At 40.1% G+C, this 144,179-nt stretch overlaps 1 protein-coding gene across 3 annotated transcripts; it reads left to right on the top strand.

Moving 5' to 3' along the window:
• Positions 1–13,150: 13,150 nt before the first annotated feature.
• PRRX1 (paired related homeobox 1) lies at positions 13,151–98,979 on the top strand. Of its 3 annotated transcripts, none has more exons than XM_027564777.1 (5): positions 13,151–14,509; positions 73,212–73,387; positions 78,417–78,598; positions 82,341–82,412; positions 98,350–98,979. In XM_027564777.1, the coding sequence occupies exons 1-4, from the start codon at positions 14,269–14,271 to the stop codon at positions 82,393–82,395; spliced, it is 654 nt and encodes a 217-aa protein (XP_027420578.1). In that variant the 5' UTR covers positions 13,151–14,268; the 3' UTR covers positions 82,396–82,412; positions 98,350–98,979. The 3 variants fall into 3 exon arrangements, with proteins under 3 accessions (XP_027420578.1, XP_027420577.1, XP_027420576.1); XM_027564776.1 differs by lacking the exon at positions 98,350–98,979 and adding an exon at positions 88,128–91,451 and having other exon boundaries at positions 13,155–14,509; XM_027564775.1 differs by lacking the exons at positions 82,341–82,412; positions 98,350–98,979 and adding an exon at positions 88,128–91,451 and having other exon boundaries at positions 13,156–14,509.
• Positions 98,980–144,179: the final 45,200 nt, after the last annotated feature.

The following is a 144,179-nucleotide window of genomic DNA, read 5'->3' on the forward strand; positions in this document are numbered from 1 at the left end:
TACAGCTCTTTTGTTCTTCTTTCCTGCATTAGTGTCTTCTTTTATGGTTATTTGATTTTTTGTAGTGAAACATTTAAATTTCTTTCTCATTTCCTTTTGTATATTCAATGGCTATGTTCTTTGTGGTGACCATGGTGATTGTATTTAACATCCTAAGATTATAACACTTAAATTTGAATTTATACCAACTTAACTCTGATAACATACGAAAAATTGAATCCTCTAGAGAGGATTCAACCTATTTTAGAAGGAAAGAAAGAGGAAAATCAGCTCAATTTAATCTAGGACTAAACTCTTCACAGCTCTGTCACTATCTGTTCCAGTTGCTGACATCACAAATTTACTGTTCATATTGTGTGCTCTAAGACCTAAATTAATAATTCTTTCTAGAAAATGCATTAGTCTTTTAAATCATGGATTTGACAACATGTAGATTTACAAACGAAAAGTACAATAATACTAACTTTTAGACAATAATTAAAAATGTATTAGTCTCTTAAATCATGTGTAATAGAGAGTGGAGTTACAAATCATTGTATGATAATATTACCTTTTGTAGCTGCCATGTATTTAACTATTGAGATTTTTATTTCTTCAGATGGCTTCAATTTATTGTCTGATTTCCTTTCATTTTACCTTTCCTTTGCGCATTTAACAGGGAAGTTCCAATGGTAACGACGTCTCTCAATTTTTATTTATCTAGGAATGTTTTAATTTCTCCCTCACTGTGAAGGACAGTTTTGCTGTACATAGGATTCTCAGTCGACAGTTCATTTTTCCCTTTGAGCACTTTGAATATATTGGCTCCTGGCCCCCAAAGTTTCTTACGAAAAAAATCTGATGATCTTATTGAGTATCCCTTGTATGTGATGAACTGCTTCTTGCTGCTTTCAAGATCCTCCATTAATCTTTGATTTTCAAAAATGTTATTTATAATGTGTCTTGGTGTGGATCTCTTTGAGTTCATCTTACTTGGAGTTTGTTGAACTTCTTAGATATTTATATTCATGTCTTTCATCAAATTTGGAATGTTTTCTGACATTATTTCTTCAAATACCCTCTCTGCCTACTTTCTTTCTCTTCTCTTTCTGGGACTCTTGCACTGAATAAGTGGTCTGTTTGATGGTGTCACTTAGGCTATGCTCAATTTTTCTTTCATCTTTTTTCTTTCTATTCCTCACTTTTAGTAATTCCCATTGTTCTATATTCAAGTTTGATGGTGTTTCTGCCTGTTCAAGTATGCCTTTGAATTCTTCTAGTGAATTTTTCATTTCAGTTATTGTACTTTTCAGCTCTGGGATTTCTTTTTGGTTTCTTTTTATATTTTCTATCTCTTTACTGGTATTTTCAATTTGTTTACATATCAGCTTCTTGAGCATCTTTAAAACAGTAGTTTTTAATTTCTTCACCCTGTATTTCTTCCAACAGGTATTTTAAAGGAACAATTATTTATCTTTAATAGGCAATACTTTTTTGCTGCTTTGTTTGTCTTACAACATTTTTTGTTGAAAACTTGATGTTTGAATCTAATAATGTGAAAACTCTGAAAATCAGATTCTCTCCTTTCCCCAGGGTTTGCTGTTTTTCTTTCTTTCTTTCTTGTTTTATATTTATGTTTTCTTTCTCTCTGTTCCAAGGATCAGCCTGAGGTGTAAACTTAAAATCTTCTCAGGTTTTTTCTAAGCCTTTACCTTTCCCATGCATGGCCATTTTCTCATTTTCCTCTGTTTGTGCAGTTGCTTTTGAATGCCTTAAGCTTTAGTGTCTGTCTCCCAAAAGGGGAAAAAAAAAAAAAAAAAGAGAAAAACAAAGTAAGGAGAGAGGGCTCTGGCCATTTAGGTCCCTTAGAAATCACTTCAGCTTGAGGGGAAGAGCTTGAAAATGGGGGAAATACAACAGTTGCCACCCTTCTTTTTGCACCTCTATGATCACAATCAGTGATCAACAATTACAGCACTATTTCCTGATATTTGGAGAGTAGGGGCTTTTTGCCTACCCCTGCTTCCACAAGCTGTGTCTAGCTGCTGCAGCAATGTGTGTATAGTTGCCTTCCGTGAGGCTGAGGCTAGGAGATGGGTAGTTACTACTGTGCTAAGAGCTAAAATTGACTCGTTAACCTCAATTTACTGTCCATGCTTTCCACTGAAAGTTGCAAGCCTTCAATATATTCCAGAGTTTTAATTTAATTACATAAGACAGATTCTGCCAGCAAAATTGTTGTCACAGTAGAAAGACAGTTTTCTGGTGCTTTCTATTCCTCCAACTCCCTAGAATTCTACTTCTCGTTATTTCTTTTCTCCACACTTCAGACTGGTTATTTTCTTCTGATCTATTTTTCAGCTCACTAATTCTCTCAAACCGTGTTAAACATCTAATTAAACCCATCTAGTCCATGGGGTCACTAAGGGTCGGACTTGACTGAGCGACTTCACTTTCACTTTTCACTTTCATGCATTGGAGAAGGAAATGACAACCCACTCCAGTGTTCTTGCCTGGAGAATCCCAGGGATGGGGGAGCCTGGTGGGCTGCCGTCTATGGGGTCGCGCAGAGTCGGACACGACTGAAACGACTTAGCAGCAGCAGCAATTGTTTAAGTTCACTTGTTGTATTTTTTAGTTCTATAAATTCCATTTGATTCTTACAGTTTCAGGGGCAGAATTCCTAGCCTATTAAAATATAATTACCTTGATTATATTAATTATTGCTATTTTAAATCTGTGTCTGCTACCTCCCATATTTGAGGACACCTTGTTTCTGCTGTGTATTTTTTCTCTTGGTATTATTTCCTAATATAGCTTTTTTTCCCAAATGCTGGCCATTTTGTATGAAAACAATAGTGACTCTGGATGTTATATTCCTCCAGAGAGTATTCAACCTATTTTAGAAGGCAAGAAAGAGGAAAAGCAGCTCAATTTAATCCAGGACTGAGCTCCATCTTTGTAAGTTTCAATCTTCACCTAAGTTTCTTGCATTCTTAGGTTGTAGGTTTCTATATTTCCTAACAGAGAGCCTGAAGAGTTTCCTGAGGATTCTCCTCCTTGATATGCCATGAATTTCAATTTTGGTCTCCTGACCCTTTTGGATTGACAAAATTGCTAATCTGCTTTTTATTCTCATTATGTTATACTGAGCCTTTTGCCTTATGGAGATAGTTAGCAACATCCTGATGGGGAAATGGTATTAATGTTGGTCTTATTTGTCTCAGCCTCACTTCTCTATGAAATCTCAACAACCCCAAACTCTAATTTGTCTTTCTTCATGTTCATACAATTGCATAAAGCTCTGCTGGATTATCTGCTTCTTAGCAGGTACTTTTTCTTTTCTCTTTTTAAAAAAGTCTGTTGTTCTATTCCAAAATGTGGCAGAAAGTGGCAGTCAACCCAACAATTAAGGAGGCTTGGAGAAAGTTTGGTTTACTTCAAAAAGTATTCTTCTCTGGAAGACGATTTTCAAGTGTTGGTTGCCTTGGAAGCTCTTAGATATTCAGGGTAAGGAAGATATAAGTATTTCAGATTTTCTAGTTGCTCTTGAAAAGAGCATTGTTGGTCTGCTTTTAGCAGACATATTAGAAAAAGGGGGAAATTTTGAACTTTTGTTGAGTATTTACTATTGCCAGGCATATAGTAAGGATCTGCCAGGAGTAGATCCTTACTATGTTACATTTTTTTCAGCAGTACCTTCAGATGCTGAGACTCAGATATTAGACTCAAAGGGGCTACATAACTTGCTCAAAGTTTTTAAGAGGCAGAATCAAGAAATACAGTTCCAATGTTTTTAAATCTTTTTCATGATACTAAACTCAACATGGAACATAATAGACTATCTGGTAATGATTACAGGTTAATGTTAAAGTCCTACTTTATGCCATTTGGCTACATATAATTGGATATCTGAAGTCCCATATAATAATTTTAATAAGGAAACTGAGATAGCCAACAGTAATGAAAATTAAAGAGGTCACTAAATTTTGCCCTTCAGATTCAGGTAAATGATTCAGACTTCTGGCTTGAAGAAGAATATGCTCAAAAGAAAAATTGCAGCAAGAGGAAAAAGTAAAAAGATGAGTAGAAAAGGGGAGCTATTTAAAATCATGTATGTTGGAGAGAAGTGATTCTTGTGTATTAAATGCAGAACTGGACATCATGTTTAAGAAAAGCAAAGGTATAATTTGCATAGAAGAGGTGAATAGTAACTTAAAGTGTTGAAGTAATAGGTTCATGATCAGCGAAGTGTTGAAATAATACATTGTTTTAGACTTAAAAAAAAAAAACAGATTTCTAAATTCCATTATGTAAATTCTTCCTTCTTATCTGTAGTGATGAAAAGCAAGAAAAGAAAGAATGGCAGGAAAATGTGACTGGAGGTAATAATCTCTGCAACTGGTATACATACGCATTACCTCACAGCACCCTTTTGAGGCAGGCAAGAAAAGAAATGTGAAATTTGTTACTACTATTTACTGTTGAGCAAAATCTAAAATAAGGCAGATATAGATGTGTTCAACATAATAGATAAAAACTTTTAAAGGAGGTAAAATATATACATACCTAACCAAACAAATAAAGGACAGAAATAGTATGGACTTAACAGAAGCAGAAGATATTAAGAAGAGGTGGCAAGAATATACAGAAGAATATAAAAAAAGATCTTAATGACCTAGGTAACCACGATGGTATGATCATTCACCTAGAGCCAGACATCCTGGAGTGCAAAGTCAAGTGGGCCTTAGGAAGCATCACCATAAACAGAGTTAGTGGAGGTGATGGAATTCCAGCTGAGCTATTTCAAATCTTAAAAGATGATGCCATGAAAGTGCTGCACTCAGTATGCCAGCAAATTTGGAAATCTCAGCAGTGGCCACAGGACTGGAAAAAGTCAGTTTTCATTCCAATCCCAAAGAAAGGCAATGCCAAAGAATGTTCAGACTACTACACAATTGCACTCATCTCACACACTAGCAAAGTAATGCTCAAAATTCTCCGTACGTGAACCAAGAACTTCTAGATTTTCAAGCTGGATTTAGAAAAGGCAGAGATCAAATTGCCAACATCCACTGGATCATAGAAAAAGCAAGAGAATTCCAGAAAAACATCTATTTCTGCTTCATTGACTATGCTAAAGCCTTTGACTATGTGGATCACAACAAACTGTGGAAAATTCTTCAAAAGATGGGAATACCAGACCACCTGACCTGCCTCCTGAGAAATCTTCATGCAGGTCAGGAAGCAACAGTTAGAACTGGACATGGAACAACAGACTGGTTCCAAATTGAGAAAGGAGTACGTCAAGGCTGTATATTGTCACCCTGCTCATTTAACTTATATGCAGAATACATCATGCGAAATGCTGGGCTGGATAAAGCACAAGCTGAAATCAAAATTGTCAGGAGAAATATTAATAACCTCAGATATGCAGATGACACGACCCTTATGGCAGAAAGTGAAGAGGAACTAAAGAGCCTCTTGATGAAAGTGAAAGAGGAGAGTGAAAAAGCTGGCTTAAAACTCAACTTTCAAAAAACTAAGATCATGGCATCCAGTCCTATCACTTCATGGCAAATAGATGGGGAAACAGTGGTAACAGTGACAGACTTTATTTTGGGGGGCTCCAAAATCATTGCAGATGGTGACTGCAGCCATGAAATTAAAAGATGCTTGCTCCCTGGAAGGAAAGCTATGACAAATCTAGACAGCATATTGAATAGCAGAGACATTACCAACAAAGGTCCGTCTAGTCAAAACTGGTTTTTCCAGTAGTCATGTATGGATGTGAGAGTTGGACTGTAAAGAAAGCTGAGCACTGAAGAATTGATGCTTTTGCACTGTGGTGTTGGAGAAGACTCTTGAGAGTCCTTTGGACTGCAAGGAGATCAAACCAGTCAATCCTAAAGGAAATCAATCCTGAATATTCATTGGAAGGACTGATGCTGAAGCTGAGGCTCCAATACTTTGGCTACCTGATGAGAAGAATTGACTCACTGGAAAAGACCCTGATGCTGGGGAAGACTGAAGGCAGGAGGAGAAGGGGACAACAGAGGACGAGATGATTGGATGGCATCACCAACTTGATGTCCATGAGGTTGAGCAAGCTCCGGGAGTTGGTGATGGACAGGGAAGCCTGGCATGTTGCAGTCCATGGGGTTGCAAAGAGTCAGACATGACTGAGCGACTGAACTGAACTGCTGCTGCTGCTGCCGCTGTTAAGTCACTTTAGTCGTGTCCAACTCTTCACGACCCCATGGACTGCAGCCTACCAGGCTCCTCTCTCCATGGGATTTTCCAGGCAAGAGTACTGGAGTGGGTTGCCATTGCCATCCCCGCTTAACTGAACTGGAATGAACCAAATGAATGGAACAGACAACAGAAGGTGCAATCAGGATGGTTGTTGATCTATGAGCTAATACTATGGGAATAGTGGAGAAATTGGGGATGAGAAGTGAAGACCTGTTTAGAAAATTAGAGATTTATAGGATTCAGGAGAGGAAAGCAGGTGGAGAATGGGTTGTGCTTGGTTCCAGATTTATGAGAACAGCAAGCCCAAGAAGGTTATCCAAAGTGGTACACCCACTGGATATGCTATAAATAAGCACTAAAGTCAGCTGAAGAGCCTTATGTTTTAAATTGGCAGATTTTACCCAGGCCTGAGGCATTTTGTACCTGTCCTATAAGAGTCTACCCCACTTTTCCTTGGCTTAGAAACAGAGCTCTAAGGGCCCAATGTTTGGGACTCTGCAGAGGCAGCAAGCCAGCCTGGGCCCTCAACTCAGATGTGTTATTTAGGGCCAAGAATCCAGTGAGCATGCAGGTTCTCTATCAGATTGTGGTTATTAAAAAAAACAAATCCACCAGGCTTGAGCCCTTCTGAACAGGACTGAAGGGTCAGCAATGGTTTCCCTGGCAGTGCAGTGTGCTGCTGCTTGCCTAGAACCATTCCCAGTTTTAAGCTTCCTAGTCACAGGCAATTCCCCAGGGTTTTTCTAAAATAAGAAGATAGCAAGAATTTAGTGTCCTATTTTTCCTTAGAGTCCAAAGGAACCTTAACCTGGCCATCTGAGAAAGGAAATCAACAAAGCAGAGGAAGGGAATTAACATTATTTAAATGATGACTATGATAAGGTGATTCTGCTTTTGTTTTCTTCTTGTCTAATCCTCCCTATGGCCATTTGTGGTTTATCTGAATCTGACTGTTGATTAAGACTTGATTTCCTTAGGACAGAGAAGGTATGGCACCTGTACATTCATGTTTCCTCTGAGAGCATTTGGCACATCTTCCTGACTACTGATTGTTATTATGTTTATAAATATAATGTGAATATCCTAAATATTATAGCTACATACTCACATGTAATGTTGCCTATTCATTTGCTCCAGTGTTACTTAAACATCATTTGCAATTTGACAAGCACTTATTCAACTACTTAGTGGCTCAGACAGTAAAGCGTCTGCCTGCAATGCAGGAGACCCGGGTTCAATCCCTGGGTTGGGAAGATCCCCTGGAGAAGGAAATGGCAATCCACTCCAGCACTCTTGCCTGGAAAATCCCATGGACGGAGGAGCCTGATAGGCTACAGTCCATGGGGTCGCAAAGAGTCCAACACGACTGAGTGACTTCACTCACTCACTCACTTATTCAACTACTTAGTGACAGGATTGACACTAGATAAAATAGGCAGAACTGAGTGGTTACCTGGATAAGCTGGAGGTGGTGTCAAAGCGAGAGGAATTTGAGGTAACTGCTAGGTTTCCTACTGGGGAAAGGGGAGGAGCATGGGAAGATAAGGCTGAATTCAGTTTTGGACTGAATTCAGTGAGTTTAAGGTTCCCTAATACAGTGCATGGGCTTCCCTGGTGGCAAGAATCCACCTGTCAATTCAGGAGATGTGGGTTCCATCCCCTGATTGGGAAGATCCCCTGAAGAAGGAAATGGCAACCCACTCCAGTATTCTTGCCTAGGAAATCTCATGGACAGAGGAGTCTGGTGGGCTATAGTTCATGGGGTAGCAAAGAGTCAGACAGGACTTAGTGACTAAACAACAACAAAATGAAGTGCAAGTTCATCAAGAAAATAGCTATTCTTTTTTTCAGGGTTTACTATACAGTAAGTACTATGTCAAATAACCTGCATGCATTCTCATGAATATTTGTGGTTTGTCTAATTTGGAAAGATGAGTAAACTGAGGTGTAGAGAGGTAAGTAGCTTGCCCAGTTTGCCCAAGGTGACAGTGAGTAGGTGGCAAAGCTTAAGAGTTAGATGTTAGGCTCACTGACAAACCAGTGGTAATTGACCCATGAAAGTATGAGATCTTCTACCCGTTTATTGGAAATGACAGAGAGGATGAGGAACAGAACTCCGATAATATGAATATTTAAGGCGTAAGCTGAGGAAAAAGAACCCTCTATGAAAGCCAAGAAGAAGTGGTTAGAGAAACAGAGAACCAGGAGAAATCTCGAAAACAGAGTGCTCAATACTGTCAGTTACTGCAAAGGCATTTAGCAAGTGAAAGTCTGAGAGTGCATTTGCCAACGTGCAGGTCCCCAGTGTTTTTAGTGGCACATGCAAAGTCAGCATCCAGTGATCTGAAGAATATATGGCTCCATTGAAACCACATTAGGTCCCGTGTGAATATGTTGGGCTTCCCAAACTGTAACAAAATGAACCTATTACCAGCTCACTACTTGGAAATGTGTTTTTAGTCCTATTTTCTTTGATTATTGCAAAATTCCCAAATAATCCAATAGGGCTATTGGATGGAGGTGGGATGAGTAAAAAGCATTTACCCATGCATAGGGAAAATGTGTCTAAAATGCCACTTACGATAAGAACCAGAAGTGGGAGGGCAAAGGAAAGTTTTTTCCAAGTCTAGCATAAAAAATCACCTCAGAAACACTAAAGTATGGGAATGCTGCAGAGTCTATCTTGCATTTTACTCTTTCCCCCTGTTTTTTTTTTTTTGGTTGTTGTTGTTGTTAACGAATATATATACTAGAATGTCAACCACGAGGAGTAAAGCATTTCCACCCCTACAGCATGTTATTTGCGTGAGGGTGGTATTGTCTTGTTTACATGTCATGGAACCTGTGACCTGTCACACGTGATTATCATGTCAGCTTATGAAAATGTCAGAGACTGCAACTCCTGGCTTCCACCTCAGAGGGGAAACTGCTTAGGGTCGGGGTGGGGGGCATTCTGCTAGCCAGATGAGGCAGAGTTCTGCCAACCCCCAGTGCCAGGGAACCCCTGGGCAATAATCAATACCAAACCTAACTATGAATAGGACCACCCAAGGGCACATGGCTGGAAACCAAACCTCCTTCCTACCTTGGTCTGATCTCTTGGCAAGTTTCCTTACTAGTCCCAGACTTCCTCCCACTTACTTGGGGAGGAATCTAGAAACAGGAGTTATTTTTAAAAGGTTAGGGCAGGAGGAAGGGTTGGAAAGCCACTCTCAGATACTGGAGCAGTCATGAGGAAGAGAGTTCCGGTTAATTACACAATCCAGAGCTTCACATTTTAATAATCGCTGATGGATGGACGGAAGTCAAGACAAAAGCCAAGGAAAGATGTACACATGTTTGGAGACTTTGAATTAGAAATGCTCTATTCTAACTCTTCCCCAAAGGAAGTCACATGGGGAAAACAAAGTAGTGATTAGGGAACTATACAGGCCACAGCCTCTCTGAGGCCTTCTAAGTTCCCAGGCAAAGCCTGCCGCCTACTTGGGAGATGAACATGTGCTCAGAGCCACAGCTTCTCCTCTTCTGACATCTTTCTGCCAGATGGTTGTTCTCGCATTCTAGAGGTGCTTGGCCCTCCTGGTTCCTGCAACCTGAGCCCAGAGAACTTTGATCCACCAGTTTTCCCCTCCCTCTACCCCGCTGATGATCAGGACCTGGCTCCTAGAAGAAAGGAGAGGCCAGGTGCAGAGACCCTTGGTGCTCAAAAGGCGCTCCCTCTCCTGCCTCTGTGTGCTCGAGGTACCGTGTCCCCACTGACTCCAGGGCTGACGCTGAGGGTTCCAGGTCAGCCATCTCCCGCCTGGCCAGCTGGCAACAGGAATGGACACCTTTTACCATTTACCGGGTGAATGAGCTCCTTGCTCATGAATTTCCCTGTAGAGTTATCCCGATGGCTTTTTATTACAATCCAGAATCTCAATACATTACAAATGTCTTGTGTAAACATAATAAGGGTGTGGATCCAATCCACTAGTAATTGTTATTAGAAAAAAAAAAAAGGCAAAAACCCCCACAAAGACCTAAACAAGCAAAGATCAGTTCTGCAGGATTTGTGCCAGAAGGATTTGCTTTCTTGGGGACCTTCCTGGAGGGTCCTCCCAACTCACCCTGCTTCCCTAGATCCCTGCGGTGAGAACTCTGGGACTTGGTCTCTGCTGTTAAGGCCTATGGATACCCTTGAAGGAGCTGCCTTCTGGAGCAGTGAGGAGTCCTGGGGACCTTTCCCACAGGATTTCAAGAAAGCATGCCTGACTGCAAGAGGTGGAGGTGGGAGTGGGGTGCCACCTGCCTTCAAACCTGGTCCCAACCTGGCATCTCTCTTCCCTTGGACACCCAGGGAGTCTGACCCTTAGTTCCAACTTATTCTGGGATTCAAGGACACTCTGTCTACCTTCTTCCCCTCAAGTAGCTCTCGAAGGCCAACCCATTCCTGGAGCGGGCCTCCCAGGCTTCGGGACTTAAGCGCAGAGCAGACAGCCCCGCTGCGGCAGCCGGACAATCCCGGCACAGTCTGCTGGTATTTGGGCTCTCGGTCCAGAAGACATTTTGGGGAAATATTGCGCATAGAAATGTACATATACATATGTATAAATTACATATTTGGTCGACAAATGTTAAGCAAATGTATCTGGTATTTCGTTGAAATTGTTAGCATCTTGGTATTGGCAAGATCGGTTGATATTATCCCAAGCGGATGATATTAGAGAGCACCTGGTTTCCCTGGAAAACACGGCGGAACAGTACTGGAGACGTTCAGTTACGTTTCCAACTGTTCATCTCTTCCCAGTCGCTCGCTACCTCTCGGTCACCAAGCAGGCAGACGGCACACCCTGGACAAGGCAACTTTCTCCGAAGCTCAATCTCCTCTCAAATGACGGAGGTCAGTGGGTCTTCGGGGTAAGTGGCAAGTCCTGTGGAGTGTCAGAGGCCTCTGGTTCCTTATCCAGACCTTTGTCACAAAGCGCAATTCGGTCGGTATCAAGGACGAGAAGAAATAGTAAAATAGAACTGTGTAATGAGGGTGGGGGAGGAGAGAAAGGCTAGGGCCTGCTCCATTTCTGGGAAGATTCGAGGAGGCTGACTCGGCTCCGGGGACAAACCCAGCGGCTCCTCGCAGTGCGTGGAAAGAAGGGAGAAACAGCCCCTCGGCCCTTTCACCCAAGCGCGTGCAGCCGGACGCCGGGTGAAAAGCTCTCTATGCGATAAAGTCGCGTCCGTTCCAGCCGGTGGCACTGACACACGTGGCGCTCGGCTTCGGGCGCACAAGCAGCGGTTTTGGAAACCGCGCAAGGCACCCGGCTCCAACGCTCCCACTCCTGCGGGCCCACCCGGGAGTTCGTCCGTCTCCCACCAGCCTTCCGCTAGCCCTGCCGCGCAGCTCGCCCGGGCCCAGACGCGGACAGATGTTTAGACTTGGAGCCGCGACCACTGGGGAGACGGAGCGACGGGCTCGGCGCAGTGCGCGACGCTGGCGGGGCTCTGGGGCTCCCGGTCGGGGGGTGCGAGCTGGCGGGTGCGGAGGAGGGGGCGGAGGGGGTAGGAGGGCGAAGGGATGGAAAGAGGAGGGGGGAGTGGGTGGACTAATGATGAAAAAGTCTTCTCCATCCCGGCTCCTTAATTAAATGCATGGAAAGAACCGAGGCGAGCACATCTGGTTTCAATCTGCAGCCCTTTGATGGCATCAAATGTTCTTTTCCTAGATCAGGGCTGGAAGTTCTGGGCTAACGATGGCCGTTTGGAGCCCAGAAACCATTTACACACACCCGGACCCTTCTTTCTCTCCAGCCCAGCCTCTGGGCTATAGCAGGAAAAGTTTACTTATCAAGCGAGTGGGGGAATGTGTGTGTGTGTGTGTGTGTGTGTGTGTGTGTGTGTGTGTGTGTGTTTAAAGAACATAAAACGCCACAAATAAGCACTTAATATTTTACTTACTCGTCATATAGTAACTCATTTCTAATGAGACTATTAAAGCTGTTACTAAATTCCAACAGGTCATGAAAAAATCGCTCAGCACCTCTCTGTCCTCTGTCAAGTTAGGGCTCAGCAGTCGGACGACAAAGCCTTATCCGTAGATTTAGACGCGAGTTGGTCCACCCCTCTCAGTCCTTCCTCCCCTCCCCCATCCCGCGCCAGCCGGCCTGGACCCTGAGCCTCCGCCCGCAGCTGCTCTAGGAGTGCCCTGCTTCCTCCGCATCTGGGCAGCGCGACCCTCTCGGCTTAGCGTTGTAGCCTGGGGAAGCAACCTTGGCCGCACCAAAGAGGTTACGAAATTGGCCAGGGTTGGGGGAAGGGTAGCAATTATGACAAACTCCTAGAGTCCTTTCTTCCAGCTAAATAAATATGTAAATTTCCTACTGCCTGGCCCTGGGATTCCTAGCTGCGCGGAGAGACTCGAATCGATTCAGCGCCTTCTAGATCTTCCCCAACCTGCCTTTAGTCCACGGAAGAAGCGTGGAAGAGCCTTCCATTATGATCGCTCTTGTCATTTTATCACATTATTTAATAGACTCTTTGCAGAACCGAATGTAGCCTTAATCTCCTTGCTGTCTCCCCTGCTCTTAGGCGCTCCTTCCACCCCCACCACCCCCAAATTGTTAGAACAGCAGGAAATGTTATTTAAAAAAAAAAAAAAGCAGAGAGAGAAGAAAATTTGATTGAGACAGTTGTGGATTTTTTCCAACAAATTTCCCCGCAGCTGTTATCAAAACATGCAAATGAGATTTTCCAACAGGATCTTAAATCTGGAGGAGTTAATGCCGAAGCAAAATAATCAGCCCGTTTGAAGTGAATGTGGGTTTCAGTTTGTCTTTTCTCCCCGTGATACTATTGCATGGGAATGATAATTAGACCTTTACTTAAAAAATCCAAAGGGGCTCTCTTCCTTTCTTTTCCCTCCCTCTTCTCCCCCTCCTCCCTCTCTCCCTCTCTGGCTCCCTCCCTCTCTCTTTCTCTCTTGCTCAGAAGTTGGCAAAGGGGGTTTTCTTAATCAGACTGTTTTCTGGTCCGGGGGAAAGGAGGAAGAAGGAGATTGTGATGGAGAAAGGGGGTCTGTAAACCGTCAGGCACCGCACAAAGGCTTTGCCACGTAATTACAGGCTCCTATTAAGTCGAGATCTGCCCTCCCAGGGGTCTCCAATTTTCTTGTATTCCCTACAAAGCCTCCTCTGCATGCCAGTTTGTGCCTTTTGAAGTGCCAGAGAGCTTCTTGATCCAACTGAGAAGGAAAAGGGAGCTCAGCGAGAAGAGGGGGAGAAAGCGAAGGGAACGGGGGAAGCCCACTACCACCCTCCTTCGGACTCTTGGAGCCCCCCGCTTTTTTTACCCCTCCTTACGAAAAGTAAAGTGAGACTCCTGCTCTCCAATACATCTGCAAGACATCACCCTCTCCTCCTGAAACTTTAGTCACTCCTGAGAATCCACAGGAGTGCAGAGAGGGGGAACACGTTTTCTTGAAGATGTTTTAAAGCTGGAACAAGCCTTCTTCTGTTGGTGCTTGAACTCTTGCCTGGGAATAACTTTTTTAACCTAAAAAAAAAAAAAAAAAAATCCACTTTGATTCTTCTCTCCCACCCCTTCTTCTTCTCTTCTTCTGTTTGCCTAACTCCCCCGCCCTGCTGGCCTCTCCTTTCCTCTCCCCCTTATTATTATTTTTAGTGCGTGCGTGTGGACGCTTTTGGAGAGCTGGAAGGGATTTTTTTTTTTTTCCTCTCCTGACTTGAACATAGGGTGACTTTTCATTTTATTTTTTGGTGTGGATTATCTCTTTGGACCGCGCCGGACTTGGCCTCAGGAAAGCAACCGAGGCTGTCGAAAGCTGCTGGTGCAGAACTCTCTGCTCTTACAGAAGGGGGTCCCCCGCCCTCTTTCCACTTTTTTTTTTTTGTTCTTCCCCTCCTTCTCTCTCTCTCTCCCTCTCTCTCTCCACTCCCCCCCTCTCTCTGCCCCACTCGGCTCCTCTCCCCCCTCGCGCCCACAGCGTTTGGTGTTGATTCGAGCGGGAAAGGGGGGTGGGTGGGATCGGAGGGGAAGACCATGACCTCCAGCTACGGGCACGTTCTGGAGCGGCAACCGGCGCTGGGCGGCCGCTTGGACAGCCCGAGCAACCTCGACACCCTGCAGGCTAAAAAGAACTTCTCCGTCAGTCACCTGCTAGACCTGGAGGAAGCGGGGGACATGGTGGCGGCGCAGGCGGACGAGAGCGTGGGCGAGGCGGGCCGGAGCCTATTGGAGTCGCCGGGACTCACCAGCGGCAGCGACACCCCGCAACAGGACAGTGAGTGAGGGGGCGCGTGCCCGCGGGGTGTGTGTGTGTGTGTGTTTGTGTATGCCGGATCGGGGGCGGGGGCGTCCGGGCTGGGTGGCTGGAGCTCGCCGGGCGCCGGAGGGAGAAAGTCCGGAAAGAGGAGAGGTTGGTGGCAGTGGCCAGAGGAAGGGCCGATCACAGACGGAGGGAAGAGGAGGGCTCCGCTGAGGAACGAGCCCGGGCGGACGCCTGAGGGAGGCTCCGAGGCCCCGGCTGGGGTCGGCGACACTGCCCGCCGCGGACTCTCGCAGAAGCCGGCTGCGCTGCCTCTCCGTCCCGGACGAGCGCGGCTGGCGGATCTTCTCTCCAGCCGGTCGAAAGGGCTGGACAGGAAAAGGGTCCCAAATCGGTGCAAACTCTGGGAGCCCGCCCTGTTTGAGAAGACATCGGGTTAAGGATGCTGAGTCGGGTCCGAAGGGCTTCTCCTGGCTGGCATAAGCGGGTTGGAGGGCGGAAGGGACCGAAGAGGCGGAGGGCACCGCGTAAAGCGAGCTAGACCCGCGCTGCTTCCGCGGCGCAGCGCGCGCGGGCTCCGAAGGCCGGAGGTGCCAGAGGGGCGGCCCTGGAGCGCCCAGCTCGAACGCTGTATCCGCTTTCTGTCTAGGAATGTAGCCGACACCTGCCTAAGGGTTTAAGACTCTCGGTAGAATGAAAGGCCTGAATGACAAGGGAAAACTCAGACGAAGCAAAGGGAGGGTCCTTTAGGGGTGAAACCCGAGCCGCTGCCCCGCATGGTCCCACACAGGAGAGATGCGCCACGGAGGCCCGGGCTCCAATGCCAAGCCCGGTGTTACATTGGAAGAACTCTCCCTAATAGCTCTAAGATTTCCAGAAAAGTCCATGTAGAGTCTCCTTTTGGCACTCTCCTTGATTGCTATCACGTCCCCAAGGAACTCTCGCCTTGTTACTAGCTGTGCCTTATAAAACGTGACTTCAGGTATATCCATACGTCCTAGAAGAGTCTGTAACAGACCTGTCACATGGCTTATCCCAGGTGAAATGGGGTTGGATATTTCCTCCTCAGGGTTGCAAGAGTCAGAACTTGGCTGAAAGTTTTTAAATGAGGCTGATCCCTTTCCATTCTATTATTTGCTGACTGCTCTTTTGTCTTGGAACTCAGAGGCTGTGGAACCAGGGAACCCACTGGCAATCTATGGTTTTCAAATAACAGTGCCAAGGTCAGACTCTTGGAAAACACATAGCAAAGCAAACAGGATTTAGAAACAGCTGGAAGCAAGTCCTGTGCAAAGTGGTGGGAGAGCAGCGCTGAAACAGGCCGCAGGGAGAGCCCATCCCTACCGCAGGCCGCCTGCCCGTCGCCCTGCATCCCTGGTCCAGGCCTGGGCTTCCCTCAGTATTTTAGCCAGAAGCAAACTAGGGCCCATCCACCCTACTGTGGGCATGGGCAGAGGGTGATGGGGGATCTGACCTGGCCAGGCTCTAGGGAAAAACTGAGGAATGAAGATCCGGTGTCCCCAAGTCCTGGATAACGGCTAGGTGCAGAGGTGTCCTTGTTGAGGTTATTGGCACCTTCTGGGGAGCTGCTCGCTGGTGGCACAGGCAGGGAGCAAGTTAATAGATGGTGTAGGCACTTGTAGCTCAAGAAAATGCACTGTGAAATAATATTTAAACACTTTACTAGGGAATATTTTACCAACTGAGCTATCAGGGAAGCAAAGAGTAGGGAGAACAGTATTCTGAATTTTCACGTGCCTATCACTCAGCTTCACAGCTAATTATTAATCACAGCATTTACCATTATTCAAAGAAGGCTGGAGCCACAACAGAAATCAAGGTTGTGAAGAAACTGCAGCACAGAAGGTCAGGGTGCATTGAGGGAGACCAGCCAGAGTTGCTTTGTCCCAAGAGCAAGCAGAGGGCTGTGTAAAGCAGGCCCAGGTAGGTGGCCAGAGCAAGCCCAGGGTCCACACAGGCCAGAGCTGGAGGGATGATGATCGTTCCTGTCTTTTGACTTTATGTGGATGCAAAGAGAGGAGAGTTTGGGTCCACGGTGGCCTCCTAGTGGGTACCCAGCAAGGCTGGGTTGAAGAGACCAGCTAGGAATCACCCCTAATCTGAGGTGAGGCTGCAGGCTGGCGTGGGGAGGTGACTCAGGGATGGCTTCTTCTAGACCCAGGCCTGAGGCTGGGCTGAGCACGTGGCAACTGTGGGGCGCTAGTTCGCTAGGGGACAGGCAAAGGGCAGCAGGAGAAGTTGGGGACGGTCTGTCCTGAGGAAAAGGGATGAGACCTGTGGAAACCTGCCCACTTGATACTTAAGTACATCACAGAGTTTCTAGGAGTAAGGAACGACCCAGAAAAGGAAACTGAGATTCTGGGGGAAAGCGTGCTTGAAGAAGAATGGTAGACAAACAGTTCCAGCAGGAGGCCACAGAATGCAGTACGAAGTGATGGGGATGAACTTTTGGACATCTGGGGAAGTAGCCAAAATCACACACACACCCAAACACCGCCATAGACCTTGCTTTCTGGGGATGACCAGGGCCCATCCTTCTAACAAATGGGTAGTTGCTTTTAGAAGCCGTGTTTCCTCAACCTCCTTCCCCATCTCTGGGGTGAGAATAAGAGGGTCTGGTAAGTTGAGTGGTTGCAAGTGTTCAGGAGGACCTTTGTCCTTAGTCTTGGGCCCCAACCAGGAGATGCCAAGGAAGCTGTCACAGTTACCCAGAAGTCAGGACTGGTGGAGGGCTACTGGGCTTTCAGTTTGCCATGGACAGTGAGGCTCAGACTGTGAATCAGAGAAGAGTCTCCAGGCAGAGGGCAAGAGCTAGGCTTGCCAGCTGCAAGGGACAGAGGATGGCACCAAGAGTCAGGCACTTTTTGCAGCATGCTGGGTGTCTACTCAAGTGAGAAACCATAATCTCCTTTGGAGAGATGGGGAACATTTCAAAGACCCCTTTTCTTCTCAGAGCTATATAGAAACACGTCCTCCCTAAAGTTTCTATTCAACTCAAATAAGTAAAACAGACTGTATTTACACTTGCAATGTTAGATTATTAATTTTGCAGATTTTCCAATTACAAACTGGACCCATCTTAGCAAAGAGGAGCCAAGCACTGTCCAAAGTGAAGGCTTCCCACTGATCCCCTGCAGGCCACACCACAAGTCTGTTTCCCCCCTTTTTATTCACTCCACTTTCCTCTCTGTTGAAGTATTTCTTTCTCCTTTTACTGATATTCCCAACCTAGTAAATTTCTCAAATTTCTGGGTTCAAACACTTTCAGTGATTTAAGAAACGGTTCTTTAACATCGTCAGAAATCCAGTGGCTAATGGGGGAATGTGGCGTGTGAAGGGTGGGTTGGCGGTACAACAGAGGTAGTCAGGGAGAGGAAAGAGGAACAGGGCATAAAAATAGGCAGAACTACCCCTAGGAGGACGGTGCATCCCGCTGTCATTTCTTAATCTGAACTTCTGCAAACTCTTAAAAAAGCGCCTGCCTTCCACGTTCCCAACCTCTAAATTAGTGAAACCAGATTGTCCTAATAAGACCTTTTGTTGGAAACACATGTAGTCATAAAAAGGTAGACGGAAAGTCAATTAGACACGCGCGCGCACACGCACGCATTCACAAGGCGGTGCTAAGTGTGCACCCGGAGCAGCTGGGCCCCGGGCCGCTGTGCGAGGCAAATACAGAGCAGCGGCGCGGGGAAATCGATTTGTCACAAAGGGAGAGGTGTAAACGCGGCGCGAAGGAATCACCCGCCCAACCCGCCTGCCGCACTCCCGGGGGCCCATTTCTGCCGGCTCTTCAAGGCCAGGGAAGCGCCCTGGAGAGCACCGGGCGCTTGCTTCCCTGTTGGAATTCACATCGGAACATCGGGCCCCTCCGGAGTCTCTGTATTTGCAACACCTATGGCACCAGAAATCTGCGGCAACACCCCGGGAAACCTGGAGCCGGTGCCGCCACTCTGAATTTGGGCCTCAGTGATCTCGATTCAAGGGGGAGTCAACGAAATAGACCGTTTTAAGCGTAGCCTGGAAATATTTTTTACTCTTTAGAGGAGGCAGTGAAATCCAGGATCAAGGGAGGTCACTGAGTCCCCAGCGTCGAATGTCAAGTCCAGAAAAGATGTGGTGAATCTTGTTTATCTCACATGCAGGAGCAAGGGGCTGAATGGCCTCAATATTTCGAAGAAACTGACAGTCTAGTGACTTCCTCCCGCTTTGGAGCGAAGGGCGCTTGGAGTTTGAAGCGTCGGGGAGGTGAGCCTCTAAAATCCGAGGCCCCGGCTGCTAATATTCCCCGGGGCTCCAGATCCCCCAATTTTAGAAGTCAGTGAGTCACTGGCTCTATCGTACATTTCGCTGAGGAGGCCCTGGCGAGACTCCGGAGCGCCTTTCTCTCACCTTGGGCGTCATGCAACCCTGCTTTTTTGCTTGGCGACCTTAACCTTCCCCCGGCAAGCTCAGTTCAGAACTAGGGGCGTCGGGCGGGCAGCAACAGGTCACACGGGTCCCTGCAGTTCCTTCGTCTTCCCAGGGGCGTCATTTTAGATTTTACGACACGGGTAAATAAATCATCTCCAAATCAACAAGAGTCACCCCTCTCCCGCCCCTTGCGAAAAAATACCTCAGCAATTTCAGAGCCAAAATTATGTTTCTACTTCACCGGCTCAGATCCCCTCAGATACGAATTTTGAACGTTGCTTTGGCCAGTAGCCACCTCCGAGAACATTACATTTTTTCACTTTTAAATAACATCTATAGATTTTCAACGATGAGGATCTCTAGACCAATTTGATTTTTCCTTTAAAAGATGTGTTTCTTTTACAGTTCCTCTCCCCTCTCTTGTTTACCTGTTCCCTCTCTTTAGTAGGGCAAACCGTCTAAACAGACCTGTAGCTCCCGGAAAACCCCAGTCCTTTGCCCGAGCAAGCGCCAGGGCCTCGGGTACAAGGAAGTTGCAAATGTGTGCGCGCCTGTGCGTGCGAACCTCGCGTGCCTCCCGTTCCTGGAGGTGCGCACTTTTAATGACTCTCAGAATATGTATTTATTTTTTACCCTTTAGTAGAGATGGGTCAGTAAAAGCCATAAGAAGTACACATTTTAGGAATGGGGGAGTGGATTTGTAGAAAAGGAGATAAGGCTTGCATTGTGCTCATATTTTTCTTTGCAGAGGGTGGAAAAGCTTTGGGGGGAGGGGGTGACAATCCTTCCGAGGAACAAAAACGGAGGTTCAGCATCCTCCATACAAGTGATTTGTAAGTTCAACCAACAGGATCCTCAGATCATTCCTCCGAGCTAGGGATCCCGACATTTACAGGAAAAAATTCGGTAAAGGTCCAATTCCCAGTTGCCACTTGGTGTCCAAACATTTACAGAACTACCTGTGATTGCGCACGATTGTAATCTGATTGGACGGGGTTTTTTTTTTTTTTTTTTTTTCTTTTTCTTTCTTTCTAATTGGGGTTTTAATTTAAGGTGGGGCGACTGCCAGTCCCATAGATTTGGTACCCCCTAACTTTTAAAAAAGTCAAAAAAGATGCACATGTCAACAGCATTATTATTATACACAAGATTTTGGATTCTTGTAAAATCAAATAGTTTGATGAGCAGGTTAAAAACACTCAATTAAAAACCAACCATCTCAAACAGTAAATAATGGTATCAACAAACCACCACGACCTCCTTTTCTCTGAATGCTGTTTGTTATAAAATCAATAAATGCGGAGATACAAGGCCGGGATGTCTGAGGGACAGTCATCGGTGTTTAGCGGTCAGAGGGTTTGATTTTCACGTATGAAAATTTTTGAGCAAGGAGTCTCCACCGTGGTCTGAATATTAGATTCTTGGCGTCGTCATTTGTCCAATTTAGTGAGGCAGCCTGAAGGAAGCAGTCGTACAGAGAATTATGGGCTATCAATTTTAGGTTTAAGACCAAAAGAAAGAAAGAAAAAAATCCCACTACATTTCACTTGTCCTGGAACCACTTTTCTTGATGAAAAAATATTTGGGAAGCCGATTATAGGGGCAATAGCCACTTTAGGGGAGGGGAAGGGGAACAAAGGCACAAGTGGTGGTGGGTTAGGGAAAGTTTATGAAAGAAAAGAAAGAAAACATGTCAGAACAAATCAATCACAAACACAAGTGGCTTCTCAGACGAGTCTGAGGACAAGCAGAGTCAAGGATTCCGCTGCTCCCCCTGAAGCTCTCAAATGCAGGAATTTATGTAGGTCTGAGTTGGGACCAGAATGCTGTCTTTGGGTCCTTGGAGCACCGGATGGCCCAGTTGCTTTGCTGCACCACGGTAATGAGGGAGCTCTAATTCTTAAGAACTTTGGGCCTCCTTTTTACCATTATTGGTTTTCCCCAGACTCAGCTCCAAAGGAGAAATACGTTTGAAAAAATGTGTATTAACTTGAATCCCCAGGACCCGAGTTATGAGAAAAGACAGGGACAGCTTCTCTGGTTCCTATTTTGTCTACTTTCATGGAGTTATTTGCAAGCGATTAGAAATGTTCTTAACAAGCGGATAAGAGACTGTAGTGAAACTTTCATGCAGGAATGGCGATCGCACTGGCCAGAACTGCAGACTCTTGACTCTTTTTGCCGGGTGGGTTGCAGGCGATGTGGCGGAAGAAATAAAGAGTAAGGGAAAATTAATTCAGTAAATCAGCGAAGATAAATAGAACCATAGTATTTTAGATTTTAAAGTTCTCCATCTCTGCTGGCCTGGACAAAGATGCAATCCCCCGCCCCGTCCCACCTCAACCCTTGTCCTTCCAATTCCAAGGGCGCTGGGGCGCAGCTCTCAGCTAAATCGGTCTCTCGAGCCTTCCTAGAAGCTCCTTTCCTTGCTTCCTCTCGCCGAAAGGGGGCGCATTCCTCCTAGGTCAGGGCTGGAACTTAACCCCCGCCTTCAAAAACTCTTGGGTGCCAGCAGGAGAGAGAGAAGTACTGTAGAGAGAAGACCCCTCTACACAAGTAGCAAGAGATGGGAGATATCACTAGCGTGCAGTCACTTCAGGGACTGCTGAACTGTATGCTCCACATGCGTTTTAACGGAAACAACTTCTTTGCAATGAAAATGGTGAGGATTCCAGGGTTAGCAGGAAGAGGCAGAAGGAGAGTGGGACTAGATGACCCTGGATAAGTGGGTGATTGGGCTGACGCCTGGGTCCCATGGAGAAGGAGAAGGTTTGTCCCTGTGGACGTGGGTGAGACTTTTCTGTAGATGAACTCCAAGTATTTACAGAAAGAGGGGCAGATTTGAGAGACAGGGAGCTAGCCGTATCAGTGAGACACTGCAAAATGGCCACAGAAACCCTCATAGTACCTGGAATCCTTAGATAGGGCTGAGCTTTGGCCACCTTAGAGTTCCTTTTCCCCTCAAGAAAGAACAGTAGCTGCCCCCACTGTCTTATGTGTGCATGCAACTTGGGCATTTCCAACCCCTGAATCTAACTCCTGGCCTCCACTGATCTTCCTTTTGGGGCAAGGGTTTCAAGAGACTTACGGGAAAGATGAGGATATACCTTAAGCAAGTCTTGGGATTTTTCTACTTCTCTCTTGGTTTATTTCTCGCTCTTTGACCTTGGAGGGTCAATAGGACAAGTCAAAGCTGGGAAAAACAAAGTGGCAGAATGAATATTTTGTCTTCTTAGCATCCATGGTGGTTAATACATACTTTCCAAGATAATCTTGAGCTTGGGTATTCACTAGAAACAGAAGCATGAGGCCAGAACTGGAAGGGAAATTGCTTTCCCACAAAGGTTTGTCTGAGCGTAAGAACATTTACCTCATTCACTTAATTTCTCACCATCAGCCATGTCATTATGTTTTAAAGGACCTCACAGGGCTGGAAGGTCTGTGTAGTTTTACAAATAAGCATAAAAACAGATGGGTGCTCTTCCAGTGCTCTGAATATATATGGGGAGGCCAAATCTTTTCAAAGACAATTGAGATATAAAACTTAAAGGCCAAGGGGCCCAACTCAATAAAAATTTGAGCCAGAATATGCTAAGTTCAATCAGCTTGACTATGGGCAAAGTGAAGGGCCTAGCCAGCACTTTGGATATATACAGAGAACCATGTTTTCTCAAGTTTCCATTGTATTTATCCACACAAAGTCATGCTAGTCTGCAAAGGGTTTAGTAGAATTGGCTTGGGCCTGGTGAATGGTAGGGAGACAGTCTCCTGCCCTTCTGAGCTTATCCATCATCCTTTTCTTTGAATTCATTCCCTGTACCCCAACTGGCTATCCACAACCTGTGTGCTGCAGAAAAAACTGGTGCCAGGAGGCCACATGCTAAGTCACTTCAGTTGTGTTCGACTCTTTGTGACTCCATGGACTGTAGCCCACCAGGCCTCTCTGTCCATGGAATTCTCCAGGCGAGAATACTGGAGTGTTTTGCCATGCCCTTCTCCAGGGGATATTTCCAACCCAGGGATCCAGAAGCCTCTTAAATCTAGAATCCTTAGAAAAGGTGAGGACTTTTGATCAATAATGTACCAGGCATTTTCTCATATTTGTCCTCTCTAACAATTCATTTTGTAATGGCCTAGTTAGAGACTTCATGGGGACTGAGGTTTGGGGAACTGGTTACTAGTCTGTTTCTTTTACAAGTAGCTCATAAATATGTGAAGTTGAGCATTCCAGTAGAAGTAGGCATTGAATCTAAATCTTTATAACTGGGCACTGACACACATCACCATTAATCCAGACTGGGAGGTGACACTAAATAATTATGTACATTGTGACTTTTCTTTCAATTTTCTACCTGTGCTGCTTCCCTAAATGCTGGATTATAACAGTCATATACCGCTGGGCCAGGTGGCAAACTCTCGCCTGTGCTCAGTAAATGTTTATTGTCATAGAGTGAGCTCCCCAAGTTTAGTGGATCCCCTTGCCAACCTAATGTAAGAACTAGGTCCCCTCCCCTCCTCTTCACGCTCTAAACCCTTTAAAGGCTTTAGCGATCTCCTCCGTGTTGCGTGCTTAGTTGCTCCGTTGTGTCCGACTCTCTGCAACCCCATGGACTGTAGCCCGCCAGGCTCCTCTGGCGTTTTCCAGACAAGAATATTGGAGTGGGTTGCCATTTCCTTTTCCAGAGATCTCCCCTAGGCTCACCATTTTAGTAACCATCTATATACAAATGACTCCCAGGATATATCTTTAAGGCCCCCCTTGGAGCTGCAGATTTGTGTATGCAGCTACCTAGACATTTCCATTTGAACAACTCAAATGCTTCAACTTCAAAACAACCAAAACATGGCATCAGTGAGCTCATTTTCCCAATCTTATCCTCTGATAGCTTTTCCTATTTTCCTGTATCAAAACATGTGGTTGCAATACTCAGAAACTTTGGACTCATCCTTGACTCCTTCCTTCAAGCCTCTGTTCAATCCTACTCTAAATGTCGACAAATTTCTCTTCTCATTTGAATTCATCTCCTTTTAAAATCTCTAAAATATCTCATTTGCTCTCTAAGCCAGCTTCCTAACTTATTGGGTCTCCCTGCATCCATTGGAAGCATTGAGTGGCCCTTCTGTTTATGAAATCTTTGTTGCAAGTAATTTTTAAAATATGAATAATACCTAAGTGTGATACAGGCTCATTTTAGAAAATGTATTATTTTACATTAAAAAGTTTTAGCGGGAAAATCAGGTCACTTATATTTCACCACCCTGAGGTAGACGCAGGTAACAGTTTAATATTAAAGTATTTCTTTTTATCTTTTGCACAAAGCTTGTATTAACATTCTTGATGGCCAATTTAAAAAAAAATTTTTTTCAAAGATTGTGTTTCGCCCAAATTAAGAAAACACACACACACTGAACCCACTTGCTCTCACCGAAAAGTTAAACAAACACACAAACAACAAACAAAAGCTCTCCAAAGATGATGAGAGCTGTGACATCACAGCTATTTCCCAGCGTTCTCAAGTTCCAGTGGGTACATTTCCAGCAGTAAAGACCTTCTGAGTAAACAGTTTCTTTTTCTTTTCTGCTTGTTCTAGCTGGGAACCTTCCCTAGACATGAGCACATGTCTCCTTTAGAAATTGGAAAAGCCTGCATAATACCTAAAGGACATTCCGAGACCACAGTTGGAGAGCTCCAAACAAAAAAACAAAAAAATTCGTTTTTACATGATTTAGTGAGGAAAAGTGCCACAAAGCAAATTGCAGAGAAAATATCTTAAGGGACTGAAAATTTTCTATTATTGTAGATCCCTGGATCTTAACTTTCTTTTATGAAATGTTTTGAGACTCATACATGTTTTTGTAGAAAAAGGAGGAGGAAAACGATATTTTTCTGTACCCTGCAGAATGATGATCAAGCTGGATAATGACCTATCCCAGCACACAGTAGTGTGTTTTGACAGAGAAAGAAGCACTTAGCAAAATCAAAGATAATGCATTTATCCAGATATGAAAGTCGGCAGTCCCCCAGCCCTTACTTAAAGTGATAATTGCAGAGAAAATATAAATTGTTATTATGAAGTCTGTGTAAAAATCATTCCCAGGCAAGTTTATGTTGAAATATTTGCCTGATGAGTGCAAATATTTTCTTTAGGGTAAGTATTAGCAAGTGATAAAACATCATATGGAACAAAATTTTAAAATTATTATTCGATAGAGCTAAATAATTCACCTTCTTCCTTCTCATGAGAAAGGGGGAACAGGGAGAGTAATCATCATTTTTGAGGACTAAAAACCACACTTGCCCAATAAAAGTTTCTGCAGTTTCCCACATTGCCTAGTTCTAAAGGAGGGGAAAAGGAGAACCACCCAGAGCGCTTTGCCTACAACCAGATGTGCTGCTCAGCTGCTCTAATCCTCAAGTTCGAGGGAAGACCACAGGATGAATCCTCCACACATTTAAGAAATAAAACGTAATTTGGTTCATTAATCATGAAACTGAAATCTGCAGTCTTGCTGCACATATTTCAAAGGCTGAATCTCCTCTGACAACAGAAAGAGAAAATAATATCACTGCACGTTTGACTGTTCTCAGCTTCCCTCAGGGAAGAAGAGATTTTTCTGTGTGTGATCATTTTTTACTCAAAATATATGAAGTGTTATTTAAATTTATAACTTTTTCCCCTTTACCCTAACATTCTCCTTTTTCAGGGTGGTGAGAGTATCTGTTGTCTGCACTGTTTTGGATTTTTTTTTTTTTTTTGGTTTGAAGATTCAAGGCTACCTTGAACAGCCAGGAAATTCCAGCTGTGTTCGGGTAGGCCTTAAAAGTATAATAATTTAAACTGCAGTAATATACTCAGACTGCTGGTTTACTTAATTCTTTCCCTTTATTACTTGTATAAATCGATGACCTACTTTGTCTTAAAGAATTAATAACATTAATAAGAAGGATAAAGTGAGATAAAATATGAAACTGCTTCACAGATTCTAAGAACATATGCCAGTGCTATTATGTTTTATAAAGGCAATTCTAAGAAATGAGTTGGGATCACATAATTCTTTTTATTTTACAGATAAGGAAACTGTGGCTTGGAGAATTTTAGTGAACTACTGTTGAATGCCTTGAATCTTTCTCTGCTGATTCCATTTTATCTTTTTTTTTTCATTGTGTCCCACCACCTTTGATGTCAACAGATTCTTTTAGATACATTACTGTCTAGGGAAACAACACTGACTTAGGAGGGTGATGCCAGCATGCCACTTCATGGTACACAGCTGTGCTGCACAAATCTCTTTTAATTCTTCTGACTCTTATTCTTTGTTATAAACTGGGCATATAACTTCCACCATAAACTGTGCCTATCTTCCTCATGGGAATGTAGCAGGCCAAAAAGACATTGCATTTGTGAAACTATTTGAGAAATAAAGGGCTAAATTTATGTACATTAGTGTATGATAAGGAATACTAATAGAGGCTTTTCTAAATTAACGTAATAAATAAAGATCAAAAGTAAGAATGAATTTCAATATATTTAAACTCTGTTCTCAGAAACAAGAATATTTAATTTAGATTTAGGGACACTAGGAGATTCAGAGCATTTTACTTTGTTTCTAGATAAATCCATGTTAAATGATGGTTCCATTATTTAATTACTGGTTGACTTTAGACAATTCTCTGGGTCTTGGTTTTCTCATCGAAAGAATTGGCACATTAATATCTATCACTCGGGTTTATTGTTTGGAATGATGAGATAATGTAAACAAAGACCCCAATGCCTTACTCCCCTTCTCCCTGAATGCATGCCCTTTCCCTGTTCTGCACTTCAGTAGCATCTCTGAGAAGTTCAAGCTCAGTTATGTGTTCAGTGTGGTTTCCCAATCCATGCTGGAGGGCATTTAATGTCACTGAAATTAGGACTATTCCCATCCTCCAAAAGTCACAGTCTTACATCATATCCCTTACTGAATGACTAGGGAACATCTGTTTTGATCTACAGTTAGGAGCTTATGCCTTACAATTTTTAGTGACACTCATAAGACCACACCATAAGTTCCTGCAGCACCAGGAGTCTAGCTCAGACATTCCCGACTAAGGTTATTTCTTTCAGGTCAACCTCCCCTTCTTTAGCATGAAACAGTATTACACACTTTTTTCAAGTTCGAGATGGCATCAGCCTCTCATATCTCCATGTGCTTCATCTATCACTACAGACCTTTATTGTGACTGAAGAAGACAAATACCCATCCCCAGTGTAGACATTGAATTTAATTATGACATATGCTTAGGATACCAGGTGTCAAGACTTCTTATCCAGATCTGACACAGCCAGTGAGTTTCTAGGAAGCCAATCATGTTACAGTTTCTCTGTGGTATAATATCTGTAACGTAGCTAACTGTCTTACCACTCCTATGAGGTTTCTGTGGGGTTTACTTAATTTTTTTGTACATGAATAATATCATGTTAACTGTGATTATACATAAAATTGCCATTCTTTTTGCCAACTTAGACTTCCTAACCAGTTGAGTAAGATAAACATTCTGTTCTGAGTTTGATACGTGACCTGCTTGCATATGTATGGCTTTGAAATCTGATAAACTTGGAAGACATACAGACTGCATTTCTATATCATGAAGCATCCAAGACTCTTTTTTTTTTTTTTTCCAAGCAGTTAACGATTAACTCCCCCTGGCATTCTTCCAGAACAGAACAGCATGGCTAATGCTTGTGGTGCATGAAGAGAAAATGGGTCACTGTGGGTGAAGCACTTTGATGATGGTTTACTGCAAGACTTATGTGCTAGATGTCTAGGGAAGCAGGGTGCCATATATCTTCTGCACACGATAGATGAGAGATCATCTCCTAAACATACTCAGTAGTTATTAGTCAGAGATTAGGAGCATAGCTCTGTCAGGATTATTGGTTTTGACATATGGAAAAGTGTTTGTGTGTTTGCTAAAAATACTTTGTGCACTTTACAGTATTATGTAGTCTCTAATTGGGGGTGTAGATAAGTGGCTTACTGCCTTCATTTAGGGAGCGTGTAGCCCTCATCTAGGAAAATTGTCCTTTGGTCCTTGTAGTCTTCCTTTCTTTCTCCTGTATATGTCTCTCCCACGAGCAGTTCATTTTTAATGATTTGGAGAAAAAGGATGAAGAGAAATAAACAGATAATCTGATTCTTCCCCTAATGTGTTTGCCATCTAATCCTGTATGTCTTTTTAAAAGTTGTATTTAATTGATTAATTTCTTTTTGGTTGTGCTGGATCTTCATTGCTATACTGCTTTTTCTATACTTGTGAGTGGGGGCTACTCTCTTAGTCGTGGTGTGTGGGCTTCGCATTGTGGTGGCTTCTCTTGTTGCGGATCATAGGCTCTGGGATGCGTGGGCTTCAGCAGTTGTGACACACGGGCTCAGCAGTTGTGGCTCCCGGGCTCTACTGGGCCCAGGCACAGTAGTTGTGATGTACGGGCTTAGTTGCTCCATGGCCTAGTGGGATCTTCCCAGATCAGGGATCGAACCTGTGTCTCCTGCATTGGGAGGCAGATTCTTCACCACTGAGCCACCAAGGAAGCCCTAATCCTGTGTATCTTAGAGTGTGTTGCCTAACTCATCCATGTGCATCCAAAGAGAAAGTCTTAAAATGCAGATTCCAAGACCCCATCCACACCCAGTGAATCAGAATCTCACAAACACCTGCATTTTAAATATCCTGGATGGTTTTTATACATCACAAAGTTTGAAAACACTGATGTACACCACTTTCGTTCATAGTAATTGGTATCAAATGATGTGTTTTTCTGTGGCATCCACTGTGTAATGTGTTTTCCATTGTTATTTAACTCTCCCTAAGTGTCAATCTTATCTTCTTAACTAGGTGTAATATAGTTTTGAATACAAGGGCAGAGAGGCAGATATTTTATAACTTCAGAGTACTTAGCGCAGTGTTTTTCATGTTGTAGATGGCTTAATAAAAAGCAGTTATTTAAAAAAATAAATGTATGAACAAAGTGGGAGATAAAAAAAAAATATACACAGAGCACTCACTAGGTGCCTGGCACTGTTTTAAATGCTTCACATAAAACAAAGAAAAACAGTTTGAGGCAATTATTTGGAGTTGTAAAAATCCCAACTGTGATGAATTTTCAGTGATTGTTATCTCAGCTCTTCTGGGAGAAAACCATGTGTCATAGAAGGGGCAGTCTATCACTCAGATACTAATATTTGCAATTACACTTTAGTTTTAAGTAAGTTTTCAGATGAAAGTATTGCACATTTAGAAAGTTATAATTCTGTATTTAATATCTTATTGTCTTACAAAGTTCTTCCTTTCTGATGGTGGATAAAGCACAGTTTTTCTAATATTATGCAATTTTGTGTACTTCTGCATGGTCTGAGGAGGCTAAAGTTTAATTTACCTTTTTTTTCAGACATTGTGGGAAGGTTGTATTTTGAAATTTCAACACTACTTTTCCAAGTTTGCCATGCTTAGAGACAAATTTATTCCATTAGTGGGCACATACATTAGCTTGGCACATACTAAAGTTACATCTCAAATGTCTCCTTTTAAGGTGTGCGCCAGGGTTTTTGCCCTAAATGGACTTTTCTGTTAAATGTCAGGCTTTGCTTTTTTTCTAATGAAGTATATGTAAGTCATAGATTGCTGTCCAAAGAGTGTGTGGGGAGATGTGGATAGCCTTTTAAATGACAGATCATTCAGTTAAAAAGGAGTTGCATTTGGAAAAGCAGGGTAAGTGTGATTTTTAGAAAGCTCAGAGGAAGAGAACAAGAAAGGAGGGCCTTTGCAGCCATGAGAGGGGCAAAAAGCAAAGGGAAAGCTTTCCTGGAGTCATAGCTGCAGCAGAGACCACTGCTGAGTTAGAGGCCTCGAAGCCCATCTGGGATCCTTTGGTGACATAAACTTTGCTCTAGCGGTTTATGACATCACTGGAACCCCCTGAGTGGAATTACAACTCCATAATTCACAGTTAGCTGTTGTTTATTTTATATTTAATCATTTGTGGAGCATACTGGCAGCATACTCAGGGGAACTATGTGGTTATGCTCCTGCAAATCTTGTTGTTGCATAATTAAGTACGTCAGAAGTAATTCACCAGTGTCATAACATCCCATATTTCAGGTCTTGCAGATGCTTGGCCTTGCTTGTGATTGTCCTGAAAATTATCTTTGTTGACTCACTTATCAATGAGTTTTTCTCTGAGCTGAACAGTTATGAAAGGCAGCTTGGGCTTTCTGGTTTAAATGATTTTCTGAGTAGCAAGGATAATGCTTCATAGAAAAAAATAATCCCCTATGTGATATCAATTTCTATAGTGTATCTGTAAAGTGTGCTTCAATTCCTATTAACCCCAAAGAACATAAAATGTATCAATGAGATAACAAAGGTTCTTGGATTAGTAAAGTGAATTTAGATTAGTCTCTCTATTTCCTTGTGTTTGGCCCTGTGGCTCAGAGATGATCCCGCTTTAACGTCTTTGGATTTTTTCAATGGAGGAAGGGAGATAAAGGAAAGAAATTTAGATTCATTGAGCACTCATCATGAACAGGTACTGTGCTGGGTGATTTATACTACTTATGCTGTTTTATTTTTCACATAATATTAAGTTGTAGATATTATCATGTCCAATTTACAGCTAGGGTTTTGAGATTCAGAGGGCGTTGAGGAACTTGCCTTAAGCCTGACAAAACCAGAACCTGCCTTGACCCCTCTGGTACCCTGTATTCCATCACCCTATCATTTATCCTCCAGTGGCTGGAAAAGTGGAAGAAGATGGTTGAGGTGAATGTGACACAGAATGTGGCTCTTCTGTGACATTTAGCGGTATGTGGTACCCCTGTAACTGTGGTACTGGACTATGTATTGGGATTACAGTTTTAAAAAAAAATAGTCCTTTAGAAAACTGCATTCTCACAAAGAAAACCTCTCATGACACTGGATACTTCAATGACAATTAAGCAGCAATGGTTTTAGTCACTCAGGCATGTCCGGTTCTTGCAACCCCATGAGCTATGGGGCTCCTCTGTCCATGGGATTGCCCAGGAAAGAATACTGGAGTGGGTTGCCATTTCCTCATCCAGGGGACCTTCCCAACCCAGAGACTGAACCCATGTCTCCTGCATCTCCTGCATTGGCGGGCAGATTCTTTACCACTAGCTTCCCTGGTGGCTCAGATGGGAAAGAATTCGCCTGAGATCCCCTGGCTACCCACTCTAGTATTCTTGCCTGGATAATCCCATGGACAGAGGAGTCTGATGGGCTACAGTTCACAGGGTCACAAAGAGTTGGACACGACTGAGTGACTGCTCACTCATAGTTTCCTGCTATGGAAATGATTTTTATTTTTTGTAGTGAAAAATAAGGTTTTATTTAAAAGAATCAGTCTGATTTGGTTATTTGGAATTGAAAATTCATTTTTCCAGATGCAGTGTTATAAGTAGTGATTAGGGTCCCAGGACTAAGATCCCACTAGGGGCTTCTTATTGACTCAGTCGGTGAAGAATCTGCCTGAAATGCAGGAGACCTGGGTTCAATCTCTGGGTCAGAAAGATCCCCTGGAGAAGAAAATAGCAACCCACTCTAGTATTTTTGCCCTGGAAATCCCATGGACAGAGGAGCCTGGCAAGCGCCAGTCCATAGGGTTGCAAGAGTCAAACATGACTTAGCAGCTAACCCCCACCAGGTCCCAGGAAGCCGCCCTCCAACGAGTAAATGTGTGATATAGATGAAGACCAGTGACAACAGGGGCGTCCAGAGAGCTGTGTCCTGGATGAGTGTCCCAGTGGCTCAATCGTGAGGAGGACAGGGGTGTCTTTCTCTTTTTACTAGTGTAAGTGCTGGGAAAATTTAGAACTGGATGAATTTAATCTCTGGGCAGCTGTCTTCAATTCCTACCTCCTGAACAGCCGTGTCTGACTCCATCCCTCCTCTCTAAGTGCTCTCATGTCATGTATGGCATGGTCACATTGCCCAGTTTCTTTAAGAATGCCACTGAGATTTCAATGCCTCAGTCATTCTGCTTACCCCTCTTCTCTCTTAGTTCCAGGAAGAATGAAAAACACATAGAACCAGTAGTTTAATGGGAAATAATATACTGATTTGCCATTATCTAGGCAAGTACTCAATAAACCCAGGGCTGCCCAAGGCTCTGTCTTCTGAGATTTGCTAATGAAACAAATTTGGAAACCTAGGTTGATGTCGGTCATGATTGTGGAAGACTCCTATTCCATCGTCTTTCTCTTTCTGTCACTCATTTCCTCGTGTTTGACAACTATGTACTGAGTACTTGCTTGTGTGCCGGTCACTATTCTAGATGTTAGAGATACAGAAGTCGAACTGTCACAGAGATGAATTGTTTCTTCTCAGAAACCTTACATTTTCTTGGGAAATAAAGGCAATAGACATGTGAATAATGAACAATTAGATAAATGATTCAACTACACATGATGCTAAGTCCTAGAAAGGAAATGAACAGGATTATATGAGCAAGAATATAAATGAAATAAATGAGCTTACCACGATGAGCATAAAGAGCCTCTCAGGCAGTGGGCATGAACAGCAAGTGCAAAGACCCTGTGGCAGGGACAAACTTGATGGGTCTAAGGGACAGAAAGAAGGTCAATGTGACTGGAAGATAGCAAGTGATAGGATGTTTGGCAGATGAGATCATAGACATAGGGAAGGGACTGGTGATAGTGACCTTGTAGGTCAAGGTGAGACGATGATAGCCATGGGAAGCCAGTGGAGGGATTTAAGCTATGGAGTTTTAAAATCTGATTGATGTTATTTAAAAGAACAATATGATTGCTATATGGAAAATAGATATTAGAGGAGAAAGGAAAAGCAATTAGGTTATTGCAGTGGGCCACGTTGGCGGGTGAGAGATGGCGCTATTGAACCAGTGTTATGAACCGACCATATGAATATAAAGCTGAACATAGGTATAGGTGGCAGGCACCAGACTGTGGCTACTCTAGGGGCTCCAGAGGCAGCTAGGGACCTGCTGGCTTAGTAGATAAGAGAGGCCTTAACTACTGGAGGACTGACCCCAGGTGCTTACTTTTCTTAGCCTCATCTTTTCTGTATTTCCTTACCCAGGTTTTCTCTCAAACTTACAAGCCTTTTCTCAGCAGGCTTTCTGGAGTCAGTTGACAAAGAAGCGGGAGTGGTTGGGTGCAGCGGGGTGTGAAATGAGAGCAATTTTTTTCTTGAGTTTGTGATTTGAACAGTTTGAGTCTGTAATTCAGGTACTGCCTGTAATTTTCCCAGAAAGGAAGGGTTCTGTTTTAAGTTATACAAAAGTGTCCTCTTTATAATTTAGCAAAACATCAGAAAGCAGTTTTGCTAAGGACCACAGTGCAGATGCGTGATAACTGAAATGTCTTGAGACATTAGTTGTATTTCCTAGGTTGGAGTACCCACCTCCCCTCCGCTTTTAGTGCATGTGCGTGAATACGCCAAAGGTCAGAAGTCAGTGAGGTCTTTTCTCCAAATGTACGCAGAGTTCAGCTGAGCTGCAATCAGCACGTTTTACCTACCACCGATCGTTCAGCTAACAAGTATTTGTTGTGTTTAGCACCATGTCAAGCACTTTGGAGGATTCTAAAGATACATATGACACGGGCTTTGGTCAAAAAAGTCACTCATCTAACTGGTGAGATGAATCTAATACTGGCCTTCACATAGCTCACTTTTGGTATGATTTTAATACAACCAATCTTGAGATCACCAGTCCTCTATACCTGTTCCTCCTCTTCTCCCATCACACAAGGATACCGCAGGCTACCAGGTGGAACCAGCTCCAGCTTTCAACAGAAACTGCAACCCCTATTTGTCTTCTATTCTACATGCCTGTTTCTCAGCTCAGGCATTTCATCTCACAGGGGCTTGATCAGATCTTTCCTTATAGTTCTTTACAGATGGAATTTTCTATGACCTGAAAGTGGTTCTAAACTGGAGGAAGAATTTTAAACATGTGAGAAACTACTAGTTGGAAAGAAGAAACTTTGAATAGATACATCTTGCTTCTTAAAAAAATATTTTAAGAACTTTTTTTTATCAGCATATAATTGATCTAGAATGTGGTGTTAGTTTCAGGTATACAGCAAAGTGAATCAGTTATACATGTACATATCTCCTTTTAGAGTCTTTTCCCATATGGGCCTTTACAGAGTATTGCATAGAGTTCCTGTCCTTATTAATTACCTGTTTATATATAGTGGGCTTCCCTTGTGGCTCAGCTGGTAAAGAATCCACCTGCAATGTGGGAGACCTGGGTTCGATCCCTGGGTTGGGAAGATCCTCTGGAGAAGGGAAAGGCTACCCACTCCAGTATTCTGGCCTGGAGAATTCCATGGACTGTATAGTCCATGGGGTCACGTAGAGTCGGACATGACTGACTTTCACTTCCACTTTTCACTTTTTAATATATAGTAAATGGCAACCCACTCCAGGACTCTTGCCTGGAAAATCCCATGGACGGAGGAGCCTGGTGGGCTGCAGTCCATGGGGTCGCAAAGAGTCAGACACGACTCAGAGACTTCACTTTCACTTTTCACTTCCATGCGTTGGAGAAGGAAATGGCAACCCACACCAGTGTTCTTGCCTGGAGAATCCTGGGGATGGCGGAGCCTGGTGGGCTGCCGTCTCTGGGGTTGCACAGAGTCGGATACGACTGAAGCGACTTAGCAGCAGTAGCAGCAGCAGCAGTGTGTATATGACAATCGCAGTCTTCCAATTTACTACCCCCCCCCGCCACTTACTCCCTGGTAACCATAAATTTGTTTTCTATATCTCATCTTGCTTTTGAAGAAAATTTCGAATTACCAGTACTTTAAGCATTGTGCAGCTTGTAGTACTGTGAGAGTTAAGAAATGCCTCATTATCTCATCTTCCCCATCATTCTAAACCTTCTAAACACTTCTCATGATATTTCAAGTTATTTGGCAAATGATAAGTTATAGTCAGCATAAACATACAAGTATGCAATCGATTAAGCAGACCATGCAGAAAAGTTCAGTATTTGGAAAGAAAAGCTCAACCTCGTATAAACTGAATCTTGGAACAATATTTCAGACCCCTGACTTCAAGAGTAGAATTCAGAGACAGTTTATTAATTTCTTCACACAGGGAACTTAACAATATGTTTCCTGAGACTGAAATATTGACTTTGCAACAGGGCTTATTTGAAGTTTTATTAGGCTTCTCGCGTCTTCTGAGCTTCCACTAATGTCTTTACTAATGATTTGAAAAACGGAGCAGAGGAAATTGGGTTGGAATAAATTGCTTTACACCAATGGTAGCTAGAACAACCAGCTGTGCACATCTCCTGATTCAGGGGGACTTAAAGGATAGTGTGAGGTGGGGAAGGCCTGTAGCCTGGGAAGGCTGGTCACAGGGTGATTCAAGTCCTGACTAGTAGCTGACTAGGGACCAGCTCAGCAGTTTTCAGAAGGCTGACTCCAAGCCAGGGGGTTTATAGAGACAATCTGCAAGACACATTTAGAGGAAAGATGATTTGGGAATTACAGGGCTTTCATCCAGACTCAGAAGTTTAAAAAAAAATTTATTTCAGTAGATGAAAAATAGAAGAATTTGGATTTTGGTATCAGATAATCTAGATTTTAATCCTGCCTTTATTTTTGCTTATGTGTGCTATTTTTGGCCTTTATTATACCCATCTATAAAATGGAATGGTAATGCCTGCTTGATTTGTCTTTTTTTTTAAATCATGGAGTCTTGAAGGGGGCATAACTTAGAAGAAAAGATGTATATGGTTTGAGGTCTGATTAACACTAATATAAAAGCCTAGTATCACAGGAGGGTAACAAACTGCTAGGGAATCAGAGGGTAGATTTTTCAAATGAGCAGGAAGACACGAGGAAAGGCTTCCTGGAAGAGGCAGCATTTCAGCGGGACTTGGATATTGTAGAATTTTTTTACGAGTCAGAATATGGTGAGTTAAGAATACTATAAACACTAGGCAAGCAAATTTCAATGGACATGTACCTGTTCAATCCCACAGAGACACTTCCAAGCCTAAGGGGGGGACCTGTGAATTTCCTTGGCAATAGCTGACATTGCTTGTCTCTGCTGTAGTTAAAGATACAGACCCTCTTCCAGGCTGCCAATCTGGGCACTTTTCAGCAGCATTAAGCTCACTTAAAAATGACTTGACACAGCCTTACATTTTTTAAAAAAGCCTGGTCAATTTTTCATCAAAAGTACAAAAAACAAGTTGCTGTTTGTGTTCCAGATATTTTTTGAAAAATATGGTCTGGTGAGTGGAGAGTGGCACCTTGGGAAAAAAGCTGGCTTAGAGGACTGAAAACCTAAGAGGGCAGAAGCGGGCAGCTCTGCACTTTATAACCCAGCTCTGCACTTTATAACCCCGCTTTTCTTTAAAGGAGCTATTGGCAACCCTGGGAAGGGGTGGGGGAAGCAGAGGGGAAGGAGAGAAGTAGGGAAGAGAATTTCTCCTTCAAACAATCCCATGGTTTTCAGCAAGGTCAAAAGTCTGAGAGTTCTGTGGTGCCTTGGGGAGTGGGACTAAGGAAAATGTGACTTGGCAAGGTCAGCAATTTCTGACACTCATTCAAATTCTAGCCTTAGGGGGGAAGCTATTTGATGAGAACAGAGGAAGAGGTGGCATGAATAGATGACATTTAACATCGGTAGGAGACAGGCGGCTGCAGCAGCTTGTGCACTCAATTCCAGGGGAGACATTTCCAGAACAAACAGAGTCACCTCTTAATTGCCTGCATATGGATTTCCCACTTGGTGGATTCTTTGAAGGTCTACGGGTTGCCGGTTGTCAACTTTAACTTGCACACTCCAGAGGTACTTCATTTCATTATCCCAGAGACTACATGTTGAGAACCCCAAATCAGCTGGAATCTAAACCTAGGCTAAACTTGTTAGAAATGTATGCCTCCTAGGTAAACGAAAACAAAGAAACTGTATAATATTTTTCAAGTGTGAATATAGAAGGCTTCTTGGACTACCTTTCGTTTTGGGGAATAGAACTAACATTGAATACCTTGTAAAAGGTCAAGTTTTTCTGCTCGCCCTTAGTTAGAACAATCAAGAATTGATTGGACCTCCCTCCCATTCACCTCTTCAAGAGGGAGGAAATATATGTATACGTATAGCTGATTCATACGTATTCATATGTATACGTATAGCTGATTCACTTCACTGTACAGCAGGAGCTAACACAACATTGTAAAGCAACTATATTCTAGTAAAAAAATGAAAACTAAACTTACATGTGAGATGAATACCACACACAAAAAGAGTTAATTGAACACTTCCTCATCCCCATCTCAGATGTCATTTAAGCTTTTTTTTGTTAATACTAGGCTCTTTCCAGAGTAACACAAAGTTAAACAAAAAGCATAGTTTTCTATGATATTAAGAGCTTTTGAAAAAAGGTCACCCTGACCATTTAGGATTCTTCTTTTTTCTTACAGGTCAGAGTATATTGTGAGTGGAGAACATAATAAATACAAAAAAGGCAAATTTCAAACCCCATATGTGAAAGCTGGTTTTTAAATAATGAGAAAATGTTGATGTCGTACATTTACAGTCTTTTGATGTTTTGTTTGGTGAACAAGTTCATGGGAGGTATTCAGGGAGGTTAAACAAAAACTTTTGGTCTATAAACCCTCTCTGGCCTCTAGACTTTGGATGTTCAGGGATGCTTCACAACTTGTGAATTCTTTCCTCTCTGTCCTGTGCTAAGCCAACAGGAGAAGAGCTTTGTTCTGAGAGAGCACCAGGACCCACTGGCTAGGAATGTGGACTTAGCACAGCAGCCCGTTTTGTTTCGTTGCCTCACTTCACTTTCTGTGATTACTCTCTGAGCCTCACTTTCCTTTTCCCCCAAATGAGGAGTGCAAACCCTCCCGTTTAGAGCTGTTGTGAGCATCCAGTGACATAACGTATTGAGAATGGTTAGCAGTGTGCCTGGTGTGTAGCAAATTCTTACAGAATGGGAGTTATTTTATAATAAGCACTTGCTTGTTATTTTACAATGGAACAGACACTGTGGAGTCCTTTATCACTCAGCCATAAAAACTGTGTGAATATTTCCTTGAAATATTTGTAAACATCTGGAAACAATTTAGTCTGAGGACAGTTTAGGTAACTAAAGGGACTCATTCTTAAAATGAATATATAGTCTCTGGAGACTCCGGGGTCAGAGAGCAAGTGACCAAATACTTCTACTCAATCCAGAAAGCTTTGTGGGGATAGAGAGGGAAACTGAAGGAGGAAGAAAGAGAATGGGTTGGAGAGAAATAGATTTTGCTTAAAGCTAAGCTTCAAGCATATTTCGTTTGAGAAACAACATGTTGCTTACTCTGTGATTTCCAAGTCAAAGCATCTAGGTTATTTATCTATTTATTTGCTGAGTGACTTCTAAGTCCAGTGCAGTACCTCTCAAAACATTATTACTGTTATTATTATTATTAAATCTATTAACCTAGAGCTCTTGGGAGATAAAGGTTAGAACTGCCTACTGAATTTGGACCCAGTAAGCAGTATAAAATCACTGAAGGGAAACATTAGCACTTAGAGTACAATGTGGATCAAAAAATGAATGTTTCATAGTGTTAAGAGATAGCTGTGAAATTAGGATACATGTGCAAAAATGAAAGCATTGGATTTTTTCTATTTTTATTAGATATTGCCTTTACTTAAACAATTCATTTGCAAAAGCAATTGGATTTTTAAATTTTGCTCTTGAAGATAATATAAAGTCAGGTATGTTTTAAGGGGTTCCAACTTTTAGCCCTTTAAAATTAACTTCAGATTCATGCTTGGGATAATGTAGACTTTAGAAATTTATTTACTTGTAAAATTTTATTTAAAAAAATTCTGGGTGCCCTTACTTATTTAGCCAAATAAGGACATTTATATAAAACTCATATTCTTTCCTGACTATATTGTTTCATAAAGTAAAGGATACTATAGCACTAAAATAATAAAATGAATAAAACACAGGGGCTTCCCCGATGGTTCAGCAGTAAAAAATTTGCCTGCAATGCAAGAGAGGCAGGAGATGCGGGTTTGATCCCTGGGTCAGGAAAATCCCATGGAGGAGGAAAGGGCAACTCACTCCAGTATTCTTGCCTGAAAATCCCATGGACAGAGGAGCCTGGCGGGCTACAGTCCAAAGGGTGGCAAAGAGTCAGATACGACTGAAAAACTGAGCATGCACGCACACAGAATAAAACATATGGGGATACTCACTGTTTTATACTTATTTCCTTTCCAATTTATGTTGGAATCTTGAAAGCTTTGTCTTCGTTCTGAGGACTCTTTTTTTGAAAGTCTCTGACTGAGGTATTTTTTGCTTCCTATATATTCACTGTGTAATTACTGATTTCATTATTGAAACTCAATGATTTCATGGTGACCCAAGTTCAAGTAAAATTCATATTATTCTTTAGCTATGCATTTTCAGTTCTTAGTTCTGTGTCCAAAAGAAACGTTATCATCAATATTCATTAACAACCAATTACATATTTAAAACCAGATGGGAGATAATCTGAGTTAAAAGTAGACGTACATTTGCACCTCTTTTTTCAGGAATTATTGATTTGTTGTTATTGTTCAGTCACTAAGTTGCGTCTGATTCTCTGCAACCCCATGAACTACGGCATGCCAGGCTTCCCTGTCCTTCACTATCTCCTGGTTGTATTAAATCCATCAGGATATACTTTTATCTTATCCACTAGTACCCAATCTTAGATTCCCCAACTTCTTACAAGCAATGATAGAAAAACTTCTAATTTTCAGTTATTTCACAACACCTAATGAAAATACATGCTTACTCTCTAAAGACAAAGAAAAATCGTGATTTATTGATTGGATTGATATTAATTTACTGTAATTCCATGGAGCTTTCTCTAGCTCTTAAAATACAGTATGTGCCTGTAACTCTATGGACTGTTGCCCACCAGGCTCCTCTGTCCATGAAATTTTCCAAACAAGAACACTTGAGTGGGTTGCCATGCCCTCCTTCAGGGGATCTTCCTGACCTAGGGATCAAACCTGCATCTCTTATGTCTCTTGCATTGGCAGGTGGGTTCTTGACCACTACTGCCAGAATATAGCAGGGGGCTCATTAAAAAGCTGATTGAATGCATAATGAATGATGATATTCCTGGCTGTCACAAGCTAAATGACACCATAGACTGACAATTTTGAGTTTACTTAATGCACCATAACAAATTATAGCTTATTTTCTGGTAAAGTTTTTGCAACATGGAATCTGTGAGGGTGGGGAGGTGGTCCATGGAGATGAAAAGATGGACAACATTCTTTTTTGTGTGTGATGATGTGAGTGGAAACAAGGCTGTGCTTTGAGGGAGTTTTGTGTATTTAATTTTAATGTTTGTGACCAGAAGTCATGCCAAGAAGCATGTGATTTTTTTTTTTCACTTTCAGTATGATTCTCAGGTCCTGATATTCATCAGCTTAAAAAAAAATTCTTTTTTCATTTCTTAGATATTTTTCTTGCATTTGGACACCAGGTGGCGATATGAGGTGTGGTGTGGGGAGCTTGGGGCTCTGAGGTTGGATCCTGTCATAGAGTGCAAGGAAGCAGGTAATGATCTGGAGAACAAACTGATCAGATATAGTAGTGTGTGTGTTTAGAAGACAGATAAGTTAAAAAGGAAGACGTTGTAATGATTTGGCTGTATTTTGGCTAATAAAGACTAAGTTGGCATTCATCATCGGTATGAAAACCACTGTTCTCACCAGATTCCAGACAGTTATTTCCCATGGAAAATTCAGGAGTTACCAGAAGGTGTGTATCTCCTGCGAGCCATTTTGATTAGTATTTCATAATATACAAGACCTACCTTCCTCCCTTCTCTCTCTATATGGAATATACAAACCTTGGGCTGAATAATGAAAGATCAGTTCAGTTCAGTTCAGTCGCTCAGTTGTGTCCAACTCTTTGCGACCCCATGAATTGCAGCACGCCAGGCCTCCCTGTGCATCACCAACTCCCAGAGTTCACCCGAACTCATGTCCATCGAGTCACTAATTACTTAGAACAGATTGGGGGAGGGAAGTTATTATACATGATAGCACATTTTGCCACCACAAACAGTTCAAGTCTGTGTGGCTCTGTACAAGAAAAATTGGTTGAGTCTTAGCATTTAGCCAGAGTCATACCCAAAAGCAATGGCACCCCACTCCAGTACTCTTGCCTGGAAAATCCCATGGACGGAGGAGCCTGGTAGGCTGCAGTCCATGGGGTCACTAGGAGTTGGACACGACTGAGCAACTTCACTTTCACTTTTCACTTTCATGCATCGGAGAAGGAAATGGCAACCCTCTCCAGTGTTCTTGCCTGGAGAATCCCAGGGACAGCGGAGCCTGGTGGGCTGCCATCTCTGGGGTCGCACAGAGTCGGACACAACTGAAGCGACTTAGCAGCAGCAGCAGCAGCATACCCAAAAGCAAAATCAGTAATTATCATTACTAGATTGGTTTTGAATTTGAAAATATGAGAGAATTCATGTTTGGCAAAACCTCCCCACCTCCTGCTATATATGAGGATTTGTGTGATAAAAGTAATTATAATATTAATTGGACTTTAAACATTCAAATGTTTTTACAGGTCAGGATGGATTAAATATGGGCCATCTAGATTTTGTGTCAGAAAGATCAGGAAGTGTGATTCTGGGAAGTTTGAATAAAATATAGTTTAGAAGCTAATCAGAGAGATGGGAATTTCAGAAGAGTAAGAGCCAGGAGAAAGAACAGTTAAGTTGGCTTGATGCATGCACTGCCTTTGGGGTCAGAACCAGAGTCCATTAGAAAAGGCTTGATGGCAGGGAGAAGGGACTAATGGTTTTGTCCCGACAAACAAAAAGTATTTAAAGATAATGTGATTTTTTTTTTAAAAAGGTGTTTCTTTGACAAAATTTGGGTTTTAGATTGATGTGGAGAGAGTAGAGTAATTCTTCCAAGTGAGAGACATGTTTTGTTCACCAGTACAGTGGCTCAGTGGTAAAGAATCTGCCTACTAAGGCAGGAGACGTGGGTTAGATCCCTGGGTTGGGAAGATTCCCCCGGAGAAGGAAATGGCAATCCACCAGTTTTCACGCCTGGGAAATCCCATAGACAGAAGACCCTGGCGGGACACGAGTTGGACTAGAATTGGACATAAGTTAACGACTAGATAACAACAGCAAACAACAATTTTTCCAGTGCCCATCACAGACCTGGAAAATTGTTCCTCAAAAAGTATTTGTTGAATAAAGGAAATAAAGCATATGGGTTGGGTGCCAGCAAGCAAACTCCAATTGGGTTAAAAAATGTTTTTTAGCCAACCTAGGTGTGAAATATAAAGTGATGTCTTAGACACTGCTGATGGATTTAATCAGATCAGTGTTAATCCAAGTAGTGAGAACCAACTTGTTTTTTTAGAGTGCCACTCGAATGCTGACTTCAAGAAGATATTACATTCATTTCTTCCTTCCTTATTCCTCCCTCCCTCCCTTTTCTTGCCCTTTCCTTCCTTCCTTCCTTCTTTTTTTTTCTCATGTTTTTGTTATTATTTCAGTACACTGAATTACATTGTTCCCATTTTTCCCTTCTCGCTCTCCTTCTTTTCCCCTTCCTTTTCTTTTTCTCCCCCTATTTTTTTGCATTCCCTTTCCCACCCTTCCTTTTCTCCTCACCCCTTCTTTCTTTCTCCTTCTGCTTCTTCTCCCTCTTCTTGTATGAGTGAAAAATATGGAATTGAAATAAAAAAGCTAAAGGAGCATAGTCCCAAGGGTTTAATGTAACCTTGTACTCTGGTGGCTGACAGAGATTTAACAGCAGGTTTCAGGAGACCCGATTACCTTCTATTGCAGTGAGGAGAGCAATGCCTTATTACAACACTTAAACCTGCCTTTTTGCAATGTTAAGAAATATTTAATGCACAATCATGTGTACATGATTCTGTGTTAACCATTCTGAGAACACAAAGTTCCTTGTCTCTCAAGAAACTTGAGTTGATAGATCTAGAATCTAGATTCTAGATTAAATAAACACAAAATAATTATAATATTAAACAGAAAGTGGCGTTATAAGAGAAGAACAAATTATTTGCTATGGAAGTTATTTTTATCTTGGAAGCCCAAAACTGAAGTAGGATTTATATTTCTGGGAAAGAATATGCATTTATTTTAACAATTTTCCAGAATCAGGAAGTTCCTAAAACTGACATCCTTATGGGTTAAAAATCTAATTATTTTTCAATAGTTTTAATATTTTTGATTAAATTTTTAATTTGAAGGGTTTAACTCAAGAGAAGAACCTTGAAAATCCCAATAAATGGGTTCAGTAAGACAGTTGAAATATTCTTCCTTGTTTCACTATTGAATTATATATTAGAATGTAGATCATTTTCTAGAATGTAGTTAAAGGATAACCTTACATTGTTATAACCCTATATTATAATGAGCATTATAACCTTATTACTAAATTCTGTATTACATTTATTTGATGAAAAATCAAAGCAGTTTTTATTTCAGGTTACTAGTATTCTCTTATTATTTTAGAATTAGATTTGTCCTAGTGTGGAATTTTTTTAAGATAAAAAATGATTGTTTATGACAAGTATTGGGAATTTAAATGGGTCCAATTGAGAATCTTCATGGAAGTAAGTTAAAGAAATCTTTTACTAATTAATGTCCCATCTTTCTCTCTCTCTCGCTCTCTCTCTCTCACACACACACACACACATACACACACCCCTGCCTCTCTTACACTTCTCTGCATCTGGGGCTTTTGGAATTTTTATATCATCAAAAAGGCTTACATTCTGCAGAAAGCCCTTGACCTTAAGGTACCTTGGGAAACTTTAGGAGCTGGCCTAATCCTATATATATTCCCGGCAAAATTTGACAGCCTTATTGCTTTTCATCATTAAGTGATCCTGGAACTTTTCCTAAATACTTGGGCATATTAATACCGGCATCTTGATTCATTTCCAACCCAACCTTCAATTTATTCCACTTAGGCTAGTCATAGCATTCTGCCCTGCTCCTTCTGTGACCTAAGCCATTCTGGGAGAATGCTGTATGTGCTGTTAGTATTTGTAGAGGTCTCAGGCGACAGAAGCCATAGAAAAGCCAAATAGCATGGTTTTGTTATTATTACTAATCACAGGGCTCTACCTCAAAGCAATGAGGGTGAGAAAAGATCATTGAGCTTTGATAAATGACTTGCAAAATAGAATATGCTGTAGAAAGATTCTAAATATTACTATACATAAAGAGTGGAGACAGCATGCAAATGTGATTAAGGAGGTGGGGTCAGAGGGCAAAACTGGAATATGGGTGCATTTGGGGTCAATGTGGCTGAATTGTGCTATGATGTAATTTCCTGCACATACCAATCGCAGAGTTAGGGTTTCAGGAAACAGGATATTTGATATGGCAGCACTGCCTTACTTATGAAGGGGACCAGGAAAGAACAACAGTTGACTTTCTTGCTGGGCTGTGATCCCCCACTTCCCCTACCCCAAAGCCCAATAAACTCAACAATCACTACCATAAATAATTTGAAAATTGGTATTACTAGATAAAACTTGCTCAGCCAGACTCTAAAAAGGAGAACTTCTAGGAATGAAATGGTTGATAGTATGGTTGGTATGATGAATGCATAATGAGCCATTCATTACTTGAAATTTCTTAGAGATTGAATTAAAAATGTGAGAAGATCAGACCTTGAATTGGACTAAAGTTTGAGATGAGACAAGGGATCAGGAAAGATCTATTCTCTCAGAAATCTGATCTGATTGGAGGAAAGTGAGACGTCATAGGAAAGCAATCAATCTACGTAGTATACATTGCAGGCGAGTTTTTGCTTACAAAACAAAGTGGTTGGGGGGCAGTAATTCCATTTTATTTCAGACACTTGGTTCCTAATTTCCAGGTTCTCTGTCTGCGAGAAGTAGAAATGGTATTGTTCATCATACATAGATACCACGGAGTTTTAGTTTTTGATAGTACTTCACAGTTTTTTTGGAGGAAAGTTGCTGCCACAAAGGATTTTATAACCACATTCTTTGGTTTCTAGGTGTAAGTGTGTCCAAAATCCTAGGTGCAAATGGATCCAAATTTCAGCAACACAAGGTTTTAGTTTCTCATTTGTGTTTGTTATAGTCCTTGCCAACACCTGGAACACAGTAGAAAGGTTGGATCAATTTTTAAAGCGAATTTAGGAGAAAACAGTAACTTACAGAATCTCTGAACTCAAGGTTCAAAGAGAACTTATAAATGATTGCATCAAATCTATTCTGGGATCTGGAATTCCTTCCCTGGTATTCCTGGCAGACAGAATCCAAAGCTTGCTTAAAGATTTTCACAGCTAGGGAGTGCACTCTCTAGTAGAACAGATGTTTTCTTGGTAGAATGGAAAGTATCTTTACAAAATGTATGTGAAAACTTTGTACATGTATCTGCTTGTGTGCATGTATAATACATATGCCCATTTAGAAGAGGCATATATATTCCCTATATAACTTCATTTTCTTATTGGAAAGCTAGCCATATGGGCTAAGAAGTGTGAGCATGCTTATGGGGAAAATAAGAGAATTGGAATAGTGTTTAAAATCTGGGAAATGTGCCCATGGTATTGACCAGTCTTTTAAGAAAACATATTTAGGCTTTTAGTACCGAGCACATCTTTTTATTGACTCAGGACCTTCTACTATTTCACAATGAAAGCAGACTGTAAATAAAATGTTACTGATTTTCTTTTTTTCCTTTTTCCTGTAGTAACCAAATGCTTTCAGCCACTGGAGTCTAATGAGAAACAGCTGTGCTTGAAGTGTTGTTTCTATAGATGAAAAAATTTAAGTACGATAACATCTAAGGCTTTTTTGTTGTTAGAATAACAATAGATGCAGGAACTAAGAGGTGGCTAAAGGCATCAGTTCTTCTAATTTGTCATTCAGCTTCTTCATGAAATAAATTTGGAAGTGGCAGTCTAACAATCTGGTGCACTGGGAGAGAGGCTGAGGTTCTCTGACATAGCACGTAGTTGCAAGAACTTGCAATGGGAGAGACTAGTACACCCACTGAGATGCCTTTGGAGGCCTGATTTATAAGATATCTGATATTAGAATGGCTAAATGCAATAACTCTACCCCCATAGACTAAGGGGCTGGAGAAGGGGTCCTTCCAGACCTCTTATTTGCAAATTCCTATTATATGAGGAATTTGAAGTAATTTGTATAAGATCAGCTCACTGATTGCAGCCGGAGCGCCTGTTAAATGCTTATTATTTTCCACCAATGGCTTTTCCAAAGCTGCCTTCTGGTTGTAACCACTCAAAATAAGATGCTAAACAAATACTACACACCTAAACATTTAATCATTCCCCCATCCCCCCTTAGCAAAACCTTTCTGGAATGTATTTGATGCTGGTGTCGTCTCTGTGTTCACAACACTTGGTGAAGGAGTGTGTCTGTTTGGGTGGAAAGGTCATTCTTTCATGCTGCGAATACATACGCGCATGAAATTCTCAGTCACAGTTAGACAGAGAAGAATATTTTCTTCTTCAGAGTCAGGATCCAAAGCCTTTATATTGCCAGCTGTGCTTGAGTTCTTTTCACTTTGGACACATCAAACTCCAGTCAATTATATTTCCTATTAGTTCTTTTCACTTGGACATATCAACTCCCAGTCAGTTGTATTTTCTACTACTTCAAATCACTTCCTATAATAATACTGTAAATTAACTATAATTCAATTAAAAGATAAATACAGATTAAAAACTCAAAAAGGAAGATAGAGACTATCACCACCAGCATTTTTGGATTTGAATGCTGGCAAGAGAGTCAAACATCAAAGAAATTTTGCTGCAAAGCTTTTAAATTCAGTGGGCCCTGGACTGTGCTAAAATAAGTGAGGAATTGAAGTGGTGCTGTTCATTATTTTGAAATATTAAATCTGCAACATGTAAGTAATGATTTGACTAATAATTGATAGTGACTAACTATGGATGTGCTTTTTTTTACTCATTTCAGTGAGGAATCATTTTTAAAGTCTTAATTCATGAACCTGTAGTCTCATATTGGCATTAGATAGTTTAAGATATTCTAAAAATCAATCATTCTAAGTCACTGATAAATAATAAAAAGAAAATATAAAACTATATGTATTTGAAATCCTGAAACAATTTTATTTATTTGATCTTTATTCTTTAAAATAAAATGTGTACAGATTTAAGGTAAAAAACATCACTACCTATTAGTTTCTATTATAAAGTCATGTCTCCAGTCAACAATTAATTTATAAGAGGTATGAAATCACATCTCCCCGCCCCCCTCCACCCCCCCAGCTATCCTAATCGCATCTTCTCTTTTCACTTCTTTTCCTGGGTATACCCCTTTTTTGCTGTATTTTCTGGGACCTTTGCTGGAACCCCAGCTGAGGTAGTGTAGCACAGGATTAGAACAACTTGGGATGATTTTTCTGGGACCTTCTAGATGTTTAGTGCAGAGAGATAAAATATAGACATGCTTCCCTCTAGACTTCAGTGTAGAAGGCTTGGGCTTTTAGTTTCCTCTCCCTGTAATGGTGTGTGTGTTCAAACTCCAGTACAAGAGAGAGACAGAGAGACCCACTCTTCACACCTGTGCTGGTTACTCATGCAAGGTGCCAAGTAGTCAGGAGCAAAGGAGAGAGTGATACGTGAAAAGTCCCAGGGTCATATGACAGTAAGACAGAGCCCGGCGTGCTTGTCTAGAGCTATTTAGAAACTTGGTGGGTGTTACTCCCTAGGGTACTAAATTGTGTCATTAGTCACAACCAACAGTGACATGTCTGTATTAGAGAAAAAGAGGCAGTCTTGAATCTCAATATCATATTTTTTTTTGTCTTATGTTGCTTATTCCCTAGTGTACAGTTCTCAGAGAGGAATGCGCCCCAGTATTCCAATAGTTATGAAAAGATAACAGAAATACAGCTGCTGGTCCAGAAGGGATGTGGTTAAGATTTGTTAAACCTCTTGATGTCCCTTACAAGTAAAAATACCTCACTGATTAATTCTGATGTTTCAGTTTTCCAGTTAAAAAATAAATGGGCAAAGAACACATTTTGCCATTTGTGTTTGAGATTTGTATCTCTATTTACGTGCAAATTACTTTAAAAGCTAGGAAAACCTATAAAATCATAAATATTCCACACTGGGGACTCAAACTAAGAGTATTTGTCAAATAAAATGAATTCTTCAAGATCTGCTTTGAGCCACTTTCTTTGCATCTAAGCACAGCCTCTCTTAGAGGAAGGAAATAGTAAAGTTCTCACAGAGAGAGAGAAAACGTTTACCACTCAGTAAAAATCCAGGGCCTTGCCGTATGAAAGCTTTAATTTAGCTCGGCTCACTGTTCCGTGAGTTAAGTTAGAGCACGAATAAAAGGAGATTATTTTTGGGCAGAGAATCTGCCTGGCACATTCTCTGAACCTAATAGAGATAAATAAAGCTATCCAAACGCCTGTGATTTTTGGAGGAGGTCACCCACAAGTGATAGCCCTGTGATAGTTTTTAAGAACACAGTGGACCAAGTGAGAAGGAACTTGCCCTAATCTGGAGAGGTCAGGAGCCTCAATATATGAATGCTACTGCTGCTAGGTTGCTTCAGTCGTGTCCGACTCTGTGCGACCCCATGGACGGCAGCCCACCAGGTTCTTCTGTCCAAGGGATTCTCCAGGCAAGAATATTGGAGTGGGTTGCCGTTTCCTTCTCCACAATATATGAATAGAGCCACTTAAACACACATTAACAGGAAAAGAAATGAACATGCAAGTGTGCCCGAGTGTACACAAACACACACATACACAGACACACATCAGTGCAGGAGGCAGCAAGAAGAGAAAGTACATAGGCTTAGAAGCAGAGTAAGATGTGTCTCAGTTTTAGCTGTGGTACCTACCTGGTTTCCATTGGGAGAGAGATAAACTTAATCTCTTTAAGTCTCAGTTACTTTATAGGAAAAATGGGAACACTTGGAGGGCTATCATATTGGATTGGAAAAGTATAAACATTCACAATCACCTTACAAGCCTAATATTTTAGTTTTGATTTTCTTCCTTGCCTTTACCTTTTCTGTTTTTTCCCCCTCATAATAAATGTAAGACAAACTCATCATTGAAACTTAGAGAAGAGTATAGAAAAGACAAAATTTTTCTATTGTCTATTATTATAACAATATATCTATTATTGCATCACTTAGAGGTGAATACTCAACATTTTGATTTATTTCCTTCTAGTCTTATTTTGTTGAATATTTTTTCACATAGTTAAGAATAAACCATATGTCTAACTTGCATGTATACATATGGACATAAATGTTCACAAGTGTTCTTTCATAACATTAAAAAGCCTTTATAAAAACATATTTTAATACTGCATATTCCTTCTCCTCATTTTTATCAACATTATTGCCAACATCATCATTATCATCATTTACGGATCACTATGTATAGTGATATATGTATGCTGCTGCTGCTAAGTTGCTTCAGTCGTGTCCAACTCTGTGCGACCCCATAGACAGTAGCCCACCAGGCTCCGCCATCCCTGGGATTCTCCAGGCAAGAACACTGGAGTGGGTTGCCATTTCCTTCTCATATATATATATATATATATATATATATATATAAACAAAAATAAGTGGTTTATATATATTCTTTTATTTTATTTCATTCTCATAAAATACTGATGTTTGTATGCTGAGACAAATATAGTCAATAAAAACAAAATATTGAAGGGAATAGTTATATTAATATGTAAGTCTCTGAGAGAAACACCAGGACCATTTAAGTTAAGTGGCAACAAGGTGATAGTAATATTGACAATGACCTCATACTTCTCTGGAGAGTTAAATCTAATGAAGATATACACATATGTTTCTTGAGAAAGATGCTGTATCATTTATATATACACTTGAGAATAATCTTTAAAAAATTTTTAAATCTGGAAAACAAAGCATCTTTTTGTTTTTCTGTTCCTAGGAAAGAAATCATTTAAAGATGGCTTAATGCCTTAGTGAAATGCAAAAAGACTTCTTCCAAGAATACATAGGCACCATTCAGGATTTGGGAAAGTGTTTTAAAATCACAGTAGAGGCCTTTTGCATATTAAAATTCACTATTTTTCTGACCAGTTAGCTTCTAAATGAAGCAGCTGAGAGGAATAAAACCATATTATTTCTTTAGTTTTCAGAAACCAATCATGTCATTTCCATTTTTATCAACAGAGCTCATTCAGAGCAGAATTGGAGCAAAGTTGCTGCTGACTTGATTTGGCCAGAGATTCCTAAACAATGCCTTAAACAACCACTGCATCTTTCTGCTGGCTTGCTGGTCTACCAGCCTCTGTTAGATGAGGTGAAGGGAGAGAGAGTGCAAGAGATGGGGGAGTCAGTCTTCAAATGGGAAAAGAGTGGGCGAGGAAGGGTCCAGGTGGCTCTCTGGGGAAGGAGCTGTTGGTGTTTAATGTACTAGTCCTCCCTTCAGAGTGGCCCGCTGGCCGCCAAGGCTGTGTTATCCTGTGTGCAATGTTGATGGTCTGTAATCCTTTGTCAGGGTAATTGACGGTGAAGTCTGCACTTTTGCAGCTAATGATAAATAGGGCTTTTAAAGGCTGTAATTTCTTGTTTAACTGATGCCAGTTGCAAATACTTTGTGCTGAGGAATAATTCCTCTCTGCCAAATAAAATACAGTGGAAGTCTGGGGCGTGTTTTTCAGCTTATTGTTAATCACAGCTTGCCTGACAGAGCACTTTCTATGTAGGAGATAAATGCTTGGGCCGTCTGGCTGCCAATTTCAGTACAGAAAGGACTTTTCTTATGGAAAAAGCTTTTCTGTTTCTCCAGCAAACATTAATAAACCTTGTTTATTTATTTTTTTTAAATTTTTATTCTTGTATAAAACTCTTTCAGAGAGGCAAATGTTTGGTTCCTTGAAAAGAGGGATTCTTTGAGTTTCTGAATGTGTCTCACTTCTTCCTCTGTTCCATCCTGGGGCCGTGTTTTGGACATAGCTCCTCCAGATAAAGGGCAAGAAGGCAACTTTCTCAATTCACAGAAAATTGAATTATGAGCAGTGGGGTTGAGGATGAGGATCCTGAGGGTTCTGCCCATTTCAAGAAAAAATGGAAAGTTATAGTGAAAAGGGCTGGAAAATGGCAAAGAGGAGAGAAATAAGGGTTCCTGGTGAGCTCAGAAAGAGACAGGCTTGCTTGGATTTGAATTGGAAAAGGCAACACAAAAACATGATGAGAAATACCAGTTTGCCTTAGAGTATTTCTGCATTTCTGGCATTTTCATATATATATCTAATTACATTTTAAATGTACAGTAGAGTTAGCAATTTAAAAATATCCTGTAGTCAATATTTTGTCATATCTGATACTATGTTTATGGAAATTTTCATTTTTGGAATAAATAAGTTGCTTAAAGTGAGACTCCTCAGGAGCTCAGGAAGCTCTAGTTCTCAGGTGGAGTGTTGGAGGGTGGAGGCAATTCCTGGTAGTATAGACCCTTTGATAGTGTTACTGCAGGTTCCTTATGGAGGGGTGCATGGTCTTTTTGGATATATATTTGGACCATTTGGACAGTCCTTCAAAGCTCTCCCATATATTAAAAAATGGTGCTTCTTCATGTCCTGAATTTGAACTTTGCATCTTCAGTAATTCAGACACACATATACTTAATAGATTGAAAGAAAGATGAGCAGGAGAGTTAAACACAGGTTCACACAGGAGAGTCAGTGAGAGATGATGGACAGGGATATTAAGAATCAGAGATGCCTAAAGCATCCTAAGCATTCAGAGTAGCAGGATGGACCACATTACTAGTACCAACCTTTGCAATCTATGTAACATCAATGTTTGCCACATGCCCATCCAAAATTGTCCTCTATGCAGTTACCAGGATGTTATCTGAAAGGCAGAACTGCTCCTGTCACCCACTCCCCTGCTGACTCCTGTGCACTAAAGGATGGAGTCCAAATGCATGTTGTTAAGAGGCCCTCCACTATCTGGTCTTACTTTTCCTACAGCTTCATCTTTTTCCTCTTGGATCTCCCAGTGCTCAGCTTCAGCAACTTTTAATAAAGTCAAGATCATGTCACTTAGCAGCTCTGCATTCTTGAGATACCTACTTTCCAGAACTTCTAAAATTAGGACAATGCATGCTCCTTCATGGGGCTGGAATGAGAAATAAGTGAAGTGAAAATCCTCTATTAGGAATGAGTAATACTGCTTCGTAGCACTGCCTTTCCATTACCAGTAGTCTTTCCCCCCAGGTCAAAATGTGTATTTTTCCCTTCAAAATCCAGTGCAATTAGTTTCTTCTTTTCTGTGACTTTTTTCATCAATTTAGACACACTTGATCCTTGATTTGTTCCACAATTTTATAGTGTATGCCTCCATTACTTAGCTCATTTTTTTGAAGTTACTTGTTTATATATTTGTTTTTCTCAGTAAACTGTGAGCTCCTTGTGGGGGTGGGGGCCACTGACCTTTCATATCCACCAGCCAGTGGGTGTTCAATAAACATATGTTACACTGAATAGAAAGAAAACACAAATAGAAAACCCGAATTGATTCATCATTGCAATTTATTTTTAATTCCATGGTTTAAGGGCTCATATAAACTTTGGGAATGAACTCAGTTTAACTTGTTGGCTACTGATCATTCCATCTCTACTCAAGCCAAATGCTTTGCTTGCTTTGTTCAAGAACTGCACATTTGTCAGATTCCCCCCTGTGGAGTTGGCATGTGTGTGAGGTGCATGTGAGGGGAAAGCAGGCACACATTTCTGCTCACAAATGTAATTTCCATCACAAAAAAACTAAAAAGAGAACTACCCAAATTAATTTCTTAGTGGGGCTAACCAGATCCTTTGATTGAGGTTCTGATGTCTATGTTCATATGTCAAATTTTGATTTTTTTCTCATGTTTTCCATTGTTCTATCACACCCTTTCAAGGATAAACACTTAATTTTTTAATTTTATTTTGATAGCACTCAAGACAAAGACAGTATAATATGGTTCTTCCATAAATGGCAATAGCAGAGTATTTCAAACAACTGGGGATTCCAGAAAGCTGAGGTTGTGGCAGTTCAGTGATTGATGATGCTGAGTGTAATGGATGGGTACTAGATCTATGCAATTATCTTGTTCCCATTGGTCTTGTACATAATTGGATTTATCCTCCCATAATTCTGGGAAGAATTTGTAACTAGATGATCAGGAGAAGAATAGAAATATCTTGTAGGCTATAACTTCAGCATTTAATATTTTGCCAAATCAAATGCTCAGAAGTATTTCTCTGAATGAAACACCTCTTATACAAATCATACAATTGCAACCCAATCATATATATGAAGAAGTCGGTATATTTATGTATTTCAAATTCTCAGTTAAAATTATACCCAACACATGCCCACAAATTTCTGTGTACTTCTTAAAAGGTTCTTCTGTCTTTTGATAGCTTTAGGAAGGAAGTTTCATAATCTCTGCATTCTTTGAGGAAAGAATGACAGTTCTTTGAAAGACAAGCAGAGTAAAGCATTTTTAAACTTAGGCTCTGTAGTCAAACTGCCAAGGGTCAAGTGTCAGCTCTGTGCCCCTGGTCAGGCTGCTCAATCCCTCTCAGCCTAGGTTTCTTCATCTGCAATATGAGGATAATAATAATATGACCTCTTAATGAAATATAAAATAGTCCATATAAAGTTCTGAAGAATGATTCTTGGAAAATAGTAAGTACTCAGTAACTTTGTAATTGAGAAATATTAGTTAAGTACTTGGGAAATCATCTTAATGCAACATCACACCAGATCCTGGAAAATAGATAAGAAAGGTACAAAACATTGTCTCTGCCTTCACAGAGTTTACAATAATAGTGTCTTATTTATATGCATAGTATTTTAAAGATGAAAACCATCTTCTTTGAATCTCACAACAATCCATTAAGATTTTTTCATTTGTTAGTAAAGAAACTGGAGCATAGGAAGGATGTTAATTTGTTGAATGATAGTGAGGGGCAGACGGGATGGGCACTCAAGGCTCCATCTTCTTGTTAGTGTCATTTCCAATACACGCCAGTCTCTCCCTTTGAGTAGCTATTGAGACAATGGTACGCTGTGTAACAATGTGTTAAATTGTGTGAACCAAGCACTTAAAGCAATTAGAGTTAAGAAAAGAGAACAATTGATGTGATCAAGAAGAGTTGGGACAAGTAAAATAAAATTTTTCATTAAAGATAAAAATAATGAATTTATCCACTGTCCATTTAAAATTCTGAATGCCAACAAACATTGGTTTCCCTTGTATATTAAATTAATGTTACTTAGTTTTGCTGAACTGTATTAAATTATCAATATATATTTTTCCTTAAAATTGTATTAAGTACTCTTCTCATTTCTTATACCATAAAGACATTTGGAATATAAATGAAATAACATATGTGAGGTGCTTTATGATCTTTGGACGAAAGACACCATATAAATGCAGCCTCTCAACCCTCAGAAGTTATGAACACAATTACATTGTCTCTCTCTAATGGAATTCTGTGCTCTCCAACTGCACTGAGAATAAAGTGGGAGACACAGATTTCTAGTTCTTTTCCTGAGGTTTAAAAATCTCTAGGCTGTGGTTAACTTCTGGCTTGAGACCACAAAAAACACTCTCCAAATATTCATCATATCCAAAGGTTAAGTAGGGTACAAAGATGGAATTGATTTATTGGTCAATGGTCACTGCAGTCATTGTATAGGACTCTTTGCAAACTTGCCTTCTCAGCTGTTCTGTATGCTTAGAGGAACCTTGCAAAGCAAACTAGACTTGGGAGAACCAGTGACATACGTCTTCCTGTCTCCTGTCCTGAGCCCCCACAACGGATGATCCTGGAGAAACTCGCCATCGTGATAGTCTTTGTTGAAACAAATAAAATGGTAGACAGATTTGCCCCAACAGATCTGCACCTTGTGTGTGACAGACTACACACCAAACTCTTCTTAATCCTAAATGTCAGAGTTATTCTCTTAGCCTGGGGAATAAATTGTTTTTTTGGATTCTCTCCTTTTGGAAGAGGCATCAACTTGCAATGCAACTAACAGGCCTAAATTCTGTTGTTACTGGATCCATTGTAACATTATTTTTCCAGCCCTGACAAGAAACTGCTTTTCTAGAGGGACCCATAAAACCTACCTAGTTGCTTTGGTCTGGACTTTGAAACATATACTGCAAATGGTTCTAAAGGTTTGCATGTTACTTGGGTCCTGGTGGGATAGTGTCAATATATAAAGTCTCCAAGTTTAATTAAAAGCCTCCTTAGTGATTCATCTTTAATGCACTCCTACTCCTTTTATGTCACTTTCCTTCCTCTGTGTCTACGTTATGCAACAATTTAAGACTATCAGACGGTAAAGAATCTGCCTGCAATGCAGGAGACCTTGGTTCAATCCCTGGGTCAGAAAGATCTGCTGGAGAAGGGAATGGCAACCCACTCCCTTGGCAGATGTGGGCTACAGTCCACGGGGTTGCAAAGAGTCAGACACAACTGAGTGACTAAGCACATTGATACAGCACTTAGTTGTACCGACCAGCACAACTTGGCAATTGACTTACTTGGAGCTTTATACACTCTGTCTTGGTCTATTTAAATTTTAAACATCTGAAATATCTATTTAAGATTTTGTTGTTGTTGTTTACAGCTGAGTCCAGCTGGCACTGATATTACACGAGCCATTGTCTGGGAGCTCCTACCTAGAAACTAATATGTCAAAGTGAGTTACCAGATATAGCTGGCATGAGATTAAGTAATAATGATCGGTCTTTGCAGTTTCCGTGGGCTATGTGGAAAGCCCAAACAAGTAACATCTTTCACAATGCCAAGAATTGGTCCTTTCCACTGTGGGCAATTGGATCTGCTTCTGGTTCTCGTGTATATAGCACTGTTGCAGTTCAACCCAGGATTCTCTGAGTCATACACACACTTATACAGACACACACAGGCCCACACACATGCATATACACACAGACGTTTTATAAAATATGTCCCCCACCTCTAAATATCAGATTATTTTAAAATTTCGGAACTTTATAAAATGTTTTTTCATCTTTACTTTCTTTTCAATTGTTTGTGTATGTGTGTGTGTGTGTGTTAGTCATTCAGTCATGTCTGAGTCTGAATACCTGCTAAATCTAAACATTTTCTTTAAAGTTTATCTAAAAGAAAATGAGCATCTATGCAATGTTGAAATAAAAACATCCACAAAGATCATCAGTAATGTTATTTAAAGCATCGAGAATACTACAGATTTGACCACAAAAATGTGTATCCATGGGATTATATAATTATAGATTTCCAAATTTGAGATAATTAGGAAACAAATATATTATTCTTTACTATATACCTCTCTGAGGGCACAGATTTTTTCACTGGTCAACTATTTGAAGAAGCATTTATAATTTAAAATCAGGAAAAGATATTTAAAAGTCTAATGACATGCCCTATTTGATAACAGTAGAGATGGAAACCAAGCTTGGCAAAGGTACATCCTTAAGATCACATGACTAGGAAAAAAAAAAATCACATGAATTTTTAGAACCAGACAGGTCAGGAACCCAGGTTATCTGACTTTTACCCACTGGCGTACCTCCCCACCCCACCCCTGCCAATTATATAAAATTGTCTTTATAATAAAATTCTATTAAAAGACATGAGCATCGGATTGCTAGGAAAGGGTATAAAATCACTATTGTGAAAATCTGATCTGGTGCTATGATTAATTAGAGATAAACTTTGATATACAAATAGACTCTCTCTAGTCAAAAACTTAACTCTACCGATGCCACTTGGTGACCCCCTAGGCTTAGTGGCCAACAAAGTTAGTGCCCGTTCAGCTTTTGGAAAGTGCTGAGGCTGGTGCTAAAACTGGACATCTTCAGGAGAGAAAAATCATGATAATCCTCCAGCCAAGCAGCTTTACTCCCAGATTGACAGATCATTAGTAAAGAAAGAAATTTAATGATGTTTTCAAGGGAAGTATGACCACTAATTCTGGAAAATCTTAGTATGAAAACAACCAAATAGAATAAAGTGAAGAAGACTACCAGCGGGTCTGCAAAGCACAACTGAATAGCCAGAAAGGGACCTGATTTCCTTATAGGTAACTCCCTCTTTGGCTAGATTTCAAAAATGTAAAGCTGCAATTTAGGACGGTCTCACCTGCACTCCATATGCATACTTTCTTTAACCAATTTATAGCAAACATAACTTTTTTCCCCCAAAATCTCTTCTCCTACCTACATACCTAATCCATATTATGGTTTGGTTTTTGTGTGTGTGTGTGTATGTGTGTGATTCACCTGAGTTCATAAAATCTTCCATTTTATTTCAGAGATACTTTGTTTTAAAGGTTCTACCTTTCAGTAAGCTAACCACATTGTCAAATCCTACACTATTTTACTTAGAATTGCAGAAGAATAGAGGGGAAAGAAGAAAGTCAGCAAATGAAAGTTCTATCAGTGACTAAAGAATGGTTTTGTAGTGGAATTCAACTCTAGTTTGTCCTGGTTTGTCTTTCTTCTTGGTTCAGCATATTGCTATGAAGTCCTTTCTTGAAAGTAACTTAAAAGCTGGGGAAGAAGAAAAACCTCAAGGTAGAGAAATCTTTAAAAAAAAAACTCAAGGATGTGGAAGGAAGAACGGCTGTATTGCATTAAAGGCACACTGGAAACAGCTGTCAAGGAAGAGAGTGATTTAGGTGGTGACTAAAAAGCCACTGTTCTTACCCTTGGTCATCCTCCATTTCTAACTATCTTCTTTTTAATCAATAAAACTTGTTATTAGGTCTTTCCTCTCTCCTGGCTTCTTCCTGTTATTAGTTAAGCAGTATAAAGTCTTCTTGCCAACCCTCACATGATGGGGAGTTGGAAGTGGTGGCTATGACATGAGTCACAGTGACATAGAGATTACTCATAGATTTCCACTCCAGGCAGACAGAATCACCTATTAACAAGGAGTTCTTTAGGGCTGTTCAACAGCAGGGGACATGATTCAGTGGAATAAGATTATCCCTCATGGATTTTTGAGTGCTTTGCCCAAAATCTTTTTTTCTCTCAGATGACCTTAGTGCATCGGCTTCCTTACTAGTTAAAAGTCACATATCCTTAGAGAGGAAATCACCATATAATTAAGGTTTAGGTGTGGCTGACAGACAGTAATGTTCTTGTATGTTGGAGAATGAATTAGTCATGCTTTTTCCCAAGCTCCTTTACCAGTGAAAGGGAACAGAAACACAGTGACTAGAAATGACTAATTAGAAGAGAATCCAACCTAAAGCCAAACATGTATTTTTAGAACAGATATAACTAGATCAGGTCAGAACTAAAATGTTCAATAATTCTATATGTGTCATCATCACCAAGGTCAAACATTTAATGAGTGCTATTGAGAAGTATAGAGCTCTGTTCTACATACTTACCTGCCTCAAGGCTTTCTTCTAACTAGAGAGATAATTACTCATGGGGAGTCATATACAAAGAAAGTGCATGAAAGCCCCAGATAACACATGCCTCTGGAATTTACATGCCTTGTAGAGAATGCAGTAACCCTTCATAACAGGAAAGTTTGTGTGCCAAGACTTTATAGAAGCTCATCCCTGAAAGGGCTGTCAGGTTTGATGGCTGAGTGTGAATCAACGAGGTGTACGGAATAGGCATTTTCACCAAGCACAGTTAACATATATTCATTCAGTCATTCAAAGAAAAGAGCCTAAAGTATATCAGGCACTAATGCTAGAGGGTGGGATACTACAGTTAAAAGTCAGAAAAGGTTCCTGCCCCCTTGAAGCTCATATTCTAGTGTGTGAGCCAACCAACAACAATAATTACAAATTGTCACAAGTTACAAAGCAGATGGTTCATTCAGATGTTGGAAGGGCAATAGTTACACCAAGGTTACTTCTGCTTGGTGATCAGAGAAGGTCTCTATGAAGAGCTGACAGGTTAATGGAGACGTGGAGGAGGAGAAGGAGACATCAGTATAAAGAGTCAGTGGATATAGGGAAAGGCCTAGAATGTGTGGTTAGGCAAAGACATACAAGATCAAAGAAGAACATGAATGAAAAATGAGGAAGGTGTGATTTGTCACATCATCAGTTGCACAGTTGGAATGGGGTGAATGGAGGGACACATCATAATGCAGCTGAGGAAGTGTTGCTGAACTCACACATGACAGAGAGAGGCTCATGCTAACTGTCTTCTCACCACCCACTTCTGTGTCTCCGTTATCCTTCACTCGTTAATGGCTCTGATGGCCACCACATCTACTGGAATATCTCTTCTCTGTTATTACTTTATATTTCAAGGACCTGTGGCCTCATTTCCCAAATAAATTATAAAGTTCCTTGAAGGTGGACTATGTATAATATCTCTCTATTTCTCAGAGCATCCGCTTGCCTGGTGTGTAGTAGATACTTAATGTTTGTTTGAATGAATGAAGATGTTGATAGTGAGAGGATGTGTAGGTCAAGAATAGGTGTGATTGTTCTCAGCGGCACCAATTTGGGGATTGGTCTGAAGTGGTTGACGTAGACAGTGTTTCAGTAAGTCTGCTGTCACCCAACCCGTGGTTAGGTGGTCAAAACTAGGAGAAGTAGCAATAGAAATGGCGTTATTCTCATTTCTGTTTTTTTTTTTTTTTCCCCCTTTGCTTCAGTTGTATCTGACTCTTTGCAAACCTATACAGGTGGACTGTAGCCCACCTGGCTCCTCTGTCAATGGGATTCTCCAAGTAAGAGTACTGGGGTGAGTTGCCATGGCCAGGGGATCTTCTGGACCCAGAGACTGAACTCGCATCTCTCACATCTGCTGCATTGGCAAGTGGATTCTTTACCACTAGCACCACCTGATGTTAAAATAACTGCTTCTTTGTGAAAGTCACTCAGTTGTGTCCGACTCTTTGCAACCCCAAGGAATTTTCCAGGCCAGAATATTGGAGTGGGTAGCCTTTCCCTTCTCCAGGGAATCTTTCCAACCCAGGGATCGAACCTTCGTCTCCCACATTGCAGGCAGATTCTTTACCAGCTGAGCCACAAGGGAAGCCCAGGAATACTGGAGTGGTAGCCTATCCCTTCTCCAGGGGATCTTCCTGACCCAGGAATCAAACCGGGGTCTCCTGCATTGCAGGCGGATTCAACCCATTCCTGTATTCTTGCCTGGAGAATCCCATGGACAAAGGAGCCTCGGAGGCTACTGTCCATGGGGTCACAAGAGTCAGACATGACCGAGTGACTTTCACTTCTTTACCAACTGAGCTATTAGAAACCTCTTAAATTTTCTCTTTCCCTAGACTATACTTAATGGGTGAACTAATTTTTTTTAAAATAAAGATTCACGTTAATTTCAACTTGAAGACCTATCTCTGCAGAGTACTCTGAGCATGGAGGAACAGGTCAATCACCTCAGCTTCCTCCAGGAATGAGTAATAACAGAACAGTCTTCATCCAGTGCATCGTCTAGTGAAAGATTTTCCAAAACAAAGACAAGAACAAAACCAAACCAAAAGCATAACAAAAACAAAAGAACACGATTCAGTCATTGCCTGAAACAGGCAATTGTTAAAAATTTTCTATTGGGCTAGATGCTGATAATTTGAAAGCAATTCTAAAAACCCACAATTCTGGATTTGAAAGAGATCTTTGTTACCAAGTCCAACCTATAATTTTTCCAGTAAGGACACTGAAGCCTAACATCAGAGATTTGGTCAGTAATCCTATTGAGTTAGGATCTGAGCCTCCTGATTGCTAACCTAAAGCCCCAACTGTCAATTTCCACAATTGTTTCATAACAGAATTTAAAGCAAAATAGGAGGAAATGTGTACACCTAGTTGTTATAATTTTAAAAAATGTATTGCTTATATCTTAAAGCAACTCATTTTACAGACAAAAATGTTGAAACCTAGAGATGTTATAGTGTGGTAGAGTTCTCAAAAAATGTCCAACTTTAAATCACTGGTTACACTTTGGCTTTTTTTTTTTTTTAGCTTTTTATTTTATTTTATTTTATTTTTTCTAATTTTATTTTATTTTTAAACTTTACATACTTGTATTAGTTTTGCCAAATATCAAAATGAATCCGCCACAGGTATAATTCTTTAAAGAGAATTTTAAATTCCCTTCTCTTAAACATTGTTTAAAAATATCAATCTTATCATGTTGACCGTTTTGGCAAATTTTAGTCTTTATTCAATTTAGTTCTATTCAGTTCAATAGAGGACAGAATTGGTAGAGACCTAACAGAAGCAGAAGATATTAAGAAGAGGTGGCAAGAATACACAGAAGAACTGTACAGAAATGATCTTCATGACCCAAATAATCATGATGGTGTGATCACTCACCTAGAGCCAGACATCCTGGAATGTGAAGTCAAGTGGGCCTTAGGAAGCATCACTACAAACAAAGCTAGTGGAGGTGATGGAATTCCAGTTGAGCTATTTCAAATACTGAAAGATTATGCTGTGAAAGTGCTGCACTCATTATGCCAGCAAATTTGGAAAACTCAGCAATGGCTACAGGACTGGAAAAGGTCAGTGTTGATTCCAATCCCAAAGAAAGGCAATGCCAAAGAATGCTCAAACTACTGCACAATTGCACTCATCTCACACGCTGGCAAAGTAATGCTCAAGATTCTTCAAGCCAGACTTCAGCAATACATGAACTGTGAACTTCCAGATGTTCAAACTGGTTTTAGAAAAGGCAGAGGAATCAGAAATCAAATTGCCAACATCCAGTGGATCATCAAAAAGCAAGAGAGTTCCAGAAAAACATCTATTTCTGCTTTATTGACTGCACCAAAGCCTTTGACTGTGTGGATCACAATAAACTGTGGAAAATTCTGAAAGAGATGGGAATACCAGACCACCTGACCTGCCTCTTGAGAAACCTGTATGCAGGTCAGGAAGCAACAGTTAGAACTGGACATGGAACAACAGACTGGTTCCAAATAGGAAAAGGAGTTCGTCAAAGCTGTATATTGTCACCCTGCTTATTTAACTTATATGCAGAGTACATCATGAGAAACACTGGGCTGGAGGAAGCACAAGCTGGAATCAAGATTGCTGGGAGAAATATTAATAACCTCAGATATGCAGATGACACCACCCTTATGGCAGAAAGTGAAGAGGAACTAAAGAGCCTCTTGATGAAAGTAAAAGTGGAGAGTGAAAAAGTTGGCTTAAAGCCCAGCATTCAGAAAACTAAGATCATGGCATCTGGTCCCATTACTTCACGGGAAATAGATGGCGAAACAGTGGAAACAGTGTCAGACTTTATTTTTCTGGGCTCCAAAATCACTGCAGATGGTGACTGCAGCCATGAAATTAAAAGACGCTTAGTCCTTGGAAGGTAAGTTATGACCAACCTAGATAGCATATTCAAAAGCAGAGACATTACTTTGCCAACAAAGGTCCATGTAGTCAAGGCTATGGTTTTTCCTGTGGTCATGTATGGATGTGAGAGTTGGACTATAAAGAAAGCTCAGCGCTGAAGAATTGATGCTTTTGGACTGTGGTGTTGGAGAAGACTCTTGAGAGTCCCTTGGACTGCAAGGAGATCCAACCAGCCCATCCTAAAGGAGATCAGTCCTGGGTGTTCATTGGAAGGACTGATGTTGAAGCTGAAACTCCAATACTTTGGCCACCTGATGCAAAGAGCTGACTCATTTGAAAAGACCCTGATGCTGGGAAAGATTGAGGGCAGGAGGAGAAGGGAACGACAGAGGATGAGACGGTTGGATGGCATCACCGACTCGATGGACATGGGTTGGGTGGACTCCGGGAGTTGGTGATGGACAGGGAGGCCTGCCATGCTGTGGTTCATGGGGTCGCAAAGAGTCGGACACGACTGAGCGACTGAACTGAACTGAATTAGTTTGATGTCAGAGACCAGAGTAATACCTGAGAAGGGCTTTAATTTCCTCTTTAGCCTGCTTCACCTACTGTAGACAGTGTTACGGAATTATCCTTGGCTCCATCTTTATTGTGAGGAAAAACTAATTCTCTGTTTTCAGTGGCTTTCTCTGCTCTAGGCATCTGTCCTTTTAACTTGAGATGAAAAACATAAGGAAATAGAAGTCATGCTTCTACTCTTAAGTGTTCAAATGCCTCATAATTGTCTTTTGTTTTATCCAAATAAAAGAATCTTGTTCTACCAGTACTGTCCTTTCAAGAGCTGAGCTGACTTCCTACTTATGTATATCTCCTTCATTGCTACCTGCCTCTAGCTTTATATATTTTTAAAGAAACCTATTTTTTTTTTTACCATTTTCCTTCAGTACATTAAAAATTTTTACCCCCCAAAAATGAATCATTAAAAAAAAATGACTCATGGCAGTTGCCTCCCATAAAGACACCAGTTTCTACAGCTAATGTTGAGATTGATGTTGTGTCTTTTACAAAATGACAACAAGCCTTACTACAAAGGAAAAATGCTACCCAAAGAAGGCAGTGGCTTATGACTCCTCTGGAGCTTTGTTTGTAATCCTACTCAAATGCCCCACGCTTCCAAGGGGACCACACACCTGGAATATTGCAATTTTAGAAAGCTTTTAAAATCTCAGTCAGAACTCACTCCTTTCCCAGAACTTTGCTTTCCTTGGTTTCTTTGTATCCTTTTGGAATTCATCAAGGCGCTCAGACATTTAGAAAAAAAAAGTCACTGAATAAATATTGAGTAATATGACCCAACTTTTGTGTTTTTAGACATGTGGCAACCAAATTAGTCAACCCAAGGCAAACAGCCTGAGGAATCATTGAATTTTCATAGCCTGGGTTTAGCTCTTGGCTGTCTTCCTTCTTCCTGTCTCTTTCTTTTTCACTCATTTTCAGTGAGATGACTTGTTAAAGGAGTAGGTTGCTTACCTGTCTTTGAGTGTTGGAATCTGCCTGCTTTCTGAATGTTTCTTTTCAAAATTTGTATTGAGAAAGGAAAATTGCCTTGTTAGAGAGCCAGGAAATTGATTAGCAGTAAGCAAAGAGATCCAAATGGGGCTTTCGGGACAAACTTCAATGCATGATTTCCTTGTACAATTTTGAGTTGATGGTCATGTTTCAGTTCTTTTTAATTTACAAAGTTTTTACTCATTTTTCAGCCTCCCTAGATTTCAACGATGCTCCCCCATCAAACCTAACTAAGCCATAGCAACATATTTGAATGTTTTTCTCACCATCTCCCCTGTTAGGCTGTGATAGAGCTCTTAGTGAGCACTTAGATACCAGCAAGCAGTGAATAGAAGAAAAAAACAGAATAAAAAAGGAAGAACAGCAGTGATTTTGACTAGTCCCTCTCCAAGGAAAAATCACAGCAGCCGTGGTTGCTGTAAAATCCACCACTTACAGATTGACTGCTATGTGTCAGTCTGTCTGCCTGCTCTGTGTTTGTTGAATTTTCAAATGACCCTAGGAAGTACATAGTCTTTCTTCCATTTTATTGTTTTGAATATTGAGGCTCAGAGAAGTAAAGTGTCTTACCCAAGTCCACACAGCTGATGAAGTAGCAGGGCCTACTAGAGAACACAGGTCATTCTGATTGCCAAGCCAGTGACCTCGCTTCTCTATTCCGCTGTACTCTCCCGATTATAGTGTAGTTGCTTCTCACTAAAACACTCTCATTTCCCACTTTTCTTGACATCCAGAAATGAATTGAAAAATGGGTAAATAAGTGATTCATCCATAGAGAAATTGGGAGTAGTTTACATATCTGAAGCCAGAATTTTATGTCTTTATCAAAGAGAAGGTACTGAGTTAGCCAAAAAGTTCATGCTTTCTATAACATCAGCTGGGAAAATCTGAATGAACTTTTTGGCCAAGCCAATATTATTGTGTACTCCTAAGATAATAGTTCTAATGTATGAATAATTTATATCTGATTACTACTTTGTATTCACTGAATCCGTTCTAAAGGAGATCAGTCCTGGGTGTTCTTTGGAAGGAATGGTGCTAAAGCTGAAACTCCAGTACTTTGGCCACCTCATGTGAAGAGTTGACTCGTTGGAAAAGACTCTGATGCTGGGAGGGATTGGGGGCAGGAGGAGAAGGGGACGACAGAGGATGAGATGGCTGGATGGCATCACCGACTCAATGGACATGGGTTTGGGTGAACTCTGGGAGTTGGTGATGGACAGGGAGGCCTGGCATGCTGCAGTTCATGGGATTGCAAAGAGTTAGACACGACTGAGCAACTGAACTGAATTGAACTGAGCATTGGAAAGAGCTTCAATTAAATACATAAACTTTGTACTCTGAAATTACAGTCTAAAATAGACCCAGAGTAACATGGAAAATGACAGCATGGGGGAAATTATCAACATAGTCCCAGTAGGGCCACATGGGAAGATTTGCTTTTCACCAGATATCCTCAAGATTCTGGTCAGCTGTCCTTTCAGAAAAATGTCTTAAGACAGTTAAAGTAGATAAGGTGATGTGGATTGTGTTGGTATTTTTGACTCTATGGAAATGGATTTCCTACAGAGGTAAAAGAAAATATATAAGATGAAGTGAAGAGCAGTACACACTATTATGATGCCTCATATTTGCCAGTGTTTTCTATTTCAAATGAGACTTGGCTATACTCAAAGAGCTTTCAACTTTTACCTGAATCTGCATGAAACCACTACAGCTTTACACAGAGTCACTGATCCATATTTTGGGTGAAACCCATTCAAAATAATGTTATTTCACACATTTCTAAAACATTTTCTTCTGCAAAGAACATTTACTCTCCAAATATTTAAGGTGTTTTAATCCTACAATCTAAGGTTTATGACTCATACTTGACTAAAAGTAAACCACGTGTATACCAAGTTGATGATAAAGGAAAAACTGTACTCGTCAACGATCATCATGCAAAGTTCAGGTTCTGGCAGCTGAGATGTGATAATTCACCATAAGATGAATCACAGCTGTACAGTTGGACATTTGTATTGCCTGAAACCTGGTCACTCTCCTTTGTATCTTGTATTGGGGTTTTGTTGTTGTTCAGTAGCCAAGTCGTGCCCGACTCTTCATGATCCCATGGACCGCACCATGCCAGGCCTCCCTGTCCCCCACCATCTCCCAGAGTTTGCCCAAGTTAATTCCATTGCATTGGTGATGCCATCCAACCATCTCCTCCTCTGTCTCTCTCTTCTCTTTCTGTCTTCAGTGGGGCTTCCTTGGTAGCTCAGATGGCATTGAGGTAGAGCTGACTAATAACATCGTGATAGTTTCAGGTGAACAGCAAAGGGACTTGGCCATACATATACATGTATCCATTCTTCCCCAAACTCGCGTCCCATCCAGGCTGCCATCTACCATTGGCAGTGTTGTTTCATTCCACTCCATTGGAGTGGAGTTCCTTGTGCTAAAAATCCTGGTCCCTGTTGACAGTTGCTGGCATTGAGTGGTGGAAGATCCTGCGTATGCTGCTGAGATCTGGATGTGCTACTGAACTTGGCTTTGGTCACTGGGATGTGCTAAACTCAGTCTACAGTCATCCCAGTGAAGGACCTATGTGCCATTTATCAGAGCACTTATTAAAAGGATGCTGTCCTAATTAGAATTGGAGCTTAGTGTAACCAAAGAAACGCAAATGAATGCCACAGCTGTATCTCACTGCTTTTCATAAGCCTTGCAATAAAAGCTAAACAGTTTTTAGTGGCTTTTACAATTATACTTCCCTTCAATTTTCCAAAGGTTACAGGGCCTGAACCACACAAATCCCATTAAAGTAAGTAGTTGTTGTGCAATATAAGTTCCTTTGAAAACATTCTTCAATGCCCATAAAATGATCAGCGGGCTCCTCTGTAGATCTGCTTGCTTGCCATGTTTTCAACCAAAAGACAGATGACAGGCTTTGATGTGGTGGTTGGTTTCTGCTACTGAAGCTGGCATTTTATCTTCTTGCATCAGATTTCTTCTCAAATGGATGTGACTCAGGCATACGAAACACATTTTTTTCTTCAGATTTTATCCCTAAAATATGTTTTTGCTGTACCTTTAAATTACATTTGGCTGACCGATTTGGAATCTCGAGTCTCCCACAAGATACAGAGCGGGAGAGGGTCAGGGTCTTTGGGAGTTAACTGGAGCCCAAGTGGGGAGTACAAAGCCTTAGTGAGGAGGGATCTCTGTCTGCTGTCTGGTCCTCAGGCTTGAGGCTGGCACTCCTCCCTGTCTTCTCCACCCTCCCTTCAGTGTAACTTCAGCAGTCCCAAGTCAAGTTCTGAGTGAATTTCAAGCTAGAGTCAAGAACGGAGCTATTGTTCTCTCTAACTTCTCCATGAAAGCCTGAGGCATCTCCTCACTAGAATTTAGAGCTTTCGTTTCTAAAGAGGAGCTTGATAAGTATTCTAACATCCTATTCCACTGGAAACTCCATTCTCTTTAAGACTCTTCCTCCTGTTTGTTTCAATTATTCATTATCTTAGATCTACTTATCTTGTAGGAAATAAAAATGAAGGACTAGCTCCTTCATTTAGGGAAGAGTCAGAAGCTCTCTCCCATCTCTAAATCTGATGATGAAGCTATTTAAAAGAGAAACATGGTAAAAGAATGTTTTCTTCCTCCACAGGTAAATAATTTTACCAGGGACAAAAAGATAATGTTAACCTAATTATTTGCTATATGCTATTAAAAAGACTAATTGGAATTCAGACATGATTCATCCTCTTAAACTTTAGTTAAATCACCAGGGTGGGTCCTGGTGGCTCCGATAGTAAAGAATCTGCCTGCAGTGCAGGGGACCCAGGTTTGATCCCTGGGTTGGGAAGATCCCCTGGAGAAGGGAATGGCAGCCCACTCCAATATTCTTGTCTGGAGAATTCCATGGACAGAGGAACCTGGCAGACTACATGGGGTCCATGGGGTCAGAAAGAGTCAGACATGACTGAGTGACAAACACACCCACAAATCACCAAGGTTCTAATTTTCTGAAATTACTTCTATGCCACAATACTCTTTCAAATTTTATTGTCACTTAATTTATCAAAAGACCTTATGTCTTTTTTATAGAAATACCTGAGTGCATTGAGGTGATAAAACATTTGCATAGAAAGAAATGAATCATACTTTTAAAAAATATTTGATTATACACTAAAATATGTATAGGAATTTAGATATGAAGGAATCAATATGGATTGGAGGTATCAGCAAATTTTATAGAGAAAGTAGAATTAAAGTGTGTCATGGAAACAGATTTTGCACTGTGTCCTAAAAGGAAAGAAAGAGAAATGCTAATATGAATGTGGGGAGAAGACAGAAGATGAGGGTTTACTGCTGTGTGAAAGTAACCCTGCACATGCTTAACTGGTGAAGCAAGGACTTACAGAGGCCTTTGAAATGGAAATCCAAGAACATCTCGATCAAAGTAGCTGTCCTACATGAGAATTGTTGCATTTTTTTTAATGGCTTTTCTGGCAGAAATAACATGTAGAACACATGGACCCCCTTCCTGAGACCCTCTTTATATGACTAGTATGGATAAACCTTTTTACTGATACAGAGTTTTCCTGGGGTAGTGTTTTTTTACTTATATCTCTGACTTAATTGTCTCACTCCTGCGTGGGGCGTCTATTGTCATTTGCACTTAAAAAGTAAGGTGGAAATAGAAGTCCTGGCTTCCACACTACTATATATAGAATGGATAACCTACAAGGACCCACTGCATAGCACAGAAAATGATACTCATATTTCGTAATAACCTATAAGGGAAAAGAATCTGAACAATTATGTATATATTCTTTTGTACATATTGTACATATACTATATATATTGCATATATAAGATACTATGTAATATATAAAATAGTATATATCACACATATACAATATTGTATATTATATATAGAAAATATTATATAAAATACATACTATATATAAAATAATATATATATAGAAAATTCATATACATATGGATATATATGGATATATATTTGGATATATATATTTGAATCACTTTGTGATATACCTGAAAATAACACAACATTGTAAATCAAGTATACTTAAATAAAAAAAAAAAAAAAAGAAGTCCTGGCTTCTAGCTCTGGCTCCGTTTCAGCTTGTATTGTGATTTGAGGCAAATCACTTCATTCTTCTAGCCCTCACTGACCTCATCTATAAAATAAGAGGGTTGAATTACATAATTTCTCTGGTTTTATGTGGTGCCAATATTTTATGACTCATGAATCAAGTGAAAATTCACCTGTTAATAAGATAAACAGGTGATCTTATTTTTTTTTTTGCTTGTTTTTGTTGGAAAGCATGAGAATAACTACGTTCTTGAAATTTACACAATCATAACATAATCTTCCATAAAATCTGTAAACACCTTGGATTTGAAACATAATTTTGATAAATATGTATCCATATACCCTGGTGGCCCAGTGGTAAAGAATCTGTCAATGCAGGAGACACAAGTTTGATCCGAAGGTCAGGAAGATCCCCTGGGAAAGGAAATGGTAACCCATTCCAGCATTCTTGCCTGTGAAAACCTATGGACAGAGGAGCCTCATGGGCTATAGTCTGTGGGGTCGTGACAGAGTCAGACGCGACTGAGCGACTCAACAACCACCACCACCCTGTGGTTATTCTGCGCTTTGGTGAATCCTACCTGTTCCAGAATTCCAAGTGTGTGAAGTTGCTCAGTCATGTCTGACTCATGGACTGTAGCCTGCCAAGTTCCTCTGTCCATGGGATTTTCCAGGCAAGAATACTGGAGTGGGTTACCATTTCCTTCTCCAGGGGATCTTCCCAATCCAGGGATCGAACCGTAGTCTCCCACACTGCAGGCAGACTCTTTACCATATGAGCCACCAGGGAAGCCCCTTCCAGAATTCCAAAGAATTAGCCATTTCCTGATGTCCAGTTGGCTGTCAGTATCCTTGAACAGCATCCTTCTAAACTGACCTTTTATAGTAGCTGTTTTTACGAGAAAGATAATATTCCAGCAATAATAAAAATACACTAGTTTCTCTCCCCTATATTCAACCAGAGTTTATATTCTAAGTCTTTATCGCAGGTGTTTCAAATGTCTCACATTTGTAAATGTGCTCTATTTTGTCCACATTTCCTTTCAAGCCGCTGATGAGACTGTACGGGATCCTGTTCTGTGTTCCTGGGGGAAAACAGGGAGCTCGTAGTTCGTGATTAGTGAGCAAAGACAGACAAGCCCAGGGCTGCCGCTTGAGTGGTGTCTGCTGGCCCCTCACTGTCTCTTCCTATTATATTACACTTGTGCTCTGGAGGATGTTTACCAGAGCCACACTCTGTGGACCCCTGTCATTTGTGTGTCTTTTCTCACCTTCAACATGATCTGGACTGGTGTTTTCATTTGTTAAAAACAACAAGGACATTCACTGGGAAACTTCTGCTGGAATCCTTTCAGGTCATCATAGCTATTTATTCTCTGTCATAAACTATAATTCTCCATTTCCCTTACCCCCACGTCAGGGGAGTCGGTGGTTTATGGTGGACAGTCAGTGGAATTTGAGTGAACAGTGGAAGATTTCAAAGAACTACTGAGAGATTCTGTAGCAGGTTGTAGCACTAAGAACAAAACATAAAACCTTCTTGTTCTCCATTACAGTTTGGCAGTACAAGAAGAAATGGGCTTCCCAAACAGCATAAAGGATTTAGAATTTGTGGTTATACCTGTGAAAACAGTTCCTCTGAGGAAAGAAAGCAAATCATGGGATTGGATTAATAAGAAATTTCCTTTACATGATTAAAATGGCCCAGGGTCTGATCATTGGTCTCAGTCTGGGGTTGGTATGGAAGTTAGAGATTTTTTCAGACTTCTGTTTAACAGGAACATGAAACGCAGTTGTGGTGCTGTCATAAAGGCATGAATGACCGAGAGAGAGAGAAGCCTGAAGCGCAAGACATGTAGAACTGTAAACAAAAAGATTTGGAAAGAGAATGGGAGCAACAGGAATGCCTCCATATATTCAAACATGAAGGAGAATACAAATGCAAGGCAACAACCGAAAGATGTATGATCCTAGGTGTTTGAATTGTAGTGTTGACATTGTTGTAAAGTAATTTTTCTAATAGCTAAATGGTGGTAAAATCAAGGGTGTTGTTGAAATATTCCAGGCTTTGATTGTTGTTGCTGCTGTTGTTCAGTCACTCCCAGAAATCATGATAATCAAACTGGCTTCATTCTCAAGATACCACTGATCTGACCTTCTTTCTTATTGAGAGTGTCACAGAAGCGCCTTCAAAGCAGGGCTCCTGGTTGAGGCACCACCATGGAAAGAACCAGAGAGGTGGTCAATTCTGAAGACAACCATATTGATGAAAGAATGAATGTCAGCAGCTTCTTAGACACAGAATGGGGGAACGGGGTTGAGATCATATGGTTTTTTTCCTACAGAAACAGTTTCCTCAAGACAGGGAAAGTTTCACATTTTCCCTGGACACAAATTCAGCAAGCACTGACTGTATACGGGTGCTCTACCTCTCAGGAGGGAACGAGCAGTCTCTGTTCTGAGCTCCAAGGGCATCACTGGTGAAGGAGCACTCGTGGAGAAGGTGGGCTCTCAGCAGAAGTCTTGGAGGCCTCAGGTAGGCACTGAGAGATCTGGGCTGGGAGCTCCTAGATTTAAGCTGTACTCTGAATCCCCACCCAACTCTGAAACATGCCCCCAGTCTACAGGAATGATACTATAGCTCAGGTGTGGATCATTCCTCCTGGGACATCAGGATTCACACTAGTAGTTTTCTTGAGTGTTTGTGTTTTCATAGTTACAGAGGGTCAGGAGACTTCTGTTGTTGTTCAGTGGCTCAGTCATGTCTGAGTCTTTGTGATCCTATGGACTCTAGCCTTCCAGCCTCCTCTGTCCATGGAATTTCCCAGGCAGGAATACTGGAGTGGGTTGCCATTTCCTTCTCCAGGAGGTCTTCCCAACCCAGGGATCGAACCCATGCAGGTGGGTTCTTTATCACTGTGCCACCTGGGAAGCCCTCAGGAGAATTTACATGTCAAAAAAAAGTGACTTGAGAGCTACTTCCATTGAATGTGGAACAAGTGGCCATGCTCTCTTTCCCTCCATCCTCACTTTCACTCCTTGTATTTTCCTTCGAGATGAGTGGGGAAAGCGATTGGAAGTGTGAGTCTGGTTCATCAGGCTGAGTATGTGACTTGGGCCTGAGCAACTCGAGCTGTAAATCTCTGAGTACTTCAGGGGCTCTGTGGTGCCTTGAGTATGAGGGTGAGGGCTAAGACAGTGATGTTAGCACAGCTGGTATCCTGCTCAGCTCCACAAGTCCAACGCTCCTGCTGAACCGAGGGAGGGCAGCCGGACAGGAGCACACTACTCTCTCACAGCCCTGGGCAGGCTGGACCAACTGGCCATGGTGCCTTTGGGGTAACTCCGAGAAAATCAAGGAGGAATCTTGATGGCTAAAAACTTGAGGACATGATTCTCCAAAGGTTCCTAAGACTTCAAAGCCCTAGAACTCAAATTTGGGGTGAAACTGGTTCAGAGGTCTTTCAGGACTGTTCTTGAGTTCTTGGTGAGTTCAAGGTCAGCGTCAGCTGGGGTGGGTAGGTGTTGTAGCACTAGCCCTGATCTAAGCTGATGCCCTTGATGCCTGACTCAGCAACAGCATGGAGCCTTGAACAAACAGTGAGGGATTATTTTCTTTTTCCAGGAAGATGCATGGGAAAAACAGAAATCCTTCTTATCTGTTTGAATATGGCTTTTCCTTTATAACTGCATTTGTGTTGATGTGGGTTTGTTGAGGTGACATAACCAGGGAATTGTTCGGCTCCTCGGTTATGAAACTGTGTGAATGAACATAGCATTACCTAAGACAAATGAAGTCCAAGGCAATCTCTTCTCCTTTCCCCATCTCTGGAGATGTCCAGAGAATATAGAGAGGAGTGAAATATTTCTTTAGCCCTCTTTGACAAAACAGGCTTCAAGGAGCATATGAAAAGATCTCTCTGACAGTTCAGGTCTGGTTGAAAATTTAGAAGCAACAAACAAACATCAGAACTGCTGTGGGTTCTTGGTGTATGAACTTGAGGGCACCAAAACCTGTATTTGCACCTGGAAAGTGGCATTTGGCCCTAGCACTTTGATGAGCATGGGAGCCAAGGAAACAGTTTCACTGTGGATACACAGTGAAGAGGTATAAACCAGACCTCTGACATGACTTTAGCTCCTTTATCATCAATTTCTTGTATTCCAGATGATCAACTGAACTCAGAGGAAAAGAAGAAGAGAAAGCAGCGGAGGAACAGGACAACCTTCAACAGCAGTCAGCTGCAGGCTTTGGAGCGTGTCTTTGAGCGGACACACTACCCAGATGCGTTTGTGCGAGAAGACCTTGCCCGCCGGGTGAACCTCACTGAGGCCAGAGTGCAGGTAACCAGAGTACTCCCCACCTCAAGGGCACATCTCTGAAGACTGTTGAAAAACACCACTTGTAGATTTCAGACCAGAGCTGATAGTAAGAAAGATTATAAATGGGCAGCATGAGGACAGAATCAGTTTTTGACTGTGTTTCTTTTGGTAGAAGCATATTTTAAAAAATCAAAGTGAAGGCCTTTCAGTAGGGCAGAATATGCCTTGCTAGCGGTCTCACTCCTCTCATTGTTTCCCGCCTTTCCAGATTCATGTTATAAACATTGTCCATCAGCGCATTTGACTCTGCACCTTCCCCACCACCTTGCCCCAGCTTTCAACTTGAGCAGTCAGGTGCTCAAAGAGATGAACTCTCTGTCCCCTACCTCAGTTTTCTTCCCCAGACTTTGGGAATGTCCAAATCTCCAAGAAACATATTTATAGTGATGGACATGGATGGCAGTGGGGAATGAACACATCAAAGATCTTGAACTTAGAAACTGCATTAAGAGCACATTTAAGTAGGTGATTTTGTGTTTCTGTGAAGTAAAGATGGGTAAGTGTATGTAAAACAAGGTGAAGAGAGAATAGTAATTCTTTCAAATATTAATGCCATGGCTCATCAACTACAAGCCAGGCATCTAGAAATAATACAATCTGTGATTAGAAATAATAATGATGATAATAATAACTAATATGAGTTGAGCCCTTATATGCCAAACAGTGTCCTTAGTTACATAACTAATCTGTCTAATCCTCACCCCAATTCAGTGAGGTGGATAATATTATTCATCTGACAGATACGGAAACTGAGACTCAGAAGTTAAAGGATTGTGTATCATGTGACACAGCTAGGAAGGGGCTGAACTAGAATTTGAAGACACATATGCAGATCTAGAGTTCATGTTTTTAAGCATTACAGTAGGTTTTAAATAAATACATAAATACAGGTCCTCTGGCTACATGCTTTTTCAAGCAGTGTTTTGCTATCTCTGCTCAGAGTCCAGATTTGATTTTCTTCCATATTGCTAGAGGTAGGCTTGTCTTCCCTAATAAATTATTGTTTGTAAATCTGTGTCCAGTCTGAGATTGAAGAATTTCTTCTTGAAAAATACTTTTTTTAAAAATGTATTTACTTTTGGTTCTGCTGCATCTTCATTGCTGTGCGGGCTTTTCTCTAGTTGCAGAGAGCGGGGGCCTACTCTTCATAGCAGTGCATGGGTTTTTCATTGCGGTGGCTTTTCTTGTTGGGGAGCATGGGCTCTAGAGCACAGACTCAATAGTTGCGGTGCATGGGCTTAGTTGCTCTGCAGCATGTAGGATCTTCCTGGACCACAGATCAAACCCCTGTCTCCTACTTTGGTAGGTGGAATCTTCATCCCTGAACCACTGGGGTAGGCCCTGGGCTTGAAGGATTTCTTTCTGCAAACGATAACTCTCTTGATGGGGGACTTGGGCTAGGGTGTGGACGGGTGTGGAGGCTAGGAACTGTATGGAGAACCCTATACTGTGAGAGATATTTGTTGAGTTGAGGGAGAGGGTCTGAGAGGTTGCCTCAGCCTGAAGACAGTGTGCAGGCATTGTCCCTGTGAAATGGGGATTTCACCCAGAAGTCCTCCCCAGGAGAGAAAAAAATGTCTTTGACAAAAGGAGTAAGTTGCCTGGGCGCTGTGGTACCCACAAGGATAGGTTAAGAGAAGGCAGATGTGAGGATGCTGATATTACTATGTGGGAGTCTCTCGGGGCTCAGATGAGAGTGGTCCACAGGCACAGACTCAGTTGTGCTCTCTCTATCCTGCTGTCCAAAGCACAACTCTGAGGTCTGCCTTCCCACACCCTCTTCCCCCATGCTGCTCACCACAGATCTCCAAACACGCTCCCTGTTTCTACTCTTAAATCCTTTCTTCTCTCCTCCAAAACCCATATTTTTTATGCCCCAGGCTTGGCCTACAGTGGCATAATAAATAATTTTAGATCAATAACTCACAATGCCTGAAAGTACCACTTTTGCTATGGCGATTTGAATTTTAAATAAGGGAACCTGAACAGGGCAATGCTGGGAATTAACAAAAAAAGGTGTAAGAGCAATTTTGGATTAGGGAGCTAAATTGGTCCCATCACAATAAGCAAATGACTTTCTTATATGTTGAAACTGTTTTATCTTCTTCCTTTTCCATCCTACTATGTTCTAAAGTCTTTTAGAATTGTGAACATTTCCCATGTAAGCAGGACAGAGTTCTCCCTTTGTGACTTTATTCTTCCTCTGTGAAGACTTACCCTTTGCCAGTCTGAACCACTGCCTCTGAATCTGGCCTTCTTTATATTTATGGCCTTTATCACAATGTGACATATATTGTATTGAGTTGTATGCAGGCCAACTTCCCCAGCTAGACTGTGAAGTTCTCTTGGATGGAAGCCATATCTTATCATCTTTACAATCTCATTTTTTCCCTGTCTTTTTTTTCTTTCAAATATTTATCAAGCATCTGTTATTCTCTTGGAACTGGTTTGGGTTTGCTGGGGATAAATAATAAACACTGGCTCTTTCCTCAAAGATGTTCCAGACTGGGAGCAAAGAAGACAAATGTGCAGATCATACTGTTATCAGAGCATAAGATGATTCCTACACTAAAGGAATGTTCAAGAACTAGTGATAGATCAGAGGAAGGAATGATTAAATCTGCCTGGGGAAAAAGAAAATATATGAACGTTGAGTAGTCATTCTATGCCAAGTCTCACAACAACCTGTGAGTTGGTATTATCATCTTTACTTGATTGTGAGACAAAGGATCAGAGACATATATAACTATCCAAGCACAAATCTTTAAGTCATGGAGCCAGTATTTTTCTTTAACTCTGGTAGATTTTAAAGTCACGTTCCTTCCACTCTAACATTTCACAAAGAAGATGATGTTCAAGTTAAATCTTAAAAAAAACACCCATGTCTTTGGCACCTGGATAAAAGGGGAGAATACTGCAGACAGAGAGAACATTGGGTATGAATACATATAGGTGGGAAAATAGCCAAATGCATTTGGGAGTCTTAACCCCAGAGTAAGATCTGAAATGATGAAGCACCAGTGCATGAGGGCCAAGTGATACAGAATGTGGCTGAATCAATGGACAATGAGCTAATTCTTGAACAGTCTTTGTTCTAGAATAAAGATAAGATATTATCTTTGATATGTTTGATAAAACATTTTGATTTTATGCTGTGGGTGACAGAGTCAGTGGATGATAGAAAGCTAAAGAGAAGCACTAATATAATTATATCTGCATTTAAAATGATAACTCTAATAGGAATGTGAAGGACACCTTAGAAACAAAAGAGCTGAAGCCAGAAAAGATTCTTCCTCTACTGATTTGCGCCCTGGCCTTCCATGGGGCACCAATCACGTGGTACTCTATGTGAATGTTGCCAGCTAGCGCTGTAAAATTGTCCTACTCTGCACTGTAGGATTTCTTTCTCCCACACCTTGTCATGCCTTTCCAGAACTGTACCTAAAATTCTTGCATTGCTGTCTTTCAAATTTACATGTCTATCTTCTTTTAGTAGACTGTGAGCTGCTTATGAGCAGAGAGTAAGTCTCATCTCTCCATCGCAGTATTTAGGCCAGGAACTAGAATGCAGTCTCCACAAAGACTTTGTGAATGAGTAAATGAAGAAATAAAATTCCACAGCAGTACAAAAGAGTTGTCAGATCATGAGTCAGATGTCCTTGAGCTCAAAAACTCAGCCATTTTTTACTTCTGTGAACTTCAACAGAGTCCATCTCATTGAGATGGTTTTCTCAACTCTGAAATAGAAATAATAACACCTAATTGTGGAATTGTCATAACTATGAAAAATGTAGGTAACATGTTTGTATAAATTCTTAGCCCTAGTAGCACTTCTGAGAAGGCAATGGCACCCCACTCCAGTACTCTTGTCTGGAAAATCCCATGGATGGAGGAGCCTGGTGGGCTGCAGTCCATGGGGTCGCTAAGAGTCGGGCACGACTGAGCGACTTCACTTTCACTTTTCACTTGCATGCATTGGAGAAGGAAACGGCAACCCACTCCAGTGTTCTTGCCTGGAGAATCCCAGGGACGGGGGAGCCTGGTGGGCTGCCGTCTATGGGGTCGCACAGAGTCAGACACAACTGAAGCAACTTAGCAGCAGTAGCACTTAATAAATGGTAGAGTTTTTATTAGCTGTCCTCAATGGTATCAGTGCTGCCCATTTCCTTGGAAGCCTGCAATTAAATATACTCCAACCAGCTTCCAACTTTCAGTATCTGAATTTCTGTTTTACAAGTTTCTTTCTAGAACTTCAGGAGACATGCCAGAAGTGTTGGAACACTAATAACCAGTGACTGACAGGAGCCAATGTATGAATCCACAACTCTTTCACCCCTCCAGTGGGAGGTGTGTGCCCTGTGTTACCCTTAGGGTCCCTCAAGGACTAAGCTCCCACAGACAGAGCTGGTTCAGTAGCACACCAGTTAGAGGCTGCTTTTCTTCTGTTACTTCCTCCCTCTTCTGTGGTTATTCCTTGCACCTCCCAGATAAACAATTTGCTTCTGAAATCCTTAACGCAGGGTCTACTTCTGGGAAGATGGGAGATTTTCTTTAAATATCCAACAAGTGTCATAAAAGCAGATGATGTTTCTGCCCTTTGAAGAACTTTGAAGAAACTTTAAAAACGTCATTATACCTGTGGCAGAAGTCTGGATGAGATTTTTCTTTTTTATTATAATTCCAAAAGGAATTATAATCCACAATTTGCTGTCAAATGGGCTCGTCATGGGTTCAAATGGGTTCCCATATCTGGTGGCTTGATCATTGGAAGCACCTTTTAGTCTTTGTTCTTAATAGCCCTGGTACATGGCCCACTGGGGAAGGATTATGGCATGTTTTCTGTTGTTCTCGAAAGAATCCCATGCTTAGTCTATATCTTCCTTGGGAAGGTATTATATGGTAAAAATCAACCAGGAGTTTATTCATGGAACCTCTCCTTTGTTTTTCCTCTCCCTCCTCATGCCCTTCTCTCCTTCTGACAATCTTCCAGGTGTGGTTTCAGAACCGAAGAGCCAAATTCCGCAGGAATGAGAGAGCCATGCTGGCCAATAAAAATGCTTCCCTCCTCAAATCCTACTCAGGAGACGTGACTGCTGTGGAGCAGCCCATCGTACCTCGTCCTGCTCCAAGACCCACTGATTATCTCTCCTGGGGGACGGCCTCTCCGTACAGGTGAATGACTGGCCCACTCTCCCTTGCTCCACCTCCACACATTTCTCAGCGGTTGGTCACATTCAAAGCTGCTTGTGCAGCTGGCTGACATTTCTTATTGGGTTAACCTCTTCAGAGACATTCAACTTGCTGACATCCCCAGATTTTCACAGGAGATCACTAGTTGCCCCAGGAGCAGGGTCTGGGGCAGAAGAGAGAGGGGCAGGCCAACAGCAGTCTCCTCTTGGACTCAGGAACTCTTGCAAAGGTTTCAAAGATGGGGAAGAATCTAAAAGAAAAAATCATTAAGCTATGCCCAGAGTCCCTCTTGCAATCATTCTGGAACAAAACTTTATTCCATTTCCAAACTGGATAGATCGGTTGGATTATGCTCAAGTAGGAATTTAACACATAAGGCTCTAAGTGTAGGACCAAAGGCAAACTTCACAATAAAACTGATGTGGAATGAAAAGAAGTAAGGAAGGGGAAAAAGAAGGAGAGAGACAGAGAGAGAAGGGAAAAAACCCAAGATCATTCAGATCACTCTAATGGCCATAGTTCTTTATTAATAGGTGGGAATGTCTTATGATCCAAGATGCTTTCCTATTCTATTGCTAGTTCTTGTCAACTTATTTGAAGTTCTTTTGGGGTTAGTTTGTGTGGGTTTAAGAAATATATATATGAAAGCAGTGTATAATTTTCACTAAATTTTTATATTTAAAAGGTGAAAATATGAAGGAAGCAAATAACATAATATTATTTCAATTGCTTGGAAAGCTTTTAACTTTCATTGATTATGCTGTTCAGAAAAAAACAGACAAATGCCAGAGGGAAGCTGAAACACACGTGCCTAATGCATTGTCATCAGTCTAAAGTGTCTATTTGAACCTAAGCCTGAGTACTCTTAGAAAACAGGTCAAGGCTCTGTGTTCTCTGGCCAATTGCAGCAGAGGAAGAAGTATTTACAAACCACTTACTATGCTCCTGTTTACCTTTTTATTGTTAAGGTTAATTAAGAGTTTAAAGAGAGGTTTTAAACTAAGTATAAGAGATTATCTCCCAGTTGATGCTGAGTTTCTGATGTGAAATGCAACATTAGTGAAATGCTGATAGTTTCAAATTTGATCTAATTAAAGCAAAAACCTTACCTAAATATTCTTTCTGTTTGAAATCAATTCCTTGAAAGAAATGCCATAAATGCATTTGGAAATTTCTTTTCAATTCCCCATTATGAAATTAGCCTGAATTGCTTTGGTCTATGCTTAGGAAATTGGAAATTACTATTGCTCTTAGACATAATATGCTTTGCTAATTTCAAAAGATTAGTCCTATTTGTGTGTCCTTTTTAAAATTTAGACTCCTCTCCCAAAGGATTTACTGAAAAATATATTTTGCAGGCCATTACAAAATCACATATTCTTTAATTTCTTAAATAAGTGAAAGATTGCTTTGGTGATTTTTTTTTTAATAAATATTGATAACTCATAGACTCATTAAATGGTTTGGGAAATGGATGTGGATCAGAGCTTGAAGTCTCTGGTTTGAATTTGGTCACAACCAGGAAGTTTAGCTCCTTTTTATTTATTTCTGGATCCTAGTAAGGAACTTTTTTTACCAGCTGTAATAACCCAGATGGCTGTCATGTGGTCCTTACCAGTGAGAGATGGAGGGCAGTATACTGCATAGTGGGGATGAAAACCTTAATATTGGACTAGATTACTTGGACCTCAGCAGAAGTTCAAATCCCATGCCTGCATTATACATACTTTGTATATGGGCATCTAACTGAAATTATTAGCATGCAATTTATGTATGCCTTTTGGGAAAGTGTTATATTTTAATTTGAAAGATTGTGTAGAAATACTAGATACACTTTTAAAAAAACACTCATAATTCCACCATCTTGAGATAACTAGTGTTTATTTTTGCAATTAGAGTTCAGTATTTTATATAGTATAGACATAGTGTAAATACTATTTTGTATTCTGCTCCTTTCACTTAAAATCATATAACCTAGTTACTTCTTATTCAATTCATGGTATACTTTTATATCTTTTCTCTCTTAGACACAGAGTTTGTTAAAAAATAATTAAAAATTTCACAGAATCTGACTGTTCATATTCTGTATGAAGAATAAATTAATCTCCAGATTTAAGTAGAAAAATGATGGTTTAAACAGTAATTTAATCAACAATTATGTTTTTGACCCAGTGTTGACTGAAGTGTTTATATTTTGATTAATTTCAAAAAGTGGCAAAAAATTATTTTGTTCCTTAAAGATATTTCTGCTGTGTTTAGAGCCAAAATACTCATTATGATCTCACATTTTGAAGCTTGGTAGGAAATATAAGTGTTTTTAAGGAAATATAAAAGAAAACCAAGTGATGAAAAGCAAAGGAAATGATAAATCTTTTGTGTTATGGAAAATTAACTCGCTATTTCTGTTGGTACTATTATGTCAAATTAGTTATCTCACATGTGACATTCATTAAAAAGCATTTCTCTTGGTTAATCCTTGGATGCTCCTGTGTGGCAGCTTTGTCCTTGATCTGGTTCCAAAGAAGAGACTGAACACTTGCCCAAATTTAAGCCTTTGGCACGCAGAGTTAGAGCCAGGGCTCGTGAATCCTGTTTCTGTCTAATGTATTAGGCCATATAACCCTACTTTCATTCACATTAAATCTTACTCTATTGAAAATAGTAAAAAGAATAAGACTGGAAAACTACGTAATCATGCCTGTTTGATTCAGGATTTGTCTCAGATGTGGGAAGCATGCCTGCCACTGAGGTCCATGTTCTGGAGTGTGTGGGCATTCCCTGGCATGAGTGAGACATGCAACCCAGGGACTTTGAGGAGACAATTTTGCCAGAGAGGACAGTTTGCTGACTTCCACAGCTCTCCCCTGGAAGAAGAGAGGAGGAAACCAAGTCTCAAAGCAGATAGCTTGCGTATGGTCAGAATTATAACCTGGGAAACAGCCAACACTTTTTTTTTCTGGGTGAATTTTATATCCAGAGTGGTGGTTGTATAATTAATCATCCAAACTGGGACACTTGTGAGAGTAAAAGGGGGTTCTATTAATAATGACACAAGGACAACAGGCTTAAACTGGGATTTTCCCTGGCAAACTGAGACATATGGTTCACTCTATTTATAGCATGTCCTGACCTCCTTCATTACCTCGAGGATATTAGAGGTGATGATGTCAGGCAGGCAACTGAGTCGCCCAGAGTAGCAAAGTAGTCCCTAACTGGACACTACTGTCCTGGCAGGTGTCTTCTTTATCTACCCAAAGCCAGTTGAAAAAAGCTTGTCTTCAGCGCGCATACTCACTGGTTTGCTCAGAACTGTTTCCTTAGGCAACTGAAAGCACACACAAGCACCAGAGTTATTAAGACTCCTTGACTTGTACAGTTTTGCCTCTTGGGCAGCAGTGATTTACCAAGTCCTGGACTTTTGACTGTTGTTTTGAATGAAGTAGTCAAGAAACCTTTCCTCAGGGACATCCTTTCCTGTGAAAGATAAAGAATGGTCTGGCTCTGCAGTACTCTGCAGTACTGGTCTGGAGTGCCATTTCCAGAGGGAGGGCTGGGCTTCAAAGGAAACTAGTGACAAGTGAAAGAGAGGCCAGTGATCCTTATCCACGATTTCCCTCCCCCAACCTTCTCCTCCTCCTCCCCTCATTTGATCGTGGTCACAGTGCTGCCTGACATCTGCTGAACGCATTTGGCTCATTTCTCCCTTTCACACTTTCAAAAATAGATCCTCCTCCCTCCCAAGATGTTGTTTACACGAGGGGCTTCATAACGGATTCTAACGGAAGACACTGAAAAGGTAACTTGTCAGAGGGGGAAGAGGGTGGCTGCTGGGGGTAGGGTGTAAGTGGGAATTAAGTATGTTCAAGAAAGCGGGGCTTACAGTCCTAGACATGAAAGCGGTGAGGTCTTCCAGTGGGAAATACTATTGGAAACCAGAACTGCAAGAAAAATATGTCCATAGAGTTCAGGGTAGCCTGATAGCCTAGAGAAGGGCTCTTCAAGGATTACTGGGCATATGAATCACCTGGGATCATGTTACAGCACAGACTCAGATTCAGTGAATCTAGGGCAAGACCTGGGAATTGCACATCTAACATGCTCCCATGTGATGCCCAGGCTGTGGACACTTGGTACATGCTTTGAATAGTGAGGCTTTAGAGGATATAGGACAGAGGTCAGAAGAACTATGTTCTTGTCCTGGCTCTTGTTGCTCTTCAGGCCAGTTGAGTCATGGATCTCTTATGTGCCTTGTATCTAAGATTGAGCTAGTAAGAATTTCCCTATTATATATCACACAGGGGCGTTTGGAACCTATGGTTAAGCAATGTGCATTTCAAAAAGAAAAACAAAAATCACTGAGACAGCAGAAAGATGCAAGACTTCATATATAAAACATTTTTAGAGGAAAAATGTTTACAACGGCAGATGGATCACTGAACATGCAGTGCAAACTGAAGTCTTAGTAATGAAATATGGTCCAAATGTGTCTACTTTAAGAGCTAAATGCACATTTAAAGAGATCAACTTCTAAGTTTTAAAAACAGAAGTTGGAAATGATTACTTAAATTACAAAACATCACTTCCCAAAGGATTTATCGGGTCTCTCTTTAAAAGTTTAAATTCCCCTAGGAAAACTCATATTGAATTTTATGAGATGGAAGCACGTAAACCTCTGTTGTTCTTGCACTGACAACAGAACAAACCCAAGAGATGATCTCCAACCTTTACACATCACAAACAGACTCACAAAAACCTCAAGCTCTATAGCCTTTGGAAAAATCTGAGAACCCCTAGGATCCCAGAAAGACACACAGACTTCTTGGGCTGACAGATCTGTCTTTGGGGTGAATTTTTCCATAGTTTGTTATCATTTGTCTGGAAGGATCAAATAGAAAACAAAGAGTTGAAAACTGAGTCAGGTATTATCCACCCCCACCCTCAGCTCTCCTTAATTGTTTTGTGATTGGTGGGATCTACATTCTGGGTGACTGGAAAGCAGAAGGGGAGATGTTCGTAAGTTTCCTGGCTGCCATACCATAGTATTTTCCATACTTCCTTTGGTGTTAGACAGGCATTTTAACATATTATTCCTCAGGACAACCTCTCAAGGTAGGTTGAAATTATCAAAAATTATTTGTCCCCAAGTGAAAACAGAACTCTAACCCTGCTGGTGGTTAGCATTCTGCTGTCTATGGCTGAGCTCCATCTGTTAGGAATCTCCAAATAAGGAGATGGAAAAATTTCAAGCTTACTTAAATGTGTCAGCTCTGTGCAAGTTCCAGAGCAGATTCGCTGAATCAACAGATGGGATACAAGTATTTCTTTTTCATCTCTGATTCCTCAATGCCTTTTATTCATCAGTGTGATTTCTTGGTCACGGACACAAAGAACTTTACATTCTTAAAAACCAAATAGAAATGCTGCTTTGGCCAAATGCTATAAGCCCAGTCTTAGTACTTATCTCATGTCTCCATCCTGTTAGGGGAATAGGCAGAAGGTAAGATCAATGGGCAAGATCTCTAGGTGTCAGTAAGCAAGCTTTTTGTGTTATCATGTGCTTAATAAATTAATTAGTTTTAACCTCATCTTTTTAGCCCAGGAAACTTAATCCTGTTTAGGAAGGCCATGATCTGAATCGCCCCCAAAATTTGGTTGAAAACAGCTTATTAACCTCATTGGTTTCTGTCTTGTGAGAAAACATTTCAGAGTTCTCTTTATTTTCCTAACACAGAGCTTCAGAAGTTTTGATGACATGGAAAACAGGTGGTCATGAACAATCTTTCAGATTGGCAGCCACTCAAGGCTTTCTTGCATCTGTTGTTACTTTTGGAAGTGGGTCCTCTCCATCATATTTCTAAGGCTTTTTAAAAGCATGACTAAGCTGCTTTTAGATTAATTTTGTCTTTTCTGACAGTAACATGTCTTGATTGGCACTGGTATGTCAAGGGACTGGTCCCTACTTGCCTAAATGGCACTTTTAATTTAGGTTGAGAGACTAGACTCATGTCAAACTACTGGAGGGAAAACAGACTCATTTTCTTTAGTATATGCACAAAATATTGCTGAGGTCTCTGCCTATAGAGTTGTGTATTCCAAGCATTTATTTAGAGGCTGTGAATTAAGACAGTCTCTGTTTCTTCATCTTACTTCTTATGGCTATGCAATGCTGAAATGTTAGACCAATTTTTGAAAGTTTATAACTTTTCTAAACATTTATCAAGTGAAAATCTTATCACTTATCAAGCATCTAGGATATTGCAAAACTCATTCATTAATAGCAACTTCTTTCTTTTTTATTCTGATAACTTTCTAACTTGAGAAATACCTATAAGGCATTACCACGGTATCAAAACACAGTGGTGTCTTTATAAAAGAACCACAGTACAATTAGACAAGAGTGCTGTTCTCAACTCTGCAAACACAGCCTGTTGTTTAAGGAAAGGTGTCTCAGTGAAAATCTAGTCTCCCAGATAAAATACAACTCTAATTTCACTAATTTGGGTTTGAGATGGGAAGTGGATCAGCATTCATCTCATTTGGAATATTAACATTTGGCCTGCATTAGAAACAGAGTCTCAATATTTCCAAGAAATGTGTTACCATACTAAGTCTTCAGACTAGAAAACCAGATGACACTAGTAAATTATGAAGTGTACAGCAAAATGGTTGTGTAATAGACAAAATTGAAATCACAAGTAAAATACACATTTCTAGAAAACAGTAACAGCATTTTCAGCAAACTAATCCCCCACAGTTCTAATTCCCTTTGTCAACTAAGGAAAATGGACCACACCCTTGATTATCAAAAGAAAAAGAGAATCTCTATTAAATGAAACTTTCCTTGTCCAGAATCTCAAAGAATGTCTCAAGAAACTGAGTCAAATACTTAAAAGCACAGTATTCCATGTTTGCCATATTTCCAGTTTGCCATCAGAGAACTTTTTCTCTTTTTGCTCTCTCATGAAATTTTACCTTCCTGTTTTCAGAAGCCATTCAATTTTATTCTCAGTATTTAACAAAAAAAACCCAGATAACTCAAGATCCCAACTTATCTCCTATACATTTAAACTGGTACCATATATCATCTTTAGGACTTAATTCTCTCACAGAAATCTGGCTAAGAAAGGCTGATTTGGTTGATTTCATAATATACAATTTAGGTTCATTTCCTAAATCCAGTTGTCTCTTTTCTTAGATACGTAGATTTTTTTCTTTGAAATCTTAGATTTCAGTATATCCTAGAAATTTCTCAAGTATGTGATTTATGGATTTGCATTTCTTTCTGATAGGGTCTTGAATGGAAGCATGTAATTCATATAGAATTTGAATGACAATATGTAAATGGATTTTGAAAATAAGTGAAACTTCTTGGTATATTGTAACAAAAGAAAAAAAACTTGTCCCATTTTAACAGGTTGTTCTGATTATTTTTTTTTCACTCCTAATTAAAACCTACTGAATTGAGACTGTTTTTCAGCTGTTGTCTTTTGGTAGATAGTGGTTGGAGTAATAGTCTATTCTGTAAATCTAACCTGCACCAATATTTATTCATTTTTGGGTTACTGTTAAAAGCTATTTGTGGTGGATTAAGAATATGCAGTCATCAGCCCCTGCTTTTGTTATGTCCCTTCTGATTTTTCTCATTCTAGTAAGATGCCAAAATTAATGGGAAGGACTGGTTCCTTAACATCAAAGTCTGTTGGTAAAATACTTTTAGAAATCATTACTCACAGCAGGGTGACAGAGATCACTGATACTGAGCAGTAATCAGTTTAATCATACAGTACCTAGATATTTCTCAGTTACTTATCTATTCACTAAATACTTTCTTGAATGCCAAATATGTGCTAGATATGGTGTGAGCTCTACCTGGAGGCACAGTGGTGAACAAGGCAGATGTGGTGTCTCATCTATGGAGCTTATAGTTGAGGAATTAAAATTCAGTGCTGAAAGGAAAAGTACAGGGTGCTATAGATGAACCTAACTTTGTCTAGACAGTTAAGATCAGGTACCCAGAAAGGAGTAAGAGTTTTCATTTTCAAAAATGAAAGAGCGTAGCATTATTTTGGAACGCTTCCGAGTCTTCCTCCTGCGATAGGACACCCATATAAACACTCACACATACCAGTGTTATAAGGGTCTTAAATTAAGGATGTATATTTCTAGTAAGACATATTATAATTTTTAACCCAGTTTTCCTGGGTTAATTGCTAGTAATTGAGCTGGAACAAGCTATTGTGAGTCTTGACTATAATTCTTGACTTGAAGTCTTGACTGCATGGTATCCCAAATAAGTATTAATGATATGTAATCTTCCTATTTGTAGAGTAGCTTTAGTTTTTTTCTCTTTCTGGTCCAACACTTGATCCCCAGAACCACAAACTCCTGTGTGGCTGACAAAATTGCACAGGAATGCAGGCAACAGCAGAGCACATGTCATTCCATTTATAAGTCTATCTCATTCCAGCCCTCAGTTGAAAGGTATTTTGCTAATCTTAGAAACAACTAGAAATATGTTCATTTAATTAAAATGAGTTGTTCCTTTATATCTATTTAGTATCAAGTAATAGATACCTTGCATCCTAGTCTAAGAAATCTTTACTTTTCCTTTTAAAGAAATTCTTAGATGCAATTAACAGAAAGCCACTAATTACAAATTTCTGTCCAGTGGTATTCCTAGGTCTTAATTACAGTCTCTGACTTTGGGCTTTTCTCCACAATAAGAACAGTCAGAAACAATTACCTCTGAGGTCAGGAATACTGAAACTGGATCATTTGCTAGTTTATGTAGGATATCTAAACATTTCCAAAATAATGGACACGGCATGCAGTGTAAGCTGCTCAAGTACTTTTGAGTAAAAGTTATAAAATGAAGGCCAATAGGGATGGAAACTTCTTGATTCTGCAATACTTGGTACCATCAACCAGTGGATCAAGAAAGCCAGAGAAGTCATCTTAGGTTGTTTAACTGGTTCTTCAAGGAAACTATTTAATATGGTATTCAGTGATTATCTAAAATGTGTTAAAATGTGTTAGAATTCAAGTCAGCTACCTAGAGTGAGGAAGGCAAAATGTCCTTTAGTTTCTTTTTCCAAATGCCTCCTTCTCTTCCTTCTTACTCCCAGAAACTATTGATAGAGGCAGGACAAGATTAAATACTGTTTTAATTGGTCAGCTGATGAAACACCTGCTATCCACCATAAGCAGCTTTCGTCTCTCACCCCAGAAATAAATCATTACTCACTGTATCCAACACAGAAAATACTTCCCCCCTCACCTTGTTCCACTCTCCACTGCTTTCCCCTGCCCTTCAAAGCACTTGCCACTAAGGACCTTCAACACACTAAGGGCCTTAGACTAATGAAAACCTGGGGCTGTGAGGGACCTCAGAGGTCATGTAGTCCAACCTGCCTGCCCCCATCCTGAGAGTTGCACCCAGCTGGGGCACAGACTTGCGACTTCATGAAACTAATGCCTCTTATTCTCCCTGCTCTCTCCTTTGTCCCTACAGCGCCATGGCTACTTATTCTGCCACATGTGCCAACAATAACCCTGCACAGGGCATCAACATGGCCAACAGCATTGCCAACCTGAGACTGAAGGCCAAGGAATATAGTTTACAGAGGAACCAGGTGCCAACAGTCAACTGAGGAAAAAAAATAATTAAACAGGCCTAAGAAGAAGTCAAAAACCATAAGACACCTATCCTGCTCTGTCATTTCTACATCTGCTGGAAAAAAAATAAATAAATAAAAACAAACAAACAAACAAAAAAAAAACAGAACTAAACTATTGGGACCATGGCAGAGAAAAGCAGGAGAGGAGCAAAATGAAAAGTAGTTAACAAATGTTCCTCCTCCCTCTGGGATACCACCACCACTTGCTTCTGTGTGTGTTAATTTTGTTTTTCCTTCTATTCATATGCTTTGCTTAATATACTCTGAGCTTCTTCAGTTAAGTTCAGCCCACCCACTCCCATGATTGTATGGGTTTTAAAAGAATCGACAGCAGCCAAAGAAACCATATATGTATATACATATTCAGAATACTTGCCTATAGTCTCCTCAGTGAACCTCAGTGCCTTACCCCACCTTTCTTCCCAGTTCTCTGAACAGAAGCTCTAGGAACTTCTGAAAAGCCAAAGTCTTTCTGAAGAATTTGTGCCAGACATAATTCCTTTGCTCATTGTCTCCATCTCTGTTGGTCATGGTAAGGTTCCATCAGCTACTATGGGGTCGGGGGGTGGGAAACAAAGCAGTTGTATACAACATCTGGTCACTGGCCTGTCTAATCCAACGTGATTGGCTACATCTGGCTAATTCTAAGCTCTAAGCTCTAGATTTAAGCTCTAAGCAATAGAGGATAATATCACCTCACTACTACCCCTCACCCCTATCCAAGCAAACAGCCATCTTAAGTTAAAGATATTTGTTGTTTCTTGAGTAATTTGCTAACATAGGCTTATTTGATAGAAGACATATTTTTCACTTGAGAGAGGAAGAGACATTTCTCTAGGAAGACAAACACTAAGTTGTGAAAGGCATGGCCTACATCTCTTTGGTGCCTTAAGGGTAGTCAGATGCACACTTATATATATACTGTATATATTTATATATTATATATATATATATATATAAATATTCTTGCAAGCTTGAGTTTGCAGTTTCTCAAACACTACCAAGAGCAAATTTCACACCATCATCAGTGTCCTTATTTCTACCGTGGTAAGACTTTTTATTAGGGATCTTGTTTCCTTTCTTTCTCTACACAAAATTCTCACTATGGCCACAGAACAACTGATAAAGCAGCTGTTTGAGAACAGTTATAATTTTCACATTAGCATTTTAAATACATTAGAAACAATCGAGGCTATGAAAATGTCCTTGAGTTTGGCACCTGAACTCTGGTGAAAGGCTGATACACACTAAACTAGCATGAGAATTAGACTTAGCAGAGGAAAAGCCATTTAGTTATCTGTCCTTTTCCCACTCAACAGGAATAGGAAAGATACATGATTCAGTGAAATACTTAAAGGTTTATCTAAATTCTAAGAATCTGAAAGGCAATAGCTGGCTATTTGTGTCTTCTAATCTATTGACATAAAGTTTAGTATCTAGGACTGATCTTTTGTTTCTTTCTCTTTGTTTCCACCCACGCTTTTGTAACTTGTCAGGTAGACATGACCAAACCACATTCTCATGCCGTGCCTTGGTTTACCTTTTTTTTTTTGTAAAATGGGTTTAACAATACTTACCTACCTCACAGGGGTGTTGTGAGGCTCTAATCATTTGCTCCTTTATTCTTTCCTGTATTCTCTGTATGTCCAGCACTTTGTAGCCATGGGAGGGAAGGGACTATGAAAGTAAATGATGTTAATAGAGGGCTATGGTACCCAGAAGCCTTGTTTTCTAGCAAGGAGAAGCTACCTTGCTGTAAATACTTATAACCTTGCATTTGGAAATGAGAAATAGGCTTATATTTGCAGACCTCTCAAAAAATCACATCATTTGACCAAAAAATAACTTGAGACACACAGAACAGACATCTCTTTGACTTATATTTTCATCTTGACCAACTTGGATTTATGATAATTTTTTAAATTAGTTGAAAAGCTTTAGATTGATTTTGGCCAAATATGCCAACTGTGAGTAACAGGCAAGGATTTGGGATTTAAGGTGCACTTTCAGTACACATTCGTGATTTTCCCTGGCATATCAGATTGAACTAATGGTGGTATTTTCAGTCAAACGGTCATCGATCTGGAAATGTATTACCAATGTTGATTCTAAACTTCTTTTAATAAGAAGGAAGCCCATCTTATACGCATTTTGCTTTCATCAACTGATTTCCTCTTCTTTTAACATACTATTAAGTCATTTCTTACTGAATGGTTTATGTAGGCTGGCCGAACAACAAACATTACTGCTTCCTAAAGTATTCTTCAACTAATTCTCTTGTCCCACTAGCTGCCGTGGATTATCAAGTTTTAATCCTAGTAGATCAAAACATTCTTTGTGAAAAGAGTGCAGTCCAAGAAACCAGTGAACCTTTGGAGTTTGGGGAGAACAACTAAGAGAAGGTTTGGGGTGCATAGTGCAGGGAAGAGACATCACAGGTGAAAAGACTTTGCTAAAAATGGGGGGAGTCTTAGAAGAGGGAGTAAAGAGGTAGAGGATCATGTAAAACAAGGTCATTTGAAACTTTTGTCCTGACATTCATTTTGAGTGGTGAAGAGAAAAGCCTGAACCCCCATAACCCCAGTGCTGGATGAAATTAGGCAGTGCCTGGGCAAGTGCTTGCTGTCCAGGAATATCATAGAATAATCAATGCTGTCAGCCATAGGAGCTTTTATTGCTAGTCAATCAATACCACAAACATCGACTATATAAGGATCTGATGGAGAAATGTACACAGGGTACCAGCACTCAATTTTGTTCATTCATTATTGATTTAAAAAAAATAGAAGTTTCATATGTGATTTGAAAGAACAGCATGCTGGCTCCTAAACCAGGTGTGAGAGGGCCTCAGGTCCATGAAGTTCAAAGGCATATCCCTGTTCTTCATCATCTATACCCAGATAACAGATGAATACATGCCAACCGTCTGTGTTCCCAGTCCCTCCCCAAACAAGACACTGATTTGTAGAGTACTCGGCAGGTTAAATCAAGCTGGAAGAGGTGACTGGATAAAAAAGGGAATGACATTTAGGGTATAAAGATCTCATAAGAAATGTAATATGTAAATTATATCTTGCTTTATGATGTAAAATATACATTGTTTGCGCTAGAATAGAAGTGATTCCTTTTCAATAAAAAGAAAGAAGGATACGACTATGTCTGCTGAGTCTGATGGTTCTTTTCCCTTTGAAATTTAAAAACAGATCTGCTAAGATCTAAGACTGCATTCAGAAAAAAAGTGAAGGTAAGAGGAATTTCTGAACAAGAGAACTTCTTAGAGTATAATAATATTTTCTACATATTTTGTTTGTTTCCCACAGACAAAGACAACAGTGAGATAAGGTGGGGGCATTTTTTAGTAGAATGGGTAAGTGTAGAGTGAACCTTTAAGGAGAGTTTTGCTATTTCTCACCCACCCCTTTAGTATCCACAATAATGTACATCATTAGACAAAACAGATTCAGTTCAGTCAGCTCAGTCGCTCAGTCGTGTCCGACTCTTTGCAACCCCAGGAATCGCAGCACGTCAGGCCTCCCTGTCCATCACCAACTCCCGGAGTTCACCCAGACTAATGACAGCCTTTTCTTTTAGAAAAAAGAAGTAACAAAGTAAAATTTCTTAAGCACCTACTGTTACAGTATTGTGTAGTAAGTAGGGGAGGAGGTGGTAGAAAAGTGAAATAGGAAAATAGTTCTTTTTCATACAAATTAAAGTAAATCTGATTTAAATGGCAACTATAGCATGAACAAATTTATGCAATAGAAAGTGAAGTCGCATCCGACTCTTTGTGACCCCGTTGACTGTAGCCTACCAGGCTTCTCTGTCCATAGGATTTTCCAGGCAAAAGTGCCAGAGTAGGTTGCCATTTCCTTCTCTAGGGGATCTTCCCAACCCAGAGATCGAACCCAGGTCTCCAGCATTGCAGGCAGACGCTTTACCCTCTGAGCCATCAGGGAAGCCTATAGTTCAAGACAGTAAATGTGTCCAAGAAATAAAACAGATGGGAGTTCAGAAAAGGAAGCAAGAAAACACTGAGCTGAAATGGGAGAGAGTTTCACTGAGGAACTGGGACTTGAGTTTCCTCAGCAGGGATCTGGGCAGGAGAAGGGGAGGCAATGGATTTCAGGTGGGAGGAGTGGTACAGAAGAAAGGGTGAAGGGAGGGATACAAGAATGAGGAATTTGTATTCCAGGACCATGGCAAGATGGGCCTAGAAGGGATGGAGAGCTTATTTTGAAGCAGAGTAGAAGAAAACACTGAAGATTGAAGTTGATTCTTCATCTTGCAATGTATTATGTGTCAAAGGAGTATGGATTGTTCCTCAGGCCATCGAGATTGATTGAAAGTTAGCAGGATTGTTGTGGTAAAAGGATGGAGATGAACTAGAGCAGAACAGAAACTGGAAGCAGAACAGATAGAAGAGGAACAGAAAACAAAGGATGCATAAGAAACATCTTGCAAGGAAAAAATCAGCAGAACTTTATGATGGGAGAAAGAGACTGGAGTCAAAGTAACCCTGATTTGAAACCTGGGCACGGCAGGGCAGATGAATCACTGACAAAAGTCAACAAAAACAGGAGAGGGCCAATAACAGGAGAAAGATATATTGCACTCTAAGGACTTCCCTGCTAGTCCAGTGGTTAAGGCTCGATGCTTTCACTGTGGGGGGCATGAGTTTGGTCCCTAGTCAGGGATCTAAGATGCCACATGCGGCATAGCATGGCCAAAAAAAGAAAAACCTGAAATGTAAGTGTTCAGTAAGTGAAGGAGTAGGGCTTAGAACTGAGGTCAAGGGTGGAGACAGAAATTTGGGATTCATCTTTAAGGAAGTGACACCTTGAGGTATAAGTATGAATAATTCTTTGAGAATAAAGAGTATCATTGTGACTCAAATAATTATTTCAGTAAGTGCCTTTTGGAAGTAATTAGCCCAGGGAGAAAGACAGGACTTTGAAAAACACTTTCAATTAGGAAAAGAGCTACTGAAAGCAATTTACAAGGAGCTTTTCAAGAAATAGGGGAGAGCTCAGCTTCTTTGTTATCTCAGATTTAAGAAAAGAGAAGTTTTTAAAAAGAAGGGAATCACATTTCTCTAATAATTAACAATGTTGAACATCTTTTCATGTGCCTCTTGGCCATCCATATGTCTTCTTTGGAGAAATGCCTTCTGCCTATTTTTTGACTGGGTTGTTTGTTTTGGTGCTGTTAAGCACCATGAGCTGTTTATAAATTTTGAAGATATCACCTCACACCAGTCAAAACAGCTATCATCATAAAAAAAAAAAAAAAATCCACAAACAATAAATGCTGGAGAAAGTGTAGAGAGAAGGGAACTCTCCTACACTGTTGGTGGGAATGTAAATTGGAGAACAGGATTGAGGTTCCTTAAAAAATTAAAAATAGAGCTACCTTCAGTTCAGTTCAGTCGCTCAGTCGTGTCCGACTCTTTGCGACCCCATGAATCGCAGCATGCCAGGCCTCCCTATCCATCACCAACTCCCGGAGTTCACTCAGACTCATGTCCATCGAGTCAGTGATGCCATCCAGCCATCTCATCCTCTGTTGTCCCCTTCTCCTCCTGCCCCCAATCCCTCCCAGCATCAGAGTCTTTTCCAATGAGTCAACTCTTCGCATGAGGTGGCCAAAGTACTGGAGTTTCAGCTTCAGCATCATTCCTTCCAAAGAAATCCCAGGGCTGATCTCCTTCAGAATGGAGTGGTTGGATCTCCTTGCAGTCCAAGGGACTCTCAAGAGTCTTCTCCAACACCACAGTTCAAAAGCATCAATTCTTCGGCGCTCAGCCTTCTTCACAGTCCAACTCTCACACCCATACATGACCACAGGAAACACCATAGCCTTGACTAGACGAACCTTTGTTGGCAAAGTAATGTCTCTGCTTTTGAATATGCTATCTAAGTTGGTCATAACTTTCCTTCCAAGGAGTAAGCGTCTTTTAATTTCATGGCTGCAGTCACCGTCTGCAGTGATTTTGGAGCCCCAAAAAATAAAGTCTGACACTGTTTCCCCATCTATTTCCCATGAAGTGATGGGACTGGATGCCATGATCTTTGTTTTCTGAATGTTGAGTTTTAAGCCAACTTTTTCACTCTCCACTTTCACTTTCATCAAGAGGCTTTTTAGTTCCTCTTCACTTTCTGCCATAACTCTGTAATCCCACACCTGGGCATATATCCAGAGACAAACATAATCTGAAGGGATACATGCACCCAAATGTTCACATGCACCCAAATTGCAGCACTGATCACAATGGCTAAGACATGGAAGCAAGCTATGTGTCCATTGACAGAGGAATGGATAAAGAAGATGTGGTACATACATCTAATACTAGCCATTAAAAAGAATGAAATAATGCCATTTGCAGCAACATGGATGGACCTAGAGATTGTCATACTAAGTGAAGTTAAGTCAGAGAGAGAAGGAGAAATATTGTATGACATCCCTTGTATGTGGAACCTAAAAAGAAATGATACAAATGAACTTACTTACAAAGCAGAAAGAAACTCAGACTTAGAGAACAAATTTATGGTCACCACGGGGGAAAATAGCGGGAAGGAATAGTTAGAGAGTTTGGGATGGATGTGTACACATTGCTGTATTTAAAATGGATAACCAGCAAGGACCTACTATACAGCATATGAAACTCTGCTCAATACTATGTAGCAGCCTGGATGGGAGGGGAGTTTGGGGGAGAATGGATACATGCATATGTATGGCTGAGTCCCTTCACTGTTCACCTGAAACTATTACAACATTATTAATTGGCTATATCCCAACACAAAATAAAAAGTTTTAAAAAATAAATAAAAAGAAGGGAATTCTCAATATACTCAAATGCTGTAGAGCAGACCAGCTAATTGGAGATAGAGAAAAGCCCCTTGGATTAGTGATTTTCTGGAGTACAGAGTACTTGAGTGCTGGAAGAAGGTACATTGTGGCAAGTTATGGTAAGAATAAGTGCTTGATAAAAATGGAAGCAGTGGTTGTATACCAGAGGCCCCCAAGCCCCAGGCCTTGGACTGGTATAGGTCCATGACCTGTTAGGAACAAGATGTCACGGCAGGAGGTGAGCGGCAGGCGAGCAAGTGAAGCTTCATCTGTATTTACAGCTGCTCCCCATTGCTTGCATTACTGCCTGAGCTCTGTCTCCTGTCAGATCAGTGATGGCATTAGATTCTCATGGGAGCGGAACTCTACTGTGAACTGTGTACGTGAGGGATCTAGGTTGCATGCTCCTTATGAGAATCTAATGCCTGATAATCTGATTCCGCACTGTGGTGAGCTGTATAAGTATTTCATGTAATAATAATAAAGTACACAATGAATATAATGCACTTGAACCATCCCCACCCTGCCCTGGTCTGTGAAAAAAATTGTCTTCCACAAAACTGGTCCCTGATGCCAAAAAGTTTGGGGACCACTGCTATAGATCACTTGCTTGAGATTTTTGGTACTGAAAGTGTATTAATAAGAATCCTTTCAGTGGCAGGTGGCAGAAGCCTATCGAACTAGTTCAAATTACTCAGAGCTTTACTTAAAGGACACTAGGGTTGCCTACTGAACCCAGAGAAATACTGCTGGAGCCAGAGTAGCTCTTGAGATCCCAAACACTGGAATGAGGCCCATACCCTTAGGCCTAGCAAGATCCATACACCTTGCTCTGGGTCTCAGCAGCACTCCTCTGACTGCGCAAAGAATCTATGGGGCCAGATGAATGTGCCCACCTGGATTCTGTATCTCTCATTGGAGACCATCCTTCATGCACTTGGGGTTTAGAAGTCCCTTTCCAAATGATCTGGAATCCACTTTCAAGGTTTCCATTAGCCTCTTTTCCTGGGATGACTATTTGTGGGGGTTGGGGTAGATAGGTGGTCCTCGGATATGCATGCTGCAGTTATTCCCAGGTGACTCAGTGGTGAAGAATCCACCTGCCAATGCAGGAGATGCAAGAGACGCAGGTTCGATCCCTGGTTTGGGAAGATTCCCTGGAGTAGGAAATGACAAGCTGCTCCAGTATTCTTGCCTGGAAAATTTCTTGGACAGAAGAGCCTGGCAGGTTACAGTCCATGGGGTCACAAAAGAGTTGGACACAACTTAGCGACTAAAGAACAACAATGCATGTCTACTTTTGGTGCAGGATGGGGCTGGGTGAGAAGAGAAGTGGGTAGGCTACAGGCTGCAGTCTAAGGCCTGGCCAGAGGCTCTCTACACTCCCATGTTCTGGAAAGGAACTACAAAGCAAACAGCCTGAGAATTCAGAATGAGAACCTGGCTTTTCCTGTCACTATTAATGGGTTCATTAATGGAGGAGGGTGGAATGTAATTTGTTTAACAGTTTGTTAGCTTAATTTATAATGTTAGTGTCTGGATGTGAATATGCAGGCCTTTATTTGTTCTCTAGCCTGAGTATGGCTCTAGCATCCCCATGGATGAGCCACCAGGCTTGGCTGCCTTTTGATTTAATTTCTGGAGATTACATTAACTAGAAATCAGTGCCAGAAAGCTTTCTGAGTCATAAACCTTCAATATGAACCCATTCTGGCCCCACATTTTTTTTCTCTCTTAGAAATTGGACTCAGACCTCTGTGCATCTGTAGGACCTCAGCTTGAAGGCTTCTTTCAAATCTTCTTTGGAACAGGGTAACAGGAGAGTTTTGAACAGAGTTTATCTGTCCTGTGGTGGCTCAGATGGTAAAGAGTCTGCCTGCAATGTGGAAGACCCGAGTTCAGTCTCTGGGGTGGGAAGATCTCCTGGAGAAGGAAATGGCAATCCACTCCAGTAAATTTGCCAGGAAAATACCATGGACGGAGGAGCCTGGCAGGCTACAGCCCATAGGGTCTCAAAGAGTCGGACACAACTGAGCAATTTCATTTTCACTTTATCTGTCCCCTATCAGTCAGCATACCAATTTATTGTGGTTTACCTGGGTTGTGGTTTACATTATGCTTGTGGGGAGACAGAACAGCAGAAAGGTTTGAGAAGGGGCCGAGAAGGAAGATTTCAGTTATTGCTTTAGTTCCTCTTAAGCCCCAGTACTTTCCATTGTGTCTCCTTGTGTTTCAAACTTCTTTACTTGACAAGGGGGGATTTCTGTTGCAATTCAGAGTTTTCTATGGTCTGACCCTTGGAGTCTTGCAGACCTGGCAATGGGTTGAAATCCTCCCTGTTGCACAGAATACCTCAGGTCATTTAGTTTTAGACTTGAAGGCCTGTAATACTCATTTCTATATTGTCAGGTGCACTTTAGTTGCAAGTGGCAGAAACCCAAGTGAAATTAGGTTGAGGTGGTTTAAATAGGGTGTTTATTAGCTGGATTTGGAGGTAGATCAGAGGAAGAAAGAAGGAGTCAAGGGAATCAAGGTAGCTCTGAGAAGCTCAGTCACTAGAACTGAGACTTGACATCACCAGAACCCTCTGTCTGTGTCTCATCTCTGCAGGCAGGTTTTCTCCATGGAGTAAGGAAAGTGGCTGCTGGCAGAGGAGACTTGCATCCTTTCAGCTTAGAAGAAAGATCTGAGAAACCATCTCCTGTTATAAATATCCTGGGAGATAACTTTAATGTCCTGGTTTGGTTTATGCACACTCATGATCCAATCACTGAACCCTAGGGGTGGAGATGTACTAAGTGTCTAGACCAGTGGTGTGTGCCTTTTTCAGGCACCACTTGAGCACCAGTGCAATGCCTCTTGTCCTCACTTCTACATCTAGTCAGTACTGAAACACTCAATCCTCAGTATATTTCCAGAGTCTTGTAGATAGCACATCAACTAAACCAATGTATAAATGCTCCCCACTTTCATTTTCAGACATACCAACTTTGGACATCAGTCCCGAGTGATGGTGGCTACCTTGATAATGAACCCTTGCATTGGTTTTCCATTTTCATCCTTTTATTCCCTCAGCTCCTCAATCCTGCTCCCTGTGACCATTTTCCAAATAAACCATCTGCATGTCAGCCATTACCTCCATCTGTGCTTTTCTGGGGAGAGGGTGGGAGAAGGTCTCTGAGTAACATGGAACTTTATCTCTTTTGCCAGGGGGCATCCTCTCCAAAACTTGGATTGAGTACTGGGAACCTGTTGTTACCAGAAGAAAGAGAGAATGAAATGAAATGTAGGCAGATAAAAATAACATAGGTTCTCCAGATCGAGGAAGGAGAAAAGAACACTTTTGACTGTCAATTGTTTTCCATCTCAATTGATATTGACTTGCTTCTTGCTGACGTTGACAAATGCTTGCTGCAAATACGTCAATTAAAACTGTACCAATTCCTTTCTTCATTCTTGTTGAAGAGACAACTAGCATTTCAACCAAGTCCGTTTACTCTTCTTTCTGGGCACACGGATAGGTTTCATTCCCTAGCAAACTTTGCAGGTAGGTGTGGTCTTGTGACACCTCCCAGACAATGGAATGTGAGCAGCAGTGGTATTTGACAGTTTTGATCCTGGCTCATAATTCCGAACTGCGTTTTCCCTTGCTCTTTCTTCCCTGTGGCTGAGTGCTAAGACAGCATCCAATCAACTTTGGGAGCCACATTTTAAGGATGGTAAAGCAACAGTCAACCTGGGACTGGAAATGTGACTTCAGGAAGAAAAGTTGCAACTCTTGCACCCTGGGAACAGTCTGGAGTATTATATGGTGGAGAAAATAAAGTTCTATTCTGTCAATCCATGTCATGACAAAGTCTATTTGTTAACTGCAACTCAGCCCAACCTAAAACCTCCTTTTCCTTTCTTTTCCCTTCTTCCTTCACTATCATGTGCATTTCAAGATCCTTGTAACTCACAGACATATGAGTTACACATAAGCATATGGAAGAATGTGTTTGAATATTATAGTATATGGTTTTGTAGCATCTTGTGCCCTTTGTATAATACATAATTAACTGAATGTTGTAGTAAATAAGTACACTAAATAACACTTTCAATAAATTAGTGCCTGACACTGTAGAGTTCCTGGAAAATATGTCAACATGTTATTCTACTTTTTTAAAAGGCAGCATTCCTGAAAGTAAGAATGCCAGGTCATCTACAAACTGAAGACATCTGAAAACTATTTATTAAAGTCACATATTTATCTGCTTAGTGACACTCAGTTACTCAGAGGTAAAATAAGGCTAGAAATCCTGGACAGCTAGAGAAACTCACATATGTGCACAGGAAGGCATGAATAGAAATGTTCATCATAGCACAGCTTGCAATAATAAAATATTGGAAACAAACAAGATGTCTGTCAAAGACAGAATAAACAAACTGTGATATATTCATACAATGGTATACTATTCAGAAATAAAAAATGAATAAATGAGAAATGGCTACATACCTCTAGTTGGAGACCTCTCAGAAACATCACTTTGAGAAGAAAAAAATAAATTGTAGGGATATATGACACTATTTATATAAAGTTTAAAAATAGATAATAACATTATATATTATTTATAAACACATGTGTATGTGGTAAAACACGCATACATATAAATAAAAAATGAAAAATAACTTCAAAATACTAATTCTGAAAAAAGCAATTTCTGAGTAAGGAGGTAGGGGACAGAATCTGAAGAAGCACACTAGGTGCTTCAAATAAATCTGAACTATTTCATTTCCTTAAAAAATATGAGATGAAAATAAGACAAATACTAAAGTTTGACAAAAGCTGGGTAGCAAGCACTGCTGCTGCTGCTGCTAAGTCGCTTCAGTCGTGTCTGACTCTGTGCGATCCCATAGACGGCAGCCCACCAGGCTCCCCCGTCCCTGGGATTCTCCAGGCAAGAACACTGGAGTGGGTTGCCATTTCCTTCTCCAATGCATGAAAGTGAAAAGTGAAAGTGAAGTCGCTCAGTCGTGTCCAACTCTTAGTGATCCCATGGACTGCAGCCCACCAGGCTCCTCCATCCATGGGATTTTCCAGGCAAGAGTACTGGAGTGGGGTGCCATTATGTTCAAAATACTGATCTCTGTAGTTTTGTATGCTTATGATATTTCAGAGTGTGTTAAATGTGGGAAAAAAGAATGGGGATGTATATCTCACAACCTCAGCAGAGGGTCATGCAAGACTGTTGGTGGCTGTGTTTGTGTGATCTTAGACTTTGCTCTAGGGCATCCCTGGCAGCTCACTGGTAAAGAATCTACCTGCCAGTGCAGGAGACTTGAGTTTGATCCCTGGGTCGGGAAGATCCCCTGGAGAAGGAAATGGCAAGCTGCTTCAGTATTCTTGCCCAGAAAATTCCATGAACAGAAAAGTCTGGGGGGCTACTGTCCATGATGGGCTACAGTCCAGTCAGACACAAATTAGTGACTAAACAACAACAAGAAGAAGACTTTGCTGTAGCCAAGCGGGGAGCAAAGATGTTATAATACATTTTAAGAGGACTTAAAAAGAGTTCTACATATAACTTAACTCACTCAATCAAGCTTCTAGACATGGAAGAAGCAATGCCCCTTAAAGATTTATACCAAGAATATTTTCCTTGGTTTACTACTGTAAACCTAAATTTCTGCCTTCACAGGAAGGGTTTCCAGGAGTCTCCCATTATCTGGGCTGTATAGGTATCCTGTATATAGGCTGGAAGTATATATATATATATCTCTCCAATTTATATTATATATAAATAAATATATTCCATATACATGGAATATATATATGGAAGCTACATTCAAGATATAACTTCTATATCTTGAAGTTATTATTAGCCATTATCACTCCTGCATGGTCTTAAAGGCATAGGACATAGTTTTGATGTGTGCGATGGAAGCAGAGGAGAAGTATGTGTGTGGGGTATGGGAATCCTGTGGCAGAATACCAAACATTGATGGAAAAATCTACAGAAGGGAATATTAGGGAATAATATGATATAATGGAAAAAGCATGAACCTTGTTTCTAGTCTCTGCTTTCTTATTTTTGGTGTAATCTTGGCAGGTTATTTATTCCCCATGAGTCTTTTTTCTTCTTTTCTAAAGTAATACCTACACTGTGGGCTTCCCTGGTGGCTCAGTGGTAAAAAATCCGCCTGCCAAACAGGAGACATGGGTTGGATCCTGGGTCAGGAAGATCCCCTGGAGGAGGAAATGGCAACCCACTCCAGTATTCTTGCCTGGAAAATCCCATGGACAAAGGAACCTGGCAGACTATAGTCCAGGGGGTCAGAAAGAGTTGGACATGACTGAGCACCTGAGCATGAGCACAGTTACCTACACCACAGAATGATGGAGGGATGAAACAAGGCATCATATGGGAAGGATTAACATACTACTTAAATCACATCATAGATTTCCTTTTCTATTCATACTTACAAGCGACATCTCAGATACAGTAGACAGAGTCTTGGTTTGTAGGTTAGAAGGCCCAGAATCTGTGCGGTGACATAGCTAAAGGAATTCAAAGATGAGAGCTATGTAGCAACCAATGAGAGGAGGAGGAAAAACATGGAAAGGGAAAGAGGGAGTATATAGAATGTGTGTGACTGCCCTCTTCTTCCAGGAATTATATGCAAGATATTTCTCCTGTTGCCTGTGCTGTACTTAGTTGCTCAGTCATGTCCGACTCTTTGTGACCTCATGGACTGTAGCCCGCCAGGCTCCTCTGTCCTCCAGGCTCCTCCTCCAGGCAAGAATACTGGAGTAAGTTGCCATGCCCTCCTCCAAGGGATCGTCCCAACCCAGGGATCGAACCCAGGTTTCCCACATTGCGGGTGGATTTTTTTATAATCTGAGACACCAGGGAAGCCCAAGAATACTGGAGTGGGTAGCTTGTCCCTTCTCCAGGGGAACTTCCTGACCTAGGAACAGAATCAGGGTCTCCTACATTGCAGACAGATTCTTTGCCATCTGAGCTACCAGGGAAGCCCCTCCTGTTGCCTCAGTTCAGTTCATTTCAGTCACTCAGTCGTGTCCAATTCTTTGCGACCCCATGAATCACAGCACACCAGGCCTCCCTGTCCATCACTAACTCCCGGAATTTACTAAAACTCATGTCCATTGAGTCGGTGATGCCATCTCATCCTCTGTTGTCCCCTTCTCTTCCTTCCCCAATCCCTCCCAGCATCAGAGTCTTTTCCAATGAGTCAACTCTTCGCATGAGGTGGTCAAAGTATTGGAGTTTCAGCTTTAGCATCAGTCCTTCCAAAGAACACCCAGGACTGGTCTCCTTTAGGATGGACTGGTTAGATCTCCTTGCAGTCCAAGGGACTCACAAGAGTCTTCTCCAGCACCACAGTTCAAAAGCATCAATTCTTCGGACCTCAGCTTTCTTCACAGTCCAACTCTCACATCCATACATGACCACTAGAAAAACCATAGCCTTGACTAGATGGACCTTTGTTGGCAAAGCAATATCTCTGCTTTTTAATATGCTATCTAGGTTGGTCATAACTTTCCTTCCAAGGAGTAAGCGTCTCTTAATTTCATGTTGCCTGCTGCTGCTGCTGCTGCTGCTAAGTCTCTTCAGTCATGTCCGACTCTGTGGGACCCCAGAGACGGCAGCCCACCAGGCTTCCCTGTCCCTGGGATTCTCCAGGCAAGAACACTGGAATGGGTTGCCATCTCCTTCTCCAATGCATGAAAGTGAAAAGTGAAAGTGAAGTCGTTCAGTCCTGTCTGACTCTAGCGACCCTATGGACTGCAGCCCACCAGGCTCCTCCCTCCACGGGATTTTCCCCTAGCTACTCTTAAAATTGAAGCTTTTTTTCCTCCCTGTCCTTTGGATACAAAAATGAAACAAAGTTTACAAGCCTCTTTCCCCACCCCCTTGCAAATTCTACAGAGTAGTGAGTGAGAAGAGTTCTGATGAATTTTTTTCTCTTTTGTATTAACACAAAACAGTCCAGCCCAGCAGAGCTGATTTCTTGAGTGAAGACAAAACCCCCAGGTTAGTTCACTTCAACCCCCTTTCCCTACTGTTTGTTGCTGTGCAATGCCCTTGATACTCAAGGATGGAGTGTTTGGTGTTGGTTAGCTGAGGAGAATTTCCCTCAGCCTGGACAGCACTTCTGATTCCTCCTGACCCCTTACCTTCCTCTTTTGGTCTTCAGGTGAGTTTTCGGTTTTCTTAAAGTTAACTATTTTTGTGTAGTGAAAAGAAAAGCAGCCACCATAGATACCTAAGAGAGATTATAAAATGTCCCTTCCTCAAGCTTTAAAAAAACTAAAGTAGGGGACTGTGTCCCACTTGCCCCTGCTGCCTCTGTCACCAGGTACCTAACTCAGCCCCTGTCCTCCCAGGTAGAGAATGAACCTCCTTCTCCATCTTACCCCAACACCAAATGAATTGCTGATGGTCAGGTGGGATTAAGCGTATCCTGCAAATTTGCTGTAGACAAGAGATGCACAAAACACAGGGGTAGAATTCTGAAGAAAATGTAAATCAGTTGAATACTAGGCCAAAGAAACTGGTCTCTAGACAGATAATATAGACTGCTCCCCACGTGGCTCAGTGGTATAAAGAATCCACCTGCCATTGCAAGTGATACGAGATTGACCCCTGTGTTGGGAAGATCTCTTGGAGAGGAAATGGCAACTCACTACAGTAGTCTTGCTTGGGGAGTTCCATGAATAGAGGAGCCTGGAGGACTACATTTCATGTGGTCACAAAAGAGACGGACATGACTTAGCAACTAAACAACAATATTATAGACTTTAAAGTCAAGAGTACTCTTAGGATAGGATAGATCATTCCATAAGGGTGAAAAAGAAAAATTCAACATGAAACCATAAAAATTTTAAATAATACTTAACAATATTTAATGACAGTCTTAAAATTTATAATCCATACACTGACAGAATTACAAAATAAAATTCAGAAATTCACAATACAAATTGGAAATTTTAACATACTTCTCTCAGTAAATGATAACCACTAAAAATTAGAAAGCTTATAGAAGAGTTGAACAAGACAATTCATAAGCTTGTCTTTATACATATTGATTATATAAAATAAATTTTAAATATCAAAGAACTCATATGAGTGAAAGAAAGTGAAAGTGTTCATCACTCAGTTGTATCTGACTCTTTGTGGATCCCATGGGCTATAGCCCACCAGGTTCTTCTGTCCATGAAATTCTCCAGGCAAGAATACTGGAGTGGGTTGCCATATCCTCCTCCAGGGGATCTTTCCAATCCAGGGATTGAAGCCGGGTCTCTTGCATTGCAAGCAGATTCTTTACCATCTGAGCCATCAGGGAAGCCCCATGTAGGCAGCATACTATATCTTTTATCATAAATTAATTAAATGCAATATCATTAACAAAAGACCTATGATGGGGAAAACACTATGGGCCATGTTCAAAGTTCATAGACAGCATTCAGTATGCCAGAAGAGTAGATTCAGGAAGGTACTTCAATGTTTTAAGGAAAGGAGATAATAGGCATTATACCTATATGGGTATAGGGGATAAGCCCTACAACCAGTCAAAGGTCCTGATAGTCTGGCTCCTGGAAACTTCAGAGCAATTAACTCTTGTCCCTGTTGTGCTGTACTGGGTTCAGGTACATACCAGGACTAGACTCATGTTGGCCTATAGGAGTTGAGGGAGGTGACTGAATGTACTATATTGAATTGGTCCCAGCAATAATATATAACAGTAAGTTTGATGAACTCAGGCTTATATTCTGACAAGCCTATGCTCAGGCCTCCTCTGGTCTATATAAGACTGAGAATGCTGGGTTTCCTGAAAAGTGATATTACTCTCATTCTTTTAGACATTATAAGCCATAACTGCAGGATGTTAGGGTGTGGAAATTTTCCCTTCCATTTGTGCTAGAAAATGTGCTGTATATCCTGACATCACTAACTTTATTAAGGATCCTTTAGAAAAATGATCCCAGATTGATTTTCTAAAGCAATATCTGTTTGAACATTCATAAGTTTAAGCCCCCTAATGAAATGTATTAAGTGTTGTTTGACTTTACTTCCCAGGAAACTATAGAGTGTCTGCTTTTTGAGAAAAAAAAAAAAAAGAAACAAGAAAGTATGGCCACAAACAAGAGGATAGGATTTAGTCAGGTACTTAATGCTAAATTGGCAGGATTTGTAGACAGGTATATTGGGATTTTCATTCCTGGGAGACTTTTAAAAATTAGGAAAACTTATTACAGCAGCCTTTACATACTTTTTTACCTGATGACTTTATCCTCAGACTGGTAGCTAGAAAGTTGAAAATGTCCAAGAAAATTTTTGAATAAGTTTCTCATTTTTCAACAGAAAAAATAAGGAATTTTGAGATAGATAATGATATAGTACAGTTCAATATAATTTTTGACTGACTAGGATTTTTTCATTAGTATGTATTTTGAATCTATTACATGACATTCTAGAAAAGATAAATCTAACCTATAGGAATAGGAGTTCAGTGGGTTGCCTAGGGCTGGGGTTGGGAGGACTGACTACAAAGGCTACAAGAGATCTTCCTGAGGGATGGAACACTCTCTACCCTGACCTGGGTGATGGCTCCATGATGGCACACATTTGGTAAAGTTCATCAAGCCATACTCATAAACTATGTCAGTTCAGTTCAGTTCAGTCGCTCAGTTGTGTCCGACACTTTGCGACCCCATGAATCGCAGCACGCCAGGCCTCCCTGTCCATCACCAACTCCCGGAGTTCACCCAGACTCACATCCATCGAGTCAGTGATGCCATCCAGCCATCTCATCCTCTCTTGTCCCCTTCTCCTCCTGCCCCCAATCCCTCCCAGCATCAGAGTCTTTTCCAATGAGTCAACTCTTCGCATGAGGTGGCCAAAGTACTGGAGTTTCAGCTTCAGCATCATTCCCTCCAAAGAAACCCCAGGGCTGATCTCCTTCAGAATGGACTGGTTGGATCTCCTTGCAGTCCAAGGGACTCTCAAGAGTCTTCTCCAACACCACAGTTCAAAAGCATCAATTCTTCGGCACTCAGCCTATGTATTTGTATGTAAATTATGCTTCAATAAAGATTAAAAATAGTATGATTGTAGAAATCTAAGAAAATGCTAGCAATATCAATAAATCATCTATAATAGTAGTAGAAACAGAAGTACCTTGAATGACCCTTTGAAGAAAGGTTTAAATTGTAGGAAGGGGGAATCTAAGAACATTATTAATTAATGACTTGAGCTGCAAAGCAATGAACAAACTTTTGGTACATGCTGGTTAATTCAATTAACTGGGCATTCATACCAAAAAAATTCCCATTGTAATTTCAGAGAATATTATTTATTCAGAATTGTTTTGAAGGCCTTAAGGATTAGGGTCTACAAACAAGCAATTACAACTGTTATCATGATCCTAATTATTTTTAATTACATTTTCACTTCCCTTGGTGAATAATATATCTTATGTTCATATGGAAGTTTCCTGAAATTTAAACACAATCTATCATTGGAAGATAATAACGTTGGTACCAAACACAAACAGAACCTGATTTTCCAATATGAGATAATGTGCTTCCATTTCACATGAATGGAAATCACAGAAGAATAATGGAGAAAACCTAGGGTGTTACTTTTAAAAACTAAAATTCAAAGATGGATGTCAATCTATGAATATGAGAGCTTGATGGTAATTTAGGTAAAACCACAGACTGATCCTAGATGCTAAAATTTTCTCTGCTGAGACACAGTCAGGTTGGTCCTAGAAGCAAGCCTAACTCAAGAAGAGTTATACATTGTACTCTCTCCAGATGGAGGCTCACCAATTTTAGTGAAGGAAAAGTGACTGTTACATTTTATTCTAATTTTGAATTAGGTACCTATGAGGACAATTTTAAAATACCCTTTTTAGAGTATCCTGATATATTTTCAATGCTTGAATGGCTAGGCACCAATATGAGTAAAATGCCAGCAAGATGCCAGCTTCTGGTTAGCTAGCCGTTCTTTGGGTTCACTGTGGAATATACTAACTCTCAAGTTCGTTGAGTTTCCAAACCTCTTGTGGCAAAGTTAAACTCAAAAAAGAGAAGAAACAATCCTTTGACATATTTGCTTGCTGGGCAGTCCTATCACATAGACTTCAGAATTAAATCATTAGTGTTGATGAATTTTCCTAATTATGCTTGGGAGCCTGGCACACAGTTTTGAGAGTTGCTTCATGTTGTCCTGCCCAGCTTGAACTCTAAAAATTGTTCAATTGCTAAACCAAACATGCCCTAGGTTTGCCAAGGAAAATAATCTATTTTCCTATTTCCTGTGCTCCATCAGGGTACAAAACACAGAATAAGCCAAAATTCCTCCACAGTGGGCTTGCAGTCTTGAGGAGACCATTATTTTTGATGCAGAAAGTCAAATATTTTTTCCAGACCCAATTTTCTTGCTGACCACACTGAGCATTGAGAAATCAGCAAGCGCCTTCTTGGGAAAAATTGAATTGAAGAAGGAATTTGGCTTTAGAAAACAGGAAGTGGTTTTCTAATACTGTATAAGGCCAAGAGAGAAAGACATCTAAACCACATTGTCAAAGGTGTGCGAATAATCTCTAGAGGCAGTAACTATTCCTTCTGAAGCTTATCTAAACCAAAGCCATCTTTATCCATTATTCCTCATATAATGACACAGGATAACACCAATGGACTTTTCTCTCTATTTAAGGAAGAGGAGATCGAGTTGGGAAAGACCAGTTCAACACTTTTAAGAAGTCTTTAGTACAAACATATTTCATCCATTAGGGTAATGTTTTCCTCAGGCTTGTCCAGGAATAAATCCCAATCTTCTCCCCTTAACATCCCAAAGACACAGTTGATTTGTTTTTAGTTGGGGCAATGAAATGTTTAAATGGGAAACACATGTCCATTTGGTCTGGAGAGGACATGCTAGGAGCTTCTTGTTTACGAGGCCCCCATTCAGCAATAATCTGACAGCCACAGAAAGACTAAACAAGCAACTAGCAATTAACTCCTAAATAATAGTTCTTCCTGGGAAGATAGTGGATTTTAAATCCACGTAGAACACTCAGTACCTAATATAAGATTTAAAAGGCTCTTTATTTCAAAAAGGAGGAAGTGCTGTTAAAAACCTTACTTAGTTGTTGTCCTCTTTCTTGGAACACAAACAATTTGATCTAACTGTTCCACTCAAATGCTCATGATGCTGCCTGTCCTAGGTGGTATTTCCACCTAGATATTTCTTCCCAGCATTTCTTTGCCCTTTATATTCTTTTATAAATTCTAAAACCCAAAGCACAATCTGGGAAATTGGGAAGAAAAATATTATCTCCTAAGACAATTACCAGAGAAGGCAATGGCACCCCACTCCAGTACTCTTGCCTGGAAAATCCCATGGATGGAGGAGCCTGGTAGGCTGCAGTCCATGGAGTTGCTAAGAGTTGGACATGACTGAAGCGACTTAGCAGCTGCAGCAGCAAGACAATTACACTAAATAAACAACATAGAGAAGTTGCTGAATCAAAAGAATCTCAGGAGATGGTGACATGTGGAGTGGAAGTTTAAGGTCAGCATTTTTGGTACCAGGACAAGAGCACATAGGGGGATCACAGTTTAATCAGTCTTGCTTGTAGCTGTTACCATGGCATAAGTGTTTGCTCATGGCTCTGTGGGCTGTTAAGAGTGAGTCTGTCTTGTAAATAAAATATAGTAAGTTAAACACATGGAATATTTTATACAACTGCTATGAGTGGTGTTTCTGGAAATAACAGGTTTTAGAGACAAAATAAGTTCTTAAACTGATAATGTTGACACATGGTTTCATATACTACTCTTAACTTTGTTAGAAGATCTAAATGTTGCATTATTTAAATCCCACCTAATAATGTTTTCTCGTGTTTTCCAGTGTTTGTGTATTTTCTATCAAACTATAGTTCTTTTTTTAGTACTCGATGGACGTGAGTCTCCGTGAACTCCGGGAGTTGGTAATGGACAGGGAGGCCTGGCGTGCTGTGATTCATCGGGTCACAAAGAGTCAGACATGACTGAGCGACTGATCTGATCTGATCTGATAGTTCTTTTTTTAGTACTATTAAACTTAATATATATCATTTGTAATAATGAACATTAATACAGTAATAACAATAAATGTATTTATAAAGAAGGATTTCCCAGGTTTCTCAGTGGTAAGAATCCACCTGCTAATGCAGGAGACATGAGTTCAATCTCTGGGTCCAGGAGATCCTCTGGAGAAGGAAATGGCAATCGCTCTAGTATTTTTGCTTGGGAAATTCATGGACAGAGGAGCCTGGGAGGCTAAAGAGTTTGACACAACTTAATGACTGAGCATGCATGCTTGCACATATTTATAACCAAACATGTTTTGGATATTCATAATAAAAAGTAAAGAGCATACAGAATGTTGAAAATATTTAAAGAATAATTCATGACTTTGGGAATTCTAATTTTTTGTTTCTAAATCCTAAGGTTAATACTTGGGAATTTGAGGCACTAGTCCTTGGTGAACTTGGGAGGAAACATCATTCATGAACAGAACACCAAGTTTCAGTATTTAGTGCCTTAGCAAAGAGTGGTGGTCAAAATGTTTTGAACTTAGAAATTGGAAGAGCTAGATTAAAAACCTTACAGAGACATACCCTCTAGACAGCCTTCAGCAACCAACTGGCAATATGAAAATACTAACACTTTACTGGATTGTTGATGAGCTCAAAGAAGATTAAGAATTTCACTTTGTACCCTTTTATGTACTTTCAGGCAATTATCTCAAATAATCTTGCCAAATTTTGCATGCCCACTGTAAAGTTGGAAGGAGCCAAAACTGAGGTGGAAGGCTGACTGGGACATTGGTAGAAGGAGCTTTGTGGGTAGTTCCAAGTATTCTGCCCATAATAGACTTCTCCATCTGCAAAATGGAATCAGGAAGGAGCATGGTGAATGGCTCATGGCTTTTGAGATTCTGGAGGTTTCTACTGACTGACTCCTACAAGTTTCCAGATTCAGTGGCCTTTCTTTTTCAATACTAGAAAATCTTTTACCAGCCTAATGAGAAAACAACCAGAAAAGAATCAACCAGAACAAAAATCAAAAATCAAATGTGACCCAAGAGACTGACATGTACACACTGTTATATTTAAAATAGATAAGCAGCAAGGACCTATAGTACAGCCAAGGAACTCTGTTCAGTATTCTGCAATATCAGCTAAAAATAAAGAAAAAATGTGACCCAAGCATACTATCCAAATATTTAAGGTCATTAAGATACCTTAACTATCCAGCTTTTCTACTGTTTCCAATTTCAACCATTCAAGTACTATATTAAACTTTCTACAACATCTGTATAACATCCGTACTCCATTCTTTAATATTGCTCTTTAATTTCGTCCATTTCTAGTCTTGTCCAAAACAATAATAAACATGAAATTATTGATTCATGTGCAAATTTTATTTCCCTAAAACATATTTGTACAACTATTACACATATCATAACACACTGGCACATAACTATTACAGTAAACAAATGTCCATCTGTCTACCATTTCAGATTATCTTGTCTACCACTGGACCACACTTTGATAAAGAGTTCTAAAGACTACTTTCACTGAGTTTACTAACAAAGCATAAGGAAAGGCATTTTGTCCTAAGTGAGTAAATGAAAGCAGACCTGTGAAGTCACACAGGACCCCATGCCCAGAAAGGTCCCATGTTTGGTGTAATACTCTGTTGTCACCTTCCTAAAATTCTTAATAATTTTTGAACAGGAAGCCCCACATTTTCATTTTGCATAATGTGCTGCAAATTATATAGTCAGTCCCAAAGGGATGCTAATGCTAATGCTAAGTCGCTTCAGTCACGTCCGACTCTGTGCGACCCCATAGACGGCAGCCCACCAGGCTCCACCATCCCTGGGATTCTCCAGGCAAGAATACTGGAGTGGGTTGCCATTTCCTTCTCCAATGCATGAAAGAGAAAAGTGAAAGGGAAGTCGCTCAGTCGTGTCCGACTCTTAGCGACCCCATGGACTGCAGCCTACCAGGCTCCTCTGTTCATGGACTTTCCAGGCAAGAGTACTGGAGTGGGGTGCCATTGCCTTCTCCGCCCAAAGGGATAGAGGACTATAAAAAGACTGAAAGCCCAGAGCTAAATCAACACACCTATGGACAACTTATCTCTGACAAAGGAGGCAAAAATATACAATGGAGAAAAGACAATCTCTTTAACAAGTGGTGTTGGGAAAACTGGTCAACCACCTGAAAAAGAATGAAACTAGAACACTTTCTAACACCACACACAAAAATAAACTCAAAATGGATTAAAGATCTAAATGTAAGACCAGAAAATATAAAACTCCTAGAGGAAAACATAGGCAGAACACTCTCTGACATAAATCACAGCAGGGTCCTCTATGACCCACCTCCCAGAATATTGGAAATAAAAGCAAAAATAAACAAATGGGACCTAATTAAACTTAAAAGGTTTTGCACAATGAAGGAAACTATAAGCAAGGTGGAAAGACAGCCTTCAGAATGGGAGAAAATAATAGCAAACTAAGCAACTGACAAAGAATTAATGTCAAAAATATACAAGCAGCACATGCAGCTCAATACAAGAAAAATAAACGACCCAATCAAAAAATGGGCCAAAGAACTAAACAGACATTTCTCCAAAGAAGATATACAGATGGCTAACAAACACATGAAAAGATGCTCAACATCATTCATTATAAAAGAAATGCAAATCAAAACCACAATGAGGTACCATTTCACGCTGGTAAGAATGGCTGCTATCAAAAGTCTACAAACAGTAAATGCTGGACAGGGTGTAGAGAAAAGGGAAGCCTCTTACATTGTTGATGGGAATGCAAACTAGTACACCCACTATGGAGAACGGCATGGAGACTCCTTAAAAATCTGGAAATAGAACTGCCATATGACCCAGCAATCCCACTGCTGGGCATACACACCGAGGAAACTAGAATTGAAAGAAACACATGCACCCCAATGTTCATCACAGCACTGTTTACAAGAGCTAGGACATGGAAGCAACCTAAATGTCCATCAGCAGATGAATGGATAAGAAAGCTGTGGTACATATACACAATGGAATATTACTCAGCTATTAAAAAGAATGCATTTGAGTCAGTTCTAACGAGGTGGATGAAACTGGAGCCTATTATACAAAGTGAAGTAAATCAGAAAGAAAAACACTAATACAGTATGTTAACACATACATATGGAATTTAGAAAGAGGGTAACCATGACCCTATATATGAGACAGCAAAAGAGACACAGATAAACAGAGCAGACTTTTGGACTCTGTTGGAGAAGGCAAGGGTGGAATAATTTGAAAGAACAGCACTGAAACATGTATATTACCATATGTGAAATAGATGATCAGTCCAAGTTTGATACATGAAACAGGGCACTCAAAGCCAGTGGGACAAACCAGAGGGATGGAATGGGGAGGGAGGTGGGAGGAGGGTTCAGGACTGGGGGACACACATATACCCATAGCTAATTCATGTCAGTGCATGGCAAAAACCACTACAATATTATAAAGAAATTAGCCACCAATTAAAATAAATTAATTAATTTAAAAAATGATTGGCATTAGAACATAGTTCAAATGTGACACTGAAATTTGTTTTTTATCAATAATTCTTTCCAATGAATCATTAAGTAGTTATTAGAAAAAACTATCACCCTAAAATTACGCAAGACATACATGAAGATTTAAAAAAACAAAGTAAGATATTTACTACTTTATAGTAGAGCTTGTAGTCGGGTTGGGGAGTTAAGGTGATATTCATTAATCAATTAGCTACTCTATAATTAAGAGCTGAAGCACATAAAGTGGATAATAACTATAACAGTAGTTTAGAAAAGAAAGGCATCTCAGAGCAGGAACAGTTGGAAAACATGTGAAAGGGAAAGATTTGAGCTACTTACCATCTCAGATATTTATTTTCAGAAATGTCTATGCTAAACTGTCATGTAAAGTCCTCCACAGTCTAGTCCCAACCTCTCTTTCCAACTTCTCTAACCAGTTTCCCCAAGTACAGATATGTCCCTAAAACTTGAAAAACCAAGGTCAAAAGTAACAATGGAGGCTCACATACCATGTATTTAGATGTTTAAAGTTATAAAGCAAGGTGAAAGTGGAAAGTGAAACGGTTAGTCACTCAGTTGTGTCCAACTCTTTGTGACTCATAGACTGCAGCCCAACAGGCTCCTCTGTCCATGGGATTCTCCAGACAAGAATACTGGAGTGGATTGCCATGCCCTTCTCCAGGGGATCTTCCTGACCCAGGTATTGAACTCAGGTCTCATCAAAGGCAGATTTTTTTACCGTCTGAGCTACCAGGGAAGCCCATAAAGCAAGGTAGTAAACTTAGATAACACCTGTCAGAGTATCCTGCCTGCACTGATTATCCTATCTTTATAACAATCTGGAAGGCTAAGTTCAAATTTAGATTTCCTGGACTCTTAAGAATGGTGAGGTGGGAATAGCTGGCTCCCAGCCTCAGGCTTACAGTCTGCTCCCCTTCTGTTACTGTATCCTGCTCTAGCCCACAATGTGAGGAGCCTCATACATACCATGTGGACTCCTAGCTCACACATCCAAGTTCATCCATACCCGCTTGCCCCAAATATCTGCCTACTGTCATCACTTGAGTACAGATGGATTCACATCAGCAGCATCATGTGCCTTGGGAAGATGAATTTGGGGGAAAGATCTGTGCAGGTCATCAAGCAGGATTAGGGACATTTGGGTAAGGAAAGTCTGGAACCCAGGAAACCAGATTGGGGTCTGCAAAGGGCAGAGGTGGGAAGGAGCGTTATAAAGGGTGGACATGTGCTATCGGCAGGCATATCTTTTTGCTCATGGACTTGTTCCATGGAAGGTATATCACTGAGGAGGACTGAAGCCTGCTCCTGCAATACACAGAGCCACAGGAAGGTACAGCCAACACACCCTACGTGCTCTGCTGTGCTTAGTCACAACTCTCAGTTGTGTCCGACTCTTTGCGACCCCATGGACTGTAGCCCACCAGGCTCCTCTGTCCATGGAATTCTCCAGGCAAGTGGGTTGCCATGCCCTCCTCCAGAAGATCTTCCCAACCCAGGGATCAAACCCAGGTCTCCCACATTGCAGGTAGATTCTTTACCATCTGAGCCACCAGGGAAGCCCAAAAATAATGGAATGGGTAGCCTATCCCTTTTCCAGGGGATCTTCCTGAGTCAGGAATTCAGCCAGGGTCTCTTGCATTGCTGGCAGGTTCTTTACTAGCTGAGCTACCAGGGAAGCCCACCTTATGTGCTACCCACTTCCTAAACTGAAAGTGTTAGTTGGTCAGTTGTGTTTGACTCTTTGCAACCCCATGTACTGTAGCCTCGGAGAATGCAATGGCAACCCACTCCAGTACTCTTGCCTGGAAAATCCCATGGATGGAGGAGCCTGGTAGGCTGCAGTCCATGAGGTCGCTAAGAGTTGGACACGACTGAGTGACTTCACTTTCACTTTTCACTTTCATGCATTGGAGAAGGAAATGGCAACCCACTCCAGTATTCTTGCCTGGAGAATCCCAGGGACGGGGGAGCCTGGTGGGCTGCCATCTATGGGGTTGCACAGGGTCGGACATGACTGAAGTGACTTAGCAGCAGCAGCAGCAGTACTGTAGCCTACCAGCTCCTTTGTCCATGGAATTCTCTAGGCAAGAATACTGGAGTGGGTTGCCATGCCCTCCTCCAGGGGGATCTTCCTGACCCTGGGATCAAACCCAGATCTCCTGCATTGGAAGCAGATTCTTTGAGCCACCAGGGAAGCCCACTTCTTAATTTCTCCTTTTCACTAAAAAAGTGTTTTTAAGTATCTCCTTGTCTTTATACACACCACTCTGTCTCTTGTTCATCTAGAATAACCATGTATACTCGTTGAGTATGATAAGAACTTGTTCGTATGCCAGTTGATCTTTAAAGATCTGCAAACTCTGTTAGACAAAGTTCATTTCTGCTTCGTGGTCCCTTGACATTTCACTTGTGCCTCTATGATGGCCTTTATTACCGTGTATTGTAACCACTATCTTCTCTACTGGATTATAGATGCTTTGTGCATGCTTGGTGTCTTGTACCAAAAGAGGGATTGGTGATACACAGTACTTTGTCTTAGAAATAGATTTACTAAGAGAATAAATGAATGAAATATACTCTCGTGGCCCCAGATGTACCATGCTATGTAGAAGTTTATTTATCTTGGAGCATTACCAGTCTCTAGAAGTAGACTTAAGCATCTACATGGCACCATCCTGATGGAAACTGGAAACATTTAGTCATCCAGATGTTAGGTGTCATGGAGATAAATCCCCAGATGACTGACTGAATTTTTCAGTTTTCATCAGAATGATTGGCATTGTGTATATAGGGCTTTATGTTAAGAACCCTTGTACACACACTGCAGTAGGTTAAAAAAGTTACTATTAGAGACACAAATGCTCAGCAAGCTATTAATGGGATGCAGCATTCTTCATGTGCTACTCACGTGAAAGCTGACAAGTTTGGTGCCAAAGGTGATTTCAGTTCATCAGTTCTCATTGTCATTAGCAACTAGCATTTATTAGGCAGTCACATGTGCAAAGCACATTTTGAAATGAAAGACATCATGCCAAACACTAGCTGATGAGAGGTTTTGGTTTTTGTTTTTTAAAGCCATGGAATCAACTTTCCTTCTGCCTACCAAGCTATTTTATAAGAATTCTGCTAAAGAATTCAGAGCATGTACTATACTTTGATTATTAAAATTGCACCCATTTTATGGAAGTCCTCTATTTTACCAGTTCCCTGCTCTTTGTTATATTCTTGTTCTGTCTTTTACCCCTAACTTTAATAATTGAGAATGCATTTGTTTGTTATGGGCTTCCCTGGTGGCTCAGATGATAAAGAATTGGCCTGCAATACAGGAGACCTGGATTTGATCCCTGGGTCAGGAAGATCCTCTGGAAAACGGAATGGTTAACCACTCCAGTATTTTTGCCTGGAGAATTTCAAGGACAGAAGGGCCTGGTGGGCTACAGTCCATGGGATCACAAAGAATCAGAATGACTGAGGAACTAACACTTTCACTTAACATTTGTTTGTTATATTCTGCCACTTAGCTTGTGTAGCTGAGGTACAGTGGAAATGCAAGTGGAAATACTAAGAATCAGAAGCCTGAGTTCCACTTTACTTCTGTCATTTGGGGATTTGAGGAAAATCCCTGAACCTCTCAGAAGTGAAGTTTCCTGATTTGTAGTTAGCAATACCTGCCTTATGGAGTTGCTGTGAGGATGAATGAGATACTGTATGAAAAAGCACTTTGAAAATTTCAAAGTAATGTTGCCCATAAGTATTCAGGGTTATCATTAATTGCGTTTAAGTACATCTTTCTGGGGCTTCCCTGGTGGTTCAGTGGTACAGAATCTGCCTGCAACGCAGGGGCCACGGGTTTGATCCCTAGGTCAGAAAGATCCCCTGGAGGTGGAAATGGCAACCTTCTGCAATATTCTTGCCTGGAGAATCCCACGGTCAGAGGAGCCTGGTGGGCTGTAATCCGTGGGGTTGCAAAGAGTCGGATATGACTGATGGCGACTTAGCATGCACACCTTTCTATTTGAGTTGAGATTTTGTCTCTTTTCAAAAACGAACTGGTGATGTCTGAGTAATGGTTCTTTTGGGTGCCCAGATATAACAGCAAAAGAAGTCAAATAAAGCATAATATTAATAAACAGTAATGATGATGACTGAGATGGGTAGGAAGGATAATCTTTAAAGCACAGGTGGGAAAGTCAACACCCGGAATTTTCCAGAGATTTCCAAAGAGATCCCATGACTTCTGATGCAAATTCCAAAGCTCAGTGTGCTCCTTCTATTGCACTGTCCTCCCCTTTGCAATAGTTTCCCTTAGGGAGTTATAAAGTGAGACCTAATTTTTCATGTGCTTTTATAAGGCTCTCATGATGGAAGAGCTGGAGAGCATCAGAAACCAGCTCTGGCCAGTGTGTCCAAGTGGTGCACAGAGCACAGGCCATGGGGTATCTCGTGCCAGGAGCCTGCCACCCAAGCACTGCTATTCCATGTGGTGCTGTGAGAAAAGATGGCAGCCAACAAATATAGAATTGTCCCCCTTCCTTGGAGCAGTGACACGGGTAAACGTGTCTGGCAGCTTTTTCTGAACAAACACGTTTGGCTGGACATTCCCCTCAGCTTCTAGACGAATTGGAGAACACAGATATTTTAAACATCCAACATTAGGGGGAGAATATAAGTGCATATTACAGAATTGACAGATAGGATTCAGGAAAGATCTGCTTAAGATTAGCACTAGTCCGGGGAAAGGCCCAATGGCTAAAAGCAGTAGTTGTTTTAATTGCACAACGATACCACATGGCGGCTCTGGAAAGAACTGCACCGAGAAGACAAAATGACTAAAAGCCGATTTCCCTGCAGCAACCTCCTTCTTCCAGGCATGGTGAGAATTTCACAGAACAGGTGCAATTAAAAATAGGAAATCCACTGAATATTAGAAATTGCTCCATAAATATTTCAAAGAAGTTTTTTTTTTTTTTTTTTAAATATGATTTATTTATTTATTTGGCTGTTAGCTGTGGCACATGGGGTCTTCAAACTTCTTTTAGCATGAGGAATTTTTAGTTGTGGCATGAGAATTCTTAGTTGTAGCATATTAACTCTCAGCTGTGGCATGTGGGATCCAATTCCCTGACCAGGGATCAAACCCAGGCTCTCTGCTTTGAGAATGCCGAGTCCCAGCCACTGGACCACCAAAGAAGTATTTTTAACTATTTTCTCTTATGAAACCTTTTCTAATAGTCCCCGGATGGGTAGGAACTTCACAGGACTGGATGTGGTAATCACCCACTTCGCCCCTGTCTTTCTCACCCAGGAGGGGTAAATCCCTTAAGGACACGGCAGTGTCTTTCATCTCTGAATGGCAGAGTAGTGTAGTGGAGACAACATCTATGAGACATCAACCTGTTTCCAGGGTTAACTGTATGACCTTCAGAATATTATACACGTACTAGACTTAGTTTCCTACTTGAAAAAGTGAAGATCAAAATAACAACTTCAAAGAGTCATTGCCAGGAAGATAAGTTCATGGGTGAACACTGCCCAATGTATAGCAGATACTTGACCAACATTTGTTGAATGAATATAAGATGTATCTGTAAAACATTTGCTATTGTATTTTCTATTTTGAAATCTATATCTTCAGCATTTTATTCAGAAATACAATAGAAAAAGAAGTATTAAAATAAAACTTTCTCTTTGTGTATGCTTCCTGTTCTTTCTTTTGATCTTCTCTCATATCACTTCTTCTGGAAAATACTCCTTGAATTGTGCTTGTCTAATTTTTTTCAGTCTGTCTCTTTAATTTCTCTTCTTACTACACATATCAATATGTTAATAGATTTATGACTTGAAAATACTCGCTTGACTTGCCACTCCATCAACCTAATCTTTTATCTTTCTCCATTTTACTATCAAAAGTGTTAAGTGAGCTTTCTCCTTCTAATGCTTTTCTGTGAAGACATACTACAAACTCTCAAAACTGGTTTATTACCCACTATGCTACAGAAAGCAAATATATTCTTTAATATCTCCAATGACTTTGTAATCACTAAATTTATGGACTTTAAATATTATATCTTCAGTTCAGTTCAGTTCAGTTCAGTCACTCAGTTGTGTCCAACTCTTTGCGACCCCATGAATCGCAGCACGCCAGGCCTCCCTGTCCATCACCAACTCCTGGAGTTCACTCAGACTCACGTCCATCAAGTCAGTGATGCCATCCAGCCATCCCATCCTCTGTCATCCCCTTCTCCTCCTGCCCCCAATCCCTCCCAGCATCAGAGTCTTTTCCAATGAGTCAACTCTTCGCATGAGGTGGCCAAAGTACTGGAGTTTCAACTTTAGCATCATTCCTTCCAAAGAATCCCAGGGCTGATCTCCTTCAGAATGGAGTGGTTGGATCTCCTTGCAGTCCAAGGGACTCTCAAGAGTCTTCTCCAACACCACAGTTCAAAAGCATCAATTCTTCGGTGCTCAGCCTTCTTCACAGTCCAACTCTCACATCCATACATGACCACAGGAAAAACCATAGCCTTGACTAGACGAACCTTTGTTGGCAAAGTAGTGTCTCTGCTTTTGAATATGCTATTTAGGTTGGTCATAACTTTCCTTGCAAGGAGTAAGTGTCTTTTAATTTCATGGCAGCAATCACCATCTGCAGTGATTTTGGAACCCCAAAAAATAAAGTCTGACACTGTTTCCACTGTTTCCCCATCTATTTCCCATGAAATGATGGGACCAGATGCCATGATCTTCGTTTTCTGAATGTTGAGCTGTAAGCCAACTTTTTCACTCTCCACTTTCACTTTCATCAAGAGGCTTTTTAGTTCCTCTTCACTTTCTGCCATAAAGGTGGTGTCATCTGCATATCTGAGGTTATTGATATTTCTCCCGGCAATCTTGATTCCAGCTTGTGCTTCTTCCAGCCCAGTGTTTCTCATGATGTACTCTGCATATATATACTTTACCAAGATATAAGAATAAAGTGAGGTAAAGTTCTTTAAACACTGAGAAGTGTTCTACTCATATTAAGAATTATTGCTCTTATTACTGTTATCAGGGACACAAGATGAGTTAGAAACAGATCTCATTCTGTAGGACCCTACTGTCTACTTGTATAGCAAGACCTATGCAAGATAATTTAGAAATAGGCCGATGATTGCCGAAAGCAACAGTATAAAAGTTTTTTGTAAAACATAAAATGATTAGGCTGGAGTGGATAAGGAGCAGGCATTTGATTACCCTTGGAGTTGATCAAAGAATGATATTGATACAGAGAATAAATCTTTGAGTAGAATCTTAAAGATAGATAAGAAAAATGGTAGGAAAATGATTTCAGATAAATAGCCCTGTAGGATATATATGGTGCAGTAGTAGGTGAAGATCTTGGAAAACTAGGTAAGAGCCATAGGGGTGGTACAACTATCAGTTCAGTTCACTTGCTCAGTCATGTCCGACTCTTTGCGACCCCATGAATTGCAACACGCCAGGCCTCCCTGTCCATCACCAACTCCTGGAGTTCACTCAGACTCACGTCCATCAAGTCAGTGATGCCATCCAGCCATCTCATCCTCTGTCGTCCCCTTCTCCTCCTGTCCCCAGTCCCTCCCAGCATCAGAGTCTTTTCCAATGAGTCAACTCTTCGCATGAGGTGGCCAAAGTACTGGAGTTTCAGCTTTAGCATCATTCCTTCCAAAGAGATCCCAGGGCTGATCTCCTTCAGAATGGACTGGTTGGATCTCCTTGCAGTCCAAGGGACTCTCAAGAGTCTTCTCCAACACCACAGTTCAAAAGCATCAGTTCTTCGGTGCTCAGCCTTCTTCACAGTCCAACTCTCACATCCATACATGACCACAGGAAAAACCATAGCCTTGACTAGACAGACCTTTACCACTATATAATTCCAAGTTAGCCTGAAAACATTCATATGGTACATAAGTGACCAGATGTCCAAATCCAAGGAAGCAAATATTCTGATCGATTTACTTTTGGGGTCATAAAACATTCCTTATAGCTCTAGCATAAGTGTAACTTTTTATGGTATATTAGCATTTATATTTAAGCAGAAGAAAGCACTTTTTGATTTACTATATAGAAAATTAATTGAAGAAAGACTAATATTTCTTAGTTTGTTATAGTTTAACCCAGTAGACTTGACTCCAGCAGAAGGCCCTGTGGAATCCAGTTCTTAACTCCCTTACTTCTGTTTGAAGCTGTCATGGCTGTCATTCAGTCAGAATGGAATCCCTAAGGCTAGAGAATCTGGTGCTCTAGATTAAGCTGCTTCATGCTGAGCCTTGGGAACCTGCCCATCCTCTACACAGGTCTGATAGCTATAATTATATATGGGGAGGACAATGCCATAATCTGGGAAATGAGTACAGATTCCTGTCATGCTCAGAAACAAGGGATAATAGTAGCAGTGTTAGTCGCTCTGTGTGTGTATGTGGTGTGTGTATATGTGTGTGTACTCTGTCGTGTCCGACTCTTTGCAAACTCAAGGACTGTAGCCTGCCAGGCTCCTCTGTCCTCGGGATTTCCCAGGTAAGAATACTGGAGTGGGTTGCCATTTCCTTGTCCAGGGGATCTTCCTAACCCAGGGATCGAACCCATGTCTCTCACTTAGTCATGTCCAACTCTTTGCAACCCCACAGACTGTAGACCGCCAGGCTCCTCTGTTTGTGGGATTCTCCAGGCAAGAGCACTGGAGTGGTTTGTCATTTCCTCCTCCAGAGGATCTTCCTGACCCAGGGATTGAACCTGGGTCTCCTGCATTGCAGGTAGATTCTTTAATGTCTGAGCTACATACATATATAATACATGTACATACTTAAATAAATGCCTATCTGCTATATTAGAGGGGTGGATCATAGCCTATGCACATGTATTGAAATTCAAGAGAGAAAACAGTTTTTAGTTACTTTAGAAAGAATGATTATTTATTAAAAGTTTGTTATTTATGTAATTGTATATTAGCAAGGCACGTTAACAATAGAATGCTAATTAAAATACATCACCAAAGCATCACTATTTTATAACACTTTTTAGACTTAATTTTTTTTTCATGTTTTATTTTTTTTCTAATTTTAAATTAATTTCTAAAATTAAAATTAAAAATTAGACTTAATTTTTATCACCTGAATTATAAAACAATCTATTAATAAAGTTTATTATTTTGAGTAGTCACTTCCTTCACTCTTGAGTTAAATCAAATTGTTCAAATTTTTACTATGTCTTATATCACAGTGCATAATTTTATTTTTTGAAGAGCAGCTCTATTTTCTACAGAAAGACAAGAGAATTTTTTTAAAAGCACACTAGATTAGAATAGGATGTTCAAGTTTCCCTTCTGACATTGTCATAGCATAACTGTTTTTGAACTCATTTCAAAATTGTCCTGCCCCCTAGATTTCAGCATCCTCATCTATTAAATAAAGGCTATACAACCTCTAAGTTCCTGACAGCTCTGTGGTTCTTTGAAATTACCATCCTTTTCTTGTTCTTCTCTCTTCTGCTCTCATTACTTCTATTGTTTCAATTTAATTTTTTTTTGCCAACTTTGTTTATTTATCTGTTCTTTTTTGATCACCTTTGTTTAGCTCAGTTTATTGACTAATGTAGTCATAAAAGAGTCCCCTCCTTCAGCCTATGTTACTCTCATGTTGATTACTGTAATTCAGTTTAACACTATTAAAGAACAGAGGTTTGGAGGCAGGCAGACTTGGTTTGAATCCTCGCTCTCCTACTTACTGTTTCACTCTGGGTGAGTCACTTAAATTTCTTGCCCACCTGGAAATAGGGTCAAGAATGTCTTCTTTTTAAATTTGTTGTAAGAATGACTTGATCTGTATACTTATGCCAACACATCCAGCTTTTCAGTGTTGAGTTTCTGCCTCCAAGCAACCTTCTTCTTTCCATAAAAACGTGTTTATTCAGTACTTACTATATGCAAGCATGCTTCTAGATGCTTGGGTACCTTGATGGAGCATATGTCTCAGAGACAGACGGTAATCAATGTATATAATAAAATAAGTTTTATAGTGTATTAAAAGGTAATAATTGTTATGGAAAATAGGGAACAAAACAGAGTAAAGAGAGTCAGTAATGCCAGGGGAGGAAGCAAGTTGTAACTCTAATGTAGTGCTTGCCTCTGGAGCAGAATAAGCATTATAGAGGCTGATAGGAGATTGACATCAGAGAGCTAATGGGTAGTTGGATAATACAAGGCCCATAGATCATTATAGAAGGTTTGGTTTTAGCATAAGTGACACAGAGGAATTTTGCAGCATGTTTAATAGAGGAGTGCCCAGATTTAATTTTGTTTTTAAAAACTTTTGTTTTTAAAAACATCACACTCTAGCAATTGTGATGAAGATAAACAAGGATAACCCAACTTCAGCGCTATTGACATTTCAAGTCAGATGATTATTTGTTGTGGTGCTGTTCTGTGCATTTGTAGTATTTAAAGCATCTTTGACCTCTACCTACTAGAGGCCAGTAGCACCACCTTCCCAGTAGTGACCATCAGAAATGGTCTCCAGATATTACCAAATGTCCCTTGGCAGAGGGCACAAAATTGTCCTCAGTTGAAAGCCACCTGGATAGACTAGTGAGGGGCAAGAATAGAAGTAGGAAGATATTTCAGGGGACTACTGTAATAATCCCGACTAGAGATCATGGTAGTTCAGAGTGGGATGGTAGCAGAAGATGTGATAAGTAGTGGTTAGATTCCAGATAGATTTTGAAGGTAAAGACAAATAGAATTACTAATGGAATAAATGTATGATGTGAGAAGAAGAGTTAAACAGAGAAAAGATATTTTTGAGAATGGTGATGGACAGGGAGGCCTGGCATACTGCAACTCATGGGGCCGCAAAGAGTTGGACATGACTGAGCGACTGTGAACTGAACTGAAAAAACTTTGGCCTGCACAAATGGAAGTGTGAAATTGATGTTAACAGAGATATGTATTGCTATGGGAGAAACAGGTTTAGGGAGAGCAGCAAAGAAAATGAGGAGTTTAGTTTGGAACAGGAAACTCTGTAACCTGCAACACTTAGAGGTAAGGAGACCAGGAGAAACCAACAGAAGGAAGTTGAGAAGGAGTAATAGGAAGAGAAAATGCAAGAAAGTTGATGTTGTGAAAGCCTAAAGAAGATATGTTAAGGAGAAGTTATCAATAGTCTCAAATATTGCTAATGGTTCAACTAAGATAAAGCCTGAGAAGTGACCATTTGGATTTAGCAGTGGAGAAGTTATTAGTGACTATGTCAAGAGTGGTTTTGATCAGAGTGGAGGTACTAGCTTGACTAAAATGACTTTAAGAAATTAGAGGAATCAGAAACACCAACTACAGACAACACTTAGCTGCAGAGGGAAGCAGAGGAATGGGCTAGTGATTATAGATGAAGCAATATTTTTGTTTTTGGTCTTATGATGAAAGAAATAATAAGATATTTGTATGCTGATTGGAATTTTCTAGTAGAAAGGGGAAAACTCATGTTATAGGAGTGAGGGGGAGAACTGGAGTAATGTCCTGAATAGATGAGAAGGGGTGAAATCTGTGTAAATAGATAACTTGGTCTTATATAGGAGCATAGACAGGGTTATATGTTTGACAATAGGCAGTAAGGCAGAGTATATGCCTGCATCACATCATATAAGTTGATGTAACAATGGGAATCTGAAAATTCTCCTCTGTTTTCTTCAGTTTTCTCAGTAAAACAGGGAGCAAGTTCATCAGCTTAAAGTGGGCATGAGGGAGGAGATGTTGAACATTTGAGGAGGAAAAGAAAAGGTGTTAAATATTCATCTAGGACACTAGGAGAGTAAATGAACTAGGCGTGGATACCTTGACTTGCTGACAGCATTAAGGCCAATGTGAGGTTCTTGGTTATAAAGTTAAGATTTTTTTCCAGCCATGCTCAACTACCTGAGTGCAGGCATGGAATAGAGGGCATGGAACAGATGGGATAGTTGGGCTTATGGGCTGCAGCTTTGACAAAGTGGGAAAGGTCAAGGTTACTGAGAGTATAAACAATGGAATGATTCTAATGATTAGCTATAAGTTTAATTATGTAAGGAAAAGGAAAAAACATCAAAGGAGTGAGATTCAGTGAGAAAGTGGTAGGGTTATCAATTATGATGAGTTTGAAGGATTGATGGTTGGGAATAGATTGATGAAGGGAGTGAGTGGGAAAAGTAGAATAAGAATTAAAAACAATTTAATAAGAATTAAAAACAATTAATTAAAAATAATTGCAGTTATTGGTAGTGACAAAGTCCAGGGAATGATCATGGGAGGGTGTGACTGGGGTCATGGAGGATAAGATTATTGATAGAAGAAAAGTCAAGGACCTGAGCGGTCACTGTCATTCTAGATGTGTGAGCATAGAGAAGTTGAGAAGTAGAGTAACATGCTTAGTGTCTTAGTGTGTTAGTCACTCAGTCATGTCTGACTCTCTGCAATCCCATGGACTAACTTGCCAGGATCCTCTGTCCATGAAATTCTTCAGGCAAGAATACAATATTGTAAAGTAATTAGCCTCCAATTAAAATAAATAAATTTATATTAAAAAAGAGAGAGAGAGAGAGAAAAAAAAAGAATACTGAAGTGGGTAGCCATTTCATTCTCAAGGGGATCTTCACAACCTAACCCAGGTCTCCTGCATTGCAGGCAGATTCTTTACTGTCTGAGCCACAAGGGAAGCCCATGCTTAAGAGGCCTTCAATTAATTGACCTTAATTTTTCTGAGCCTTTATTTTATCATATATAAAATGAAGATTTTAGCTTCTTCCTACATAATTTAGAGGGCAATTGTAAGGATCAAATGGTACAATATATCAGGAAATGCTTTGTAAATAATGCACCAATGTACAAGCATGAAAACTTTGTTATGTTTGTTTTTGTTCATGGCTTCATGGTATGGGGCAGAAATTCAGTGAAGTAGTGAAGATTTTAGATTTTAAAGGATTAATAATAGGGAGCTATTTTAGGATCCTAAGCAAGAAAGTGACACAGTCAAACACAGTCGGTAGGATTTTCTCATTTACACTGGCTAGAGATTAATTTGTAATTATTTACTAGTTATTTCTCTTCTCTCTTTTCTTGTACAAATTTTACACTATCATCAAACAAACAGATTGGATCATCACTGTTTCTTAATATCACCTTAATATTCTCATTGTTTATACGATAACATCTATATTCCTTTGCTTGGTGTTCAGTAGCCTCCAAGATCTGATGTAAGTTTGCCTTCTGCTCACCTGCTGTGCACCCTAATCTCCTCCAAGATTTCAGAATACCACATAACACTTCATGCTAGCCCACACATCTGATTCTGTTTGATACCATATGCCACCTACTCAATAAAGCCTTTGACCAAAGCTCGTCTTTCTTTATTTTTTGTCTTTATTATTGAATACATGTATATTCATATAACTATTAATCAATTATTAATTGCTATTGTATCTGTCCCCCTGGCCTGTAAGCTCCTTTAGGGCAGGGTCATACCATATTTATCTTAGTAGAAATGAGCAATGAATTTTATACTCATAAGAACATATTATGTTTTTTATGCTCAATAAATATTTGTTGGCTGAACAAATGAATGGAAGACTGACCGAAGGCCCCTTACTTACAAAGGGCCATGCTGAATGTTGTGTTGACTGTTTTACACTTGATCTTAGCCAAAAGGCCAAGAAGCAAAGTGTTGAATATTTTAAAACGGGAAAATAGGTATATATGCTCAATAAAACTTGATTCATTTAAGTGTTCCAATTTCAAAGAGCTTCCCTGCTACATTGGAAACTGCTGGCACAGTTAGAGAAAATGGAGTTTGACATGTCAACGAAGTAAGACAAGGCAGCTGTGGAGTAATGGAAAGAGAACTAAACTAGAATCAGAAGTTCTAGTTTCCAATACCATTCATCTGCTAGCTCTATGACTTAGCCACCTTGTCTCTGAATATCAATGTCCTCATGTGAAAATAAAGAAGACTGAGCACCCTAGAATTTCAAATTGTGGTGCTGGAGAAGACTCTTGAGAGTCCCTTGGACAGCAAGGAGATCAAAACAATCAATCTTAAAGGAAATCAATCCTGAATATTCACTGGAAGGACTGATGCTGAAGCTCCAACACTTTGGCCACCTGATGTGAAGAGCTGACTCATTAGAAAACAACCTGATGCTGGGAAAGAGAGTGCAAGAGGAGAAGGGGGAGACAGAAGATGAGATGGTTAGATGAGCATCACTGACTCAATGGACATAAATTTGAGCAAACTCTGGGAGATAGTGAAGGGCAAGGGAAGCTTGGCATGCTGCAGTCCATGTAGTCACAAAGAGTCTGATATGACATAGTGACTGAACAACAACATCAAAAAATTAATCATTTAGATTATGTGACCTCTGAGGTCTTTTCCAGTGTTAATACTTCATGATTCTAAAATGCAATGAAATCATCAGATTGCTGTCAAACTCAAAATCAAGTTTTGCCAAGAAGAGCCATTTGCAAATTTCTGGGCATCCAGTAAACTTTACTGAACAACATAACTGTTCACGAGACAGAATAACAAATTATAATTCTTTTATTTTTTCCACTATCTAAGGCAATATGACTGGTTCTATAAGTTATGCACTGTTCTCAGCTCAAAGTCCCAAGTTTTATGCCCCAGTTCTGGTCTAGAAGGCATGAATAAATGCATGTCTTCTTCAGGCTAGATGGAAAATGTGTGCCCCACCTCTGTTTCAGTGGGCAGGCATGAGCAAATGCACATCTTCTTCAATCTAGATGGAAAATATGATGTATTTCAGGTTAAGCTCCAACCAATGTGCAGAGAATCACTTCTGGAACCTTGAGAAATATATAAAAAAAATAACGCTGCACAATTTCAACCAAATTGGATTTGATGTTTGCTGCAGAGCCTGGAGACTTGCCTCTTGGCAGAAGTAGATTTTTCCCAGTTGGTTTCAAAAGTCTAATGATATGAAACAACAGCTTGCCTTGTAATTTCTAATAGACTACATCTGCCTCTGGTGTTTGAGAGTGACCACGACAGCACCCCCAGTAGGGATCTCACCATGCCCAAGAAGATAGCCTTGTTTTTTTAAAGAATAATATATCGTTTTGTGCACACATGCTCATGATTGAAGAATCTAGGATTAACAGTGGAGAGACACACAGAAAAAAAAAGAGTAAGGTTTTATTTGCTTAGGGCAAAAACTAAATACCTCGAAATTCAACTTCTTAGACCATGATTGATTGTGCTTTTATTTCATTGCCACAAAATAAGTAGCATGGTAAAATGAAAAGAAAAAAACAACAACCGTGGACTTGGGAGGCAAGTGACTCTGGGCTTAACTAGTAGCTTCTCAAATTTACTAGCTAGATTTCCTTAAAGAAGTTACAGGATTTCTCTTGGTCTTTTTATTCATCTGTAAAATAGGGACACATTTCTAACACACAGAGTTCTGAATTAGGTGTGTTGGTGGGTAAAACACATAGATACTTTAAGTAGCGCTAGTGCTAAAGAACCTGCCTGCCAAAGCAGGAGATAAAAGAGACGCAGATTCAATTCCTGGGTCCAGAAGATCCTCTGGAGGAGGGCATGGCAACCCACTCCAGTATTCTTGCCTGGAGAATCCCCATAGACAGAGGAGCCTGATGGGCTACAGTACACAGGGTCACAAAGAGTCAGACATAACTGAAGTGACTTAGCACACACACATGTACTTTACATATGTCAAATCCCCAAATTCTGTGCTGTGATAATAGTAGTGAGGATTGCTATTTTAAACAAATTAAATGTGTTGTTTTAAAGTTAAGAATTGAATTTTTAGTCTAACAAACAGAAAAGTGAAGCAACCTTTCTATCAAGTGATTATTAACTGTAGACAAGGGGCTGACTGCCTGTTGCCTCTTAGGAAAGAGAATTAGCAAGGCTGGCCTCATGGGTGTTCTTCCTGTGCAGTTGCAAAGGGCCCTGTACTTAGAAAGGCCTCATGCTTGGTTTAATGCTCTGCTGTCGACACCTTGAAATTCTTAATAATTTTTAAACAGGGGTGATGCATTCTCATTTTGCACTGGTTCCTGAAAATTACATAGTAAGTCCTGAGACTTAGAAAGGAAATGCAATGCTGTATGTATGCTTGCTCAAATTTATGAAAAAGAATGCATACACATGGAGGAATTATTCTACCTCAAAATAAGAAGAGATATTAGCATTTACGTATTTGGTTTCTGAAGGTAAAGTTAATTCTGAGTTGGTTTTGTAGAATCTAAGTAGAGTAGATTCAATATTTACATACATAAACATAGCAAAGATGGGAAGATAAATCAAAAGGTGGCAAGAACATTCATATACAAAAGCTCTCAAATCAAAAGCATTTTTTAGCTAGACTGCCTTGTTTCAAACCCCAGCTCTGCTTACCAGCTGTGTAATTTTGAGGAACTTGCTAAATCAGATTATTGTCTTGTCTATAAAATGGGACAGTTGCAATCTCATTGGACTATTGTAAGGTGCTAAGAACACTGAGTGTTCAAAACTATTACCTATTACTATCACCTACACAGTAAACTTAGCCAGGTTTCACTAATAATACCTTGAATTTTATTGCCATTATAAGTCATACCCACTTGAGAATAATGTTCATGCTTTTTAATGTGCAAAGGGAAATACCAATAAGTAGCTTAATAACTGGGAATAAATGTTTAAGTGTGAGTCATTCATTTACATATGTATGTGTGTATATATTTAACAGTTAATCACTAAGTGTTTGTTATATGCTAGGTTCTGGGTCAGATGCTACTGGTAAGCTGATGATGATGTTTATTCTCTCAAATAACTCATCATCTAATAGAATATACAAACCTGCAATCAAAAAATTACAACTAGAGTATGAAAAGACGTACAGAGGGATAAGTACCTGGTATAATGAAATCAAAGAGACATGCCCCTATTCATTCTTGAGGCAGCAGGGGGTCAGGAAAGGCTTCAAATAGGAAAGAAAATCTAAGATGAAACCTAAGAGATCATTGGAAGTTAACTATGTGAAAAAAGAGAAGCATAAGTAAAGTCCTAGAATTGTTTAAAAAAATTACCCAAGGTTCAATATGACTAGAATGTATAGTGTAAGGTGGAAGAGTAGAGAGATAAACGGCTGAATTATAGAGGGGCTAAACTATTGACTTTGTAAGTCTTATTCAGTTTATTTATTTTTTTTCTTGCTGCCAGGGGCAGGGAGGACATGGAAGCCGCGGGGAGCGCGGACCCCGCGCGGGGTACTCCTTCAGCCATGGCGGGCTGCCGCGGGAGCCGCCGCGCAGTCCTCTTATTCAATTTAGACCCTATCCTGAGAGCAGGTTGAGTCATTGAAAATTTTAAGCAGTTGAGGGACATGATTAAGTTACAATTTAGAAAATTGACTATAGTATGAGTAATACATTGGAAGGGGAAAATTATTGTTATTAGGTAGATAGAAGGCTGTGATATAATCCAGGTGAGAGATGATAAAGACTTGAACTAAGGTAATGTAGAGTCACCAGATAACAAATATATAGAATCATTAGGACACTGAGGAATAGAGAGGGGAAAAGGAAGGGGTGATCACAAAGTTTTGGGCTTAGGGAATTGTTTGGTTGGTGATAAATCATTGGTAGCAGTGCTTAAGAGGATGAGTAAGATTGGAAAAAGTGAAGGCTTAGTAATTCATTTAATTTGGGACATGATGTGTTTGAAGTGTCCTTGGAACATAAAATAGAAATGTTCAACAGGTGGTTAGGCATGTAGTCTGAGATTTGGGTAAGAGATTTTAGCTTAGGCAACTATTTGAAAATCATTAGCATTAGAGATGCGGAGAAGGCAATGGCACCCCACTCCAGTACTTTGCCTGGAAAATCCCATGGATGGCGGAGCCTGGTAGGCTGCAGTCCATGGAGTTGCTGAGTCAGACATGACTGAGCGACTTCACTTTCACTTTTCAATTTCATGCATTGGAGAAGGAAATGGCAACCCACTCCAGTGTTCTTGCCTGGAGAATCCCAGGGACGGGGGAGCCTGGTGGGCTGCCATCTATGGGGTCGCACAGAGTCGGACACGACTGAAGCGACTTAGCAGCAGCAGCAGCAGTAGCATAGAGATGAAAAGTGAAGCTATGAAAGGAAGGAAACATGTTTAGAATGAGAAGAGATCAGGATTTAGGAAAGAACCCTGAGTCAAATAGAGGCAGATAGAAGAAAAAGAAATTATAAATCAACAAGCAGGCAAGAAAATAGAAGAAAAACAAGAAAAAGTGTTATCAAAGACTGTAAGGAAAGAAAGTATTTTAAGAAGTGGGGAGTAGCCAAAAATGTACAAACGTATCAAGTAAGGTTAAAGACTGAGATATATCCATTAATGTCTACAACAAGGGCATGGCTGATCTTGGAAAGAAATCTACAGTGATGTTGAAAGCCACTTTGTACACAACTGAAGAAAGAATAGAAAGTGAGGAAGAACACAGGAAGATAGATAATGTGGGCTGCCTATAGATAATGTAGGTTGCCTACAGTGGAATCTATTCATACATTCTGAGAACAATGGAAATTTTAAAAGATAGAAAGTAAAATCACTCATGGCCTATGCCAACCACATAATAAGGAAACAGAGAAAATGCAAAGCCCAATTAACATATAAGTGGAGAAACGAATAATTGAGATTAACAGAACTGGTTCCAGAACTCACAATACAGCTGAGAATCAGTTAGGGATTGAACAGAAGAGAATATAACGTAGTAGGATCCTTGCAGTGATTGAGCACAATTGCCATCAACTAAACCACCCAAGAAGAGGAATCCACTTTGATTGGAAAATACTGAAGACAGAATAGAAGATCCCATGAGTCAAAGCATTGAGTTCTTGGGAGTCAAAAAGGAACAAACTTGGAAAATGTGCAGAAACAGGATTTGGAAGGGAGGAGACATTTTGGGAGCTGGAGATTCCTTTGGAGGCTGGGTGGTAGAGGTAAAACAGAATTTAAAGCTAAGTGGTGTTTTAATGAACTATTTATTTTCTATTTGTCTATTCTATTTTTTTTCTCCTTTTCTATCCTCTTTTGGGCTTTTATTGTGCTCATCTTTGCCTGAAATGTTCTCTTGGCATCTCTAATTTTATTGAAGAGATCTCTATTCTTTCCTATTTATTGTTTCCCTCTATTTCTTTGCATTGATCATTGAGGAAGCCTTTCTTAGCACTCCTTGCTATTCTTTGAAACTCTGCATTCAAATGGGTATATCTTTCCTTTTCTATTTTGCCTTTAGCTTCTCTTCCTTTCATAGCTGTTTATAAGGCCTCTTCAGACAACCATTTTGCCTTTGCGCATTTCTTTTTCCTGGGGATGGTCTTGATCACTGCCTCCTGTACAATGTCACAAACCTCCATCCATAGTTCTTTAGGCACGCTATCAGTGAGAATCTTTTCTCACTTCCACTGTATAAGTTTAAGGGATTTGATTTAGGTCATAACTGTATGGCCTACTGGTTTTCCCTACTTTCTTCAATTTAAGTCTGAATTTGGCAATAAGGAGTTCATAATCTGAGACACAGTTAGCCCCTGGTCTAATTTTTGCTGATGGTATAGTACTTCTCCATCTTTGGCTGCAAAGAATATAATCAATCTGATTTTGATATTGACCATCTGGTGATGTCCATGTGTAGAGTCTTCTCTTGTGTTGTTGGAAGAGGCAAAAGATATTAAGAAAAGGTGGCAAGAATACACAGAAGAACTATACAAAAAAGATCTTCATGACCCAGATAGCCACAATGGTGTGATCACTCACCCAGAGCCAGACATCCTAGAATGGGAAGTCAAGTGGGCTTTAGGAAGCATCACTACGAACAAAGCTAGTGGAGGTGATGGAATTCCAGTTGAGCTATTTCATATCCTAAAAGATGATGCTGTGAAAGTGCTGCACTCAATATGCTAGCAAATCTGGAAAACACAGCAATGGCCACAGGACCGGAAAAGGTCAGTTTTCATTCCAATCCCAAAGAAAGGCAATGCCAAAGAATGCTCAAACTACTGCACAATTGCACTCATCTCACACACTAACAAAGTAATACTCAAAATTCTCCAAGCCAGGCTTCAACAGTACATGAACCATGAACTTCCAGATGCTCAAGCTGGTTTTAGAAAAGGCAGAGGAACCAGAGATCAAATTGCCAACATCTGCTGGATCATCAAAAAAGCAAGAGAGTCCCAGAAAAACATCTATTTCTGCTTTATTGACTATGCCAAAGCCTTTAGCTGTGTAGATCACAACAAACTGTGGAAAATTCTTAAAGAGATGGGAATACCAGACCACCTCACCTGCCTCCTGAGAGATCTGTATGCAGGTCAAGAAGCATCAGTTAGAACTGGACGTGGAACAACAGACTGGTTCTAAATTGGGAAAGGAGTAGGTCAAGTTTGTATATTGTTACCCTGTTTATGTAACTTCTATGCAGAGTACATCATGCAAAATGCCGGGCTGGATGAAGCACAAGCTGGAATCAAGATTGCCAGGAGAAATATCAATAACCTCAGATACACAGATGACACCAATCTTATGGCAGAAAGTGAAGAAGAACTAAAGAGCCTCTTGATGAAAATGAAAGAGGAGAGTGAAAAAGTTGGCTTGAAAGTCAACATTCAGAAAACTAAGATCATGGCATCCGGTCCCATCACTTCATGGCAAATAGATGGGGAAACAATGGTAATAGTGAAAGACTTTATTTTTGGAGGCTCCAAAATCACTGCACATGATTTTGAAGTGACTGCAGGTGACTGCAACCAGGAAATTAAAAGACGCTTGCTCCTTGGAAGAAAAGCTATGACTAACCTAGACAGCATATTAAAAACAGAGACATCATTACTTTATCAACAAATGTCCATCTAGTCAAAGCTATCGGAGCAGGCAATAGCAACCCACTCCAGTACTCTTGCCTGGCAAATCCCATTGACAGAGGAGCCTGGTACGCTACAGTCCATGGGGTCGCTAGGAGTTGGACACGACTGAGAGACTTCACTTTCACTTTTCACTTTCATGCATTGGAGAAGGAAATGGCCTTCTCCATATGGACTAAAGTGACTTAGCAGCAGCAGTCAAAGCTATGGTTTTTCCAGTAGTCATGTATGGATGTGAGAGCTGGACCATAAAGAAAGCTGAGCACTGAAGAATTGACGCTTTTGAACTGGGATGCTGGAGAAGACTCTTGAGAGTCCCTTGGACTGCAAGGAGATCCAACCAGTCAATTCTAAAGGAAATCAGTCCTGAATATTCATTGGAAGGACTTATGCTGAAGCTGAAACTCCAATACTTTGGCCACCCGATGTGAGTAACTGAGTCACTGGAAAAGACTCTGATGCTGGGAAAGATTGAAGGCAGGAGGAGAAGGGAAGACAGAAGATGAGATGGCTGGGTGGCATCACCGATGCAATGGACATGAGTTTGAGTAGGCTCCGGGAGTTGGGGATGGACAGGGAAGCCTGGCGTGCTGCACTCCATGGGGTTGCAAGGTGTCAGACATGACTGAGCAAATGAATTGAACTGAACTGAACTTGCACTTTTAAAAGATTCCATTTCATCTTCATTATTGGATTATTAGCTATAACTCTTTGTTTTCTTATTTTAGGACTTGTTTTATTTATATTATTTCTAATATACATCTTTAACTTTTCACTGTCAACCTTCAAATGATATTACTCCATGTATTTTACAACAACTTTACAAAAGTATACTTCTTTTTGTCCTCTACTGATTTTATGCTATTGTTGTAATACATTGTACTTTTTCAGATTTATAAATCTTATACTATATCATTTTTATTTTTATTTTTAATTTTGTTCAAAACTAAAATCATCTTTAAAAATTTAAATAATAAGAGAAACATTCTTATAGGTTTATACAAGAATAAAGTGCTTTTCTCTCCTTTGTGTAGATGCATACTTACATCTGGTGTTATTTTCTTTCTGATTGATGGAATTCCTTTAATATTTCTTGTATGGTGAATCTGTCTGATGCCTTTTCTTATGTTTTATATGTCTGAGGATATCTTTCTTTTAACATTTTTAAATTGATGTATAGTTGATTTATCTTATGTTAATTACTGCTATGTAGCAAAGTGATTCAGTCATACAAATATGTATTCTGCTTCGTATTCTTTTCCAATATGGTTTTTCACAGGATATTGAATACAGTTCCCTGTGCTATATAGTAGGACCTTGTTGTTTCTCCATTCTATATATAACATTTTGCATCTGCTTATCCAAAACTCCAAATCCATCCCTCTCCCACACCCTCCCTCTGGGCAACCACCAGTCTATTCTCCATGTCCTTGATTTTGTTTCTGTTTCATAGGTAGGCTCGCTTGTGTCACATTTTAGATTTCATATATAAGTGATATCATATGGTATTTTTTTTTTCTCTTTCTGACTTAGTTCACTGAGCATGATAATCTCTAGTTTTACCCAGGCTGCTACAAATGACATGATTTCATTCTTTTTATGGCTAAGTAGTATTCCATCTCTTTCTAGTTTAAAGAAATGCCCTTTATTTTTGAAAGATGATTTAACTAGGTATAGAATTCTATGTTGACATTTTTTTTCCTTTCAGTACTTTAAAGATGTTGCTACACAGGCTTCGCACTTGCACTGTTTCTGACAATAAATCTGTTGCCATCCTTACCTTTATTTCTATATTTGTAATGTGTCTTTGTTTTTCAAATGCTTTTTGGTTTTTCTCTTAATCACTGATTATAAGCAATTGGATTATGATATGTATTGGTATAATTTTAATCAATACTCTTGTGCTAGAGGGTTTTTTTTTGAGATTTTAAGATTTGTGTATTTATAGTATTTATCAAATTTGGGAACATTTTGGCCATTATATCTTTAAGTAATTTTTCTGTGACCATTTCACCTTTTAGGGCTCCAATTATACATATAAAAAAGGCCTCTTAAAGTTGTCCCACAGTACACTAATGATCCTTTTATTTTTAAATATTTTTTCTGTCTGTGTTTTACTTTGGAGAGTTTATATTGTTATGTTCTCAAACTTACTAATGTTTTTTCTGTGATGTCTTGTGGTTGTTGTTCAGTTGTGACCCCGTGGACTGGTGTCACAAAGAGTTGGGCATGACTGAGCGGCTGAACTGAAATGATAGAGAAGAGAGAGTGAAAGTGACAGAGAATTTATTTAAAGAAACATAGCTAAAAACTTTTCTTACCTGGGGAAGGAAACACTCACCTAGGTCCAGGAATCACACAGAGTCCCTTACAAGATCAACAGAAAGAGGACCACACCACGGTACACTATTAAAGGCATAATTTCAAGATAAAGAGAAAATGTCAAAAGCAACCAGAGAACAGTAGCTAGTTACATTCAAGGAACTCCTGTAAGACTATAAGCAGCTTTTCAGCAGAAACTTTTCAGGCACAACTGAGTGGCACAATACATTCAAAATAATAAAAGAGAAAAACCCTAAAATCAAGAATATTCTACCCAGAAATATTACTATTTAGATTAGAAGGTAGACTAACTGCTCCAATAAAAATAATTAGAGTAGGTAAATGGATACACAAAAAAGACCCATATATATTCTTCCTTCAAGAGACTCAGCTCAGACCTAAAGACACATACCTACTCTGAAAATAAAAGAATGAAAGATGTATTTTATGTAAAATAAAGTGAAGAGCAAGCTAAGGTAGCAATATTTATATAAGACAAACTAGAATTTAAAACAAAGACTGTAACTAAGGGACAGAGGAGGGCATACATAATGATAAAGAGGTAAATAAGAAGATATAATAATTGTAAATATATATGTACCCCATGAGAGCATATAAATATATAAATCATGTCTTTAAAGAAAAGAAGAAACTGACAATAATAGTAGGAGACTTTAATGCCTTACTTACATTAATAAGCATACCATCCACACAGAAAATCAATAAGAAACACTGGTCCAAAATGATCTATTAGATCAAGTAAAATTAATATATATAGATATAAATATACAGAACTTCCCATTCAAAATCAGAAGAACACACATTTTTCTTGAGGGCAGATGGAATATTCTCCAGGATAAATCACATGACAGGCCACAAAACAAGTTTGAATAAATATAAGATTGAAATCATATCAGACATTCTTTTTGACCACAAAAGTATGAGACCAGGAATGAACTTCAAGAAATAAATGCAAAAAACCCCATAAACATGTGAAGATAACACCACACTACTAAATAACTACTGAGTCACTGAAGAAGTCAAAGAGAAAATTTTTTAAATACCTGAAAGTGAAATGAAAGTGAAAGTCACTCAGTCGTGTCTGACTCTTTGCAACCTCATGGACTGTCCATGGAATTATCTAGGCTGGAACACTGGAGTGTGTACCCTTTCCATTCTCCAGGGGATCTTCCCAACCCAGGGATCGAACCCAAGTCTCCCACATTGCAGACAGATTCTTTACCAGCTGAGCCACAAGGGAAGCCCAAGAATATTGGAGTGGGTAGCCTATCCCTTCTCCAGTGAATCTTCCTGACCCAGGAATCAAACCGGGGTCTCCTGCATTGCAGGTATCTTCAAATCAGTCAATGTAATACACCACATTAAAAAATTAAAGAAAAAAATCACATGATTATTTCAATAGATGCAGAAAAATCTTTAAACAAAATTCAACATTCATTTATGACAAAAAAAATTCTCAACAAAGTGATATAAAGAGTATATCACAATGTAATAAAGGCCATATATGACAAGGCTATAGCTAACATCACACTCAATGGTGACAGACTGAAAGCATTTCCTCTAAAGTCAGGAACAAGACAAGGGTGCCCACTTTCACCACTACTATTCAACATAGTTTTGGAAGTTTTGGCCACAGCAATCAGAGCAGAAAAAGAAATAAAAGGAATCCAAATTGGAAAAGAAGAAGTAAAACTCTCACTATTTGCAGATGACATGATCCTCTACATAGAAAACCCTAAAGACTCCACCAAAAAATTACTAGAAATAATCAATGACTATAGTAAAGTTGCAGGATATAAAATCAACACACAGAAATCCCTTGCATTCCTATACACTAATAATGAGAAAACAGAAAGAGAAATTAAGGAAATAATTCCATTCACCATTGTAATGGAAAGAATAAAATACTTAGGAATATATCTTCCTAAAGAAACTAAAGACTTGTATATAGAAAACTATAAAACACTGGTGAAAGAAATCAAAGAGGACAATAATAGATGGAGAAATATACCATGTTCATGGATTGGAAGAATCAATATAGTGAAAATGAGTATACTACCCAAAGCAATTTATAGATTCAATGCAATCCCTATCAAGCTACCAATAGTATTCTTCACAGAGCTAGAACAAATAATTTCACAATTTGTATGGAAATACAAAAAACCTCGAATAGCCAAAGCGATCTTGAGAAAGAAGAATGGAACTGGAGGAATCAACCTACCTGACTTCAGGCTCTACTACAAAGCCACAGTTATCAAGACAGTATGGTACTGGCACAAAGACAGAAATATAGATCAATGGAACAAAATAGAAAGCCCAGAGATAAATCCACGCACATATGGACACCTTATCTTTGACAAAGGAGGCAAGAATATACAATGGATTAAAGACAATCTCTTTAACAAGTGGTGCTGGGAAATCTGGTCAACCACTTGTAAAAGAATGAAACTAGAACACTTTCTAACACCATACACAAAAGTAAACTCAAAATGGATTAAAAATCTAAACATAAGACCAGAACCTATAAAACTCTTAGAGGAGAACATAAGCAAAACACTCTCTGACGTACATCACAACAGGATCCTCTATGACCCACCTCCCAGAATATTGGAAATAAAAGCAAAAATAAGCAAATGGGACCTAATTAAACTTAAAAGCTTCTGCACATCAAAGGAAACTATTAGCAAGGTGAAAAGACAGCCTTCAGAATGGGAGAAAATAATAGCAAATGAAGCAACTGACAAACAACTAATCTCAAAAATATACAAGCAACTCCTACAGCTCAACTCCAGAAAAATAAATGACCCAATCAAAAAACGGGCCAAAGAACTAAATAGACATTTCTCCAAAGAAGACATACAGATGGCTAACAAACACACAAAAAGATGCTCAACATCACTCATTATCAGCGAAATGCAAATCAAAACCACTATGAGGTACCATTTCACACCAGTCAGAATGGCTGCGATCCAAAAGTCTACAAATAATAAATGCTGGAGAGGGTGTGGAGAAAAGGGAACCCTCTTACACTGTTGGTGGGAATGCAAACTAGTACAGCCACTATGGAGAACAGTGTGGAGATTCCTTAAAAAACTGGAAATAGAACTGCCTTATGACCCAGCAATCCCACTGCTGGGCATACACACTGAGGAAACCAGAAGGGAAAGAGACACATGTACCCCAATGTTCATCGCAGCACTGTTTATAATAGCCAGGACATGGAAGCAACCTAGATGTCCATCAGCAGATGAATGGATAAGAAAGCAGTGGTACATATACACAATGGAGTATTACTCAGCCATTAAAAAGAATACATTTGAATCAGTTCTAATGAGGTGGATGAAACTGGAGCCTATCATACAGAGTGAAGTAAGCCAGAAGGAAAAACACCGATACAGTATACTAACGCATATATATGGAATTTAGAAAGAGGGTAACAATAACCTGGTGTACGAGACAGCAAAAGAGACACTGATGTATAGAACAGTCTTATGGACTCTGTGGGAGAGGGAGAGGGTGGGAAGATTTGGTAGAATGACATTGAAACATGTAAAATATCATGTAAGAAACGAGTTGCCAGTCCAGGTTCGATGCACAATGCTGGATGCTTGGGGCTAGTGCACTGGGATGACCCAGAGGGATGGTATGGGGAGGGAGGAGGGAGGAGGGTTCAGGATGGGGAACACATGTATACCTGTGGTGGATTCATTTTGATATTTGGCAAAACTAATACAATTATGTAAAGTTTAAAAATAAAATAAAATTAAAAAAATAAATAAAGGTTAAAAAAAATTAAAGAATAAAAATCACATGATTATTTCAATAGATGCAGAAAAATCTTTAAACAAAATTCAACATTCATTTATGACAAAAAAAAATTCTCAACAAAGTGATATAAAGAGTATATCACAATATAATAAAGGCCATATATGACAAGGCTATAGCTAACATCACACTCAATGGTGACAGACTGAAAGCATTTCCTCTAAAATCAGGAACAAGACAAAGATGCCCACGTATGCCACTTTTACTCAACATAGTACTGAACGTCCCAGCTACAGAAATCAAATAAGAAAGGAAATAAAAGAAATCCAATTTGGAAAGAAAGAAATAAAATTGTCACTGTTTGCAGACAACAGTGTGGAGTATGATACTTTATATAGACAACTAAAAAAAACCATTAGAGCTAATAATTAAATCCAGCAAATTTTCAGGAAACAAAATTAATATATAGAAATATGCTGGGTTTTCATAAGCTAATAACAAACCATCACAAAGAGAAATTAAGAAAACAATCCAATTTACAATTAGATTAAAAAAAGAAATATCTAAGAATAAATCTAATCAAAGAGATAAAAGACATGTGATCTGAAAACATAAGAAACTGATTGAAGAAATTGAAAATGATACATATGGAAACATATTCATGTACACAAATTGGAAGAATTAATATTGTTAAAATAACCATACTACCCAAGGCAATCTACAGATTCAATGCAATCCCTAACAAAATACCAATGGCATTTTTCACAGAATTAGATTAAATAATTTTAAAAATTTTATGGAAACACAAAAGATCCCCAAATAGCCAAAACAACAGTGAAACAAGAACAAAGCTGGAAGTATCATACTCCCTGATTTCAAATTGTACTACAAAGTCACAGTAATCAAAAACAGTATGGTATTTGCACAAAAGCAGACATGTAGATCAATGGAACAGAATAGACAGCCAAGAAATAAACTCATGCTTGTGGTCAATTAACCTATGAAGATAGTGACAAAAATATACAGCAGGGAAAAGACTACCATTCAATAAATGGTGTTGGAAAAGCTGACAGCTACATGCAAAAATCAAACTGAGCTACTTTCTCACACTGTATAAAAGAGAAAGTCAAAATGGATGAAAATCTTAAATGTAAGACCTAAAAGCAAAAAATTCCTAGAAGAAAACGTAGGCAATTCAGTGTCGGACATACATCTTTGCAATATATTTTTGTATAAGTCACCACAGGCAAGGGAAACAAAACAAAAATAAACAAATGGGACTATATCAAATTAAAATCTTTTACAGAGAAAATTATCAACAAAATGAAAAGGTAGCCTACTAAATGAGAGAAGATATTTGCAACTGATATATCCAGTAAAGGGTTAAAATCCAAAATATGTAAAGAACTTGTATGAGTGATCATCAAAAAGTCAAACAATCCAGTTAAAGAATGGACAGAAGCCCTGAATAGACATTTTTCCAAAGAAGCTGTGGAGATGGCCAATAGACACATGAAATGGTGCTCAAGATCACTAATCGTCAGGGAAATGAAAATCACAGAGATATCACCTCACACCTGTTGGAATGGGTACTACCAAAAAAGGCAAAAAATAACAGTATTTATGAGTGTATGGAGGAAAAGGGGATTTTTCTTGACTGTTGAGGGGTCTGTAAAGTGGTGCAGTTGCTATGGAAAATAGTACATAGGTATCTCAAAAACATTAAAGCTAGAACTGCCATATGACCTGCAAATTCACTTCTAGGCATTTACCTGAAGTAAGAAAAATGCTAATTTGAAAAGATATATGTACACCAATGTTCACTGTAGCATTATTTACAACAGCCAATTTATGGAAGTAATCTAAGTGTCCACTGATAGATGAATGCATAAAGAACATACGGTGTATGTATACAATGGAATATTGCTCAGCAATTAAAAAAATATATCTTGCCATTTGTGACAACATGGATAGATAGAGAGGTTATTATGCTAAATGGAATGTCAGGCAGAGAAAGAAAATACTGTATGATATTACTTATATGTGGAATCTAAAAAAATAAATAAGCAAAACAAAAGCAGACACAGATACAGAGACTTAACCAGAGATTGCCTGAGAAGAAAAGTGGGAGTGGGGGCAAAATAGGTGAAGGAGTTAAGAGGTACAAACCTATAGCTATAAAATAAATAAGCCATGGGGATTACTATAGAGTATAAGGAATATGGTCAATAATATTTTACTAAATTTATATGGGGACAGATATCTGGTCACTAGTCTTATTGTGGTGATTATTTCACAATGTATGCAAATATTAAATCACTATGTAGTACACCTGAAACAAAATATTGTATATCAACTGCTTTCAATTTTTAAAGACAGGAAAGAAAGACACAGAATGGCTACATGGATTTAAAAACTAGACAACTACAAACTGCCTACAACAGACTCTTTTCAGCTTTAAGGACAATGTAAATTCAAAGTAAAGGGATGAAAAAAGATATTCTGTGTAAATGAAAACTGAAAAAAAACCACAAATAGTTATATTTATGTCAGACAAAATAGACTTTAAGCCAAACACTGGAATGAAAGAATGAAAATCAAAAGTTAGTAGAGTGAAGGAAATGACAAATATCTGAATGAAAATAGATGAAATGGTGACTAAAAAGATGATAGATCAATTTTAAAAGACCTGATTTTAAAATTATAAACAGAATTTATAAACTGTTAGCTAGAGTAGGAAAAAAGGGAGGCCACAACAATAAAATTTGAAATGAAAGAAAATAGTGATTCAACAGAACAAGGATCATGAGAGACTGTTAGGAAGAATTAAACAGCAACAAAATTATATATCAACAAGTTTGAAAATGTAGAAGAGCTGGATAATTCCCAAAAACATATAGCCTAAATCATGATGAAATAGAAAATCTGAAGACCAATGACTATGAAGGAGATTAAATCAGCAATTAAAAATCTCCCAGGAAAAATACTCCAGGTGGCTTCAATGGTAAATTTTACCAAATATTTAAAGAAAAAGTGATACCAACTCTTTTCAAACTCTTCTCAGAAATACAATAGAGGGAACACTTCCAAACTCATTTTAGGAGGTCATCATTAGTCAATACCAAGTCAGTCATTATACTCTAAGAAAATCATAAGCTAATATTTCTGATGAACATAGCTATAAAATTTTCAACAAAACATTAGGAAAGTGAATTCAATAGTACTAAAAGGATCATACACCACAATCAAGTGGGATTTATTCCAGGAATGCAAGGACAGTTCAAAATCTATAAATCAATAAAGGTAATATATGAGTTTGATAGAATGAAATATAAAACAGTATGGTATTTGCATAAAAACAGACATATAGATCAATGGAACAGAAATCAACCCATGTATATATGGTAAACTAATTTTTCACAAAGGAGCCAAGAATATACAAGGAAAAGTCTCTTCAATAAATGGTGTTGGGAAAACTGTATAGGGCCACATGCAAAAAAATAAAACTGGACCCCTATCTTACACCATACTCAAAAATCAACTCAAAATGCATTAAAGACTTGAACATAAGACTTAGAACCATAAAACTCCTAGAATAAAACATAGGGAATATTTCCTTTAACATTCATATTGGCAATATGTTTTTGGATTTGACATTAAAAACGAAGGCAATAAAAGCAAAATCAAGGACATATGAAGATGGTGGAGGAGTAGGTGAATGTGGAATACATCTCTCTGCATGGATACATCAGTTATGCACCTTCAGACACAGAAGTGCATGCGGAACACCAGCTGAAAGCGGACAGGAGTACCTGATCAGGGGAAAAGAATATATTGAACCACACAAAACTCAGTAGGATGAAGGAACTAGGGGAAAAAACAGAAGTGTTAGTAGGACTGGACCTACTGTCCGTGGGTGGGGGAACTGAAGCAGGGGTCCGATCCCCACAGTGGGGCAATTGTCTGAGTGAAAGGAGAAACATTTAAGGCTGAGAGTGAAACAGCTGATCTGTGGCAGCCTAAATGCAATGAGAATCAGGCAGTCCTTGCCACAGCTATACATACCCTGGACAAGAACACAGGAAGGCGCAGCAACTAGGAACTGGAGTTTAGGGATTGTGGAGCAATCCCAGGGCGAGGGATGCTGTTGACTGTGGAGAGATAGATTGACGAGATGTGAGGGAGATCATGGTGGGAAATGCCGGTGCAAGAAAGCCAGGCAGACATGGAAGCCAGGCAATACTGCTGAGTCACACGTAAGGGGTGGAGCCATCACCATAGCCTCTCTCTCCCCACATACCAGCATTGGTAGCTGAACAATTGGATAGGCTGGCCTGTCAAACACCTGACACACTGA

This window comes from Bos indicus x Bos taurus, chromosome 16, assembly GCF_003369695.1.
Source record: "Bos indicus x Bos taurus breed Angus x Brahman F1 hybrid chromosome 16, Bos_hybrid_MaternalHap_v2.0, whole genome shotgun sequence".
In the NCBI taxonomy this organism is placed as follows: domain Eukaryota; kingdom Metazoa; phylum Chordata; class Mammalia; order Artiodactyla; family Bovidae; genus Bos; species Bos indicus x Bos taurus.

Coding starts and splice junctions, on each gene's coding strand:
- PRRX1 (XM_027564775.1), top strand. CDS start 14,269: ATGACCTCCAGCTACGGGCACGTTCTGGAGCGGCAACCGGCGCTGGGC. Junction 14,510..73,211: donor CGACACCCCGCAACAGGACA/GTGAGTGAGGGG, acceptor CTTGTATTCCAG/ATGATCAACTGAACTCAGAG. Junction 73,388..78,416: donor TCACTGAGGCCAGAGTGCAG/GTAACCAGAGTA, acceptor ACAATCTTCCAG/GTGTGGTTTCAGAACCGAAG.